The sequence below is a fragment of the Pocillopora damicornis genome, chromosome 13 (assembly GCF_964200805.1).
Source record: "Pocillopora damicornis chromosome 13, jaPocDami1.2, whole genome shotgun sequence".
NCBI lineage: Eukaryota > Metazoa > Cnidaria > Anthozoa > Scleractinia > Pocilloporidae > Pocillopora > Pocillopora damicornis.
Window position 1 is genome coordinate 18,021,542 of NC_142682.1, and position 123,116 is coordinate 18,144,657.

At 38.7% G+C, this 123,116-nt stretch overlaps 9 protein-coding genes, 7 long non-coding RNA genes, 1 other non-coding gene and 1 pseudogene across 28 annotated transcripts in view; 8 read left to right on the forward strand and 10 right to left on the reverse strand.

Annotated features, from left to right (window-relative positions):
• Positions 1-96, reverse strand: part of LOC113667410 (ATP-binding cassette subfamily C member 4) — a 29,043-nt gene extending 28,947 nt beyond the window's left edge. The window contains 1 exon segment of the mRNA XM_089191333.1: positions 75-96. Within this exon segment, the coding sequence (XP_089047459.1) occupies positions 75-96 (22 nt within the window).
• Positions 1-2,852, forward strand: part of LOC113665112 (uncharacterized) — a 3,965-nt gene extending 1,113 nt beyond the window's left edge. Inside the window, exons 2-3 of the mRNA XM_089191424.1 lie at positions 1,072-2,170; positions 2,486-2,852. Coding sequence (XP_089047550.1) covers positions 1,080-2,170; positions 2,486-2,567 — 1,173 coding nt within the window. The 5' untranslated portion in view covers positions 1,072-1,079 and the 3' untranslated portion in view covers positions 2,568-2,852. The remainder of the gene's footprint in view (positions 1-1,071; positions 2,171-2,485) is intronic.
• A 2,990-nt stretch (positions 2,853-5,842) lies between these two features.
• On the forward strand, positions 5,843-8,407 carry LOC149035786 (uncharacterized). Its single transcript, XR_016182236.1, has 2 exons — positions 5,843-6,217; positions 6,443-8,407. It is a non-coding gene; the product is annotated as an uncharacterized LOC149035786 (long non-coding RNA).
• A 4,512-nt stretch (positions 8,408-12,919) lies between these two features.
• Positions 12,920-15,033, reverse strand: LOC149035787 (uncharacterized). Its single transcript, XR_016182234.1, has 2 exons — positions 14,649-15,033; positions 12,920-14,423 (listed from the first exon to the last, which is right to left on the reverse strand). It is a non-coding gene; the product is annotated as an uncharacterized LOC149035787 (long non-coding RNA).
• Positions 15,034-16,309: 1,276 nt separating this feature from the next.
• Positions 16,310-18,189, reverse strand: LOC149035788 (uncharacterized). Its single transcript, XR_016182235.1, has 2 exons — positions 17,994-18,189; positions 16,310-16,469 (listed from the first exon to the last, which is right to left on the reverse strand). It is a non-coding gene; the product is annotated as an uncharacterized LOC149035788 (long non-coding RNA).
• LOC113674396 (uncharacterized) lies at positions 18,182-28,890 on the forward strand. Its single transcript, XM_027190876.2, has 17 exons — positions 18,182-18,513; positions 18,642-18,707; positions 19,233-19,439; positions 20,346-20,423; positions 20,541-20,660; positions 21,129-21,236; positions 22,400-22,557; positions 22,875-23,397; positions 23,931-24,112; positions 24,321-24,351; positions 24,764-24,914; positions 25,337-25,458; positions 26,009-26,088; positions 26,645-26,796; positions 27,640-27,694; positions 28,063-28,144; positions 28,450-28,890. The coding sequence occupies exons 1-17, from the start codon at positions 18,421-18,423 to the stop codon at positions 28,543-28,545; spliced, it is 2,304 nt and encodes a 767-aa protein (XP_027046677.2). The 5' UTR covers positions 18,182-18,420; the 3' UTR covers positions 28,546-28,890.
• Positions 28,891-29,649: 759 nt separating this feature from the next.
• Positions 29,650-43,212, forward strand: LOC113674398 (prestin). 2 transcript variants are annotated; one of them, XM_089191434.1, is made up of 17 exons: positions 29,650-30,071; positions 34,513-34,623; positions 34,987-35,192; positions 35,263-35,427; positions 35,802-35,954; positions 36,599-36,681; positions 37,075-37,222; positions 37,839-37,949; positions 38,210-38,287; positions 38,416-38,511; positions 38,863-38,969; positions 39,696-39,765; positions 39,980-40,198; positions 40,697-40,840; positions 41,815-41,869; positions 42,016-42,140; positions 42,564-43,212. In XM_089191434.1, exons 1-17 carry the CDS (start codon positions 29,765-29,767, stop codon positions 42,600-42,602), a joined length of 2,217 nt encoding a protein of 738 aa, XP_089047560.1. In that variant the 5' UTR covers positions 29,650-29,764; the 3' UTR covers positions 42,603-43,212. The 2 variants fall into 2 exon arrangements, with proteins under 2 accessions (XP_089047560.1, XP_089047559.1); XM_089191433.1 differs by lacking the exon at positions 29,650-30,071 and adding an exon at positions 32,144-33,259.
• Positions 41,277-41,397, reverse strand: LOC113674399 (U5 spliceosomal RNA). The gene has a single exon (XR_003446516.2). It is a non-coding gene; the product is annotated as a U5 spliceosomal RNA (small nuclear RNA).
• Positions 43,213-49,715: 6,503 nt separating the features above from the next.
• Positions 49,716-59,558, forward strand: LOC113674395 (sulfate transporter-like). Of its 8 annotated transcripts, XR_016182226.1 has the most exons (5): positions 49,716-49,938; positions 52,653-52,686; positions 53,588-53,740; positions 54,730-54,876; positions 58,671-58,806. XR_016182226.1 is itself a non-coding variant. In XM_089191438.1 (4 exons), exons 1-4 carry the CDS (start codon positions 49,861-49,863, stop codon positions 58,688-58,690), a joined length of 285 nt encoding a protein of 94 aa, XP_089047564.1. In that variant the 5' UTR covers positions 49,716-49,860; the 3' UTR covers positions 58,691-59,558. The 8 variants fall into 8 exon arrangements, 4 of the variants coding, with proteins under 4 accessions (XP_089047564.1, XP_089047561.1, XP_089047563.1 ...); XM_089191438.1 differs by lacking the exon at positions 54,730-54,876 and having other exon boundaries at positions 58,671-59,558; XM_089191435.1 differs by lacking the exon at positions 52,653-52,686.
• LOC149035789 (uncharacterized) lies at positions 53,519-70,245 on the reverse strand. 4 transcript variants are annotated; one of them, XR_016182231.1, is made up of 2 exons: positions 70,091-70,245; positions 53,519-54,116 (listed from the first exon to the last, which is right to left on the reverse strand). It is a non-coding gene; the product is annotated as an uncharacterized LOC149035789 (long non-coding RNA). The 4 variants fall into 4 exon arrangements; XR_016182232.1 differs by lacking the exon at positions 70,091-70,245 and adding an exon at positions 64,639-65,161; XR_016182233.1 differs by lacking the exon at positions 70,091-70,245 and adding an exon at positions 64,635-64,857.
• LOC149035790 (uncharacterized) lies at positions 67,223-68,332 on the forward strand. Its single transcript, XR_016182237.1, has 2 exons — positions 67,223-67,558; positions 67,764-68,332. It is a non-coding gene; the product is annotated as an uncharacterized LOC149035790 (long non-coding RNA).
• Positions 70,246-72,001: 1,756 nt separating the features above from the next.
• On the forward strand, positions 72,002-80,665 carry LOC113674394 (prestin). Its single transcript, XM_089191432.1, has 17 exons — positions 72,002-72,625; positions 73,040-73,150; positions 73,516-73,721; positions 73,793-73,957; positions 74,400-74,552; positions 75,096-75,178; positions 75,565-75,712; positions 76,447-76,557; positions 76,823-76,900; positions 77,028-77,123; positions 77,460-77,566; positions 78,066-78,135; positions 78,348-78,557; positions 79,016-79,159; positions 79,449-79,503; positions 79,649-79,773; positions 80,238-80,665. Exons 1-17 carry the CDS (start codon positions 72,250-72,252, stop codon positions 80,268-80,270), a joined length of 2,271 nt encoding a protein of 756 aa, XP_089047558.1. The 5' UTR covers positions 72,002-72,249; the 3' UTR covers positions 80,271-80,665.
• Positions 80,666-82,371: 1,706 nt separating this feature from the next.
• Positions 82,372-94,255, forward strand: LOC113674392 (prestin). Its single transcript, XM_027190874.2, has 18 exons — positions 82,372-83,049; positions 83,947-84,057; positions 84,698-84,945; positions 85,276-85,440; positions 85,998-86,150; positions 86,635-86,717; positions 87,084-87,231; positions 87,675-87,785; positions 88,484-88,561; positions 89,037-89,132; positions 89,548-89,654; positions 90,164-90,233; positions 90,405-90,641; positions 91,059-91,196; positions 92,032-92,086; positions 92,297-92,409; positions 92,962-93,033; positions 93,350-94,255. Exons 1-18 carry the CDS (start codon positions 82,716-82,718, stop codon positions 93,359-93,361), a joined length of 2,331 nt encoding a protein of 776 aa, XP_027046675.2. The 5' UTR covers positions 82,372-82,715; the 3' UTR covers positions 93,362-94,255.
• Positions 94,256-99,660: 5,405 nt separating this feature from the next.
• Positions 99,661-100,360, reverse strand: LOC149035791 (uncharacterized). Its single transcript, XR_016182239.1, has 2 exons — positions 100,317-100,360; positions 99,661-99,888 (listed from the first exon to the last, which is right to left on the reverse strand). It is a non-coding gene; the product is annotated as an uncharacterized LOC149035791 (long non-coding RNA).
• A 4,362-nt stretch (positions 100,361-104,722) lies between these two features.
• Positions 104,723-105,822, reverse strand: LOC149035792 (uncharacterized). The gene is made up of 2 exons (XR_016182238.1): positions 105,482-105,822; positions 104,723-105,401 (listed from the first exon to the last, which is right to left on the reverse strand). It is a non-coding gene; the product is annotated as an uncharacterized LOC149035792 (long non-coding RNA).
• A 2,576-nt stretch (positions 105,823-108,398) lies between these two features.
• LOC149035793 (uncharacterized) lies at positions 108,399-109,414 on the reverse strand (annotated as a pseudogene).
• Positions 109,415-110,431: 1,017 nt separating this feature from the next.
• LOC113673945 (uncharacterized) lies at positions 110,432-114,470 on the reverse strand. Its single transcript, XM_089191334.1, has 2 exons — positions 113,397-114,470; positions 110,432-112,290 (listed from the first exon to the last, which is right to left on the reverse strand). The coding sequence occupies exons 1-2, from the start codon at positions 114,116-114,118 to the stop codon at positions 111,438-111,440; spliced, it is 1,575 nt and encodes a 524-aa protein (XP_089047460.1). The 5' UTR covers positions 114,119-114,470; the 3' UTR covers positions 110,432-111,437.
• A 3,015-nt stretch (positions 114,471-117,485) lies between these two features.
• Positions 117,486-119,730, reverse strand: LOC149035794 (uncharacterized). The gene is made up of 2 exons (XM_089191440.1): positions 119,164-119,730; positions 117,486-118,878 (listed from the first exon to the last, which is right to left on the reverse strand). Exon 2 carries the CDS (start codon positions 118,749-118,751, stop codon positions 117,933-117,935), a length of 819 nt encoding a protein of 272 aa, XP_089047566.1. The 5' UTR covers positions 118,752-118,878; positions 119,164-119,730; the 3' UTR covers positions 117,486-117,932.
• Positions 119,731-123,116: the final 3,386 nt, after the last annotated feature.

The window sequence follows — 123,116 nt, forward strand, 5'->3', positions numbered from 1 at the left end:
GAAGCACGCAATTCTCTCCAAGTAAGGGAAAAGACGAATAAATTACACGCTGGTAATCATCTGTGAAAACTTACCGATCCGTAATGACACGGGCATGTACTAAAACAGAAGATACAAGGTGGACGATAGACGGAAGACGATAGACGATCGACTCGGATGGTAGACGATGGTTGTGTGACGGAACATGATTACGAAATTCAAAGTTATCACGCAATCGCGTGAATGTCACATATATTTTTCTTTTTCAATATATTAAAACGGTTTAAGAAATAAGAGGAAGCTAAAATGTTTGAAAATATACTTATTTGTAATGTTTAAATGTATTTTCGTGACATGAGGAGGTCACGTCGTCACCGCAGGGGGAAAATAGTCGATTTCGCAAAATAGAAACTTTTGCTTCACCACTACTTTGCGAAATGACCAAAAATCCTTCTTTCTAATCGACGATTACTCCAAAATCCTTGTGAAAGTTGTATTTACTTTAATAGAAAATACATCTGCATTATTCCTCTAATTTCATGATATCATGCCTAGTTTCGATTCGTTACGTTTCGTTTCACAAAATAGTACTAGCCCAGGCCCAGCCCAACTCCTGCCAGGCGTTGAGTGCAAGATGGACGATTTCCTCCGCAGTTCCCTCTATGTAAACAAAAACAGAGATGAGGATCCTTTAATATTTTCACTTTCCCGCGATCGTTGACAAATTTTTGTCTTCCTTCTAGTCCATGTCAGAAGTAGTTTAAGCAAGTTTTTGTAAATAAGGTGGCCCAATGTAGCGTCAGCGTTGGCCCTTCTTCTTTCGCTCTGGCAAAGGGCTAACGCTCGAAACTTCGGTTTTGAAACTTTTCACGTTGGCTAATTTACATTACAAACTCAGCTGATAAAACCAAATTATCGAATTTAATTTTTTTTTTCGTGTATGTCATCTTTATTGCTTGTAAACCACTTTGTTCATGATTTGATATAAGTTGATCTTATTCATCCTTAAGTGCATTTTAAATCTTTAATTTTTCCAAATTCTAAGTTACAAGTATAACATTCATAGTAAAACTTACTTTAAAACTCCTGCAGAACTAGCGATGGCCAGTCAAACCGTTATGTGGATCATCCTCTTCGCCGTGTGTGGAGTGACCCCAGCCATTTTGGATCAGGATACCTTCTATTGCCACAATCTGCAATACGCTGGCCCGATAAAAGAAGTAATAGAGATGAGACCAACCAAACTGGCAGAGAAGACATCCAATGCAGCTAAGATAGGCATTGGTTTTGCAAAGACCATGACCTCAAATGCCATAGGAGAAATCCCAGTAGTAGGGTCCATCCTGAGTACGCTTTTTGATGAGTTAGCGGACGTATATGGACCTGGGGGAGACCTTGATCCAGAGGAAGTTTACAATAGCTTGAAGGTCGAAATAGATCAGCTCAAAGAGTACATGGACCAGGAAATTTCAGAAGCGAAATTAGACTACATCAAGAAAATATTTGGAACAAGTAATGGAGGCATTCTCAGCTATTCGATGCACTGCCAGAAAACGTACAAGAATGATGCAGAGGACATGGCGCCTTGTTTGGAGAACTTGCACAGTATGCTGACCACACAGTACCACTTCTTCTTGCCGTCAGACAGCAAAGTCAGTTCCTACGAGTTTTCATTGCCATTGTTTCGCATGTATGGACAACTGTTTGTGGACACACTTCTGGAACAGATCGGGGCAGCAAGGGCGAGAGGCAAGGAGAGTCAAGCGGCAGCATTTGCAGACACCTTAATCAACAAAGTGGAAGCATTTAAGGAGCATTACCTAGAATCTGTAATAAAAATCGCTCGTCTTCATTATGAGCCGCACGTCATGCCAGAGAATAATGGAGACTGTGCTCCGATTCCCGACCAGGGTGTAGATATGTGTTTCTGTTCGATAGCCATTGGACCCAACAAATTCGATGAAGCAGAGATCAAAAAGAAGGGTAAAAGTATCAAGAACTTCTGCTTTGGAGTTTACTATAACAGGAACAGCGACGAATGCTCGCTGGCTAAGAAAGATTACATGAAACAAAACGCCAGAGAACGTCTGACTGCCATTAAATCCTACTGGGACAAACAAGTGGGAGAAACGGTGAAGAACTGGGTGAAGACAGCCAATGAACTGAAATCACTGAAGGAAAATATGAAGAGGTACTAATAGGTTTAATATTATGAACAATACTACTACTTCCACTACCACCACTACCACGACTTACTTAGTACTACTATTACTACAACTACTACTACTACTACTACTATTAGTACTATGACTACTACTACTACTACTACTACGACTACTACTATTACTACTACTACAACTACTACTACTACTACTACTACTATTAGTACTATGACTACTACTACTACTACTACTACTACTACGACTACTAATATTACTACTACTACAACTACTACTACCACTACTTCTATTAATACTAAGATAAAATTCTCTTTTTTATATTTTAGGTCCCTGTCCTTTCGAGAAAGAATCCAGTTTGATCAGGAAGTTGCAGCTTACCATGCCAAAAGTAATCATGGGATGTACTAATGGGCAACACAGAATGACAGCCGGTCGATGACTGTTTTGGAAAGTGTGCGTTTCTTTTATTGGATTTATTAAGACGATAATTTTTTTCAACAGCTGGTTCGTTTGCTATCATTAGAGTTACAACCGTGGGTAATTTAGGGACGCTAAGAGTAACTTTTTTTTGTTTGTGTGTTTACATATAATCCAGGCTCATTAGAGCTTACCTTGTTTGAAAAGTTTGTGCAGCTTTTTTTATGTTTAAGGAAGAGTTGATGAATAAATTGGTGGGTTATCTTGAACAAATAATGTTTGAAAAAAAAAAAAAAAGGACCTACTGACGAAAGGTGTGTATGGGTTACTGAGTCGTTACTGCTGAGCAAACTCAAAAAGTCCATCAAGAAAAAAAAAACAGGTCAGATCATAATATTATTTAGACTCATCAAAGGTGTGAAAAACGAAGATGTTCCTAGAGCTTCCAGGACTTTATTCCTCAATGAAATCGAGAGGTAAAACTTTATCGGGAAGTATTTAGACTCCTTTCCAAACAACATAAGAAGCGAAAGATACATGTCCGAAGAGTGAGGTTCTGATCTGAGAAGTTACGTGATCGATTACGTGATCCAATAAAAGATAGGTACAAATTGCGTGCAAAATCCTTTTCTTGACCAAAGTTTAAAGGGGTTTAGGCAAGTAACCCTGAAGGAAATTTGACAAAATAAAAGAAACTGCTAACTTTCCTAAGTTCGGCACGTAAAAATCAGTTTGGAAAGGAAATTAGTTTTGAAAGGCATCGTTTCCTGTGTGAATAAGAGAAAACGTTGGCAAACAATGTGTCGTGTATATTGTAGTTTTCGTATGCGGTTCGGGTGTATTGGACCGTGATGATGGATGAAAACGCATGAAAGCGAAATGCTTGTGGCAATGATGGACAGTTTTGAGAACACAGTATTTAAGTCCTGACTTCACTTCTCTAGAGTTTTCGTTTTGATTAGGGACGCTACCAGGAGAATAGATGGTACCTTCTCAACACCGCTGAAGTTCGTGATCTTTTAGCTCGATGTTACAGCTTCCATTCCTAAAGATCCATACAAAAAAATTATTTATGACTCTTCTCTTCACTTCAGGAACTGTTTACATATGGAGCGGGAGACATGGCTAGAGTTTTCTTCTGTTGTTTTCGAATGTGTAGCACTCTTTCGCAGACAGTGTTGCAAGAAAACTTTGCAAACAATCAGAGAGTAAATTTTACAACACGATGGAAATCTTTAGCTTGTCTCTGAAAGCGGTATTTTTTCTGTTGTTTCTTATAATTTATTTAGAGATTAGTCCCAATTCCCAATATCCTACTGGGTATATATTTTATAGAGGCATTCGCTGTAAATCAAACCTCTAACTTCAACCCGACCAGAAAACTGGGAGCGAATTTGAATAGTCTTTTCATTGACCCTCGTTTTTCATTTTCTTGATCTTCGCTTTGAGCGAGAAGGATATGACGAACGTAATCTAAAGAAAAAAAAATAAGCCGCGTGAAGAAACAAACAAAAACAGCGAAAGTGCTCTGAGCAGGGCTTAAAACTGGCTACCATGTTAATTATACTTGCACTGATCAGCGTAAATGTGAATGAGATGTAAAACAGAAACGAAGGTGATTTGGGCAACACTAACTGAATAAATTCATGCTGCGTTCCGGTGACAAAGTTTCTATGGCTGAAATGGAATTTGTTTGGATTTTCTTAAAATTTAACTTGAGTCGTTTTATTACCAGTTGTCACTAGCCGCTTCGAAGCCGCTGCTTAATTGTTTTGACGAAGAAAATTTTTTGGAAAAAATGAGTCCAATGCAAAATATGGTCTTCTGTACAAAAACAAAGTTTTGTTTCCTGATAGTCCTGGTTATTTTGTTGGCGATCATTCTCGCAGCCTCTCTTCGTCGCAAAGATGAAGAAGCAGATGAAGGACTGAAACTTGCCGGCAAAAAGCTCGATATCCCCAAACATTACTGCGTCGTTCGAGCTTCAAAGTCGCTATACAAAGAGACGATATCGTTCAAAACTAACGGAGAAGAAATTTGCCACGTACAGAAATGCTCTTTCTGTGAACCATCTGGACTTTTTATTTGATAAACACAGAGGACGAAATCGCAGTTATTGTGGAGAGGGAGTCCTCGCCTTGGGCGGACACGTATCACGTTCAAGAACAATGGAAGATCAACGCCACAAGTTATAAGATAGAATACAGTTGGAGCGGGCTTGAAATGAACGAAGATATTTATGTGATCAAGAATTCGAAGGGTTTTGAAATTGCACGCTCTGAACAATTTCCATTAGAGGTTGGCAAAACACTGACATTAATAGATGCTAAGAGCAATTCCACCCTGGGAAGGGTCGAACGAACAACCTTTGATTTGTTTCTCACTTGGAAAATATCTGTTTACAGAACAGATATCTTATCGACATATTTGTACGGGGTCCTTGCGACAATAACAACCTTAAAAGAGGTCGACGTCGACGATGACGATTGAAACGTTTTGTGACCCGTGACATTCGTTGCGTGACGCACTGGTGTTTTACTGTGGGCTTGAAAGGTCCTTGAACGGCTCAAATGGGAAGACAGGGAGTAAAGACAAAACAAGGCAGCAGAATAAGTCCTCTCGATTGATCTGCGATTTCCTTGTCATTTTATTCGCATTTTTTGAAAACCAGTCCAAATGTTTACATTCATTTCGCAATGGATGTTTGATTTCTGATTAAAAATTAATTTTTTTTCCATTTTTGGTTTTAAAATTTTAGTTTTAGTGCTTTCTCCTAGATTATTGTCCTGTGTTCTTTATTTTGAATTTTCAAGAAGGGAGTAATTTTGACCTTTCTAGATTTGTTGTGTTTGTTTCTTTTGTGTCCAAAAATAATAACAAGTATATGTTTTCTTCTAAGTTAAAAAATAATAAAAAAATTGTTGTACAGACGGATACTATGCCATTAAAGTTGTCTAATCAAAAGATTGCTGTCAGTGATCTGTGTGCACTCTTGTTTCGAGTTAAAACGGGTGAGGGCAATTTTTTGCGGGATGCGGGATACGTCTGCTAGACCCAGGCTCCGGTCCTCTTTTGGGATGACTCACCATCGCAGTGCATCATTGACACACGTAGTTACAGAACAACATGATCTCGAGACCGAAATTACGATTATCGTTATTTCTAAATTGGCACCAAATTTATGGATATAGTAATTTCGTGGCACTCTTTACCAATCCTCTTTAAACGTGTTAAATAAAGAGAAGGACTTGGTTCCACTGTCTTACAACATTCAAGATGGCGGAGGAAAGGAGTAAATGTGCGTTCAGTTGTGATCAGCATGATCTCGACACCAAAATAACGATTATCGTTATTTCTAAATTGGCCCTGAAATAACGAATATCATAATTTCAGTGCATGTCTGAGACCTTCGGGCTCGAAGCTTGGGAACTAGTATTCAGGGAAAGATAAAATGGCGGCTTACGGCGGCGAAGGAAATCTCAGTAGTTTAATATTTAGCGTGAAAAGGCTTGGGTGTTGTGATCTGGTTCTCAAGTAAAAAAAAATCACGGTCTGCAATGGCCCTACCACCTTTTGAACAACAAGAAAACATTGAAACGGTGGTAAAAAGCAGCAAATTTCGAAGTCTAAACGAAAGATGGGTAAGCTGAGTTTCAGTCAAATATCATGACATTTGGGATGTAATTTCGATACCGAATAAATAGTTCTACATGGTTATACACGCATAGGATTCTGTTGTGTTCACGTGAAGGCCATTTCAGCTATTCCTGCCACTTGTAAGTGGTAGGAAATAAAAGATATGTATAGTTGTTTCGTATTGAAGCCCTGTGAAATCAAAAATTTGATTTATTTCTTCTTTGTTTTAGGTGGTCATTATCCATTACTTTTGGAAGTCGATGCTGATGAGAAAGAAAAAATGTTTATGATTATTTCTTCTCTCGAACATTTTACTATTTAGGTACCAAATAATCTTGATACTGAAGACCATTGCATCCTATTATGAAAAATATACCCCTGATTGCTTTGTCAACATGTATGATGTAATATACCTTGAGATTTGTGGGATTTTCACATGTAAACTAGAAATACCTGTAGAGGGTAATGATGTACTTAATGCAAAGTGTTTTGGTACAAAGTCTGCTTTGCTGTAATCTACCTGAAGGTGCTTTTTATATGCTAGTAACACTTGCACAGCCCAGTCAAAATGTTCTTTAGTAGTAGTCAAGCTGGCTGTTGTAATTATAGGCAGCAGAGGCCAAACCTCATCCTGAAAAGCAGTCTGAAAGGTGTGAAGTCAGTGGAAGATACTTCATTGTAGGTGGCCAAATTGCAGGCTGTCAGCCCATTTTTAGTGAGTAGTTAAACTCAAGATCGGCTATTTTAACTAATTTTATTGAGAGCCAAATCCTGCAAGGCTTATATTCTGTATTAATTTGAAGTGTTACTTTTATGTTTCTTATTTTGCAGTAAGTGGGCTTGTTGTGGCCATTTTTCTCTCAAACATTTTTTTCAGCTTAGTCAAAACGTTTTTTAGAAGTAGGCAAGCTGGCTATAGTAACAGAAGGTAGAGACCAAACCTTGTCCAGACTAGACGCCTAACAAATGTTCTGTGTGGAAAGCCAAATCCCTGGTTACCGGCACATTTTGACTAGGCTATTTGTTATTTAGCTACTCTTATTATTAAAGATTACTGCATTCCTTTTTAATAATTTGCTGCCAATTGTATGCTGTATATAGCTTATGATTTGTGTGATTTTCAAGAGTAAATTAGAAATACCTGAAGATGGTAATGATGTACTAGATAACGTACTTGATGCAAAGCAATTTTGGCACAAAGTGTATGCCTTGTCCTCAGGTGATTTTAACATGCTAATAAGATTTGTTATTCAAATTATATACATCAGCTGGAATGGGAATATTGAAAGAAAAATAATAATATTTAACCATAACAAGTTTTGGTTTTATGTCCAAATTAAGCACTTAGTTGAAGATCACTGCACTGATCAGGCCCCGAAGGCCAAAAAAGAGCTGTCTGCTGTTAGTTTAATTTTTGTCATTTCTATTGATTTATTTTATTTATCAATGTTTCTTTGAGTTATAATTCATTGACCTCTTTCAATAGTGCAGGTTCGCTCGTGTAACCTAATCCCACATGTATGTATGTACAATCTCAGTTGAAATTTTGAGTGGCAGGCAAGCTGGCAATAGTAATAGGCAGCAGAGGCCAAATCTTGTCCTGAATAGAAGTCTGACATGTGTGAAATTGGCAGCTATTTCATTGTAGGTGGCCAAATTGTTGGCTGCAGCACATTTTGACCTGGCTGATTGTGTGTGTGTTATGTATGTGTTCTTCTTTTTAGGTGTTAAACAGGTCAATGGACCGAAAAAAACCTCCGTGATAACTTGGTAGTCTAAGATGTAAAAATTTTTAATAATAAGGTAAAGCTTGATCATTCTTAAGAGTTTGCATCTGTTCTAAAAGTTTTGGGGAGAGTTAGGGGAGCATTATTTATACAAATGTATTTAAAAAGTAACAAAAAAATAAAAAGAACTAGGGCAAAATCCCAATTTGCTTTAAAAGTTTATTTTATTAAGAGCATAATTCTGGATATAGCTTGGGATTTGTGTGATTTTCACAAATTGTTAGGTTGTTATGTAAACTTAATTTACAGGAACCTTGTTAGTTTTCAGCTTCAAGAACAAGTACATAATTGCAGGAAAAGCTTGAAGCTTGAAAAATTGACTGATGAAACTGGAACAGATGTCATGAGATTTGTACAATAGGTTGGCCTGGGAGGGACCAAGAATTAAAGAATTCATTGATTCTCTTACACCTTTTGTCTGCATAGTGTGCTTCTGTAGAGCTTAGTTATTGCTGTAGAAAACGTTTTTGGAGGGCCCTTGAGATCACTCACTTTTGAGCTAGTTGCCCCTAGGGAAGAGGATATCTGTACTTATTATTACTTGGGGAGGGTGAAGGGTTAAAGACTGATTCTTCTCCAGTAGCCACAAGTACCCCTGCATATGGAAATTTTGAACACTATTAAAGGGCTAGTACCCTCATTTCATACTTGAATTTCTAATTTAGTGTAAGTTATGATAAATAATGAATGTAAATTCATCTTGGTTGTACAGGTTATATCCAGCAGTCCTTAAAAAAAAATAAAAAGGTATTTTTCTGAATTAAAAAAAAAGTGTTCTTGCTTCAAAGTAAGTGCATGATATGTCATTCAATTAATGCTCTAGCAGAGTTTTTGTTTGAAATGCCAAAATCAACTTCATGAGTAAGGACAAAAAAAAAAGGCAATAAGCAAATGTTCCTCTGTATCCTTTATGTCAATTTGGGCTGAAAAACAGGTTTTTTTCCTTTTGCAAAAATTAGCTTATTTCACGACCAAAAACGATGCAAACAAGCTGAAACGTTATGTTTTCAGCAAAACAGCGATAGAATCTGCGAAAAAACAATGGAGACAAGCTAACACACAGTGTTCTCAGTAAAATTTGGGCAAACAAAACCTTAAAAACCAAAAAAAAAAACAATTGCGCTGACTTACCCATTTTTTGCCAAGATAACTGCCAAAACACTGAAAACTAGCTTGAAACTACATGTTTTTCACAAGATCGCGACGAAATCTGTCTAAAAACTCCAAAATACGGCAGAAATGTACGATTTTTGCAAAATTTTTCGCTAAAGTTGACAAAAACACTAAATTCGACTGAAAAACACGTTTGTTTTTTTTTGCAAAAATAAGCTTATTTCAGTTTTAAAAACGCTGCAAAAAATGTTCTCAGCAAAATAGTTTAAGAGTCTGTGGGAAAACACAAAAACCAAGCTTAAACCAAGTGTAAATTGATAAAAAGGCCCGAATTGCGCATTTTGGCAGTTATTTTGGCAAAAAATGGTATATTTTGATTTCAAGCAAACTTTCAAGTAGTTGTTAAAGTTTAGAGCCAAACACAATACCAAAAAAAAATTGGATGTTTTCAGAAAAAATTGTGACCCTCAGCCTAATCATAATCCCACCCTACCCAAGCCCTAACTCTAGCTGCGAGCTATCCTAACCCTAACCCTAACCCCGGGTTAGGGTTAGGGCTCGGGTTAAGAACGGAACTTTTCACTCCAGTCAAAATGATGCAACTGGTTAACATGGTCCAACCAGCCAAAACAAGATAAAATGGTTTAAACGGTGAAAAGGTTTTAAATACGTGACATGGTCCAATCGAAAGAAACGATCTCACTTAGTAAAATGGTGCGACTGGTTAACATGATCCAACTTGATAAAATGATGCCAATATCTAAAATGGACAAACTGGTTTAAATAATCCAACCAGTTGAAATGGTCTAACTGGATAATGCATGTGTAACCAGTGAAATTGGTTCAAATAATTCAGGTAAGGATGGTAAAATTAGTTAAAAAGATCCAGCATATTACAGTGGTTCAACTGGTAAAAATAATCATCCAACTACTAAAAGTTATTAAACCCCAATCAAAATTAATCCAACCGCTTCAAATAATCTAACTGGTCAAAATTCTTCAGGTGGTTATTTAAGTGAAAAAGGTGACAAAATCTTCTTAAAAATATTTTTGAAGACGCTTACACCCTTACCCTAAACACTAACCCTACCCCCAAACCCTAACCCCAAACCTTCACCCCAGCCCTAACCTCAACCGCAGACCCTCTAACCCTAACACTAAGCCTAAACCCTAACCCTAACCCTAGCCCCACACCATAACCCTAAAACCTAACCCTAAACCCTAAACCCTAACCTATAGCCCTTAACCTACACCTAACCCTAACCCTAACCCTAACCCTAACCCTACCCTAACCCCAACCTTCTCTATCTATCCTGTAAGTGTACCAGTCGGCCTATCGTTTGTTTTTCAGTAAACTTTCAAGTAGTTACTGAAATTTACAAACACAATACCAAAAACCCTGCAATTGAATGCTTGTAGAAAAATATTAACGCCAACCCTAAGCATAGCCTCATCCTAGCCTTAACCCTAATTCTAACACTAAACCCCGCTAACTCTAAGCATAATTTTACCCTAGCCCTAACCCTGATTGTAACACTAAACCCCTCTGACCCGAAGCAACCCAAACTCTAACCCTAACCAGGTAATGGGCTCCTGCCCTAACCCTATCCTCAACCCTGACTTAAACCCTTTACCATAGCTTAGGATTGGTTTGGGGTTTGGGTTAGGTTTAGGATAGCACAGAGTTAGAGTGAGCACAGGACGAAATAGCATGATTCCGTAATTCGGAAAAATGAAACTCTATGTTTCCACATCATTCACTTCTTCCTTGGACCTGTTATGTTTCCGTTATGATTCCTGAACGGAAATATGACGACACGTTTCCGTTGCATTTCTGTCAACGGAATATTATCATCGCCTGTTTCCGTTACGTTTCCTTGTACGGATTCAAACTTTTACCGTCAAGTAAAACATATATTTATAAAGTGCTGTACAGTTCTTACACCACGTTACCATGAAGACGTGATCGTTCGAGGACAACAAAGGCAAATTGACGTGCATTAGGTGTGTACGTTCGTAGGAATCATAAGAAGTCCTAGAAGCTTCGATGTTTTACACTGAGCTATGTGCATGTTAATTTTGGAACTGTTTCGAAACCTTACAAAATTGAATCTTTTAAACTTACTCTGTGCTTAGATTTTTAAGCAGCTGGATCATTTGAGCCAGTTTAGTCACTCAAACCAGCAATAAAATACTAGGCTAACTGGATAGTTTTAGGGTTAGGGTTAGGATTTTCAAGTAGGCACACGCAGTTGTGTGGATATTGTGGTACATGGAGTTTAGTAGAGTGTAGATTTTAGCAGTATTTGCCAGTGTTGACATATTTATAAAATTATGGTTCCAAAGTGCGTGTCACTGTTGAGAACCCAAGAAAATCATGAGAAAGTCGCCGATGGATTAGCCCTAAAAATAAGCCCAACTCTGAGTCAATGCCAAACCACAAGAAAGTTGTGAAACTCGCGCCAATGTAAAAAAAAAAAAAACAACTGAGGTTCGAAGTATGGGTCGCTAACATCCTATGAAAAGCATGGGAAAGTCGAGGAGATTGGTCATGGTACCAACCAATGCCACTTTCCCATGAAAATCAAGAAACCTGTGGTAACTAGCCAACATATGCTAGAATGACAATCTTTAATAAAATTCATATCTAATAAGGATGTGTGAAATGGCCAATATCGCTCTTGGCCGAGATACTGGTTTGCCGTGTTTTGGCAGTTATTTTGGCGAATATGGTTAAAATCAAATCTGTGTAAAAACAGTAAAATCAACGAGTTATTGAGGTTCGTCAACATAGGGAGGGTCCTCTTAGTCTAGAGAAAAACTTCTGCCCACGGCTAAAGGCGTTAAATTAATAAATTGATATATCTGGGCGGCATATCAAACAGCAACACTAAACTTCTCCTTTCTCACAGCTTTTTCCCCTTTAACATCTTTGTTCATTCCATTTTTTTTAAAGTAAAAACTCGTTTTGGAGGCATAAAGGTCCCTAAAGCAACGTTTCAAGATTTTATGGCGATCTTGTGAAAAACATGTAGTTCCAGCTAGTTTAGAGGGTTTTGGCAGCTATTTACACAAAAAGTGGGTAAAATCAGCCCAATTTGTTGTGTTTCTGACGGTTTTTACGCGTTTTTTCCCCAAATTTTACTGAGAACACTGCGTTTTAGCTGGAATAAGTGTTTTCACATGGATTGTATCCCTATTTTGTTAAAGACATCGTGCTTTTGAATGTAAAATAGGCTGATTTTTGCAAAAAAAAAAAAAAAAGTGTTTTTCAGGTCGAATTGAGCGCTTTTGTCAACTTTTGCGTAAAATTTGGCAAAAACTCGTGCGTTCTGCCGGATTTTGGTGTTTTTAGATAGATTTCATTGCAATTTTACGAAATACATGTAGTTTCAGCTAGTTTGCAGCGTTTTGGGCTTGAGACCGGCAAGAGTGATGGTAGACACTCTTAGCAGAGATAATTGTGCTAGCAGATATTAAAATTTCACCTGTAAAGACAATAAATTAATTGAACACAAGAAAAAGGAAACTTGATAAAAAAATTAGAATAATGGCGGGGAGAAAAGAGGGCTGCACTAAAGATTATGTACTTGTGTTCTTGAAGCTGAAAATTAACAAGGTTCCTAACAATTTTTGAAAATCACACAAATCCCAAGCTATATCCAGGGTTTTCTCTTAATAAAATTAACTCTTAAAACAAATTGGGATTTTACCTTGGGCCTTTTTTTTTACTTTTTATGTACATTATTTATGTATAAATAATGCTCCCCTGACCCTCCCCCAAATTTCCAGAACAAATGGAAACTCTTAAGAATGATCAAGCTTTACCTTATTATTTAAAATTTTTACATCTTGAATTATCAAGTTATCACAGAGGATTTCTTGGTACTTTAACCTGTTTAACACCCTAAAAGAAGTGCACATATATACTACACACAATCAGCCCAGTCAAAATGTGCCACAGCTGACAATTTGGCTGCCTGCCACAATATAGCTGCCACTAACTTCACACTTTTCACACTTCCATTCAAGACAAGGTTCAGCCTCTGCTGCCTATTACTATCACCAGCTTGCCTTCCACTCAAAAACATTTTGACTGAGCTCATCCATACATACATACATAAGTGGGAGATTAGGTTACATGAGCGAACCTGCACTATTGAAAGAGATCAATGAATTACAATTCAAAGAAACATTGATAAATAAAATAAATCAATAGAAATGACAAAAATCAAACTAACAGCAGACAGTACTCTTTCAGCCTTCTGGACCTGAGCAGTGCAGTGATCTTCAACTAAGTGCTTAATTTGGACATAAAACCAGAACTTGGTATAGCTAAATATTATTATTTTTCTTTTAATATTCCCACTCCAGCTGATGTGTATTATTTGAATTACAAGTCTTATTAGCATGCAAAATCACCTATGGACAAGGCACACACTTTGGACATAAAACCAGAACTTGGTATAGCTAAATATTATTATTTTTCTTTTAATATTCCCACTCCAGCTGATGTGTATTATTTGAATTACAAGTCTTATTAGCATGCAAAATCACCTACAGACAAGGCACACACTTTGCACCAAAATAGCTTTGCATCAAGTACATTATCTAGTACATCATTACCATCTTCAGGTATTTCTAATTTACTTGTGAAAATCACACAAATCATAAGCTATATACAGCATACAATCAACAGCAAATTATTAGAAAGGAATGCAGTAAATTTTAATAAGAATATTACTAAGTAGTTAAATAACAAATAGCCCAGTAAAATTGTGCCCGTTGCTGGGAATTTGGTTCTCAATAAAATTAGCTAAAATAGCCAATCTTGAGTTTTACTGCTCACTCAAAATGGGCTGGCAGCTTACAATTTGGCCGCCTACAATGAAGTACCTTCCGCTAACTTCACATTTTTCAGACTGCTTTTCAGGAAGAGGTTTGGCCAGCTTTTCTACTACTCAAAAACATTTTGACTGGGCTGTGCAAGTCTTACTAGCATATAAAAAGCACCTTCAGGTAGATTACAGCAAAGCAGACTTTGTACCAAATGCTCTGCATTAAGTACATCATTACCCTCTTCAAGTATTTCTAGTTTACTTGTGAAAATCCCACAAATCACAAGGTATATTACATTATACATTCCAGTTGACAAAGCAATCAAGGGTAATTTTTTCATAATGGATGCAATGATCTTCAGTATCAAGATTATTTGGTACCTAAATAGTAAAATGTTCGAGAGAAGAAATAATCATAAACATTTTTTCTTTCTCATCAGCATCGACTTCCAAAAGTAATGGATAATGACCACCTAAAACAAAGAAGAAATAAATCAAATTTTTGATTTCACAGGGCTTCAATACGAAACAACTATACATATCTTTTATTTCCTACCACTTACAAGTGGCAGGAATGGCTGAAATGGCCTTCACGTGAACACAACAGAATCCTATGCGTGTATAACCATGTAGAACTATTTATTCGGTATCGAAATTACATCCCAAATGTCATGATATTTGACTGAAACTCAGCTTACCCATCTTTCGTTTAGACTTCGAAATTTGCTGCTTTTTACCACCGTTTCAATGTTTTCTTGTTGTTCAAAAGGTGGTAGGGCCATTGCAGACCGTGATTTTTTTTTTTACTTGAGAACCAGATCACAACACCCAAGCCTTTTCACGCTAAATATTAAACTACTGAGATTTCCTTCGCCGCCGTAAGCCGCCATTTTATCTTTCCCTGAATACTAGTTCCCAAGCTTCGAGCCCGAAGGTCTCAGACATGCACTGAAATTATGATATTCGTTATTTCAGGGCCAATTTAGAAATAACGGTAATCGTTATTTTGGTGTCGAGATCATGCTGATCACAACTAAACGCACATTTACCCCTTTCCTCCGCCATCTTGAATGTTGTAAGACAGTGGAACCGAGTCCTTCTCTTTATTTAACAGGTTTAAAGAGGATTGGTAAAGAGTGCCACGAAATTACTATATCCATAAATTTGGTGCCAATTTAGAAATAACGATAATCGTAATTTCGGTCTCGAGATCATGTTGTTACAGAAGGGTCAGCATTAGATTCCATCCACCAAAACCACCTCGGTCGAGAGGGACTGAGACGGAATATTTAATGACTTGCAAAACATAACCGAAGATTCTCGGAAATCCGCAAGTGATGTAGCCGAACATCCGAAGCTGTAAATCCCATGATTCTTGAGGAACAAACAGAAACAGCATAGCGAGAATTTTGAGTCGCGAACCATTGCTTGATGGTAGACATGCAGATAATTTAGGATACGTAAATTCTGTTGATGAGGCGCATAAACTTATTGCGGAATTTGAAACAGGATTGACTACGAAGTTTTCTTTCTTTAAAGCTGTCAAAGGTTTCGGGAACACCGGTGTATATATATATACATATATATTGATATAGCTCTTTGGCATTACAAAGCTTTGCTATCGCTATTGTGCATTCTCACTAGTTTATCTAATTCAAGTCCTCTGGCATGGCTTGGATGATACCACAATTGTGGAATCATTCGGGTTAACTTAATGATTACATCTCCTTCCTCGGACAGAAGTCACAAAATACTGGGGGAAGATGCATGAGATATTTAAGGAGCATAAATTCGTTTTTCACTGGTGTGCCTTTCCTAATTTTGGGAAGGAAAGTGTTCAATTGCCAACACGGCATAGATAAAACAACTGGAGAGAAAAGGAAACGAAAAGATGCAGAAGAAGTACTGTGTATAATAATTTCTTTTTATCCTCAACCTTTGTGTTACTGTCAACTATGGCTTGCTAATTTGAAAGGTCAAATACATGAATGGGTCATATGACATCGATCTCAGAATACTTTTAGGACAAACGTGATAACACTTCAATCTTGGCTAAATTGAAGATGGTTTAGAAGTTAACAATTATAAGAACTTTTCACTAACATATGCTGCTGACAAAGGAGAAAATATATGCAATTCTGCATTTTTTGCTTTCTATCAAGCAATCATATGTTGGCTCCTTATCATGCTATGACACTTCCGTTTTGTCACATTCCAAAAAATAACTTGAGAAATACACTGTCACTCATCTTACACTGTTATATTTACCTATTACAGAAGGCCGAAAACAAAGATTTTGTTTTCAAGAAAATAAGATTTCTTTTCCAAGACACAAGGAAGTTTGACTGCAAAGCACAGATAAAAATGCAATAAATTTTATTTTTTTCAGAGAACAAGGTAGTTATACTCATGTATAAACAGAACAAATCCGGTTTAATAAATCAGATATGAGGCATGACTCCTTTTCTTCCATCCCCACTCAAAACAAGCAAACACACCTATATAGGTTCCAGTCTGGTCTGCAAATGAAAAGGAGGAAGGTGATCACTACTAAATTAAGCATTAGGGTTCTTATTTATAACATATTGATTATTGTATACTGGTATCAAGAAATTAAGGTTGCAAGTGGCAGCCAGCTGAGTTATAGTTTGAGTTTTATCAAGTCCATAACTTTGTTAAATTTAGAGTAACCTTGTCTTGAGAGAAGAAAATTGAGGAGCTGTAATATACTTATCATCAATTAGGGACCACAGAGACTTTTGAAGGAGAGGGTAAGACTTGTGACAAGCTGGCAGACATATAGATAAACTTTACTGCTAAATGGGTTACAATACAAAGTGCTCAGTATTTGGATCAGCTATGGCTCAACTTAAACTTTGCTTTAGCTTCAAGTTTAATCCTTTGTGGTTTCCTTTCTCTGTGTTTATTTTTCAAGTTATATACACAGAAGAACACAAAAATGACAACGAATGCTTTTGAATATTAAGAGGCTGGAATAAGCAAGAAACCAAAACTGAATTTTAAACAGTACAAAGTTAATTTGATCTTCCAATGTTATTTAATTTTAACCATTAATAGAATTTGCTATTTAGATTTATCCCCTCCATTTTTCTGGATATTGTGAGCAAAAACAAACAATTATCACAAAATGCATGGTATACAATGGTTTGATTCACCAATGTGGCAAAGGCCTTTCACTGTCTATCCATAAAAAGGGAAATAGTTTGTAAAATGTAAGACATTCTGCATCTTGAGTGTATACTTATTCATCCATGCAAAATTAAAGGTTACTTTAAATAAATGTGAAAGATTGATAGGATTATCAGACCCCTGATAACAATTACTGATGTGCTGATTTGTTGTACTTAAAGGTTATGATTTTAGTGGAAATAGTGGAAGAAATTTCTGGACCTGGAATTTTGTTGCAAATGTCTGTTTAAGTCAGTTTAAGTCAGTTATAAACTCTCCTGTTTCAAGATTACATGATTACCACACCAGAACCTTTTGTATTCTATATTATGCACCATGTTATGATTATGGTTTCAATAATAAAAGGTGCTGACTCAAGAACTTTGCAAAATATCTCTACATACAAAGAAATAGATTGTGGTTATGTACTCCAAATAGCAGGTCACACCAGTCTTCTGTAAGGAAGTAGCAGAAATTGCTATGGTGGTTTTGGTGGATGGAAAGAAACATCCACCAAAAACCACTTTATTCTATGTGTTAAGAGTTATGATAATCATTATGAACGTTTGGTCGGTCAGCAATTGTGCACCATAAAAAATAATTAGCCAGAGCACTAACTGCTAATTAGTGGTATAAATCTTTTGTCTCCCTGAACATCTAACAGTGGCTATAGATAAAATTAAAAAAATATATTGTTGATGGTTTTGGTCAAAGTTTTGGTGGATGTTCCCTAATGACATCCACCAAAACTACGTAACATCTGGGCACCTTTTAAATACGTGAAATATCTGCATAAAATTAAATTGCGTAAAATGTTTTATGATACTACCATAGAACAATAAATTAATACTTACCATTTCTTGAGTAAAAAGTTTTGACGCAATTTCCCAAACAAATAATACACTTAGGTCATCGGGATAAGTCGGCATGTTGTCGTAGCTTCGTAATTTTAATTTAGTATAACAAGTCATCAAGTCATGAGTTGTCCATCATTCCATCTCAGTCCCTCTCGACCAAGGTGGTTTTGGTGGATGGAATCTAATGCTGACCTTACAGAAGACGCACAGGAATTTGACATGCCGTCTGAATGCTGGTTAACGAGATCGAATTCTTAACTGGTCGAGATAAGATGTACGCGAATGTTTAACAACGAGCTAGAGCTGTTAAGATCCAAGGAAGTCCGAGCGTAGCAGTGAAATAATGAAGAGGCTTTTGTAGATATTGAGACGCTATCACGCGTGAATTGTTGTTAGTTATAATTGTTGATAGTTCTCGCCAAAAATGCCGCTAGAAAGTTTCACCATCGGCAAAGTGATCGGTAAGGGAAGTTATGGAGAGGTCTATTTGGTGAAGCATCGCAAAGATCGAAAGCAGGTAAGTTTTACGAAGACTTGACAAAGTCTAATCGTGAGCTTGATGGTATCGTTACTTTCATACAAGTCAGCTGTTTGTCATTATTGCTTATGAAACTTCTGTTGCCTTTTTTTTTCTTGTAATTTTAGTATGTTATGAAGAAGGTCGACCTTTCTAAAGCCTCTGAAAGGGAAAGGAAAGCGGCTGAACAAGAGGTGAAATAATTGTCTACACAACTTAACTTCCTTATATTCGTCCAGTCAACAAGACTTCATAGCTTTGTTAATCAGCTTCCAACCAAGAAAAAATGGCTTATCTTGTCGTAAGATTCACTTTACCCGCAAGTCTCCTCACAATATCAATATGTTTCCAAGCAGAAAGGTGCGGAGAAGAAAGGCACACATACCCTTGGCTATAAAATTATAATTTGGTCAAAATTCCCTTAAGTGTAATAATAGGAATTGTTCAAGAGACAGTTCTGTGAAATGTTATCAAGGCATTAAGAGCATGATCAAATGTTTGCTTGAATATAAAGGAGAACTGAACTTCAAGGAACACTGAAAAGTGTGTAAATGTGATATATAAGAACATTTTTAAGAGTATACAATTACTAAAACCTATACTTATAGTTATTGTAATAACTTAATTAACATTGATATACTGGGATACTATATACTTTCTGGGAGAGTCATGGGGGAGATTGAGTAGGTGAAAATTCTTAGTTTTATACTACTTTCCAGGCAAAATTGTTATCTCAGTTGCGGCATCCCAACATTGTTTCTTACCGGGAATCGTTTCAAGATGAATCAGGATTTCTCTATATCATAATGAACTTCTGTGAGGGAGGTGATCTGTATACAAAGCTGAAAGCACAGTCTAAAGAAGGAAAAGTACTTGAAGAGACACAAGTTGTAGAGTGGTTTGTCCAAATAGCCATGGCATTGCAGGTACATAAGATTTATGATTAATTTTTTAATTATAATGATAGAATACAATCCTGACTGACCCTTAATTTCTTTAACTCCCAAGATCTCATTAGTAATTCTCCTTACTATCTACCATACAATTCTTGTGGTGTTAGTTTGGAGAATTTGGTATTGGATCAACTAATAATCTCCTAATTGATATTCTTCTTTTTTCTCATTACTTGTCTGCTTGATATTGTATTGATATTGAAAGGAGAAATTCTGTCGTGGTGACTCATGGGAGTTAAAGGGTTAAGGATAATACTGCTTTAAGTGCAAGTTCCTAACATACCGTGATATCTATCGAGAGCATAAACACCAGTAATGTCCTATCAACAGTAGCAGTTCTTAGTACAAATAGAAAAATGGAATACACTTGCTAAAAATTAGAACTGTAAACTTGTTGTGTAGGATGTTCAGCCAAAGCCAAAAAAGGTTAGCACTCAATAGGTTAGCTCTAGAAACTGATATGATAGCATTATCAACTAAGTTGAACCAAATTATTGTGTATTACCCTACCCCCCTCCCATCTCACTCAACAGCCACAGCATTACCATTTCTGTAGAAACTTACCCCCTTGTGAGCAAGTGACAGTTATGGATATGAGTACCCTGTGGCCCTCTGTAAGATAACTTAACAGATATCAAACTGTACAATTACATTATAATTGTGTGCTCCTGAAAAAATTACATTTACATGTAGGTTAGAGATTATATGAAGAACATACACCAGATGCATTACATGTAGCTGCAGATTAAAGTAACAACTATGTAGTCTTTTGTTCAACATGAATGCTGTAGTGCTTTAGTATAGTGCTACAAATTTACCATAAGCAACTTTAAAGCAGTGAGTAGATATATGATACACATCTTTTTTGTGTGTTTGCAGTATATGCATGAGAGGAATGTTCTTCACAGAGATCTAAAAACCCAAAACATTTTTTTGACAAAGAGCAAGATAATCAAAGTGAGTCACAGTGGAATTTTAACTCAATTCTGATATGCATTTGACCCAGGCATATGCTATTAAATAATGTTATTGCTGTATGTTCACCCACATTTTATTGTTATGTTTATATGGTAGGTTGGTGATCTTGGTATAGCAAGAGTTTTGGAAACATCCTATGATATGGCAACCACAATGATTGGAACGCCATACTATATGTCTCCAGAGCTATTTTCTAACAAGCCTTATAACCATAAGGTAAGAAAAACCTTTGAGTTTCATAGTCTGATCATGTGTATGGGATCTCAGGTTCTAAAAAAAAAGGACTGTTGTCAGTTTGGTAGTGGCTGATGTTATAACCATTAGTGGAGATTTGTTTTTCAGTCTGGTTTGTGGATACTTTTTTCACTGTTTTGCATGAATCAGAGTTACAGTAACACGTCCAACTTAGAAAGATCTCCAGCATAACATGGCTCTGATGTTCATCTCCACACAGATTTGTAAAATGACAGTCGCTGTCACAGACAACAGTTCTATTAAAATCAACCTTTACTTGGACAATCACAATGTCCAGGGGGCTTTTATTTTTACTTGCAGCACAATGATATTCTTGGTTGTTAATAAACACTGTCAATCGTTACTCTGGTTTTCAGTGATTCTTGTGGCATTGGCAACATTAATAATTGTTGATATTGATTTTTGATTGATGTTCTCTCTACTTTTTAGTCCGACGTTTGGGCTTTAGGCTGTTGCTTGTATGAGATGTGCACATTGCGACATGCATTCAATGCAAAGGATATGAGTTCTTTAGTTTACAAGATACTTAAAGGAAAGGTATGAGCACAAAAAGGAATTGTTTTTGTGAAGTATTTTTATCTACATTTTGCTCTGCAAATAGAAATAGGATAAGAAAGATGTTGAATATCAAGCTCAGTTGTCAAGCAAAATAAGAAAATTTTGGGTAATCTTGGTCCTATCAACTGACTTAATAATGCAAATTGGCCACCATAAAGAGTTTCAAAGCTGACATTTTGAGCAATAGCCCCATTTGTCAGAACAATTGATGAAGGGCTGATGCTTGAAATGTCAGCTGTGAAACTCTATATGGTGGCCAGTTTACGTTATCCATCCAGGTGATGAAAGCAAAATTATCTTGGTATACTGCCCCACTGAGGCACCACCACAGTTTACTTAGAAACTTACCTCCTTTAAGGTATTTTTTTGTTTCACACCAGTGCTGGACAGGGAAAAAATCTTCATTCTTCCACAGTTTTGCTTTGCTGTTGGTGCAGCACTAATGACCTTGCTCACCTAGTAAGGCGTGGTAGATTTTTAAAAAGTGTCTTTCTGCTGTGGCTATTGATTCAAAGGTTACTTAAACAGCAATGCACACCCCAGACATTACATCGTACAATATGTGTGTTTGTAACATGTTAAGTTCACCAATACCCACAGTGTATTTCACCAAAATTGTATGTTATGATCAAATGAGAATGTAATGCTCTGCTTCTTGAGTTTGGTAACACTCTAAGGATCTAATAAAGTACCAATTCTCTGTACTGTCTGGTATACCTTTTTCATAATATTAGCTTTGAGAACTTGGAGTTTAATCAAACAATGGCCTCTCTCTGACCTTCCTTTTTCATTACCTCTCTGCTTTAACCCTTTAGCTCCCATGAGTGACCAAGACAGAATTTCTCCATACAATATCAACACAATATCAACCAGATAAGTGATGAGAATTAAAAAAAATATCATTTTGGAGATAATTAGTTGATCCAATACTCAATTCTCTGAGCTAACATCATAAGAATTGTATGATTGACAGTTAGGAGAATTAAAAATTTGGTCTGGGAGTTCAATGGTTGAGATGTCAGTATTGTTGTGGTGAAGAGAAATTCCTTGTTGGCCTCTTCAGGGAGTGAAAGGGTTAACAGTGACCACGGAAAAGTCTGCCTCGCTTGTTGAGTAGTCATTTTTTTTTCCAATCATAACAGATTCCACCTCTGCCATCAAATTACAGTACTGATCTGTGTGGGATTGTGCAGAGTATGTTGGAATTAGAACCCGAGAAGAGACCCAGTGCCTCACGCCTTTTACGTCACACGTACATCAAGAAACAGATTGCTCTTTTCCTTGAGGGAACAAAAAATAGGTTGGTTAAAATCATTAGTAACTTGAGCTTTTCTTCTGGAAAGTTACCTTTAATTTAGGAAGATGTCCTGCCTGGCAACGTCAAACGTGGGCAATAAATGATTGCTACTTGTGCTTTTATTGTGGAATTTTAATTCGCAGCGTTGACTCTCTCAGATTCATTAAAACACAAATGGTAGCTCCTAAAAGTTGAGAACCTACCCTTTCCCGCGGAAGGGGAGCTTGGATACCTACACCTGTATTTACCAAGTTATTTCTGATCTAAATGCAAACTACAAATGTTTGCTTACATAATTTGTTCATCTTTCCCTCTTGCAGACAAAAGCAGAAAATAGTTTCAAAGGAAGAACGAACCGCTAGTGCTAAATCAAAATCATCTTCATCAGAACCGCCCAAATTAGATTCTGGATACGTAGGACCTGTACTTGAAGCTTCTATCGCGACAGTTTCTGCTGTAGATTGTGTTTTAGTCGACGAGAAGTCAGAAAAACAATCACCAAAGCCTTCATCGAGAAATGACCATGGTAGATCTTCGGTAGATTCCACAAGTTCGTCGAATAGCTCTTCTGAAAAAGGAAGAACGGAGGTGGATGTTAAGAAAACTGAGCAGAAAAATGTTGTGGATTTAAAACAAAAAGAACTGATAAGGAAACAAATGGGCGAGAGGAAGAAGTCGGCTGGTAGTGAGAGGACAAGTAATAAACAGTCAGTGAAGGAGAGAGGTGGTGAAGGAAAAGATGTTCATGTCAGGAGATCTTCGGAGGATGTAAAGAAAGCAGCAGGTTTGGAGGAGAAGAGAGGTAAACCTAGTCCTGCCAAATCAAGAACGCCCAAAGCGGAGGTGAGACTTGATGTACCTTTGTACCGATGATCACGACGATCAGGCTTGAAATATCAACTATTGAAAAGCCATTGTGGTTGTTTTTCTTCCGTTACTAACTTCTATTTCATGTTCAAGTTAGTGTTTCATTAGCCCGCACCACATTTTCTTCAGAAAGTTATAACTGTGAACTACTCGTTGAGCTGTTGGGAAAAAAGCGGAAAGCAAATCACACATGCATCAATGTAGTCATTTGAAACTCGTATATGGCGTGCGAAACAGATGTTACTCTTTATGCTTTTCTGGCGAGTGGAGTAAATATCGAAGCACGTCTGAAAAACGCCAAAGAATAACACTTGTCCTACAGGGCAACTTGTGGAAGGCTTTGCTTATCAACTCGTTCTCTGTACTTCATCTAGCAGAGTTTGCGTCTGAAGATCTTTTTAGGAGCTCAGGCTTTTTGTGATCACTATTTGATTTTGTTAAGAATGATACATACTAAGTTGTCCTTTCCATTAAGTTAAACATATCAAATTATTTTATTCCAACTTCAGCGACCCTTGCCCCAGCCCCCCAAAGGAGGACCTCCTGGGGGAGATTTACCCGCGTCAAGAAGTCCCAGAGCGAGGCGAAGATACAAAGTAACGTCCAGTTCACACGCGGCCAGATCCCAATACGCCGAGGAAGAGGAGGAAGAAGAGGAAGATGATAAGAGTAACGCGGATTCCGAATCAAGGTGCAATATCAAAACAAAGATTCTCTCAACTACAGATAACTCGTGCTTTTATCCTGAGATCTGAGAATCTACTTGTGGATTAAGTATCTAGAGAGGTTAATGTATCTTCTATACTCATTCACTAAATATCATAAAGTGCAGTGTCTTGTTGAAGTAATGAGAAGTGTGAACTGATCACGTCTGATTCTCTTTTCCTAATTTTTTTTAGTGCCAAGTATGTCAGTGAAAGCACACCTTCGGTGAGTATAGCACGGTGTTATCTCTTGGTGCAGCCCATCTTGAAATCTATGTCAAAGCCACGAGAAGCCTTTCTCGCAGCCAGAGTAGGGAGGCCAGTTAGAGAGTTAGAGAAGTCCAAGCCTTCCTTCCCTACGGACGCGTGGTTTCTTGGCTGCAACATCCTTTGCCATTTTTACACAGACCATCGAAGAATTGCGACGCGATACTCACTTGAATTATTTGAAAGAGTGAAGATTTCGGTGGAGAATTTTATGCGAAAAGGGGTTAGAACAACAAGGAGAAACTTGTCAAAGAGACCTTGCGCTCTTTAGGTTCCATCAATGACTCAAAACGCTGTCCTCAAGTATGCATTTATGTGATAAATAGCCAAACCTTTATGTATGGTCATTATTGTGTTGACTTGATTTACAGAGTGGCTTATCGGCCCGTGAAAGACGACGGCTTAAACAGAAACAAAAAGGTGACAAAAACGTACCTACCCCACCCTCAGCACCTGTACTTCCCTCACCTAGTGAAGTGATCGCCGCCAAGGTCAAACGTTCTCAAGAGAGCAGTCCAGGAGGTAAGTTGTGGTGCACTAGAAAACTTTGTACTGGTCTTGTCATGGTCGACGTTTGCAATCCGAGCCTAGATCCTCCATTCCAGGGTTCTTTTTTATTTAAGAGTAGGTAACCGCTTGTTGTATTTGTCACAGAAATATTTACCCAAATAGTTTTCCAGTGAGTGTTGCCTATTTCGGAATTTGAAAACCCGTTGCATTCATTTTAAATCTCTGGCTCACCGTCTGCTAACCTTCGTTGTGAAGTTACCAGTTAGCTGTTGTCGCTTTGAAAACGCCTCATGTTTTAAAGAAATCCAGCTTGTTTTGATCTACTCGTCCTTCTTTATCCCTCTTGATAACGTAATCTGGCATACTTCCCTTTTTTTCACGGCTGACCGAGCCTCCCATCTAATTTTCTAACCTTTCTTTATGTCATTTTCCAGCCACTCCCAGGCAGGGGTCAGCGGGCGGCGATCCTAGACGTCAGCTGAGTTCGGAGGGATTTGATATCCCAGATGGAGCCAGGCCTGTCGTGCGACAAGGATCCGGCAATGTTTCAAATACGGTGGGTTAATGAATGAATTATAACAAAATGCGTGTTTTCTTCAAGCCTCACAGAATTTTATCATTTAGGCCAGTAAATAAGCAGGCCTGAGAGAGATCATGTTATGTTTACAAAAGGAAATCTTGCCGCCGAGAGTTGACGAGATTGGATGATACTGCATTGTACTTTACATCAGTACAAAGAGCAAGGATTTTTTTTACGCTGCTATATGCATGTTTCGTGCGTTTAATTCTTAAGAGGAAAGAAAGTTCCGTTGCATGCGAACAGTCTCAATGTTTGAGTCTTTTCAGCGAGCCCTGGCTGTGTTCGCTTGTCTATTCAATGCTTTCGAAGAAGACGTAATCAAATCAGCATCCGTGCAATGGAGTTGAGGAATGCGACGGATAAGGAAGTGGTCGAGAGGGTAGAGGGTTCCCCTCTCTCTATTTCTTTGACGCTCGTGACAAATTTGAGACCAGATCGTTCTTACAGCTTCTTGGCTAGTATTCAATTGCTCACAATATGTAGAGGAAAAAAATGTTAAATTTGCAAGTTTCATCCTTGTGTCCAGGAATCAGTTGAACAGGACAGCGACTCGGACTCAGAGCTGGAGGAGATTAATATGGATGAACCTTCTGCCTCTGCGCAGAGGTAAGTAACATTTAATCCATAAGCGCTTTGAAAATGTTCCAGCCATCTCTTGAATGTTCAGAGTAATTTTTGGCGTCGCAAAACTGACACAAAAACAGCACTGAAAAATTGAAAGAAAGGAAAAAGGGCCCCAGTGGGACAATGAGAACTGAAAGGGCATGCAAACTGAGGGACGTGAAGACGCATGGGATCTCGTCACGACCGGTCTTTGTTTAGCATAAGATTGGTTCAGACGATGGCAAACTTTTGTGCAAACTTATAGCAGAGAGAATCAAAGAAAACCAAATCAATCCGGAACTAATGTGAAAACTCATCAGAAAATTAAACCAAATAATTTAACAGAGGCCTTACATGAACCACAGACACCCAACAAATCCTTTATTTGCTGTGACGAAGGGCTAACGGTCGAAAAATCAACTTCAGCTTCAAAAACTCTTTACGGTGGCGAATGTACTTTATTAACTCAGTTGATCAAACGAAATTATCTTGTGATACCCCACCGACGCAGCAACACAGTTTCCTCAGAAAGTGACCCCATATGTGAAATACTTTGTAGGAATCCGCGCAGGCAAAGTGACGTCACGTCTCTGATCACTGCACTGGACACCACATTGAAAATGTCAAATGCCGGCGCTGATAGAGATTCCCCGGATGTGGATGCTGTGCTTGAAACACCAGAGGAGGAAGAACCCCTGGATGTACCCTTTGGTAAGAAAGAAACTTCTCTCTACTTTCTAAGTTAGTCCGTTTAAAGTGCCGTTGCGAGGAAACTTAAAAGAGTTTATTATATAGATACTGATGAAATACCAGGATTTTTCCTTTAACTAAAAAATCATATATTCATCACGCGCAGTGAAGATACAATTTTTATCTTTCACGTTTTAGGATATTGGCGTCGCCATGGTAACTAACATTAGCCAATTACAAGAGAGCTTCCCGCTCAGGCGCGCGGCCGGTTCTTTTGAAATTTCATTTGTATAAATAAAATAAACAGAACATTACATGGCCGCACTCGAAGATAAAATTCGTATCCCCGCGCAGCCATGTAATATCCTCTATATAAGCAAATCAGTTTTTTCTTTACTTTTAATACTAAAATAAAAACCCTCTTCAAACTCTGAAGGGGGCTTTTCTTACGTAAGTTGACAACATATTGCATGGCTGATCTTACCATTTTCTCTCTTGTCCTTGATAAAATTCCATTCTGAAGTTTTTCTCTGCCGCCCAGCACGCGCAAGTTTTATTAAAAGATGTTTTCATGTCGGCGGCAACATCACCTTAAGACAGAGCCACTTACTGTACTCTAGCACAAAGAGGGTCCTTTTCTGACCAACCTCGTGATTTTGGGCTACTCTACAGTGTTTGTATGGATTAAGTTACAGTTTTTTAAAGGATCTTACCTATATTTGACTCGACGACTTGGCTGTATTGGAAAAAATTGGTTATGAATCGATCCATCATGGAAGGACCACACCGTGAGCCAAAAAAATTATTTAAGTGTTACTTATCCAGTCAGCTTAGGAATAATCAATAACTTTTTTCCCTTTTTAGGAGGATCGCCCACAGCATCCGGGAGATTACGAGACCGAATAGAGCGATTAAGAAGGTAGCCAATTTTTTTGCTAAAAAGAGTCCAATGCGAAGCTCTAGATCGGTGACAATCGTTAAGGATAGGGGATCAACGTCACTGTCTGAGCAACTACGCACCTACCCCTCCCCTAACCCAGCGATAGTCAACTAATAACATGTTCGGGTTAATGTTGGGTTAGGGAAGGGGCTGGTTGCTCGAGAATGGCTTTGCTCCAGAGTAGGTAATGTATGAGACCATGCAAGAAGGAAAGAAAAGAGGAAAATTAAAGTGGGTCTTTTTGTGAGGTTCGTACATTTTGTTAGCGATGCGCGTTTACATAAAGGGTGTGCCCGAGAAAGAGCCATTGTGATCGAACATACTCATTCCTTTTTTTTTTTTTATAGGGAATGTTTACGCGGAATCGGCGAAGACCTGCTTACAGAAGCGTATAATATTATTAACACCCAGGAAGAAGACTATGTTGAGGTAAGCTTTACTTCCTGTCATTTTGTTCATTGTTTGTATCATGCATGTTACGTGTTTCAACTTGTGTCATGTAACCCGTCGATGGCGATATTCAAAGTAAGCTTGATTGAACTTAGGTACCTTTGCATATGTTAAATTTTTTCGTTTTGTTTTTTTACCCATTTTTTCATCTGTTCGTTTGTTTTTTAGTTTGTGTGTTTCCTCGTTGATACCATCGATCGCTCGCTTGTTCGACCCATTGACAGTTTTACGTAACTATTCGTTTCAGTTCTTAGCGTGTGTGTACTTTTGTTTTTCCTCTTCAGGAGGCCCTGGTTCGTCTGATGGGAAGAGAAAATTTTGAGAAATATGGTGGAACAGTTTGGCAGCTAAAGTTCCTTGAAGAATATAAAATGCACTAAGCCGACTTAAAGGTCCTTAAAAGAACATTAAACTCCTGTAGATATCTCGATTATTGCTGTTTTTCCATATCGCTGTCTAGCAGCGTAATATGAAGAGCGTAGCTTGTTCCAGCTCTTGGTTGAAGCGAGCGTTGAGCGGTAGTTGATTTTTCAAAGAGAGGCCCGCTTTTTCGCCTGATTTTGTTGACCGAGGGCTATGAATATCATTGCTCTTTCAACAGAGCGCGGGTACGAGGAGATTTCGCCAACAGTCAATACTAAAAGTCATGTTCATACTGAAGTTAATTGATCCTAATTGAATACGAATTAAGAGAGAGCAGAAATAAATATGTATCATTTCACAGATCTCTCTGTCGCGATATCGCCTGTCTTTTGAGTGGCTTTCAAATCGTAATTCTTTGAATGTGTGAAGTGGATTGGATTGGTACGTCACTTCCGGAAATTTCCTTCCATGGCTCACGAAGGCTTTTACTTGACTTGAAAATCAATTGATTAAGTAAGATCATAACCTTAGCTATTTTACAATTGTTAGGAAATGTATTATAGAACTTTACACCTGTCATTCCCGATATAATGGAGGTCGCTTAGACTTTCATCAGCCTCCTTCCATCAGAAAAAAGCGATGAGTTCTCGGTGGAACCAGAGGTTTCGGTTACGTACGAAGCCATTTCGATAGAGGCAAACTTTTTCGAGTGAATATTCATATCATTGTGCAAGAGGCAAAGTTTAATTCACTCAAATTAAATTGTTTATTTATCATCTTGGTTTAGGAAACAAATAGGGATCAATCGAACGAAGAGCTGATTGAAAATAATTTTTCCTTAGTTTCTGAGAGGATCATAGTTATTTATGTTTTTGTTTTGGATTTTTTCGGTGGATCTTTCCGCCGAGAGAGCCGTCATGCGTTTTCACAACCTTCATCACGCTTGAATAATTGACCTCTATGTTTTGGGTGTAGTTTGATAACTGTAACAGAGGGCGATATCGTCATTTGAACAAATAATGGCTTAGTTCAAAGCGGATATAGAAAGTTACAAGTGTTCTGCACGGGCATTGAAGCTTATTGTCATTAGAGATCAACGTCATACACGCGATTATTAATAACTCCTTTGTATAGAGAAGGGAAAATCTAAAATTGTTTGGTCTAACACGGAGAGAGGCCGACGATAGCAGTCGTGGCTTCAATCGAAGGGTTTCCGCTTGAGTCAGCTTTTCTGCAATGGAGGAATACTCTTCAATTTGTGATGAAAAACTCGATATTCAAATCGGACGAAACGTTTATAATGAAAGGTGTTTGACAGAGACAAATGGTGATTCAAGCTCTGGAGAACTGGCGAAGAGAAAGAGTCCTTTCTCAAAAGTTTATCACAAAATTGCCTCTTGCTCATGCTCGTGGAATAGTTTCTTTTCTCATCTTGTCCGTCTTGCTCCGATTATTCGCTGGTTGCCAAAATACAGCGTAAAGAAGGACTTATTAGCTGATATCACTGGAGGTGTTACAGTTGGCATCATGCATATTCCTCAAGGTAATCTTTTCGATAAAAAAAAATAAGCGATAGGTTAATAATATAAGAATTATGCTTATTGATCGCGAAAGGTTTGAATGAGGTAGGGAAGCCTAACCACACATTTATTTCGAAGCTTCTTGGGAAATTTCGCCATAACTCGGAAAAAAAATCAACAATTAAATTAAAAATACCTGTCAACATCTCGCACTTCATAAAATCGCCTAGATACAGGAAGGTCGAAGAAAAAAAAAAACAGAAAAAAAAAAGAACAGAACAAATGAAACTGAATGAGGCCATATTCTAGCGATACCCTCAATTTTCTTGATCTTGTTTTGCTTCACACATCATGCGATCAGATCATCAGAAAATTTTTAGTATTAAAATTAATTACGTCCCACAACTTAGCTATTCTGTAAGAGCTCAAGTCACCCCACGTGAGCTCTCGGAGACTTAACCGAAGTTATGGTCACTGATCAGTAGAATCAAGTTCCATAAATTGCCGCCTAAATTTTCCCAAGTCCGTTTTTGTATTTCTAAAGGCCAAAGTTTGGTTAAAACCAGATTCGTTTTCCAAAGTTTTGCTTTAACATAAATTTATGCAACGGAATAATGCGTCGTCAAGCAATCGACAGTATTGCGACAGGTGTTTTTTTCATTGCGGATACAATGATGTATTTTTTCGTTGCCGTCATAGATATATTTTTCCCAATTTTTGTGGTGACGATATTGACAGGAGCGTCGACCAGGTATTTACCTTACCATCAACGGTTGGGGATATGATATTGCAGACCAGAAAACCCGGGCTTTCATAGTTTAAACAGCCGGGTGCACTTGTCCCGATATTGTCGAGTCATTTTACTGCTGGGATGCAAATTTCTACTCAACAGACCACACTTTGTGATTACCATTGAATGTTAAAATCACGTCCGATCTGCATCTGAAGTACTTCGATCGCACACCGCTTCACTCGCCTACAACGCATACTTTATTTGATGTTATGAGATACTTAAGACACTACAAGGGTCCAGAACGGTCAAAAACATATGATTTACTGCACCGGTTAATCCTTGGAATATCGAAATGTTAAAAACGTATTTTATAGGAGCAATAGAGCGCACTTTCTATCGGTTTACCGGCGCAATAACCCACGCGGGATGTAGTGAGAACACGAGAAAGAAAAGTTTGTAAATACTCACCTTCGACTCGTATTTTACAAACATTTCTACTGTGTTCTCTCAACATTCCGCGTGGGTTATCACGCCGGTAAACTGATAGAAAGAGCAGTTAATTATCTCTATGAGTAATCTAAAAGCATTTAACAGGAAACAGTAAAGAAAATGTTGCCTATTTGAGTTTCGTTTTGACTCAGCACACACAAATGATATGCAAAACCGCGAGTTCGTTTTTTTCGATCGCTGAAAAGTCTGAAAAATATTATATTTTGTCACACAAATGACAACGTTTCTAGGTTTTTTTATGTATATTGTGCGTAAACAAATGCACTGAAAGGAACAAACAAATTAACTACAAACCGCACTTCCTTTAATATTGATCTACTGCGAAGAAAATTTGACGGATGACGTTTTTTGCCGGTCTGGCACGTTGGAGTATTCTGTAAAATTTGCCGAGTCACCTAAAGGCGGAAACGCGAAAGCAATATTCGGTCATTCATGGTAGGGGGTAATATTAATTAAAATGAAACGGTCGCCTTGTTAACCCGTAATGGTATGGTGGGTAACATAGGCCCCCGGAATAAAACCCGCACTGATAAATATTTAAAAAAATAATAAATTGGATTTATCTTATCAATTGTACAGAGAGAAAACCCCATTATTTCCTCAGTGATGGAACTTTGTATAATTCTGTAAACTGGACCACAGTGAAAATCCCCAAGTATTTTTCCAATGTAAGACGTTAATTTTCTTATTCAAGGATTCGTTATAACTTAAAAATTCATTGATCAGTTTATATCATAGATGACAGAAATGAGTCAATTTGTCAGATTGCACTGAATTCATGCATGACAGAGTGGAGTATTTTACACAAGCACCAGACAGTTCCGCCGTTATTCGACGGCATTCTTCTACAAACAAAATATTCTCTTTATTTTTGTTGTCACAGTAATTAGATTCTAAACAACCAAATTTGACGAATGATTAACTGTTCCTGTATGTATGGGCTTAGTTCTTTTTCCAGTAAATAGAACACTTCAATATTTGTATAAACTGAAGGTTCAACATGGCATTCGACCATATAATTACGTAGCAGTTATTACCGAAGACGAATGCATATCTATGTTCTCAAAATGCTGAAGAAACAAGGAAAGATTTAACCCTTTCATTGGTTGTAAACTGCAAAACAATAATATCGCCAGCATTTACTGGACGTTAGCTTTTTCACTCGGATAACTGAGAATTGAATGAAGGGAACAAGTTTATAAAGAAAATGTGATTCTGTGTCAGTGGGGTTACCAGTATAGCAAGACAGTCCGGTTTTAACACCCGAGTAGCAAAAGTGAACAAGCCACCATTAGCCATTCTTCAAAATGATATTTTAAATAATTCTCCATTGGTAATAGAAATGACTGCATAGCCGGGCCTCCAGACTGAGAAATCCCTCAACTTCCTTCGCGTGTCCTCTCGAACACGCATGCTGCTCGTTGCACACGCGAATCGCGAGTGTAACCAAATACCGCTAATACTCATATTGTCACCGAGTGAATGCTGAAATGTTCCTCGATTACTTTTTCTTCACGTGTGAGTCATAAATGTCAAGTGACTCCCAAGCTTCTACCTAACCTCCTGTTTCCATTGACTGTAAGTTCTATATACGCTTGAATATGGGGTGAATGGCAAAACTCTCGTCTGCAGAGTAAAATGAAATGGAATCGCTTGAAGAGAGGTCAGTTTGCCGCCAAAGCCCTGACATAGATATCGCCAGAAACGTTTACGAGGAAAGCTTCTTCACTGCAACAAGACCCCATGGCCGTCCACTGAGTGCAGAGGAAGGCTCATCGAAGAAGAGCCATTACTGGCATGTCGTTCAACGAAAGCTTTTTCCGAGTTCGTGTTCATGGAGTGGTTTGATCTCTTTTCTGGCTCGGCTCATGCCGATTATTCGCTGGTTACCAAAATACAACATCAAAGAAGATTTGTTTCCCGACGCAAATGGTGGTGTTACATTGGCAGTTATGCATATTCCTCAAGGTATAGCAATATTTTACTGATCCATGGATAGTATGTCTCGTCGTCAGCCCTTCGTCAGAGCTCGGACGAAGGGCTAACGCTCGAAACGTCAGCCTTCTAACTCTTTACGCTGGCCAATTTACGTTATCAACTCAATTGATAACACTAAATGACCATCTTAAGATATAGTCTGGCAACAGCTCTGATCGATTTATGCGTGATGCGTTCTCGAACCAAACATTAAACAAAATCGGTTCGAACTCAGCAACAGTAAGGAATGACCGACCAGCATTAATATGACTGCACAAAAATTACTTGGCTTTATTCATTTGGGTCGGATCATGATAATATTTTGACCAGCATCGTGTAAGATCCCATCGAGAATGAAATCGAATTCGAAATGAAACGAAATGAAATTCCATCAAAATGCCCATCGCGTGACGTTTTGTATTGTACTTCTTAGCGTGAGGTCACGCACTCTCTGAGGCCGCTGGTTAACACTTTACACCCTAACATCAGTATACGTTTTCTTCGCAATGTTCTCTATACATTTCCTTTGGTACTGACAAAGAGAATTTGCTTAACAATCAAGAGCTTCTTTAGTTGGTGATCATTTCCTTTATTCTCATGACCTCGATGTTTGTTTTGGGGGTGATACTGATGGGAGAAAATAGTTACTTATCACTCATAGGCGTTAAAGGGTTAAACATTTTATTGAAACTGCTCTTTGTTGATGTGTGAGTGTTGTTGATGTTGTTTTTCTATAGGTTTGGAGCAAAGGACATAATTTGGCAGTTCGCTTTCATTGTTATCGCGAGAAATTATTGTCAAAATATCAATAACAATTCATCAAACCCTTCGGAGATTTTGAGTCTCTCTGCTGAAATCGGCGTTTATTGTTTTGGAGTTATAGTGATTTTAAAGCATTTGTATGGTTTTTTAATTTCCGTCTTCTATTTACCTCGTTTTACGTCATCTATGACCAGCATCGCGCGTTCATTTTCGTTTCTATCGACGGAAGAATTTTTTCACAAATGCAAGAGGAGGTGCATGCGCAGTGAGAAGAATGGGAGATGGTGGATCACTGCCGGGGGTTAGTCGACGGGAGCTATCAGCTGTACAAATTGTGTAGACTTATTAATAGCCGTGGGTAGTTGGCGAAAATTATCATAGCTTTAGCATCTTTGAAAACTGTCACATGTCAGGAGCTCATTTTTGAGTAATGACGGGCTGCTGCACATGTCTTTTTCTGACGTCATTTTTTTCTCTCCTAGGACTCGCATTCGCCATGCTGGCTTCTCTTCCGCCGGTCACGGGACTTTACACCGCCATTATCCCAGTTTTGGTTTATATGATCATGGGTACATCACGACACTTGTCTGTAGGTACGGTGGATTTTTTCCTTTCCTTTTTTTTACATTTCTGCAGCTTGAAGGAATGATGCTATCATTTATGCACCAGTCTTTGGTTGTATTAACCCTTTACACCCTAACATCAGTATGCATACTCTCCATACTGTTCTTTATACATTTCCTAAGGCGCTGACAAGGAGAATTTGTTTACCAATCAAAGGCACTTTCCATTGGTGATCATTTCCTTCATTCTCATGACCTTAATGTGGGATTCAGTGGTGATATTGTGAGGAGAAATTAGATTACTAAAACTGAAAATTAGAAGCCAGTCATTCACAAGTGTTGATAGTGAGACAAGAAATCAGTTTAATGATTGGTGTTGTTGTCACGTGACAGGTAGTTTCGCAGTCATTTGTTTGATGGTGGCTCAAGTTGTTGAACGTGAAGTGGGTTCCATGCCATTATCACCTAGTCCCACACCAGGTAATGGCTCGATGTCCAGTCCTTCTCCGACAGGTGCAAGCACCGGGTTATGGACACCCCTCGAGTCAGCCAAAATGGAGGTCGCCATTTCCCTTTCCTTACTCGTTGGTATCATCCAGGTAAAATCATATACCATTTGCTTGCTACAAAATGTAAGTAATAGTTTAAAAGAATGATTTTTCACGGTAGGTTATCATGGGAGTGGCGAGGCTGGGATTTGTGGCGACTTTCTTATCGGATCCATTGATCAGCGGTTTTACCACAGGATCAGCGGTATTCGTTGTCATCAGCCAATTGAAGCATATACTAGGACTGAAAGTTCCTCAGATCACTGGACCACTTGCTTCAGTGAAGGTAACTATGCCATGAGCCCACTGTTCTTTCAAACCATCTGCCGAATTCTTGGTAAAGAAATCTCGAAGTTTGAAAAAATCACTAGCTTATATTCTACCAAAATTACTGTAAAATCATATCCCTCGGAGCAGCTTACCTGAAAGAAAGCTCAAATCCAGGTTCTTTAGGCTTTAGATTCTTTGTATCGTTTCTCCTCACTACTTAATTATGAAACTTCGCGTATCTATTTTGTTGCTTCTCGTGCTCCACTAAATTTTAATATTGGATTCTTTTCCAAGATAGATTTTACGACATAAATCCAGAGCGATCAAGACGTAGTGTTAGACTTAACCTTTTCACCGATTCAAACCAACTATGGTGATAATTGCTTTCAGATCTTCACGTATATGATGAAAAACATTCCCTCGGCGAACATTGGAGCCGTAATTACAGGCGTGCTCTGTCTTGTTCTGTTAATTGGACTGAAACAAGTCAATGAGAGATTCAAGCAAAAACTGAAAGTTCCGATCCCTGCAGAACTTCTAGTGGTAAGAATATTTATTTCATCGAGTTGCTTGTAGGAAAGTAGCAGTGGATATGAAACAGTGCCTCGGGCATTTTCTATTCTTCCTCCAATTGAGATTCATTTACTGCAGAGGCGTAGCCAGGATTTTCAAAGGGGGAACACACTGTGTCAAACTGAGGGTACTCACCAGTTTTCGCCACCTGAATATTGTTGGTTGTTTTCTTAAAAAAAAAGGTTTACAAATGGGGGGTTAGGGGCACCCCAGAATCCCCCCCCCCCGTAGCTACGTCCTTGGGAAACAAGGAAAACTTCGAAGACAAAGGCGCTCAAGAGACACGATTTTGTCACTTGCGTAAATTCTGCGGACATTCCACAAGTTACAATTGTTCGCCAAGCTTTTAGTAGTTTCATAAACTTGAAATAGGAAACAACTTGAATTAAGAGACGCGCGGGAATGAGGATGGGGAGAACTACGATAGCAAGACTACCTGCCTAGCACGCCTAAGATAAGATAAGATAAGATAGATAAGATATCTTGATTGTAACCCAGTAATAGCGGACTAAATTTCTTTGTCCGCCCTTCCGCTTCCTTCCGTCAACCTTCACAATACTGTTGTCTCGAGGACCGGCTCGTTCTCACCTTTATTTCCTTTTTTATCTGATCAGGTTGTTGTCGGAACTGCCATATCATATGGTGCGAACATCAATGCGAATTTTGGTACATCGATCATAGGAGAAATACCAAAGGGGTATGTAGTATGCGTAGTGGTGTGCCAGACACACGTAACATAGTGCTTTGCAACGATTTGTCTTTGAACATAGAGCGGGAGCAGTTTCCCTTATGTGACATTCCTTAAAATTAAACCTTCGCGGTAATGATATTTCGGTTGCAACTACGTATGGCTTAAATTCAAAGTCTGATATCATTTATGGGCACAAAATTATTTTTATAGGCTTTTGGTAGCTTCGTTGTCTACGAGAAGAAGTTCATTTGTCTTCTAACAAACTGCGTCTTTTGTGCAAACTTTTGTCCCAAGTTCGAATTGCGACGAAGATTTTTCCTGCGTCAGCTCCCGTACAGACCAGTGCTCAAGAAATTCTTCACGTATATTTGGTGATTCATTTTCTTGATTCGGTTTCAGACTTCCTCCTCTGAGTGTACCATCTTTATCCCGGATGTCGAATATTTCCTCAGACGCCTTTGTTATCGCAGTGGTGATATTTGCCACAAACATCTCACTAGCCAAAATGTTTGCTAAGAAGCGTGGTTACGCAGTCGAACCAAACCAGGTTTGTTTAGCAAGCATTGATGGGTGTTGGGTTCTTGGGAAGACACTCTTCTTTCACTGTGCCTCCCCCCCCTTCCCCTGCCAGGGAGTCTGAACGGGTGCTGGTAAACTGTCAGGGAAAACTATCGAAATGCGGAAGATATCTCCCTGTGATGGACTAGCATCTTACCTGACTTAACTATTGCCTGCAGTACAATTGATTTTGAAATAGGGGAAGTAGAAATACACCTAATCGCTTCATGCTGCTGAAACTGAGACAAACTCCGCCGGGACGGCCCTTTGTAGCTCATAAGCTAACATAACCTTTGCCAACACATCAATTATTGGTCTTGGTATAAATTGGGTGATGGAGGACTTTACCTCATTCCTTTAACGAGATAGGCGTCAGTGAAGAGATTGTGATGTGAAGTATTCAGTTCATTTTTTCTGTCGAAACGTCCTTATACATAAGTGTATTTCAACTTTCGATATGGGCGGCAACTGTAAGACAGGTAACATCAGGTTTAGCGTGCGTTGATCCTGCTCAGTCAGACTGAGTTGGACATTAAGGCTCTTGTTTAACAAATCACAGATTCCTGTAATCATACTGCTGTTTTTCTTCACTTTTCTCATCTCAGGAGCTGATTTCGTATGGAGCAGGAAACATTGCTGGCTCTTTTTTTTCGTGTTTCCCGATCTGCAACGCTTTAGCACGTACAGCGGTACAGGAAAACCTTGCAAACACACAGGTAACCGAACTAGCCGAATACAGTTTTCTTATTATTTTTTAATCATTCCTTGAATTTGAAAGGCCACTGACCTCACGTTAAGTGCAAAAACCGTCGTGTTTATAAGTAGTGTCATTTTGTTCAGCATACCAATGTTTTACGAGGTGTAGAGTGAGTTCTGCGTAGAGCACCGATTTAGAGAAATTATGAAAAGAAGTGTTCTGCGCGCGCAAAAGGATGTTTCACGGATTGATTGTTTCTTTTGTGTTATTATTTCACAGCTTTGCAGCGTGGTTGTGATCGCCTTGATCCTTCTCGTTCTACTGTTTATTGCTCCACTTTTTTACCATCTTCCAAAGGTGAACTACACGTTTCAAAATTTCCTGCGCTGGCACATACTGTTGATATGCCATTTCTTGGATTTGCAAACGTTATTTTTGGTTATTATTACTTTTGAGTCCATCGAGTTATGTTTGCTTTAATCCAGGCTATCCTAGCTGCAGTTGTGATCGCCAATCTCGTTGGCCTGCTCAGGCAATTTTCAAGGCTGCGGGATTTATGGGGAATTCACAAACCTGATGCGGTAAATAGTTCTCTCTTAATCCTTTACTCCCTAACATCAGTAAACGTATTCTCCTTACTGTTCTCTATACATTTCTTAAGGTGCTGACATAGAGAATTTATTCAACAATGAAGAGCTTCTTTAGTTGGTTATCATTTCCTGTGTGATTCAGGGGTGTATTGTAAGGAGAAATTAGATGCGTGTCACTTTTAGGCTTAAAGGGTAAACGTACCTCGATAATAACATTACTAGTGGAATTAACAACTAGATTAATACCACAAATAGTAAAACAAGGTCAGCATGCGAATCAATTGAAGTTTTCAAAAAGATGTATAAAAAATGTTTATTCCGTTTTGTTTTGAAATCTCACAGGTTGTATGGTTTTTCACTTGTTTTGGTGTCATACTGTTGGGAGTTGATGTTGGACTGGGTGTAGGAGTGATCTGTGCCTTATTTGCAGTAGTTTTATCCCTTTCCAGGTAAAAAAAGACTACATCTATGTTGATTTCTTTCCTTTTCCTTATTTTCACTTATTTAGCGTAGGTAGCGGTCAATTGTAGTATGCAACACGGCTTTATTGACAGCTTGAATAAAGGGGTTAAGTTTCTAAAAAAACCGTCGTACTGCGTCGGCGGGAGAGCATAACAGGGTAATTTACTATTATCAGTTGAGTTGACTATGTAAATTTGCCACCGCAAAGAGTTTTTGAGTTTTAAAGCTGACGTTGCAAGCGTTAGCCTTTCGTCAGATTCTTCGCTCTGACGAAGGGCTAACGCTCGAAACGTCAGCTTTTAAACTCTTTATTGAAATCTTATCTATTGATAAGAACAAAAGCTCGCCATGAGCTCTTGATTTTTGCGTAGAGATCTAGAAGTTCTATTTTCTATTTATAAATCAGAAGCCGCATCACTGAGCGTAAGACGGTTCTTAACGGAACATTTTGGAATGTTCTGGATTATTGTATAACATTGCTCTGCTGAGTATAAACCACTGATTTAACCTCAGAGCTGCGAGTTTTGATGTAGAACCTTAAAGTCTTTCAAAGGACAATGGCATTTTGGCAGTTGTCGTGTTTTTAACGATTTTGGTGCACAACATTAATTTGGCACGAGCCAAATATAAGGCAGGATCTTCCGTTTCTCCCTACATCAGACTCTGCATCCCCTCTGATTTAAACTGTATTTTTCAAAATTTCTCCATTTCAGATCCAGGCACACAGTCCTTGGAAGAGTAAAAGCAACTGAGTTATATCGTGACATCAAGCAATGTCCCTCGGTACGTTATTTGTCTAAATTTGAAAAGTAGTTTATTGTAGTTACTTTCTTTCTCCTTAGCGCTTTATATGTGCTTGTTGTAAATTCGCGTTCCAAAGATCAGCGTTATCAATAGTGGATTCAGATTTATAGGCCAAAATTTGTCTGAAATGTCATTTCCGACTTCGATTTGATCACCAAACAATAACGCTTGCATGTGACATTTTCCCTTAAAGGCCTTCGAGGTCCCTGGTGTGAAGGTGCTGAGACTCGAGTCCCCTCTTTACTTTGGTAACGTGGAGCGCTTCAGAAATGCGCTGGTTAGTGCCTCTGGACTGGATCCCAGTTCTCAACAGAAAGCGCGCAAAAGGGTCAAACTGGGAAACGACGACGAAAAATATGATCTTCTCGAGAGTGAAAACGGAGGAAACTGTAACGGAGAGATCCCTAATGGTGTAAGTTAGATTTAGTAACTCCCTTATAAAGTATTCGCAGTAATAAGTCGAATACTGGCGCAATATCGATTGTCCAAGTAAAGTTACGTTCCCTTTCGTTCGTGGAGAACAATAGTGGACCTTAGACAGACATCGATATTATTGCGGTTGGTGGTTTCTTTGGAACAGTATTTAGATCTAGTGTTTCTTTGCGCGATAAACTTTCTACATTCCAACAATTGGATCAATCAGGGTGTCACCACCAGCGTCACAGAATAGATACCAACATCTTTGAGTCAAGGATGTTGACGACACTTTTTTTTCAACCTTCTGTTTGCTCCTCTGCGATGCTGGCATAGTTGTAGGATGTCTACGTTTAGCACCAAAGCCGTTAATATCTCTCGAGGTTCTTCCCTTCTTGTGATCATGACGGGAAAATTCTATCGCATTGTGTTTTGAACATGCGCGTAGTTGTCTTGACTGTTTAAATATTTGATTATTTCCCAATTTTTTAAATAGAAACCAATTCCTTTGGAAAACAAAAGGACCTCAAGGACTACTGCTGTTGAAGTTGACGAGCCGCAAACCTGTATTCACACTGTCGTCGTTGATTGTAGCAGTTTTACTTTCATCGATTCGGTTGGACTTCATGCGCTTCCATCTGTAAGTACCAAGCTTAGGGACTTGTCATTTTTTATCGGCTGGATGGGATGGGAAGGGGGCTCTGGGGGTCGGGGGTCCGGGGGGGTTGAAGGTTAGAGGATTTTGGTTTTGTCACGATTTAATTTACCTGATATCTCCCCATTAGGCTCTATACGATTCCCTCCTCATTGGCAGTTAATTGGAAGTCAATTTTCCATAGTCTCCCCTTTACACTCTTTTATTGACGACTGATCCCCTTTCTGTTCCTTCTGGAAACCATGTGATCCCCAAAAATCCTCCACCCTTACCTGTCAGTATGACAGTACCAGACTCGTTCGCAACTTTTGCAGACGTAAGACGCGCTTATAGCACGTGTCAGTTGTCTCTTAAATTCCTTAAGTACGTTGGAGGCACCTTCTTCCTCTCTCCTATGAATAGTTCATTTGCATTTTTTGTGAGCCCCGCCGAAAGGCAGGGCGACGAAAAATTGGTTTATAAACTCATTCAACTGTTCTCCTCCACGGAAATCTTTAGTAAAAGGCGAAAGATTTGTGCGTGATGAAGGGAAACCAGAGTTAGCGTTAATGTGATTGACCGGGCTTTATGTAGAAAGTAACATCACAGAGCATATGGGACAGGGAATTCCGCTACAGTTTCGACTCACTTGGATATTAATGACACGCATGCAAAACATTGCGTTTAGTTTGTTTGAGCTCCAGCTCTCGTGTTACCTTATAACGATAAAAATGAGGTGAAACTTTTGAAAAACGCAAGAAAAATCTCTTTCCACGGTGGAAAGGAATATTTTCCGTCCACTGACCGACGATCACCGGTGTCAGAAAACCCCTTCAGTAAATCCTTGGATACGCGCATAAAAAGCTGTCTTTTACGTCGGCAATGGTTGCTACATAGTACTACAACGGTGATTGCTAAACCCTGCGTGTATTTATCAGTTGTTTCGCATTTATTCGAGAAATCTTCTTTTCATCCTCCAGCTTCTATCGGAGTTCAAGAAAGCTGGAGTTCAGATATACCTGGCTGGTTGCTCTTGTGAGTATTTCCTTTTTTCAAGTTTTAAATCATAGTTTGGGCGGAATTCACAATAAAAAAATTACTCTTATTATTATTATTAAGCGTGATGTCCAATTCTCTGACTTAAGAATTTAATTAGTAAGCGTAATATCGTCTCTCCACAGCAATTCTCATTAAAAGGCTCGCAAGTTCCACTAAGAAGGCCGCCATACAGGCCATTCCACATCACGCGATGTTTCCATCCATTCATGACGCTGTTATATCTGCCATAAGATCACGTGACTACGCGGTAAGTTTCACAATCATGCGACGGCTAAACAAAACTGATGCGCATGTCTTTTCCTTGATAGCGAAGAGCGAGTGTACCATGAAATACTATGGAGTTTCTGACCTTTGATACTGTCACCTCTCATTCTGATCTTTCGGATATTTTTAATGTTTTTACTTACATTTTGGGCACTTTTGCGAGTGTTCTTGAGACTTAAAATAGATATTAAGGTTCATATCATGGATCGTTGTTTTTGGTTCATGTCCGCACGCTGAGGCATATTCTGACTATCACATGATCTTAATTCATTTGGAAGTGCGCGGGAAAATGCATTCTCTGGGACATCCTGGGGTACACATATCAATGCAATAATTGACGTTCCCACTTTGCAACTTTATATATTGCAGTATGGGTAAATATATCCCCATTTTGCTTTCCTTGCAGCTTTGGGGAGAAGACTTGGAGAAGGAGACATGTTTGTAATACTGATCCTGGCTGATATTTCTGTCGTGGAAAATTTCAGATCGTTAGTAGTTCTTTTATCACTGGCGAACGAAATAAACGTTTTAAAAATCGGTGACAGAGAGGGGCAGGGTGATGAACTCCTCGTGCAGAATAGAAGGGCCTTTCCGAGAGGTCTAAATGAGCGTACCCCAAGAAAACAATGAAGGTCTACAGACTTAAAAAAATTTTTATTTTTAGTGGATACTCCGTTGTGGGAGGGAGTTGGGCTCTCAGCCTCTAAATTTCCATATTACCTCAACGAATAAATTTTGTTTTTTTCTTCCGTCGGACGGATTCTGTAAGAGCGAAATTCACAACGTGATACATAGATATTTATATATATATATGTATATATTTTTTTTCAATATTACGATTCATGACGTGAATATATTCCAAAAAATTCTCACTTTTCAGTGGAATATTAATTTGTACTCAATTTGAATATTATACATGTACTTTAGGGAAGTAGTCAGAGGAAGGAATGAATATTTTTCCTCAGCCACTAACCCAACATATTTAATCTTGCTTTATTTTATTTTTTCATTATATATATGACAAAGTATCATTAAACTTGAAAAGTCAAACAAAATATGAATAGACTTTGTGGTTACAGTCCGTTTGTTCTCTCAGCAGAAGCTCTTTCGTTAACATCCGCTGGATACAATGAGTGTAGGCGCAATTTGAACGAGAGGTGAACGATTTTGTTGACCGTTCGATTTTAGCCTGGAAAATTAGGACAAATTAAGATAATTGATAGTATAGAAACAGTGTTGGTTGGAAGATGATTGATCTCTAATATGAACGAAATCCAAATGCACTGAGAGACCAATAACCATGATGTTTTAATAAAAAGGACATGTAGGACTTCATGTGGCTACTGATATGGCACAATTTTTATAACCATGAAAAGAACTAGGGGTTGTACAATGACGTTTGAAGGTAGTGTTGCAAAATATTTGTATTCACATGCAAAACGGAAAACCTGCCGCATCCCAGATATTAATGAGTATCATGTTCCACAAGAGAAGATGAAAATATAGTTACTAATTGACTTCAATAAATAATGGTAACAAACAATAAAACAATAATAATAATAATGATGATGACAATTGTAACAGTAATTATAATTAATAGAGGCTAACTCAAGAACCTCACTGTTCCTCTTTCCTCTAAGCTCCAATAATGATTAAGCTTTGCTTCTTTCACTTTCGTCTGTTAATTATAAATAATTTCCACATTTCAAAATATATGATCGGCCACTAGTGTGCAAAATCCAAAATCGGCCAGTAACGTCTAAAATCGAAAATCGGTCACTATCGTTCGAAATCAAAAGTTGACCACTACTGTCCAAAATCCAGAATAGGTCACTTCTGTCCAAAATCCAGAATCGGCCACAAGTTTCCAAAATCCAAAATCAGCCACTAGTGTTCAAAATCCAGGATCGGCTACTAGCGGCGATTATTGTCTTTAACCCAAAATCGGCCACTAGAGTCCAACTTCTAAAATCGGTTACTACTACTCAAAATCCAAAATCGGCCACTAATGTCCAAAATGGTAAATCGGCCACCAGTGTCCAAAAATCTTAAATCGGCCACTGGTGTCTGCAATTCAAAATCGGCCATAGTGCCCAACATCCAAAATCGTCCAAAAATAAAAAATCGGCCACTACCGAGAGTCCAAAATAGGCCACTAGCGTCTAAAATCTAAAATCGGCTCCTAGTGTCCAAAATCCCAAATCAGCCCATAGAGTACAAAACCAAAACCGGCCACTACTGTGTAAAAAACGATTATCAGGCACTGGTGTCCAAAATGATACATGGGCTACTAGTGTGCAAAATCCCAAATCGGCCATTAGCGTCCACAATGATAAAACGGCCACTAGTGTCCAAAATTCAAAATGGGCCACTTGTGTTCAAAATGATAAATTGGCCACTAGGCTCCAAAATCCAAAATTGACCACTAGCGTCTGTAATGATAAAACGGCCAGTAGTGTCCAAAATCCCTTACCGGCCACTTGTGTCCAAAATCCAAAATCGGCCATTTGAGTCCAACATGCTAAATTGGCCACCGCTGTCCAAAATCCAAAATTGGCCATTAGCGTCCAAAATGATAAGTCAGCCATTAATGTCATCCAAAATGGACCACTAGAGTCCGAAATCCCAGATCGGCCACCAGTGTCCAAAATGTAAAAGCACCTACCTTTGACCATAATGATATATTGGCCACTGGTGTCCAAAATTCAAAATTCAGCCAATTGCGTCCAAAATTCAAAATCGGCCACTTGTGTCCAAAATGATAACTTGGCTGCTCGTTTCCAAAATCCACAATCGACCACTAGCGTCCATAATGATTAAACCGCCAGTAGTATGCAAAATCACGCCCATAATGATATATCGGTCACCAGTGTTCAAAATCCAAAATCCGGCTACTTGTGTCCAAAATTCAAAATCGGCCACTTGCGTCCAAAATAATAAATTGGCCACTGCTGTCCACAATCACCACTAACGTCCACAATGATAAAACCGCCAGTACGTATGCAAAATCCCAAATCGGCCTCTAGTGTCTAAATTCTAAAATTGGCCACCAATGTCCAAAAACCTAAATCGGCCACAAGTGTCCAAAATCCAAAATAGGCCACTTGTGTCCAAAATGATAACTCGGCCACTACCGTCCAAATTCCAAAACCAGCCACCACTAGCGTCCACAATGATAAAACAGCCAGTAGTGTCCAAAATCCCAAATCGGCCACCAGTTTCCAAATTCTAAAATTGGCCAGTAGTGTCTAAAATCCAAAATCGGCCACCAGTGTCTAAATCCAAAATCGGCCACTAGTGTCCAAAATCCAAAATCGGCCACTAGTGTCCAAAATCCAAAATCGGCCACTAGTGTCCAAAATCCAAAATCGGCCACTAGTGTCCAAAATCCAAAATCGGCTACTAGTGTCCAAAATCCAAAATCCAAAATCGGCCACTAGTGTCCAAAATCCAAAATCGGCCACTAGAGTGCAAAATCCAAAATCGGCCACTAGTGTCCAAAATCCAAAATCGGCCACTAGTGTCCAAAATCCAAAATCGGCCACTAGTGTCCAAAATCCAAAATCGGCCACTAGTGTCCAAAATCCAAAATCGGCCACTAGAGTGCAAAATCCCAAATCGGCCATTACAGTCCAAAATGATAAATTGGCCGCTACTGACCAAAATCCAAAATCAGCCACTACTGTCCAAAATCCAAAATGGAACACTAGTGTCCAAAATTCAAAATCTGGCCACTTGTGTTCAAAACCCCAAATAGGCCACTTGTTAGCCCTTCGTCAGAGCGAATGACGAAAGGCTGAGACTTCAGCTTTTAAACTCTTTATGGTGGCTAATTTGCGTTATCAACTCGGTTGATAATACTAATTTACCTTCTTATACTCTCCCACCGACGTAGCACCACAGTTTTTTAAAAAAAAATTACCTCCTTAATAAGGATGTGCTACAGGATGGTGTCTCATTCATGAAACCATGAATAAATAAATAGATAAATATGTTAGTATTAGTTAAAACGAAATATCAAATAACTTGCGAGAGCTATGGCGGAGCGGTAGAACGGCGAATAAGTTTAAAGGGGCTGAAAGTCATAATTGCCCACAGTGTCGCCAGAACGGAGCGAGCGCTCCTAAAAGCGCAGTATGCGCATGCTTCTCCTTCTCTGCTTTTCAATTCCTTTGCAATGCTGAGGTGTCGCCTGAAGTACTCAAGAGCTTCCTTAAAATCGCAACGACACATATGAGCGTTCCTAAGATTGCAAGAGTGAATTCCCTCGTAACGTCTATCGTTGGCATTCTTACAAATGACTAGTACTTTATTGAAGCATTCTTTCGCTGTGCTTAACTTACCAGTAAATACATAAAACATCCCAAATGGCTATACGCCAACCTTTTTAGCAATGGAAAGAGATATCTTGCAATACTGTTCGTCGGCCATGCTCAAATTGTCCTAGATACGTATAAGCCCGCTTAAGCGCACGGCAGCAACGTCCTTCTAAGGCGCAGTTTCCTGCTTCTTGGGCGATTTTAGGACCTTCCATGTAATAGTCCAATGCCTGTTTAATATTACTGAGGCTCTCATAATACTGGCCAAGGATCAAGATTGTAAATCCTTCATTAACCCTTTAATTAACTTCTCTGGCAATTAGTAGAGAATGCTTTAAGCATACTATGGCTTGTGTATTATCACCGACGTCCCTATAGATGTGGCCCAAATTGAAGAACTCAGCTTGTTCTCCAGTCCTATCACCTGTTTCTTTGTGAATGATTAGGGATTGCTAGAAATATACTATGGCTTGTGTATAGTCACCGATGTCATGATAGGCGCCGCCGAGATTGTTGGACCCTCATGCTTCTTTAGCCCTTTTGGCTGTTTCTTTGGCAATGATTAAGGATTGATATAAGCGTGCTATAGCCTCTATATTATCCTCGAGACAACTATAAGCGAAGCCAAGCTGGTGGTACATGTCTCCTTCTGTAATCCTTTCACCCATTTCTTTGGCAATGATTAGAGACCGGCCTAAGTGCGTTATGGCTTGTTTATAATCACCGAGGCAATAATAGCACTGCCAAGCTTTTCGTACACGTCTCCCTCTCTAGCCCTCCTACCCGTTTCTTTAATCCAAAATCGGCCACTAGAGTCCAACTTCTAAAATCGGTTACTACTATTCAAAATCCAAAATCGGCCACTAATGTCCAAAATGGTAAATCGGCCACCAGTGTCCAAAAATCTTAAATCGGCCACCAGTGTCCAAAAATCTTAAATCGGCCACTGGTGTCTGCAATTCAAAATCGGCCATAGTGCCCAACATCCAAAATCGTCCAAAAATAAAAAATCGGCCACTACCGGGAGTCCAAAATAGGCCACTAGCGTCTAAAATCTAAAATCGGCTCCTAGTGTCCAAAATCCCAAATCGGCCACTTCTGTCCAAAAACGATTATCAGGCACTGGTGTCCAAAATGATACATGGGCTACTAGTGTGCAAAATCATAAATCGGCCACTAGCGTCCACAATGATAAAACGGCCACTAGTGTCCAAAATTCAAAACCGTTTCTCCTCTCAACACGGTGGTCAAGCGTGACTCTAACGAACGAAGAGTGATCGTCGATTTGAGCTGGCCTTGTGGCTCATTAGTTTATGATGGTATTACTTCTGGTTACTTTCTCAGAGAGCTTCTGGAATCGATTTATCCCACTATTGATGCCATTGCCTCGGCGACTGCTTTACTCGGTTGGGGTTGCATGTTATACAAGCGCGATCTACGGAAAGCGCACTACCAATTCCCCATCTATCCATATGATTATCATTTACTTGGTTATACATGGAACGGTCAATTTTACTTTGACATAGTTTTAACTATGGGCCTCCGTTCTGCCGCGTGTCAACGCTCCCCTTCTGCAGTTACTTGGATTCTCAACCGGCGCGGACTTAAAATATTTAATTATCTCGATGACTTTATTGGTACTTCCCCACCGCCAACGAAGTCGCAATCACTGCGCTGAGCTCGGGCCGATGTAGGGATGCTTTTGTTAATTCTTCTCTGCCCGAAGTCTGTTTCTTAGCGGCAGCATGCGAGTTTGAGAATCGCGCGGTTCACCTTCTTGGAGTCTTGAACAGTGAAGCTGACAAGCTTTCACGCTGGAATGTGACTTCGCGTTCAAGGGAACAATTCCTACAACGCGTTAACGTTATCAACTGGTTGCAGTTTCTGTGCACATCACCTTCTTCCAGTTAGACAGTCCTTTCAATGGATCGTTTTGTTTGTTTTTATTGTCCATTTCTTAGTATTATCTGCATTCGAAAGGATTTGAAGTACACGCTTCGTTCTGCCTACAGCGCTAGAACATCTAATATTTTAAGAACCCAATTTAAAGCCTTTTTGTTATTTTGTACGTATTTTCGATTCACACCCACGCCAGCTACGTTGGATACTGTTTGCCTTTATGTGAAATTTCTTAGTCGTATGCTTAGTCCTCCCGCAATTCGTAACTGTTTGTCTGGGGTTAAACTGCTGCATTTATTTTCAGGGTTTGAATTTCTATTTAATAAGGATTTTCTTCTCTCGCTGACGTTGCGTGGCATTGCGCGCAACGCGCTGCACACCCCACGAAGAGCTCTTCCGGTCACTCCTGATGTTTTTTATCATATTTCTAAGGTTTTGGATTTCGAGAATGATCCTCTTTCGAGCGCGCTGTTTTGTGCCTTTTTATTTACATTCTTGTTAATGGCGCCGCTAGCCAACATAGTGACTCGGTCCCGTCAGTGCGTCGATCCTTCGCGTCATCTTACTCGCAGAGATATCGCAACGAACCAACATGGACTAATTGTTACTTTTAAATGCACCAAAACTCTTCAGTTCGGGGAGCGTAAGTTACATATTCCTTTGGTACGTCTGCCCGGCTCTCCTTTATGTCCAGTCTCTGCATATCACCGTATGATTCGCCTCGTTCCTGCGAGTTCCGTAAGTACTTAAACATGGAACGACCTAAAACCACCTAAAAACACCTAAAACCACCTAAAAAACCACTTACAACCACCTCAAAAACATCTACAACCACTCGCAAACAATCTAATACCATCTAAAACAAAGCATAAATGTCTAAAATAAGGCGAGACGATAACATGTCACGTACATAAAATACGAGAATCGAACAAAATCTCCACCTCCCCCTGAAATCTTACTCTCCCTGGTCCATGTCTAATCAACCATCTCACGAAATGAAATGCAAGAGCATGCTAATTATATTTTATATTCCCTCAGTAGCAAAAGACTTAAATAACTTTACCAAATGAACTATCAGGTTACCAAAAATATGAAGTAAAATATAAAATTATAAAGATTTCGCTTTTTCTACCCTGGGTACCAGCAGACGTTTTGGCTCACGTCTAGAAAAAGTATGATTAAGAATGGTCATTAAAATATTTTAAGCGAACTGTGCGTACCTTCGGGATCTTCTTTTGGCACGAACGGCATCGTGCTGGCATTCATACAGCATGCCGTTGTGCGAGTGGTGCAACTTACGCAATAGTGACTCACGTTTTGCTTCAATTACATTTCCGGTGCTGAGATTGTAAATGGAAAAAAAACACTACCTTGGACCATTACGTAATCAAATGAAACGTGAGCCAAAACGTCTGCTTGTAAAGTTCTATCAACTACTGAGTTAATGTAAAATATTTATCATGCTCTCGCATTTCATTTCGTGAGATGGTTGATTATACATGGGACCACGGAGAGCAAGATTTCAGGGGGAGGTGGAGGTTTCGATCGATTCTCGTATTTCAAGTACGTGACATGTTGTCGTCTCGCCTTATTTTAGACATTTATGCCTTGTTTTAGATGGTATTAGATTGTTTGCGAGTGGTTGTAGATGTTTTTGAGGTGGTTGTAGGTAGTTGTTGAAATTTTTGAGGTGGTTGTAGATGGTTGTAGGTGGTTTTAGGTTATTTTAGGTCGTTCCATGTTTTATTACTTACGCTGCGAGTTCTCGGTCTGCCTTATTCGTTTAACCCAGTCAGAACGGTTCCACTGTCCTCACTCAGACTCGTTTCATCGTCGGGTTCTGTCTGGCGATTTCTACTGCTGGTCTCTCAGAAGCTTCGTCCTTCCAAGGTCATTCTTTACATCGCGGTGCGGACTCTTGGGCCTTTATTAATCACGGTGTCCCAGGTGACCTCATACAGATAAACGTAGACTGGGCAAGTAATGCGCATAAGGCTTACTTAGAAATTTAGTGTTTAATCAAAGCTCGCCTTCGCCCATCAGCTTCGTTTTGCGGTTCTTTCTAGTGCTTCGTGGTTTCATATGGCACAGTCCGTCTTTGTTGGGCGTTCCGTTGGGTGGCAGAGAGGTTTATCAGGCATATCATAGGCTTTTGTTCCCTGTTGGTTCGTATTCTTAATAAACTTCTCGCTGTGAGAGAGCGAATTGTGTTTTACCTGTGTCAGAGGGCGTAGTTGGGGAATCTACCTTCTTGGGACAAGCACGTGTTGAAAGGGTTTAATTGCGTAACACACACCGTCTAGTATCAGGCCATAGAAGTTTCGTGTTTAATTTCACGTTCGTGTTCACGTGGGGCGTGCACCAGAGATTTTGTACTGTTTCGTTTTTCTTCCCACCTTCTCTCCCTTCCTGGGTGATTTTGTGTGATGTGACAGAGTGGCAGAGAGGTTTATTAGGCATATCATTGGCTTTTGTTTACTGTTGGTTCGTATTCGTAATAAACCTCTCTCTGTGCCCAAAAGCGAATTGTGTTTTATTTGTGTCAGGGGGCGTAGATGGGGAGTTTAGCCCATTTGGATAAAGCACGTGTTGAAAGGGATTAGTTTCGTAACACGCACTGTCTGATATCAGGCCATAGGAGTTTTGTGTTTCATTTCGCGTCAGTTTTCCCTTGGAGCGATTTTGCACTGTTTCGTTTTTCTTCCCACCCTCACTCCCATCCTGGGTGATTTTGTGTGATGTCATAGGGCGGCAGAGAGGTTTATTAGGCACATCATTGGCTTTTGTTTACTGTTGTTTCGTATTCTCAATAAACTTCTCTCTGTGCCCAAAAGCGAATTGTCTCTTATCTGTGTCAGGGGGCGTAGTTGGGGAATTTACCCCATTTGGACAGGCACGTATTGATAGGGATTAATTGCGAAAGACACACTGTCTAGTATCAGGCCATAGGAGTTTCGTGTTTCATTTTGGGTCAGTTTTCACGTGGAGCGTGCACCAGAGATTTTGTGCTGTTTCGTTTTTCTTCCCATCCTGGGTGATTTTGTGTGATGTCATAGGGTGGCAGAGAGGTTTATTAGGCATATCATTGGCTTTTGCTTACTATTGGTTCGTATTCTTAATAAACTTCTCGCTGTGCCCAAAAGCGAACTGTATTTTACCTGTGTCAGAGGGCGTAGTTGGGGAATCTACCTTCTTGGGACAAGCACGTGTTGAAAGGGGTTTAATTGCGTAACACACACCGTCTAATATCAGGCCATAGAAGTTTCGTGTTTAATTTCACGTCCGTGTTCACGTGGGGCGTGCACCAGAGATTTTGTACTGTTTCGTTTTTTCTTCCCACCTTCTCTCCCTTCCTGGGTGATTTTGTGTGATGTGACAGAGTGGCAGAGAGGTTTTTTAGGCATATCATTGGCTTTTGTTTACTGTTGGTTCGTATTTGTAATAAACCTCTCTCTGTGCCCAAAAGCGAATTGTGTTTTATTTGTGTCAGGGGGCGTAGATGGGGAGTTTAGCCCATTTGGATAAGCACGTGTTGAAAGGGATTAGTTTCGTAACACGCACTGTCTGATATCAGGCCATAGGAGTTTTGTGTTTCATTTCGCGTCAGTTTTCCCTTGGAGCGATTTTGCACTGTTTCGTTTTTATTCCCACCCTCACTCCCATCCTGGGTGATTTTGTGTGATGTCATAGTGTGGCGGAGAGGTTTATTAGGCACATCATTGGCTTTTGTTTACTGTTGTTTCGTATTCTCAATAAACTTCTCTCTGTGCCCAAAAGCGAATTGTCTCTTATCTGTGTCAGGGGGCGTAGTTGGGGAATTTACCCCATTTGGACAGGCACGTATTGATAGGGATTAATTTCGAAAGACACACTGTCTAGTATCAGGCCATAGGAGTTTCGTGTTTCATTTCGGGTAAGTCTTCACGTGGAGCGTGCACCAGAGATTTTGTGCTGTTTCGTTTTTCTTCCCATCCTGGGTGATTTTGTGTGATGTCATAGGGTGGCAGAGAGGTTTATTAGGCATATCATTGGCTTTCGTTTACTGTTGGTTCGTACTCTTAATAAACTTCTCTCTGTGCCCAAAAGGGAATTGTGTTTTGTCTGTGTCAGGGGGCGTAGATAGGGAGTTTACCCCACTTGGACAAGCACGGGATTAATTGCGTAAACCACTCTGTCTAGTATCAGGCCATATGAGGTTTGTGTTTCATTTCGTGACAGTTTTCACGTGGAGCGTGCACCAGAGATTTTGTGCTGTTTCGTTTTTCTTCCCATCCTAGGTGATTTTGTGTGATGTCATAGAGTGGCAGAGAGGTTTGTTAAGCATATCATTAGCTTTTGTTTACTGTTGGTTCGTGTTCTCAACAACCGTTTCTCTGTGCCCAAAAGTGAATTGTGTTTTATCTGTGTCAGGGGGCGTAATTGGGGAATTTACCCCTTTGGACAAGCACGTTTTTAAAGGGATTAATTGCGCAACACACACCGTCTAGTATCAGGCAATAGGAGTTTCGTGTTTCATTTCGCATCGATTTTCACGTGGGGCGTGCACCAGAGATTTTGTACTGTTTCGTTTTTCTTCCCACGCTCTCTCCCATCCTGGGTGATTTTGTGTGATGTCATAGGGCGGCAGAGAGGTTTATTAGGCATATCATTGGCTTTTGTTTACAGTTGGTTCGTATTCTTAATAAACTTCTCTCTGTGCCCAAAAGCGAATTGTGTGAAAAGTGCTCAAAAGAAGACTCTTTTAATACCAATCCTGTGAACGGTTTTGTTTGTATAAATTTGTATGTGCTTTCTTAAATAACTACAAGTGATTGACATGTAACTTCTCCCTTTGATATCCATATATTATTTAGCATAAAGGTAATGAGAATACTCAAAGTTATCAGGTAGAAGTTGTTAACTTGATATACACCAAATTCTTGTCACTAATTTACAAGGAAGGTGCAGCAGCTTCAAGGAGAAATGACAATTAGATCTTAGGAGTTAAAGGTTCAATAAATGCGGAAATGTTAGGCCTTTTTTACTTTTCCTAACACCTAATTACTTGACAAAAATTAGTCCTTAACAACCCTCATTACTTTTTTATTTGGGGAAATATTCTCTGGAAGGCAATTTGAAACAAGATATTTGATTGCTGCACAGGTAGGATTAACTTGATATTTCTTTATTTTTGTTTTCTTGTTTTTGTGAAATTTTATTTTCTTTGTTGTAGACCTACATAATCAAGTTCAAGAATATTACTTGTTCTGTACTGGGATCAGTCATCACTGGGGTTGTCTGTATCCTTGTCCTCATAGCACTGAAATATATCAGCGAGAAGCTGAAGCACGAAATGAAATTTCCTATACCAGCTCAGTTAATAGTGGTAAGTGACTGAATCCTCTAGACCCCAATATCAGTATGTTTATTCTCCATACTGATCTGTATTCATTTCCTAAGTTGAAGACAAGGAGAATTATTGTATCAATCAAGAGCCTCACTCCAAATCAAAGTCCTGGCAACTAAGTACACAACTGTAAAATGGCCCATTGGTGCTCATTTCCTCCATTCTCATCAGCTTAATATTTGAATCAGGGGTGATACTGTTTGGAGAAAGTTGGTCTTTATTGATCCCCTCCAAAGGTTAAAGGGTTAACTTTGTTTGATCTGTGGCATAAATGACACCTCCCATGAAGGGTTACCATGTTGCTTTTGCTGTTCGTAGCTTCCTTCTACTTGAATGCACATATCAGTGGTACCTCCTAAGAACAATAAATAAATTATTGACTGGAGCTGTTTTTCTCAGTTAGGGCAAAAATGTGGAACACTTCATTATTTACTGAGAGCTTTTTTTTTGTTGTCAGAAACCCTGAAAGATTGATTTGTCTGACATGTAAATCATGTTGCCACAATTGTAGGTTGTTCTCAGAACAATGGTGTCATATTTTGTTGGATTAAATGAAAAATTTCAAGTTTCAGTTCTGCATAACATTCCTAAGGGGTGGGATACATTGAAGTACAGTTAGGTGATCATAGTGTAACTCTGTTTACAGTTTGAGCAAAGGCACCTGGTCTTCACTATAACTCCTCTTGTACATATCCTATGTTTTGCACAATTAAATTTCATGGTGTGATGTGTTTTGTTTTTTATACTGTTATATATGTATAATATCCATTTTTGTCATAATTTAGTGTACGTTGGACATTGTATGTATATGTGAAACAAACAAAGAAAAATAACTAAAAGAGAAAAAAGCTGTTGAATTGTAGACATGTTTGACATGACAGATAAACTTTCATTCTGATACATCTTTTGAATTTGCAAATTCATGATACTGAAAGTGATTTTACCATAAAGTTTAATGGCCTACTAAGGTTACAAGTACCATCTGCTCCATCCTTCATGCTGATAGAAAGCATGGTGACAGATGCCATTGTGATTCTATTTTTATATTTGCCACAAACACATCTTTGGCCAAAACATTTGCCAAAAGAAACAATTATGTGATTGATTCAAATTAGGTTGGTAGATACAAATGTTTTTGTTGGTTAAGCTGACTAACTGATTTGGGATGATCATAAAACTTAGTATAGGTAATAACATTATTTTGAGTACAATTTGGTATTAACATAGGCACAAGTAAATTTTCCAAAGACAACAAAATTGCACAAGCCCATATGGCAAATGCAATTTGTAATTTTGAAAAATTTACCAATGCATATTACACCAAATTGCAAAAGAAATCATGTTATTACTTGTTAATAATGTACATGAAAAAAGTATCACTGAAAGTCAAGACAGAAGAAATGTTGCACTTGTGTTACAACTTTGCACTTGTGTTACATGAGAATGCACTTATTTTCAGCCAATTAGAAGTGCATAATCTTTTTATTTGTTGGAAAATTCTGTAAAATTGGCCAAGTCACCTAAAGGCGGAAATGCAAAAGCAATATTGGGTCATTGATGGTAGGGGGCAATATTTATCAAAATGAAACAGATGCCTTATTAAACTGTAATCATATGGTGTATTATATTTTTCCCTAGAATAAACCCGCATTGATAGATATTAAACAAAGTTAAGTTGCAAAAGCAATATTGGGTCATTGATGGTAGGGGGCAATATTTATCAAAATGAAACAGATGCCTTATTAAACTGTAATCATATGGTGTATTATATTTGTCCCTAGAATAAACCCGCACTGATAGACATTAAACAAAGTTCATACATTGGATTTATCTTTTTTATTATTATTTTTATTAACCCTTTAACTCCCATGAGTGACCAAGACAGAATTTCTCCTCACAATACCAATACAATATCAACCAGATAAGTGATGAGAATAAAGAAAAATATCAATTTGGGGTAATAAGTTGATCCAATACTCAATTCTCTGAACTAACATTATAAGAATTGTATGTTTGACAGTATAAGGAGAATTAAAAATTTGATCTGGGAGTTAAAGGGTTAATGAACTTTATTCTACATACATCAGTTACAAATGATACTACTCGCAAAAAATACTACAAATAGAAACGCACTTAAGATACACTATTTACAAAAGGAATGGTTACTTACATTTCCACTACCAATGGGGAAATTTCCATTACTTACATGGTATTTGCTTGATACACATACGCAAAAAAAAAAATAATTGTACTTACATCTATAAATTTGTTTTCTTGTACTTACAATTACTTAACTTAATTCCTTACTAAAACAAAAGATTGATTGGTCACATTACTTATGAAACATTGTTATAGGATATTATTTACTCTGTTCACACTATTTAATTGGTGCTATTTACACTATTGGTTTAAGGCTAGAGAAGCATTCACCAGTAATACTGTACAAATTATAGTAAATTTTCAACGCGAAGTTTATGGAGTAATTTCGTATTAAATTCATTAAAGTCACACTTTTTTTTAACTTAGTTTTAAAGCAACAGTTGAATTTAGATAGTTATTTGTCATTTCTATTATGCAACATTCCAAAAAGTTTCTTGGCGACTGTTGGTAAATATTTCGAATTGTTTGTTTTGTTAAACCAGGAACTGAATAACTTTATCAAAGAAGGACTTAGCCTCTTCACATTCAACAAAGGAATGTAGAATGTAGTCGGATTCATTACAATAAAGACATTTACTGTCTGTTTCAATTGCATAGGCATATAACTCTTTCTTGGTGACTATTATTCTATGGAGTAATTTGTAGTTAAATTCTCTAAGTTTATTTTCTTTGCATGTTTTGTTTATCTAAGTGAAGGCAAGGTTCCAATCAAAATTTTTCAGGTTAAGATCTTTTTGCCATTTCTTTAGACCGGTGGGTTCGATTTTGGTCGCATTAACGTACAGCAAGTAGTAATCTTTGCAATTCATTTTCGTTAAATCTATGACAATGGAGTCAGAGAGTTTGTAATAAGTGCTACCTGAGAAATTATGCATCTCAATGGGAGATTCGGTTCTCGCCTTCTCAAGTAGATATTTTGGTATCGCTGAAAGAACTTGAAGACAATTTAAAAAAATTACATTTGATGTTATATCTTTGTTGGAATGTTTGAAATGATAAGAACTTTCCATTGCAATCGTGAAGATCCTGAATTGTTAGGACCGCCTTTTCTGACCAATTTGAGTAGAATATTGAATTGCCGTCGATTTTAATTTCCTTGTTGTTAAACAAAAGCAGGTCTGACAAGTAGTTGGGTCTGTACAGGGTCTTTAGTTCAAGAAAGTTCATCAGGATTTGCCTGTAAAAAAGTGGAAGGCTGAATTTCGCTAAAAACTTATTGTCATAATTACAATGAAGGAGAAAGCCAAACTTTTCAAATAAGTGATTCGGGGTTGATTTCCAAGTCTCAGATCGACTGTCAAAAGTCTAGAGATCCAAGCTAAATTTAAAGACTTAAACAGGATTTCGATGTTCGGAGTACGTAAACCGAATATCGAAATCCTGTTTAAGTCTTTCAGCATGAATGAGCTAAAAAAGGAATTACATATACGTTAGTATGATGTAGCTGAAGATTTAGCATGAGACAAGGAAACCCGTAGGGAAGCCAAGAGGCCTATGCGAGCTACAGGCTCCTTATATTTTACAAAAGCGAGGTATCAGTTTTATGGCGTGATTAAGGTACAAAATAAAACAACAATAACAATAGCAGGCACTCGAACAAACATATACTTAAGTAGCGTAAGAAAAGTAAGAAAAAATAATTAAAAAAATGAAAATAAGTAAATAAAGAAGAATAAGAAGGGAGACAAGTTAGGAGTTATGTTTGCAGTTTAGACTTAAACAGGGAAAGTGTACAAACATTTTATATATTAATATTCAGAAAAATGGAAAACTTAAGTCCTTTGAAACATAACGCAAACTGTTTGATATTTATTCGGCAAGGGTATGTAAAAGGAATTGCATTGTCTGGTGTCATAGCAATATTAATGAATGCTACTCGAAACCAAAAATAATCTTTTAAGAGCATTAGGAAGATGTCCTATCTTGAAAAAAAACATGATCTTTCCTATTTTAAATCTATATATACTGTATAGATTGAGAATTTTCGACTGCTTAAATATAGGTTCAGTATGAGCGTTAAAGAATACTTCTTGATATGATTCGTATCACCTTTTTCTGGAGTAAGACAATACGTTTCAAGGTGGATGGATAAGTGGAGTCCCATGTCGTAATGCAATAAAGTAAGTAGGGATAAACAAGACTATAGTACAGGGTACATAAAGTTGAAGTAGGAAGGCAGAGACATGGCCCGGGTTGTTCAAATCTGGGTTAAGATAACCCAGGGTTAGCGTGGAATTTTGATTTCAGGTCTGAAAGCATTAAAAGAAAATCCAGTTCAAATATTTTTGCTTGCAATTTGATCATTGGATGTTCTAAACAAGAATAGGGAAAATTTTTTTAAAAGGTTTTAGAAAAAATAAATAAACCTGCATTAAAATTTAACCCTGGGCTAGCACTAATTGGCCTTTGAACAACTGGGCCCATAGCTTTATAGATTATACCAGAGGATTTTAAAACTTTCCCAAGCGATATTAGTAATGTGCGGTTTCCATAACAAATTTTCGTATAGAATAACACTTAAAAGCAAAAGACTCTTTAACTCGGTCAGTACTACATTGGTTAATCTCTAGTTTAATGTTAAGATTTTCCCTTTTCTGTCTTGGTTTGCAAGACGACAACATCGGTAGCATTTGTTAACTTTTTCACTCGGAGAACATGGAATTAAATGAAGGGGATAAATTTATAAAGAAACTGTGGTGCTGTGTCAGTGGGGTTAGCGGTATAACAAGACATTTTGTTTTTTAAACAGGACGCTATCGACATTGCTGATCCTAGCAGTATGCAGCACGCGTGTCATATGAACTTCATAATGGACCTCGCTCACCGTAGAGTCTCTAGCTTAGCAGTATGCATGGCATATGAACTTCATAATGGACCTCGATCACTTTAGTCTCTATCCTAGCAGTATGAATGCCATATGAAATTCGTAATGGACCTCGCTCACCGTAGTGTCTCTATCCTAGCAGTATGATTGTCATATGAACCTCGTGATGGAAATCGCTCACCGTAGAGTCTATATCCTAGCAGTATATGTGTCATATGAACTTCTTAATGGACCTCGCTCACTGTAGCGTCTCCATAGCCAGAAATCCGAGACATCGATCATACTTCACCTCTCTATGCCTTTAAACATGGCGGGGAAACAATTACAAAGAAATATATGGGATAAAAAATAAATATCAGGATCTCTGAGACATAAGCGAGACTTTCTCTGGTCTGTTATTCAACAGTACCTACAAATGTCTACCATAAGATTGAATGTCATCTTGTCCAAATTTTATGGACAATAGGCTTTGGTGGAACGTAAACAGTCAAATTGTTTTTGTGTTAACACACAAGGCCATAAGTGAAGCAGTTTTGCGGCGGTTAAAAAGTAAGCGAAGCCAAAGCGATTACTCTAGTCAGTAGGAATAGTTTTAAACAAGAAAATGAGCCAATCATGCAGATGTGGACGAGCGAGTTGGCCACATGATGTCTAAATTTACTTCTTCTCATTACATTGGCGATACAGGGAACCAGTCTAACCCACGTAAACGCAAATATTTTATCCTCAATAGAAAACTAACTATTTTCTAGCAACTGAATGCAAAACAAGCACACTAAGCATAATTTGATGGAGTAAACTTATACAATTAAACTTTGCCTAGTTGAAAATTTATTCATAGTTTTTACCAAGCAGTGTTACAATCACTACATTGCAATCGACCGACCGGCGGTGACCTGCCGCTTTAATTCTTGTGTTGAGTCTCCCGGTGGAAAAAGTTAAAGGTCTAGCCATGAAAAAGTAGTGCCGGAATATTAATGTCGTGCCGGAAAATGAAAGTTGTCTAAGAAAATTAAAGTCATGCGGGAATGTTGAAGTCGTACCGGTGTCACAGCGGATTTCGACCCCGCCGGTCCAAATCCGCCAGCGGATACGGACCCCCCTTCGCAGATTTGAACCCCCTACAAATATTTCCTTTTAAGCATCGTTTGTGTCATATTTGGTAACTAATTCTATTTGCAAGCTTTTCATCGATGTTCTTTTCAATCATAACACAACATTTCTTAATAAAAGTAAAGAAAAACAGCTATTTCGTTCCAATTCTGCCGCATTTATTAAAGCGAGTCGTATAGTATACGCAAGAATTAGATGCGAACAAACTACTGCATTCGAACTATTGAATTTGCTAAAATAAATCTTTGCTTCTTCTGATGCGAATCAACGAAACGTCATAACAATAGTGGAGACTATTGCGTTCAGTCTAAAAAAATAACTCAGTCTGATTTTCTAATGAAATAACATTAAACAGTTTCTGAACAAGAACGAAGTAACTTCTCCTGCTACAAGTCGTTCGTAAAGCCTACGATAAGAAAAAATGTTTCTCTTCTGAACTACTGGAACTCTCAACTTATTTTCAATACCAAATCAGCATTAATGTCTACTTCTTAACAAAAGTGGAGACTATTACATCGAACTCAATCTTATTTTCTAATTTTAACGATCATTAACAGTTGAGGGATTCGAAGTAGCACCTTAACAATTACGAAGACGTCTAGAGTCTGGCGGTCTGCAGACAATAAAGAGCCACTAGCCCTCCAGGGCAGTCTTAAATCCCTCGCAGCTCATGTGCAACCATTCCTCGCACAATTCACACTGTACCATGTCGTTCCAACACTCGGGCATTGAACAATAACAAAATAAATAAGTGTCACAAGTTTGTCTCTTATTGAATCTAGCGGTGTTGGACTATCGCGGAAAAAGTTCAAAAACGACCTTTCCCAAACATTAATCTAAATGCTTGCGCATTTTCCCTTGGTCAAAAGAAACATCTGACGGGTCATTTCCAGCTGCCAGCTCGTATACATTGGCGATACGCATGTTTTGAAATAGAAACATACTTTAGTACGCACTGGAACGCAAAGTATTATATATTTCTACTAGAACGATTAGGATGATCTCAGTTTTGTTGGGGGGTCCAAATCCGCAAGGACACCGGAATGTCAAGGTCTTGAAAAAAAAGGTTGGTGAGAAATACGAGATGGCACTAACTGGGCTCCGTATTTGTTCTGCGAGGCGATATGTAAAAGGAATTGCATTGTCTGGGGTAATAGCGATATTAATGATTGCTACCCGAAAACGAAAATAATCTTTTGAGAGCATCAGGAAGACGGCCTATCTTGAACAAAAACATGATCTCCTAGCAGTATGTAGGACGCGTGTCATGAACTTCGTAATGAACCTCGCTCACCGAAGGGTCCCTGTGGCTCAGCGGTAGAGTATGGGCACGCGGAATCCGAAGGTCTAAGGTTCGATTCTTCCTGAGAACTCAACGTTTTTCTCTTTGTCCCACATGCTTCACATATTCTGCACGTGGTAGACGCGACTCGGGCTGATACCAAGTGTTTATTGAAATGTTCCTCGATTACTTTTTCTTCACGTGCGCGTCATAAACGTCAGATGACTTTCATGCTTCTACCCGACTTCTAGACACAAAATTTTCTTTTTTTTGTTTTTGTTTTTTGCAGTAATTAGATTCTAAACAGCCAAATTTCTCGCTAACTACTCTCTGCGTGACGAATGATTGAGACTAACAATTCCTCTATGTACGGACGAAGTTCTTTTCCCATAAATAGAGCACTTCATTGTTTTTATAGACTGACCATGTAATTACATATTCAAAAATAGAAGTAATCGACCCTAGCGAGTTCTCCTTGACCATTCTTTTGTGCATTGAAACTACGATTTGGCGGCCAATAAGTGTCCCCATAAAGTGCGCGGTCAAAACGATCATGTGTTACATAGCGGTGACGTAGAAAACAGTGATGAAGACACGTCGGTAACTATGGTGGAGAAAGGAGAAATCTAGAAGAAAAGACGAGGGTATTACATGGCCGGAGCGCCAAATGATGTTAGCTACAAGAATAATACACATATAACGGATATTCCTATACACTACTTTCCAAAGGATGTAGCTGTATGGCCAAAATGGACGCGTCTCGATCGTCGACATCAAGGAGATTTTACTCTTCAATGTCGTCAGCCTCATGCTCTGTACCGGCTTCGAAGACGACTGCTACAAACACATACCACTAGTCAATTCAGGGGAAGATAACTAAAGAATTCAGCTAAAAAGAATGCTGTTTACGGCCTGTTCACACACTGCACACTATAGAAGAAACCCGTTACTATATTTATTGTGCACTATCTCTATGTACTTAGGCCAAGAGGATTGTCCGCCTTCAACTTTCGGTCTCTTTGCAAACGGTGCTGCGAAGCTCTTAAATTTTAAAGCGAGTTGTTTCTTGCAGCGATTCTTTCGACTGAGAGAAGAGTCGCTCTTTCTTCACGCTTGCAGCGTAGCTATCTCTTAAAGAAATCTGTAAAAACCTTGAGATTCTGCGGCAAATGGTCCAACTTTTGTCAACGACCGTAGCACTGTTTACAAATGAAAGCAGAAACCACGTGGACTTTGAACTCTAGTTTCGTGAGCGCGACGCTAATCGAACATCGTCGTCTTCTTACTCTTTGCCAAAAATCGCTAATAACCTTTCCCAATGTCCTTAAAGTGCCATGACACTAAATTTGGTTTTGCATTTTCTGGCTGATAGCTGTATTTAAAATTAGAAATAATCGACCTTAGCACTTAGCGAGTTCTCCTTGACCATATTTTTGTGCATTGAAACTGAGTGAGATTTAGCGGCCAAAGAGTTTCTCCATTAGCGCGCGACCAAAACGATCATGTCACATAGCTGTGAAATAGAAAACTAGAAGAAAGGACGGGCGTATTGCGTAGCCAGAGCGTCAAATTATGTTATCTACAAAAATAATACACATATACAGGGTATTTCTATACACTACATTCCAAAGGATGTAGCTGCATGGCCAAAATGGACGCGTTTCGGACATCGAGGAGATTTTACTCTTCAATGTCGCCGGCCTTACGCTCCCTACCGGCTTCGAAGACGCCTGCTACGAACATATACCACTAGTCAATTAAGGGGATGATAACCAAAGAATTCAGCTAAAAAGAATGCCGATTAGGGCCTGTTCTCGCACCGTACACAATTGTTCAAAAATTTTTTCGGCTAACATTTCCCGGGTGAAGAATGGTGAGCTTCTTATTGTTGTTTATTTCACGCGCTTGAGATGTACTCATTCTCCTTGTCTTTCCACATGACTAAATTTGCGCTTTTCTCATTGTAAGAAAATCTTATTCTAGTTTCTATCGTATTTTAATAACAGAAATGCATCATTTGTAATGAAGTTCGAGCCCTTTCCTGAGCTTTCCTGACCAATATCCCGTTGCGTGAAAAGTGTGACAACTTTGGCGGATACCGGCATAAACACAGGCTGGAAGGGGCTGTGTATTCTTCTAACCTAGGATTCCGAAAATCCATCCCACGAGCCATCAACTCCCTGCCCTCATGAAACTAAAAGTAGCAATGTCATTGTGATAACTGCACTGCGACGAGATAAATAAAGAAACACAAATGTGACAGTGAATCCAAGTGCCGTGTGAAAGTCGATGCATACGAAATAATCATTCACAATAGTGATATCAGTTATCATCTTTGAGCGGAATGGGTCTCATGGCATTGCTGCACTTAAACTAAAGAATATATTTCTTTATTAAAATACCCATTTGAGATGAACTTGAATCAGATGACCGTAAACTCACTCGTTTTCCGTTCGGTTTGGCCGGCTCGATGGCCGCGAAGATAGCTTCTGCCTTTGCCATCTCTGAGAAAAGGAACAACTTGCAGTAAAACTGCCCGATGACTTCTCGTTGAAAAATCAGCTTGCCTCGTGATACAGCTGATTCTTTCCTTAAAAGTTAGCTTTTGGTTTACCAAGGAAATTTCACAGCAACGAAACTCTACAGCACTGATCGAGGGGAACCTTCGCCTCACATAGTGCGAAGGAATATAATGTTATGGTAACAGAAACGAACACAGCTACCCATTCTTAACATAGATTTCGCCATAGAAGACAAAACACAAACGCAACAAACTAAATATTCAGTAACCGGTATTTTTTGCTCTAATCTTGACCTGAACACTGCAGGCGAGAAACCGTTTTTATCAGTCTTGGTCGAAATCTTCGTTTGATCTACGCGGTTCTCCTTCGTAGGGCTGAACCGTACTCGCAACTTCCATTTCTTCTTTACTACTCAATAAATGCTTTATTAAACTCAAAAAAACCGATCAGGGAATTCATCATAAAAAACGCTGGTATAAAGCGGTGATCAGTATCACTTGAGATATATACTTGAGTATCACAACTTGCGGTAGAGCTTGCTGAAGGTAGGTATACATAGCTATCGGATATTATTTTAAGAGTATTTCAACACTGACTGATACAAAATTACAAGAGATTTGAGAGATTTGTAAGTGTCAACTGAGAGTTTTCACAGATTTCTACGTCATTTCCCGCTAATTCGTTACCAGTCCACGGGACACTTTTAAGACAAAATCAGAGCACTTTAGAGCCCGAAAAAACTAAATTTTAAGTTTTTTAAATGTTTTCTTCTGTCGGAATTGGTTTGTACAGATGATCAGCTAAATGCTTAGGCAACAAAAAAAAATTGCCACAGGCACTTTAAGTTACGAGAGGAAGCGTTTAACATTTGAACACGTTATAAGGAATAGTATGGGGAAGAAATATGGTCGATTTACAACGATAAATATTTTGAAATATGAACATTTTACACGTAAAATCAATAAAACTTACTCACATCCTGTGTGTCCGTTGTAGTTTCTGGCGATTTCTGCCATTTTAAGCTTGCTTTACCATCACTGTCATTCCTGTCAAAAGACGAAGTCAAGGCTGCACACTCCGGTTTCGACCGTTGTCCACGCGGAGGTGGTTTGCGCCCTGAAAATCCTACCGATCGGCATTTTTCTCAGCCATACCTTACGATCGTTTCTTGGTCCACGTTTCACATGCTTGACTCTTTCAACCCAGAGATCTGTTATAATTGCGCCCGAGGTAATTTTCGAAAACGAAGCTATTCTCTTTTATCAGCCACACTGTGGCTTTGCACGTCCTTAGCAAAGGTAAGGCTCCCCTCAGCATATTCATAATTTGAAAGGAACCTGCCACGAAGGAAATTTTAAATACATTTAATTGAATTCCGGATACTGAAATAAACTTCGTATGGGGACATTCATGCGCGAGACATATTAAATTCCGAAAGACACCTAAGTGCTTCCTCGAGAGCGAAATCGAAACCGATAATTTCAGTTCGCCATCTTTCTCTTTCTCCCACAAGAGCGAAATGTCAGATGACGCTCAAATGACACATTTGACGTGTAATTGACAGCTGGAGCTTAACTGCACCATAGTTAGTCTCCTCTACTAACTATGACTGCACCAACCAGGAACTCCGTTCGCCCGCGAACGGAATTTTGCAAAAAAAATAATGATTTAGGGCAAGCTTAATCTTAACTCCCAAGCCCTCACCCCTCTCCTTAGTTTTGACCGTCGACCTCCCCTTAGTACAGATTTATTTCTCTCCCCAGCCCTCCACTGCCATTAAAATTAAAGAAGGCGGCCATAATTTTCGTTATGAAATTACCGAGCACTCGCTCGCCAAAATTACGCCTGCTCTGCAGGCTACCCGGGTGAATCCCCTGGGGACATTTTCGCGGCAACTGCTCGTGTTGGAGCTCGATTTTCACGTTTTTCCATATTTTGTTTACATCGCACACTTTACAATTGACACGTGGAAATCTTTGCTCATGGAAAAATCAAAAGCGGAAGAAAGTCCTTGGAGAAAAAAAGGAAACAAAAGAAAAGAAAACAGGCCCAAAGAAGAAAGAAAGAGTACCAAAAATTTCTCTGTGAAAGCGACTGGTTTAGCAGAGCTCCACGCTGGCGCCCAGATTTCGAACAAAGAAGCCGCCGTCAAACAAAGATTTACCAAACATGATGTTAAAGCAAGTACCAGCCTTGATACAAAAACATCAATAATCGTCTCGAATCGTAATTTTGAAAGCTGTATGTCGATTCGTTGTCTTGCTCCTCAGCACATTTTCCGGTTTTTCCATTTTTGCTACAGGTTTTTTCTTTGCCCTTGGTAACTTTGCTCATTATTGTGCCGTCTTCCTCCACGCTCCGCTGAGCGATCGAGATTAAAAAAAAAAAAAAAAAAAATGTCTGCAATGGGCTACTTTTTCCGGGAAATCTTGATCAATCGTCATTGACGCCAAGAGGTCCCGTTGTCCTAGTTGGTTTGCGATTTCAGGAGGCGTGATGATCTCCTGGCGCGCGAGTTGTTTGCGAACCATTATGAGCTAAAATCTCGCATTTGATTTTGGGAGGAATACAACCACTTAGAGCAAATTTATAGGGTATAAAGATTTGACTGATGTTCGTCAGATTTTCGCCAAAACATCCTGGGAATAATGACAAACGGAAGTGAGTCAGGAAATTTTTATATTTGTACCGTGGCGTCCATTTACGCAACACGACTCGCATATTTTTTGTTACTCCAAATTTAGATGCCGATATCTAGACAACCAATCAGAATATCGAAAAAGCCTGACATCCTAATGGTGATTGATGCCTTGTGAATAAGACTGTGCACCGACTTTGCTCGTGCTGCGGCATCCAATACCCGATAAATTCAATAGAAGAATCTTCTGTTGTTTCACGCCTCACCGGCTCCTGAAGAATTATATTTTTGTGATAATCTGCAGTTATTAAGCTTTCTTCTGATATATAGTTTGCTAGGATTTTAGTGAAACTAGCGCACGTACGAGTTTTTTCTTGAAGAGCACTCGCAAAGGTGGGAAGTAACCTTAAGTACGTAGCCTCGCGATCGTTACGTGGTTCACGTTTCACATGCTCGACTTTTTCTCCCCAGAGATCTGTTATAACTGCGCCCAACGTAATTTACGAAAACGAAGTTAACGATTCGCCATCTTTTTTATCAGCCACACTGTGGCTGATCACTTCCTTAGCAAAGCCTGAGGCTCCCTTCAGGATATTCATAATTGAAAGGAACCTACCACGAAGAAAAATTTCCAATACTTTGCCACTTTTAACACTTTTATGATTCGCTTCGCGGTTAATTTCACCGCAATTCCTAGCGAAAATAATCCCAGCTTAAGTGCCCACAGCAAACCCCGCAGAATACTCAGATTTTGTCCGTTGTTTATCTGTTTTAGTTTCACCTCGTTGTCTGATTGGTTGTTCAGGACGATAGGTTAAGGCGAGGTGTCTCTGTGGGGACGGGGTAAGTACTGTACATTGATCGACCATACCACCCGCGGTAGAAAGAAAATTGACCTCGTACCCAAGTCTCTTCCGCGGTCGTATCCAGTCTGACTGTTCAGAGCATAGCCAGAGAGAAGCGAACTTGGAAATGGAGGTAGAAAACGCTCGTTTCCAGTGAAATGCGGGGGGAATTTTAGTAATGAGACATTTCCCAGGTGCAGTGATCTTAAATCGTAAACTACGGCCGAGAAAAATGCCGATTGGGAGTATTTTCGGGGCGCAAACCACCTCTGCGTAGATAACGGTCAAAATCGGAGTGTGCAGCTTTGACTTCGTCGATATGACAGGAATTACAGTGATAGCAAAACACGCTTAAACGGCAAAACACGCTTAAACGGCAAAAATCGCCGGAAACCACAGCGGATTCATAAGATGTGAGTAAGTTTTATTGATTTTACGTGTAAAATGTTCATATTTCAAAGTATTTATCGTTGTAAATCGACCATATTTCTTCCCCATACTATTCCTTATAACGTGTGCAAATTCTCAATGGTTCCTCTTGAAACTTAACACCGAGTCACACAACGCGTGACGATTTCATGATTTAATCGTTTGCTTTTTCTCGAAACGTGAACTTAGGCTGCCTGTAGTCATATGAACTTTGTACGCACACCGTGGAGTCTCGACATTGCCGATACTAGCAGTAAACAGGAAGCGTGCCATATGGACTTTGAAATGGGTCAAATTTTGGGGCAATCACGCATCACGCAAAAACCCTTTGCTACCCTCTCTTGAGTTTCTAGAGTTTCGTTGCTGTAGAAAATTCCCTTAGTAAACCAAAAGCTATCTTTTGACGAAAGAATCAGCTGTATCACGATGCACTGAGAAGTCATAGGGCAGTTTCACTGCAAGTTGCTCCTTTCCTTAGAGATTGCAAAGGCAGAGGCTATCGACGTGATCGTTGAGCCGGCCAAACCGAACGGAAAACGAATGAGTTTACAGTCATATGATTCAAGTTTATCTCAAATAGGGATTTCAATAGAGAAAGACTTCTTTAGTTAAGGTGCAGCATTGCCATAAGACCCCTTTCCGCTCAAAGAAAATAACTGACACCAGTATTGTAAATAATTACTTCGTATGCATCGACTTTCACACGGCACTTGAATTTGCTACCATCTAATTCAATAAAATTTGCGTTTCTTTATGTATTTCGTTGCAGTTCTTTGATTACAATGACAATACTACTGTTGCTACTTTTAGTTTCTTGAGGGTAGGGGGGAACTGATGGCTCGTGGGGTGGATTTTCGGAACCCAGGTTAGGAGAGTACACGGCCCCTTCGAGCTTGTGTTTATGTCAGTATCCGCCAAAAGTTCCGCAATGTTCACGCAACAGGATATCGGTCAGGAAAGCTCAAGAAAGGGCTTACAATGCAGTACAAAAAGAAAGGCGTAAATGTAATCATGTTAAAAGACAAGGAGTATGAGTACATCTCAAGCGCGTGAAATAAACAACAATAAGAAGCTAACCATTCTCCGCTTGCGAATGTCAGCCGAAAAGAATGTTTAACAATCGTGTACGGTGTGGGATCAGGCCCTTAATTAGCTGAATTCTTTGGTTATCTTCCCCTGGTTTGACCAGTGGTATGAGTTCGTAACAAGTGACTTCGGAGCCGGTACGGAGCATAAGGCCGACGACTTTGAAGAGTAAAATCTCCTCGATGTCCGAAACGCGTCTATTTTGGCCATACAGCAACATCCTTTGGAATGTAGTGTATAGAAATACCCGGTATATGTGTATTATTCTTGTAGATAACATCGTTTGACGCTCCGGCCACGCAATACGTCCGTCTTTTTTTTCTAGTTTTCTTCTTCACAGCCATGTGACATGATCGTTTTGGCCGCGCGCTAATGGAGACACTTTTTGGCCGCTAAATTGTACTTTCAGTGCACAAAAATATGGTCAAGGAGAACTCGCTGGGCGCTAAGGTCTATTATTTCTGATTTTAAATACAGCTATCAGCCAGAAAATGCAAGACCAAATTTCGTTTCATGGCACTTCGATTAGCATCGCGCTCACGAAACTGGAGTTCAAAGTCCACTTAATTTCTGCTTACATTTGTAAACAGCGCCACGGTTGTCGATAAAAGTTGGACCATTTGCTGCAGAATCTCAAGGTTTTTACAGATTTCTTCAAGAGATAGTTACGATGCAAGCGTGAAGAAAGAGCCACTCTTCTTTCAGTCGAAAGAATCACTGCAAGAAACAACTAGCTTTAATTTAAGAGCTTCGTAGCACCGTTCGCAAAGAGACCGCATGCCTTCGTAATATGTAGATTGGACAACTGTAACTCTCTTTTATATGGACTTCCGAAATACCTAATTCATAAACTTCAGTTAGTTCAGAACTGTGTGGCGCGTCTAATCTTGTGTGGGTCTGAATATGACCGTATTACTCCTTTACTGAGAGAACTACATTGGCTTCCCGTGGAGCAGGGGATTGTTTTCAAAATCCTTCTGTTGTCTTTTAAATCTTTAAATGATTTAGGTCCTAGCTATATTTATGATTTGTTGCAAACTTACAACCCATCTAGGAATTTACGATCATCAACCATGAACTTGTTAGTGACACCTAGATCGAGGTTAAAAATTTTATGGTGATCGTGCTTTTTCGGTCTGCGCCCCTAAACTTTAAATCTTACATCTTTTAAGAGCAACCTAAAACGTATCTTTTTGAGCGCTATTTTAATTTGTAGTTTGCTCTAATATTGTTTGAATTTATTATTTACCAAGTTACTGCTTTAAACATTTTATTGTAAAGCGCCTTAAAGCTCTAGAATAGGGCGCTATAGAAATTTTTGTATTATTATTATTATTGTTCTAGAGAAGATAGGCGATCAATTACTGGCGCTGCTTGATATATTTAAGATTTTCCATAGGCAGTTGCTAACGAAACGGAGACAATGTTACCTTCAAAAAACATATGTATGGCTTTCTACTGTTGTTCTTGACAAGTCTCTATCCAAAAGTTGCGCAAAAACTTGCCTTTAAACCTTGTCGTAGATCGCTGATAACTGAAAAGTTCACTATGAAAGCATTTTGTTCACCATCTTGTTAGTTAGGATGACAACAAATTACTAGCTCTAGCCAATCAGAATTAAAGAAAGAATAGGCAATGGTCGATAACCAATGAAAAGTCATCACATATTTTCTTGCAAAAAGAGTGACGTCACGGAACACGATTAGTGTCAGGTTTCGCCTCCGTTTCACCTTGGGGAGAGGGGTACGGATGCACGTAGTCTAGCTCAGTGCTAGACCATCGGAGCACGGAATCCGAAGATCTAAGGTTCAATTCCTCATGAGAACGCACAATTTGTTATTTGTCCCACATGCTTAACACATTCTAAACGTTGTAGACGCGACTCGGGCTGATACCAAGTGTTTATTGAAATGTTCCTCGATAAATTTTTCTTCACGTGCGAGTCATAAATGTCAGGTGACACTTAAGCTTCTTCCCGGCTTCTAGACACGAAATATTCGTGTTTTTTGTTTTTGTTTTTCTGTTTTGTTTTTTTATTCTGTGTTTTTGTCTGTGCAGTAATTAGATTTTAAACAGCCAAATTTCTCGCTTACTACTGTATGATGAATGATTGAAAATAATTACTCCTGCATTTACGGGCTAATTTCTTTTTCCAGTAAATAGAACACTTCATTGTTTTTATAGAATGAAGGTTGAACATGGCATTCGACCATGTAATTAAGGTTATTTGCCACCTTTAGAGGCCGAAAAAATCGTTTTTTCTTTCATTTGATTTAACTTAAATCAAACATTTAACCAAACGTTTCCATAAAAAAAAAAAATTCTGAAACCTTTAAAAGCACCCGAGATATTGACGCCGAGAGGTCCCGTTTTCCCATTGGTTTGCGGTTTCTGAAGGCGAGATTATCTCCTCGCGTGGCGCGTGTTGTTTGCGAACCTTTATGAGCTTAGATCTTATCCAACCACTTGGAGCAAATTTATAGAGTATACAGATTTGATCGATTTTCGTCAAATTTCGCCAAAACATTCTAGGAATAATGACAAACGAAAGTGTGTCGGGAAATTTTGGTATTTGAAATATTTGTACCGTGGTGTCCATTTACGCCACATGCCTCAAGTATTTTTAGCTACTCCAACTTTAGATGCCGATATCAAGACAACTACTCGGAATATCGAAAAAGCCCGACACGCGTTCGTTGATTGATACCTTGTGAATAAGAATGTGCAGCCAGTTTGCTCGTGCTGCGGCATCCGATACCCGATAACTTCAATAGAAGAACTTTCGGTCCTTTCACGCCTTACCGGCTCCTGATACTTCCTGAAGTAAAAATTCGCTAGAATTATATTTTTATGGTAATCTGCAGTTATTAAGCTTTCTTCTGATGTATAGTTTGCTAGGATTTTAGACAAGACAACAATATTGGCAGCATTGACTGGGTGTTAGCTTTTTCACACGGAAAACTCGGAAATGAATGAATGGGATAAGTTTATAAAGAAACCGTGGCGCTGTGTCAGTGGGGTTACCGGTATAACAAGACAGTTTGTTTACAAACATGACGCTATTGACATTGCTGATCTTAGCAGTATACAGGACGTGTGTCATATGAACTTCATAATGGACCTCGTTCACCGTAGAGTCTCTAGCCTAGCAGCATGCATGTCATATGAACTTAGTAATGGACCTCGCTCACCGTAGAGTCTCTATCCTAGCAGTATGCATGTCATATGAACTTCGTTATGGACCTTGATCACCGTAGAGCCTCTAGCCTAAAAGTATGCATTTCATATGAACTTTGTAATGGACCTCGCTTACCGTAGAGTCTCTATCTTAGCAGTATGCACGCCATATGAACTTCGTAAGGAACCTCGCTTACCGAAGGGTCTCTGTGGCTCATTGGTAGAGCATCGGAGCGCGGAATCCGAAGGTCTAAGGTTCGATTCCTCATTGGAACTCAGTTTTTTTTCTTTGTCCTACATGCTTCACACATGTTGCACGTGGTAGACGCGACTCGGACTGATACCAATTGTTTATTAAAACGTTCCTCGATTACTTTTTCTTCACGTGCGCGTCATATTCCATCGACTATATATGACGCGACTATATATGCTTGAATGGCAAAACTCTCGTCTTCAGAGTAAGATGGAGTCACCCGTAGAGCGGGCAAGTTCCCGCCAAAGCCGTGACATAGATATCGCCAGAAACGTTTACGACGAAAGCTTCTTCACTGCATCAAAACGCCACGGCTCTCCATTGAGTAGCAAAGAAGACTCAACGAAGAAGAGCCGTTACTTGAATGCCGTTCGTCGAAAGCTTTCTCCGAGTTCGTGTTCATGGAGTGGATTCATCTCTGTGCTGACTCAGCTCATGCCGATTATTCGTTGGTTACCAAAATACAACTTCAAAGAAGATTTGTTTCCCGACTTAAATGGAGGTGTTACGGTCGCTGTCATGCATATTCCTCAAGGTATAGCAATTTTGTACTGATCCATGGATCGTCTGCCTAGTTATGTCTTAACATTATCCGACTGACAAAACCACACGTTAAGATTTAGTTTGGCAACAGCTAGAATTAATCTGTACGTAATGCGTTCGCTTTGGAGAAGAGGGCATGATTTGGCAGTTCGCTTTCTTTGTTATAGGAGGAATTACTGTCAAAATATCAGTAAGAAGAATGGGAGGGGTGCGCATTACTGCTGGGGGTTAGTCGACGGGAACTATCAGTTACACAAATTGTGTAGACTTAATAAATAGCTGGGGGTAGTTTGGGAAGATTATTATGGCTTTAGCATCTTTGAAAACTGTCACATGTCAGGAGCTCATTTTTGAGTAATGGGCTCCTGCACATGTCTTTTTCTGACGTCATCTTTTTCTCTTCCAGGACTCGCATTCGCCATGCTGGCTTCTCTTCCGCCGGTCACGGGACTTTACACCGCCATTGTCCCAGTATTGCTTTATATGATCATGGGTACATCACGACACTTGTCTGTAGGTATGGAGGAAATTCTTTCCTTTTGTTTTTTTTTTTTAGTACCTCTGCAGCTTTGAAGGAATGATTCTATCATTAATACACAAGTTTTTGGTTGTATTAACCCTTTACACCCTGATATCAGTATGCATATTCTCAATACTGTTAGCTTTAATTTCCTAAAGCTCTGACAAGGAGAATTCGTTCAACAATCAAGAGCTTCTCTCGTTGGTGATCATTTCCTTTATTTACGTGACCTTAATGTGCGATTCTTCGGTGAGGAGAGATTAGATGCCAATCTCTCTCAGGTGTTAAAGGGTTAAATGACCGACAGACTGTAGTGAGACAAGTAATAAGTTTAATGATTGGTTGTTGTTGTCACGTGATAGGTAGTTTTGCAGTCATATGTTTGATGGTGGCACAAGTTGTTGAACGCGAAGTGGGTCACATGCCCGCAACACCCAGTCCCGCACCAGGTAATAGCTCGATGCCCAGTCCTTCTCCGACAAGTGGAGGCTCCGCGTTATGGTCACCCTACGATTCGGCCAAATTGGAAGTCGCCATTTCCCTCTCCTTACTCGTTGGCATCATCCAGGTAAAGTGATTTACCATTTGCTTTCTACAAATGTGAATAGTAGTTTAAAAAGTATGTTTTTTTAACGGTAGGTTATCATGGGAGTGGCGAAGCTGGGAGTTGTGGCGACGTACTTGTCGGATCCATTGATCAGCGGTTTCACCACAGGATCAGCGGTGCTTGTTGTCAACAGCCAATTGAAACATATACTTGGACTAACAGTTCCTCGGATCACCGGATCATTTGCCGCAGTGAAGGTAACTAAGCCTTGAGCACATTGTTTCAACCATTCTCTAACCATCTTCCGAATCCTTGGAAAATAAATCTCGAAGTTTGAAAAAATCACTAGAATACACGAATTGTATCCGATTTCCGACCAAATGGTCACAATATCTACCTTATATTCTACCAAAACTACTGTTAATTCATATCCCTCAGAGTGGCTTACCTGTTAGGGAGCTCTTTCTTTATCTCCTCTAGGCCTAAGATTCTTTACATCGTCTTTGAATACCATTAAATTGTTAAATTTCGCGTATATATTTTCTTTCTTCTCGTGCTCCGCTAAATTTGAGTATAGGATTTTTTCCAAGATAAATTTTACGACCTAGATCTAGAGATGCCCGAACCAATAACCGAGTATTCGTGATCGACCTAACCTTCTCAATGATTCAAACAAATGATGATGATAATTGCTTTCAGATCTTTATTCATATGATGAAAAACATTCCCTCGGCGAACGTTGGAGCCGTAATTACAGGCCTGCTCTGTCTTTTTCTGTTGATTGGACTGAAAGAAATAAACGTTAGATTCAAGGACAAACTGAAAGTTCCCATCCCTGCTGAACTTCTAGTGGTAAGAACATTTATTTCATTGGGTCAATTTGTAGGATGGTAGCCGTGGATATGAAACGGTGCCTCGAAATTTTCTATTCTTCCTCCAATAAGGATTAATTTACTGTAGGGGTGTGGCCAGGATTTTCAAAGGGGGGGGGGGGTCCATGCTGTGTCAAACAGAGGGTACTCACCAGTTTTAACCAACTGAATATTGAGGGTCGTTTTCTTAAAAAAAAAGGCTCACAAAGGAGGGGGGGTGGTTAAGGGCACCCCAGGTCCTCCCCACCCTAGCTACGTCCTTGAACTGGTAAGGCTCGAAACTTCGTAGCTAGTTACCCAGAACGAGAAAGCCCGGAACAAGAAACTTTTTTTATTTTTATCTTCTTAAATGCATTCTTTAATCTATTAATTTTTATATTCATTTTTCAATCAAAGGATTCACAAACAATCAGAGGAATCTTTAGAAGCCCTGTTTTCTCCTGTTCAGTCAATTTGATCGAAAGCTTGGGAAACAAGGACAAACGGCTTGTTCTCACCTTTGTTTCCTTTTTTATCTGATCAGGTTGTTCTCGGAACTGCCATATCATATGGTGCGGCCATTAATGCGAACTTTGGTACACCGATCATAGGAGAAATACCGAAGGGGTTTGTAATATACCTTGTGGTGTGCTAGACACAAGTAACATAGTGTGTTGTAACGATTTGTCTTTTAACATCGAGCGGGAGCAGTTTCCCTTGTGTGACACACCGTAAAATTGAACTTTCGCGGTAACAATATTTCGGTTGCAACTACGTATGGCTTAAATTCGAAGTCTGATATCGTTTATAGGTACAAAAGTATTTATAACTAGCTTTTAGTAACTTCGTTGTCCACGAGGAGATGTTCATAATTGTCTTTCAACAAACCACGTCTCTTTGTGCATACGTTTGTCCCAAGTTTTTTTTATCGAACTGCAACGAATATTTTTCTTCATCAGCTCCCGAGCAGGCCACGTTTTATTTAGTTCTTCATTCACTTGATTCGGTTTCAGACTTCCTCCTCTGAGTGTACCATCTTTATCCAAGATCTCGAACATTTTCTCAGACGCCTTTGTCATCGCAGTGGTGATATTTGCTACAAACATCTCGCTAAGTACGATGTTTGCTAAGAAGCGTGGTTACTCAGTCGATCCGAACCAGGTTTGTTTATTAAGAATTGTACATGAATGAAAAAAAAACCACACACACACACACACAATAAAAACCGAAGAGGAATTAGTGGGTGACGTAGTGGCATTTTGGTCCGTGCACGGTGTTGGGTTCTTGGGAAGACACTCTTCTTTCACTGTGCCACCCCACGCTCCCCCTCCCCCCCTGCCAGGAGTCCAAAGGGGTGCTGGTAAACTGTCAGGGTAAATTGAAGAAGTGCGGAAGATACCCCATTGTGATGGACTAGCGTCTTACCTGACTTAACTATTGCCTGTAGAACAATTTATTTTGAACAGGGGGGAGCAGCAATATTCCTAATCGCTTCATGCTGCTGAAGCTGAGATAAACTCGCCGGGATGGCCCTTTCTAGCTTGTAAGCTAACATTACCTTTGCCAACACATTGACCGACTGGTCTTAGTATAAATCGGGTGATGGAATACTTTACCTCAGCCCTGGTAACGAGGTAGACGTTAGCAAAGAGATTGCAACGTAGAGTATTCAGATAATTTTTCTGTCGAAGCGTCCTTACACATAAGTATATTTCAACTTTCAATACGGGACAGACCTCTTTGAGATGTGGGCGCCGACCGTAAACAAGGTAACATCAGATTTAGCGCGAGTTGATCCTTATCAGTCAGACTGAGTTGGACATTAAGGCTCTTGTTTAACAAGTCACAGATCCATGTAATCATATTGCTGTTTTTCTTCCCTCTTCTCATTTCAGGAGCTGATTGCGTATGGAGCAGGAAACATTGGTGGATCTTTTTTTTCGTGTTTCCCGATCTGCAATGCTTTAGCGCGTACAGCGGTGCAGGAAAACCTTGCAAACACTCAGGTAACCAAAAATAACCAAATGCGGTTTTTAAATTGTTTTTTAATCATTCCTTGACCTTGAAAAGCCACTGACCTATCGTTAAATGCAAAAACCGTCGTGTCGATAAATGGTGTCATTTTTTTTAGCATACTAAGTGTTTTACGAGGTGTAGAGTGAGTTCTTCTTCATAGCAAACTGGTTTGGGGCAATTATGAAAAGAAGTGTTCTGTGCGCGCAAAAGGATGCTTCACGGATTAATTGTTTCTTTTGTGTTATTATTTCACAGCTTTGCAGCGTGGTTGTGATCATCTTGGTCCTTCTTGTTCTACTGTTTATTGCTCCACTTTTTTTCCATCTTCCAAAGGTGAATTATACGTTTCAAAAATTCTTGCGCTGGCATAAGCTGTTGTTGTGTCATTTCTTGAATTTGCAAACGTTTTTTGTGTTATTGTTACTTTTGAACTCATCGAGTTATGTTTGCTTTAATCCAGGCTATCCTAGCTGCAGTTGTGATCGCCAATCTCGTTGGCCTGCTCAAACAATTTAGACGGCTGCGGCAGTTATGGGGAATTCACAAACCTGATGCGGTAAGAAACAGTGCAATAGGTGTTAATAGTTCTCTCTTAACCCTTTACTCTCTTACATCAGCCTGCATATTCTCCATACCGTTTTCTGTACATTTCCTAAGGTGCTGACATAGAGAATTTATTTAACAATCAAGAGCTTCTTTAGTTGGTTATCATTTCCTGTGTGATTCAGGGGTGTTTTTGTAAGGAGAAGTTAGATGCTTGTCACTTTTAAGTTCAAAGGGTAAACGTACCTCGATAATTACTTTGCGAGTGGGATTAACAGCTAGACTAATAATAAGTTTTTAAAAAGAAGTTTAAAAGATTTTTCTTCCGTTTTGTTTTGAAATCTCACAGATTGTATGGTTTTTCTCTTGTTTTGGTGTCATACTGCTGGGAGTTGGTCTTGGACTTGGTGTAGGCGTGATCTGCGCCTTATTTATAGTGGTTTTCTCTCTTTCCAGGTACAAAAAGACTACATCTAAGTAGATTTCTTTCCTTCCCTTATTTTCACTTATTTACTTTATGTAGTGGTCAATTGTAGTATGCAACACAGCTTTATTGACAGCTTATTTAGTGATAAAACGAAAGCTCGCCATGAGCTCTTGATTCTTGGATAGATATGCTAAGGAGTCGAGAACTTTCTATATTCTTTCTGTAAATCAGAAGCAGCCTGACTTAGCGTAAGATTTTGGAATGTTCTGGATTATTCTACAACATTATTCTGCAGAGCACAATCAACTGATCTAACTTCAGGGCATTGAGCTTTGATCCAGAACCTTTAAGTCTTTCGAAGTACACTGGCATTTTGGAAATTTCCTGTGTTAATCGATTCTAAAGCACTTTTTAGCATTAACATGGCATTAGCCAAATATTTGGCGGGACTTTCCGTCTCTCCCTTTATCAGACTCGGCATCTTCCTCTGATTTGAGCTGTATATTTTTTAAAACATCTCCACTTTAGGTCCAAGTACACAATCCTTGGAAGAGTAAAAGAGACTGAGTTATATCGTGACATCAACCAATGGCCCTCGGTAGGTTATTTGTCTAAATTTACAAGGTCGACTATCATAATTATTTTTGTTCTCCCTGGTGCTTTGTGTGCTTTTTGTAAGTTTGCGTTCCAAGGATCGGTGTCATCATTTGTGGATTCAGGTTTATGAGCCAAAGCTTGTGTGAAATTGTGTTTCCGACTTCTATTTTGTCACCGAACAATAACGCTTCCATGTAACATTTTTCTTTAAAGGCTTTTGAGGTCCGTAGTGTGAAGGTGGTGAGACTCGAGTCTCCTCTTTTCTTTGGTAACGCGGAGCGCTTCAGAGAGGCACTTGTTGATGCCATTGGAGTGGATCCCAGTTCTCAACAGGAAGCACCCAAACTGGGAAACGACGGCGAAAAACATGATCTTCTCAAGAACAAAAGCGGTGGAAACAGTTACGGAGGAATCCCTGGCGTTGTAAGTTAGATTTAGTAACTCTCTTATAAAGTATTCGCAGCGGTAAGTCGAATACTGGCGTACACTGGGGAACAATAATGGACCTAAGACAGACATCGATATTATTGCGGTTGGTGGTTTCTTTCCACAACACTTAAATCTAATGTTTCTTTGCGCAATAAACAATTTACATACCAACAATTGGATTAATCAGGATCGTCTCCGCCAGCACCACAGAATAGATACCAATATCTTTGAGTCAAGAATGTTGACTACACTTTTTTTAACCTTCTGTTTGCTTCTCTGCGATGCTGGCATAGTTATAAGGTGTTCACGTTTAGCACCAAAGCCGTTAATTTCTCTCGAGGTTCTTCCCTCTTGTAATCATGACAGGAAATTTTTTTTTTGCAATGTGTTTTGAACATGCGTGTAATTGTCTTGACTGCTTAAACGCTTAATTGTTGTCCATTTTTAAATAGAAACCAATTCCTGAGGATAAGGGTAGGACCTCAAGGACAGCTGCCGTTGAAGTTGATGAGCCGCAAACCTGCATTCGCGCTATCGTCATTGATTGTAGCAGTTTTACTTCCATCGATTCTGTTGGACTTCAAACGCTTCCCTCTGTAAGTACTAAGCTTAGGAACTGGTCATTTTTTTAGCGGCTGGATCGGAAGGGAGGGGGAGGAAGGGGGTTGGAGTATTTTGGTTTTGTCACGATTTAATTTAAATGATATCTCCCCGTTAGGCTCTATGATATTCTTGCGATTCCCTTCTCACTGGCAGTTAATTGGAAAGTCAATTTTCCATAGTCTCCCCTTTACACTCTTTTGGCGACGACTAATCCCCTTTCTGTTCCCTCTGGAAACCATGTGATCCCCCAAAAATTCAAGAAATCTTCTTTTCATCCTCTAGCTTCTATCGGAGTTCAAGAAAGCTGGAGTTAAGATATACCTGGCTGGTTGCTCATGTGAGTATATCCTTTTTTCAAGTTTTGAATCATAGTTTGGGCGGAATTCACGATAAAAAAAAATCACTCCTATTATTATTAAGGGTGATGTCTGACTCTCTGACGTAATAATTTACCTGCTAAGCGCAATGTCGTCTCTCCTCAGCAAACCTCATTAAAAGGCTCGCAAGTCCCTCTGAGAGGTCCGCTATACAGGCCATTCCACGTCACGCGATGTTTCCATCCATTCATGACGCCGTTACATCAGCCGCACGATCACGTAACAACCCAGTAAGTTCCACAATCACGTGACGGTTAAACAAAACTGATTCGCATGTCTTGGCCTTGATAGCGAAGAGCAAAATGAAGGAAGTGTACAAGGGAAAACTATGGTGTTTCTGACCTTTGAAACTGTCACCTCTCATTCTGATCTTTCAAATATTTTTTCAATGTTTTTACTTACATTTTGGCCACTTTCACTGGTCTTCTCAAGACTTAAAATAGACATGAAGGTTCATATAACGGATCGTTGTTTTTTGATTCATGACCGTAAACTGAGGCATATTCTGACTATTACATGATCTAACATTCATGTGGGAATGCGCGGGAAAATGTACTTTAAGTACATCCTGAAATACGCATATCAATGCAATAATTCATGGTACCACTTTGTTACTTTATGTATGGCGATATGAGTAAATATTAATGATGGCTACCTACAGTGATTAATATGTCCTCATTTGCTTTCCTTGCAGCTTTCGGGAGAAGACGGTGAGTCATGTTTGTAATGCTGATACTGGCTGATTTTTCTGTCGTGGAAAATTTCAGATCGTTGGTAGTTCTTTTATCACTGGCGAACGAAATAAACTTTTTAATAATCGGTAGCAGAGAGGGGCAGGGTGATGAGCTCTTCGTGCAGAATTCATTTGATTTATGGGTCTTCAAAGACTGATAGAATTAGCATCATGAACGATTCATAACGTAAATATAATCCAAACATTTCTCTTTTGTTAACGGAATATTAATTTGTACTTAATTTGAATATTAAACATGTACTTTAGGGAAGTAGTCAGGGGATGGGATGAAGCCACCAACCCGCCATAGTTAACCTTGCTTTATTTTATTCTTCTCATTATACATATGTATCATTAAACTTAAACAATTAAACAAAATTTGAAATAGACTTTGTGGTTACAGTCCGTTTGCTCTATCCGTAGAGGCTCTTTCGCTGACATCCGCTGGATGCAATGAGTGTAGGCGCAAATTGAACGAGAGTTGAACGATTTTGTGGACCGTTCGTCCGGTTTGCGCCTGCACTCATCGCGTTCAGTGAACATTTAGTATAGAAACAGAAATGTTCATCAGAAGATTATCGATCTCTAACAAGAACGAAATCCGAACTCACTAAGAAACCAATACCCTTGACGTTTTTATAGCGATGAAAAGAACTAGAGGTTATGTAATGACGTTTGAAGGTAGTGTTGCAAAATATTTGTATTCACTTGCAAAACAGAAAACCTGCCGCATCCCAGATATTTATGAGTATCATGTTCTTTAGCCCTATTGGTTGTTTCTTTGGCAATGATTAGGGATTGTTTTAAGTGTACTGTAGCCTCTTTATAATCATCGAGACAACGACAAGCGACGCCAAGCCTGTGATACACGTTTCCTTCTGTAACCCTTTCACCCATTTCTTTTGTAATGATTAGAGATTGGTAGAAGTACGTTATGGCTTGTTTATAATCACCGAAGCAAAGATAAGTACTGCCAAGCTTTTCGTACACGTCTCTTTTTGCAGCCCTTTCATCTATTTCTCTGGCAATGATCAGATATTTGTTAAAGTATGTTATGGCCTGTTTGTGGTCACCAAGAAAAGGTTAGCACGGCCAAGCTTTCCGCACACGTCTCCTGTAGCCCTCTCACCCATTTCTTTGGCGATGAAAAGAGATTGGTAGAAGAACGTTATAACTCGTTTATACTCACCCAGGCGAAGATAAGCAAGGCCAAGCATGTGGTACACATCACCTTCATAAACTCTGGCGTGTTCTTGCTTGGCAATGATTAGATTGTGTAGAAAGTTGTCCATTGCTCGTTTAAAATCACCAAGCTCTAGATATGCCCCGGCGAGATTGGCGTAGCCCTGCATTTCTGCCTCCTTGATACCATTGTGTTTTATATCGATGAGAACTTGCTCCCTTAGCTCTCTAAGGTCAGAATTTTTTCCAGCCATGTTTCAACTTGTGTCCCAACCACTACAAACTTAAGGATCAGATAATGAAGTAGTGTAGATATGTGTTCGGTGATTGGTTTAGAGCTGAATAGGCAGAGCGTGGCATGTTATAATCGAACATTCAATCAGGGAACTCCCTTGTGATGAGAGAAAGTGTCCCCTGAGGAAAGCTTTATCTCAAAGGAGGTAACCATTATGAAAAGTGGAGAGTCACTCGGTCTTTTTTTTTTCGTTCGGGAAATTTGCTCTGAGTTGAAGCGTCTTGAAATTTAAGCTTCTGACAAAGTGGCCAACTGAAATTTCACACTGAGAGGCTGATACTCAAAACTTATAAGTAAGAGAGACGAAAAGAAGAAACTCAATTAATTGATAACTCGGCAGAAGAACATAAATTTTGATGTTATACACAAGCTGAGTTTACAATCGTATTGTTACCGTAAAATAATAATTAATCAAAACTTTCACGCTGGCAGGTTGAAAGTTCCTTCGTTAGGCCAGTCGACATTTACTTTTTCAGAAAATAGTCTCGAGGTGGAATTCTTAGATTTTACATGCGGAATGCTGTAATTTTGATGTAAAAAAGGTGAACAAGCTTTTGACTGTTTGGAAACCAAATTAAATTTTTTGTCTTGCTTGATATTTGCGACGAAAAAAAAAAAGTTGAGGATGGTCAGCGGTAAACAATTTACCATTCGTTCAGCTTCACGATCAGCTATCCCTGCCGCCCTACTGCTTTTGCCGGCACGTAAGGGTCAAAGATTCTGTAAACTAACCAGCTACTCACTCAAATGCACGAAAAATAGATGAGTGGGAAATAAAAATGCCGTGGGAAGAAGTGAAATGGAGCAAGGATATTTGTGCAGGAAGAACAGGATGCGGGAGCTTACCTCACCGGCCCGCGATATTTCGTCAGCTTTTTAACCAATTGATCATCGAGTTGTTTTTGAAACACAATCTTTAGAACTCAACAGAAAAGTGAACCGAGAGTTACACATATAGGACTATGACGGATTTAGAAGAATCAGAATCACCGCCGTTGATGACTCGTCGACGTCGAAGGCGATACAGGATTAATTTGTCTCGACATGTTTACAATGAACGAGAATTCACTGAGTCGTTTATCAACCAAGAGGAATACACAGCGAGTTCTGAGTTTGAACCCTCATCCCTTGCAAAAACATTGAGGCGAAATTTCTTACCATCTAGATGTACGTGTAAAGATATCTTGCAATCATGGTTTCCCATCGTGGAGTGGCTACCGGCCTATAATATTCGCCGTGACTTGGCACACGACATAGCGGGAGGTTTAACCGTGGCGATTATGCATATTCCTCAGGGTAAGAGAAGTGATGTGCAAACAGGATTAAATATCCTTTTAAAAAAGAACCATGTAGTGTTAATTTTAAACAAACAATTTGTAAATTTTGGTGAGCTTTCAGCGCAAATCCCTACTTCATTATGAATACAGTTCATGGATGAAGATATATAACAATAGCGAAAACAGTAGACTATCTTTGGGAACTACGGGCCTGTTGTAGACTAATATGGGGCTATATGGAAATTTTCCTACATTTTTTGCATGGAGACCACTGATCAAGACAATTGTTTCCCCCCTACAGTACAGTGCTCCCTCTACCTGTACAAGATTGAATGCACCCTCCCCCATGTCATGACTCCATTGAGGATGACCTACATACGAACCTTATCTTGCACTAAGCTACCCCCATATGAAGTTAACACCCTGTATACAGAAGACATTATATCGAGTTGTACATGTAAATTGTCTCTTCCATTAATTCACTTGAAAATGCAGTCCCTATTGAACACCCCTTTTGGTAGCATTTCTGACTTGAAACCTTAGTTAAGCTGACAGTGCACTAAAAAATTGTGATTTCTCTTTTGCCTGGCTATACAGTTGAAGATAACATGCTTTTACTATAAATTTTTTTTCTGCTTATTAATTGACATACTATCTTTCCAAAACAGCCACATAATGGAAAATTCCTCACTCACTTTGTTCCATTGAAGTTGAACAATAATCAGTAGCTAATTTACAATCAATTTACTAAACCTGTATCAATCCTAGAACTCCCAGAAGTGATTAACTGAAATTTTTTTTTTCCCTTAAAAAGCCTCTTGTTAGAGGGAACACACACACACACACACGCACACACACACACAGCAACTCTCAAATGAATATAATTGCAGTTGTCTTGTTACCATGTTTGTTGCAGGTCTGGCATATGCATTGCTAGCATCACTTCCAGCTGTTACAGGACTGTACACAGCTTTTGTTCCTATTCTTGTTTATATGGCCATGGGGACCTCCAGGCATATATCTTTAGGTAAAATACTCAATGTAGACTCAAAACGTGTCAATTTGAATGATGTCAAAATTTTGAAAGAACAAAAACAGACATTTTAGTGCAGTATGCAGTATTTTCAGTAAACACTTAATAACCAAAATGTATGTACATGTGCCACTCCAGTTAATTGTCAAAGAATAATTGCTGTGGAAATGTAACCAACAGAAAGTGTTTAATTTGTATCAAACAAGTGAATTTTCTGTTATCAAATATTCATGTTAATGGAAAGGCTCTGTACACCAAGATTATGGAACTGAATGGAGAATACAAAAAGATTCCTAATTTCAAATTTTTCATTTTTTTTTTTAAACTTAAATCTAATTAATCTTAGCAGTGTGCAGGATGCATGTCATATGAACTTCATAATAGACCTTGCTCACCATGGTGTCTCTGTGGCTCAGTGGTAGAGCATCGAAGTACAGAATCTGAAAGTCTGAGGTTTGATTCCTCATGGGGACTCAGAATTTTTTCTTTGTCCCACACTTATCACCAGACAAAAAACATCTTTCTTTAAAATTTAATTATTGATAAATATAGTATTACAAAATTAATGTTGATTGTTTTTAAATTAGAATCTAAATCATGATTATAGAGGAATTATAGATCACTTTCTTTCTAGGAACATTTGCTGTGGTTTGCCTCATGGTTGGTCATGTTGTTGATAGAGAAGTAGAACAATCTTTGTCACCCACCCCAACAGCACCAGCTCCTTCAAATCCGCCTCTTGATGGCTCAGTTAATGAAGTATTACGGAATTCAATTTATAAACATGAGTCCAACGGCAGTTCATCAAATGAACAGGACTTGCTGGATGAAAAGAAGTTAGAGGTTGCTGTAGCACTGTCAATGCTTGTTGGTCTTCTACAGGTGGGTTCCCTGTGAACAGATTACTACAGTTTGTTTGTTATTGAGAGTTATAACTCACCCATTCATTTTTGTGGGATTTTGGCAGCTATTTTACATCATTTGATTAAAATCATTGGACATTACAATAAAATTGTACAGTTATGTTGTTACTAGGAGACGACTGTGGATTTCAATTTTTTGTCTGAATTTTTTTAGAAGTTTTAATGTTTCTCTTCACATCCGGTTAAAAGTTTCATAGCTTCACTGTGCAAAATCTTCAGGATTTAAGTCCATAAGTTGTTGAATTGACCTTTGGCTGGTCCAGTTTTATTTGATATATTTACTTTGCAGCTTTTAATGGGTCTGTTCAAGCTTGGTTTTGTTGCTGTGTATTTATCTGATCCTATCATTAGTGGTTTCACAACTGGTGCAGCAATTCTGGTTTTCACAAGTCAGGTGAAACACATCCTCGGATTGGAGGTTCCACGATACTCTGGAGCATTTGCTGTAGTAAAGGTTTGCATTCAGCTCAAGCATGTATTTGATTTTTTAATCTGTTTTTCACCATTGGAGGATGATGTCAACTGACATTGAATGAATTCATTATTGTTCAGTGAGGTACTACAATGTAAATTTTAAACTACTTGGTTGGTTGAGATATCCACTCAGCTGACTAGCACCAGAAAGTCATCTTCATCTCATGATTTTATCTGTGGAGGGCGCTGGTTGTAGTAGTTTGTAACTGAATGGGACAAACATTACAAGAAGACAAGTGCTCAAAAGAAGACTCTCTTTTAATACCAACCCTGTTGATGGTTTTGTTGGAATAAATTTGTATGTGCTTTCCCAAATGACTTTAATGGAAATGTTAGGCTTATTAATTACTTTTCTTATCACCTAATAACTAGACATACATTAGTACTTGATAACCCTCATTACTTTTTTATGTTGGGAAATATTCTCTGGAAGGCAATTTGTAACAAGATCTTTGATTACTGCACACACAGGATTAACTTGACATTTGTTTATTTTTTTTCACTTGTTTTTCTGAAGTTTTATTTTCTTTTTTTCAGACCTACATATTCATGTTCAAGAATATTACTCTTGCTGTACCAGGATCAGTCATCACTGGAGTTGTCTGTATCCTTGTCCTCATAGCACTGAAATATATCAGTGAGAAGCTGAAGCACAGAATGAAATTTCCTATACCAGCTGAGTTAATAGTGGTGAGTGACTGAACCCTCTAGACCCCAATATCAGTATGCTTATTCTCCATACTGTTCTCTATACATTCCTTAAGTCATGGACAAAGTGAATTTGTGTTTCAATCAAGAACTGCTTTAATTGGTGCTCATTTTGTCTATTCTCACAAGCTTAATATTTGAGGGGTGATATTGTAAGGAGAAACTTGATCTTGATCCCTTCTAAGGGTTAAAGGGCTACCTTTGTTTTGATCTGCAGTGTAATTATGCCTCCCATGAAGGGTTGCCATGTTACTTTTGCTGTTAGTAGCTTCCTTACACTTGAATGTGCATATCAGGGGGTACCCATAAACCATAGAACAACAAATACATTTATCAACTGGAGCTGTTTTTCTCAGTTAGGGTGAACATCTGGAACACTGCAATATTTACTTAGAGCTTTTTCTATATTGTTAGAAACCCTGAAAGATTGATTTATCTGACATGTAAATCATGTTGTTGGTCATAGGTTGTCCTTGGAACAATTGTGTCTTATTTTGTTGGATTGAATGAAAAATTTCAAGTTTCAGTTCTGCGTGATATCCCTAAGGGGTAAGAGACATTGAGGTACAGTCATGTGATTATAGTGTAATTCTGTGATCATAGTGTAACTCTGTTATCAGTTTGTGCAAAGGCACCAAGTCTTCACTATAACTTCTCTTGTACATATCCTGTGCTCTGTACATGTAAATTCATGGCAGGATGTGTTTTGTTCTTCCTGTTATATATGTATAATTGTATACATTGTACATTGTATGTATACCTGAAACAAACAAATAAATAAATAAACAAGAAACACCTCTTGGATTGTAGACATGTTTGACTTGACAGATGTACTTTCAGTGTGATGCATCTTTTTAATTTACAAATTGATGATACTGACAATGATTTTACCATAATGTTTTATGGTCTACTTAGGTTACAAGCACCATCTGCTCCGTCCTTCATGCTGATGGGAAACATGGTGACAGATGCCATTGTGATTTCTATTGTTATATTTGCCACAAACATATCTTTGGCCAAAACATTTGCCAAAAGAAACAATTATGTGATTGATTCAAATCAGGTTGGTAGATACAAATGTTTTTTGGTGGTTAATTACTAACTGATTTGGGATGATCATAAAACTTAGTATGGATAATGACATGATTTTGATTGCAATTTGATGTTAATAAGCACAAGTAAATTTTTCAAAGACAGCAAATTAAATTGCACAAACCCGTATGGCAAGTGCAATTTGTAATCTTTGAAAAATTTGCCAGTGCTTATTGCACCAAATTGCAAGAGAAGTCATGTTATTACTTGTTAATAATGTAAATGAAAAAAGCATCACTGAAAATCAAGATGGGAGAAATTTTGAATGCTTGCATGTGCTTTTTGTAATTTGCACTCGTGTTACAACTTTGCACTCATGTTACATGAGAATGCACTTGTTTTTAGCCAATCAGAAACACGTAATGTTTTTCATGTACATTATTACATATTAAGTAAATGTTTGTTTGTCTGTAGGAACTGATTGCTTGTGGATCTGCAAATGTGCTGGGATCCTTTTTTTCTTGTTTCCCTGTGAGTGGTTCACTTTCCAGGTCTGTGATTCAAGAAAGCATTGCAAGAACACAGGTAAATAAATACAATGTACAATTATCATAATAAGTGAGTTCTAGAAGCTTTGTTATTGTCCTATTGCCTTCTCCTTTTTGCCAATTTGCTGACTTTCTTGCTTTAGTTGTTTATTCCAATTCAACTAATTACAAATTAAAAGCTAAATATACAAGGTTACTATTTTCTACAGTAGTCAGCCATTCTTTGGCATGTCTTGCATTCAGGGTAATGTTGTATGAAATCCAAAAGATAACTGCAATTAGTGGACAAAGTCATGGAGGGCTGCTCAACTTTAACCCTTCAACTCTCAGAAGTGATTAACATGTAACTTCTCCCTATAATATCCATACATTATCCAGCAAATAGGTGGTGAGAATACTCAAACTCATCAGACACAGGATATTACCTTGATCGAACACCAAATTCATGTTACCAATATACAAAGAAATGTCTGGCAGGTAGAAGGGAGAATTAACAATCAGATCTTGGGAGTTAAATGGTTAATGTGTGGCTAGTTATTGATCCAAGAGAATTTTTTAGCACATTAATCACACTTGAGAAAGAAAGAACATTTCCAGGGTCCTTAATGAGGGCTTGATTTTATTTGTTGCATAACTATTGAATTTCAGTGTGCAAAAAATGACTGTCTCATTAGATTTGCCAGAAACTAATAGACAAAGTGACACACTTCATGTAGTTGATTTTTTTTTTCACAGCTCTGCAGCATCCCTGTTGTTGTAGTTATTATCTTGGTTTTACTTTTTATTGCACCTCTCTTCTATCACTTGCCAAAGGTTAGTTGACTCTGTAGGCAGTGCACTCACAGTATGAAAAAATGTGCTAAGGTTTGCTCCATTGAAATGCCATGTAACTGTAGAATGTTCTGTGTATTCCCAGTTTTCAAAGTGATGTTGATTGTTGCTCCGAGCCCCTAACCTCGCTAAGCTCTCTATATACGTAAATGTGCAAGGCACACCACAATATTTATTCTTGGCTCTTGGAGAAAGGGAGGGTGTGGAGGAAAAGAACAAGGAGTAAAAAGCTAGGGAACAAGAAGAGCAAGGATGAGGACTGACAACATAAAGTTATGTGATGCCAGGTTCTACAGATCAAACCCAGGTCACAGTGTTGGAAGCCCAAGCCCTCTCAGTGTTATGACATTTGTGCTTTCCTCCTCTGTGTTCCACTCCACCCTCATTTTATCCTTTGTGGAAAATGTTGTAGAATATGGAACAATTTCTTTTTTTTTGTTTTTCTCTCACTTGTCAGGCAATACTGGCTGCTGTGGTAGTTGTTGCACTCAAGGGGTTGTTCCGACAGTTTAATAGACTGGTACAGCTGTGGAGAATGTGTAAGCCTGATGCTGTAAGTTTATTGAAATCCTTGTTGTTCCATTAATAATAATGATGATTAAAATAGTACATAATTTTAATATTGTTATTCTTCTTGTTTATATTTCTAGTATTAGTTTTACTAAGTTAAACATGACTGTTGTATTATAATTTTTCTTTAATTTTAATTTTCAGTAAGATTATTACACAATTACTCTATGATTTTTGATTTACATATGATAATTCATTTGATAGAACAATTATTTCATATAATGTATTTTGATGATTTTAATAATTAATGATTGATGTGATTTTGTAATTAACATTTAGTTCATCTTAACATACAGGTCTGTAAGCACCTCTTTGTAATTTAGTGAAACTACAAATTTACATCTCACTGTTTCATAGTCATGAAAAGCTGTTTTATCTCTTAAATTGTTCCCCTCTAGGTTGTTTGGTTTGCAGCATGGTTAGGAGTTGTATTGCTTGGTATTGACATTGGGTTAGGAGTTGGAGTAATCATGGCTCTGGTAGTGGTAATCTGGAAGTCATCCAGGTCAGAATAAAAAATTTTCTGTTTGGAGTGATCTCTGTAATCACCCAAATAATGTGTGGCTGCATACTGAATTTAATGAAGTGTTGTTCAATCCTTTCACTTCCAAGATCTCACTAGTAATTCTCCTTACTGTCTGCCATACATTCTTATGATGTTAGTTTCCCAGAATTTGATATTGGATCAAATGATAATCCTTATTCTCATCACTTTCCAGTTTGATATTGTTTTGATATGGTAAGGAGAAATTCTGTCGTGATAACTTATGGAACTTATGGGAGTAGAAGGGTTCACACTTACCTTCATATACCTTAATGTGGTGGTTCTATCAATTTGTTGGTTCAGTCTTTTCTTTGAAGTGGTTCATGAATGCACTGAGACACCCATTGCTTGAAGCACAGCCTTAAAAAAGACTCTTGCATATAAATGTTGTTGAGTAATTTTGTCTTCGTGTGTGAACGTTCCATGTTTGAAAAGTTACGACAACGATTGCATGTTGTTGACATTTGTAGACCTCCTGCTTCACTTCTTGGTCAGATTCCTAACACCGGAATTTACAGAGGCCTCCAAAGAACAACTTCGGTAAGCTGGAAACTGACTGCTTTGTGGTTGAATTTGTTTGTTTTGTAGGGGGAGTGGGGAGGGGGATAAACGTAGAGTCCGGAAGCGAAGTATTTTTGCCTCTTTTCAGGTTGTTTGCGGTCTAAGAGATTTATAGTTAACTGATTATTGACTTTCATTTTTTTTCCGCAGGCTAAGCCGATTCCAGGAATAAAAATTTTTCGATTTGAATCTGCGATGTTTTACGCCAATTCAGAATACTTTCGAAGCACTTTGATAGAAATGACTGGAGTTGATCCACAGAATCCGAACAAACGCAGCAGGCTTGGTAGCTCAGCAGTGCGTTATAGGCACAATGAGGAGGATACAGGGAGTCCGGCAATAGAAATAACAAGGACTGTTTCAATCAATAGAGCTCTGGAGAATGGGGTAGAGTTAATTTTAAGTATACATGCATATTATATATAAAAGTAATTATTGCTTAATTTGTCTGAGTGACGTTTATCATGACAGCCAGCAATCAATTGGAGCTCAAAGGAAACACAGGAGAATTGGCTTAAGCGCGGGAAAACCGGAGTGGCTAAGTTTCGATTTGTGTCATACTTAGTTTCTAAAGGAACTGTGGTGCTCTGTTAGTGGGGAAGGGGAAGGGCTATTACCAGACAGTCTGGTTTTAAATGTACTCTGGCCACCATAGATAGTTTTTGAAGCTGACGTTTCGAGCGTTAGGCTTTCTTCATTCGCCCTGACCGAGGGCTAAAATTATGAGGAATGTATGACGGGCATTGCGGAAACTATTGAAATTTAGATTGAGTGAGATGGTTAATCATGTCTTTGTATTTTCAGGATGTGGAAGTTTCTCTCAGTGATCTTGGAAATAACGAAGGTCCCTCAGGATGTGATTCAACCCCTGTTCACGCCATCATAATTGACGCCAGTACGTTTAATTTTATTGACACCCAAGGTGTGAACACTTTGTTGCAGGTAGGAAATTGATGTCGAGGAAGGTGTTCGTTGTGGTCACAAAGATAGAGCTCTTTGCGATTGAGTGTCGTAAAACCAAATCCAAAGTGATCACAATGGCCTATCAGAAGAAAAGGAAAATACCCTAAAGAGCCAATGAGAACTCAAAGAAAAACGAACCAAATTCCCTCAAGCGCGGGAAGACGCGAGCGACCGAGTCGCGATTGGTTTTAATATTTCATCTGATTGGTGGAGAGGGGGTGCGAGTTTTCTGGGCCAATCACAAAGCGAATTTTATTAAAACCAAAGCAATTCCGAGTTACTTTCGACACTGGACTGAAAATTTATTCTAAATGAACGGTTAATCGTTTGTCTCACGAGGTGGGGAACTTTTGTCTTAGCTTTTGTGAATTAACCCTTGATGTAAGGTGTTGCTTTGAAGTCCTTAAATTGTTAATGGTCGTGATATAAAAGGCAAAGTCTGCATCTAAGACTGAGTGGCATAACTGCTGGAAATCTGTTCGCAGACCTTGTGGGGTGCTTTTGGATCGACTGCTGCAAAAGCAACTAGGGCCAAGAAAGAGGTTTTACTGAGAGTAAAATGGGAATTGAATGAAAAACAAGCCAAGTGTTTAAAGCGCGCGAAAACGCGAGTGGCCAAGTCGCAATTGGTTTTAATTCTTAATCTGATTGGCTGAGAAAGTGGCGCGAGTTTTTTGGACCAATCACATAACGAGGTACAACCAAAGCAATTGCGGACTACCTACGCCACTCAATCCTAAACTGTTCAATTCTCTTTGAAATTATCTGCCAGAGCGCGAGCCAAATATGTCATGCTGGTATGCTTTTATTTCAGCTTGGTCTAGAGTATGAAAAGATTGGAGTAAAATTCTACTTGGCGCACTGTCGATGTAAGTTGATGTTAAGAATTATGATTGTTCACAGGACTTAAGTGCTGTGTCGCCGTTGTATTATGAGGTTATTCTCCGTTATTTTATTTACTATTTTACCGCTAATTATATGATAAAATAAAGAAAGAGAAGCATGCAAATTGCCAAAGTAATTTTCATCAGAAGTAGCGAATCCTGAAAAAAAAAATACTTTCTGCTATTATTTTATAGATTACATACGGGAAATGTTAGAGAAAGCTGGCTTTACGGCGAGAATAGGAACAGAACATTTGTTTGTGTCTGTACATGACGCAGTGATACACGCTGTTGGAATTCACTCTGAGGTGAGCTTAAGGATTTGAATAAACCCTTCCATTCTTAGATCTCACAAGTAATTCTCCTTACTATCTACTGTACAATTCTAATGATGTTAGTTCGGAGAATTTGGTATTGGATCAACTAACAATCCCCTAATTGTAAGTTACATATTTTTATACTCCTTTTTCTCATCACTTGTCCGCCTAGTATTGTTTTGATATTGTAAGGAAAAATTCTGTCTCTATGTATTTTGCGAGAGTATTTGTGTCTTTAATGGTCAGTTATGGTATAAAATGGCTTTTTTTAATCACTTTTTATGATAATCCTGTTCTGTGGAACCTGCATTAAGCGGTCATTCTCCGTAGGTGACTGCTTCATACAGGTTTGACTATATGTACATCTTGCTATGAGCGAATGCTCCATGTTTCGGAAAGTTGAGTGCAATACCTGTGTGAATGTGATACCAGTGTGCCTAAGGGTGAGATAAGATGGGGATTTTTAGAAATATGCTTGATCTGGTGTAAGGGTGAAGACTTCTTTCTCGCGAGGGATTTTTCATTTGGTTTTTTTGGTCGTAGGACGCGTCCTATTCGACTCCTGTGATGAGTGACACTGAATCAGCACTTGAGGCTGGACCTTCTAATCAACAGGTTTGTAAACCTGATTGACAATCATGTCACGGGCTTCAGATTTCTATCGTTTAATAGCGGGGAGCGTAGCCATTCAGACTGCAGCCTATTGTCTCATTTCTGCTGAAGATTGTTCAGGTTTTATAAGCGGGAAACGACTCTAGCTTGCTGAACCTGGGTCAATTTCTCCTGTCTCTGATTTTCCGGCACGCGGAGGCAAGCGTCAGTCGTGTGCAAGGCGTGAGGCGAACTCCGTTCGGTCGATAGCTCTTAATTGTGTTTCCTCTGGTCATGACATGTTCATTCGATCCAAACCTTTTTTTTTTACTTTCCTCAGGTAGAAGAATGAATGGGAGCAAACGATTTGAGATGACTCGCGAAGCTAATCAAAGAACATACAACAGCCCACGCACGGAATCTTAACACACCGTCCCTAAAAAGAAAGCAATCCATTATGCAACGCTTAGATTCCCAGAAGTGGAATTCAATCATACCGAACGAAAAGTGTCCGATTTTTATTTTTTATAATGTTTCCAGTGATAATTTTTTACGCGGGGCAAGTTCTACTCATTTGACTCGCGGTAAGCAGGGTTATTAATTTCGCTTGAGCTTTGGACGATGATTTAACAAGAAAAACGAAGGTTCGCAAACAGAAAAGAATTGGTCAATTGAGAAGTGCTAACCCGGACCTCTCCAACAGTAACATCCTTAAATCAAATATAGGATCAATATCAGTATCTGGGCAACTGCCCACCTTCCCCTCCCCTAACCCAACATTAACCCTAACTTGTTAACTGTTGTTGAGTTAGGGGAGGGGTAGGTGGGCAGTTGCCCAGATACTGATATTGATCCCAAATATATATGTCATGAGTATAATGAAATGATCACCAGTTTAAGAAGCTCCTGATGGTTAAAGAAATTCTCCTTGTCAGTAGCATAGGAAATGTCAAGGCGATAGTGTGGAGAATATGAATTCTAATGTTAGGGTTAAATGTTAAGAAAGAAAAGTGCCAGGATTGTTAGGACAAAACTGCTCAGGGCATTGCCTTTGGTAGATACCACATTGTTTCAACCCTTGATACCTTAACATCAGTATGCAAGTTCTCCTTACAGTTCTCTGTACATTTCCTACGGTACTTTTAAGGAGAATTTGTCTTACAATCAAGGGCTACTTGGAATACCGATTATTTCATTTATTCTCATGACCTTATGGTTTGACTCAATGGGTGATACTGTTGGGGGGGGGGGGGGGGGAAATAGATGCATTCCACTCTTAGAGAAAGGGTTGAGGTTGATGATTCCAACATCTAACTTCTCCTTACAATAATACTGCTGAATCAACCATTAATATCATGAGAATAAAGGAAATGATCACCAATCAATGAAGCATTGATTGTTAAACAAATTCTCCTTAGCTGTACCGAAGGAATGGAGAAGAGTATGAGATCAAGGATACCGATGTCAGAGTGTAATTGGATTTTAAAGGCAAGGTGATAACTGACATGAAAAAGTAGCAACTATGTTTCCTCTTGGCGATACTTTACCGCATTTTGAGCCTTGGAATGGCGCACTATTTAATAGAAATAGTCATTTGACAAATATGAAAATGAGGAAAATTTCTCACGACTTGGAAAGGAAAGTAACATTCTGATAATTTTTTTTTTTATTTCTGAGAGTGTAATATTTCCCACCCTGTACGAAAATAATAATTATAATTAAATATATTTTTAATTACTTTTTTTGTTTGTCGAGAGTTCCATGCAAGCTGGAGATAAGGAATGAGCGAGAAAAGTCTCTGCACCAATTTCCTTCTCGTGAAATTTTGTTCCTGGGACACAACGAGTCGCACAGAATCAAAAAAAACATGGCTAAAACTCAAGCGTTCGATTACATTGAGGAAATGAGTGGCAGCAATTTAACTGGCGAAAAAACGTCACTGTCACTTCTTATCCTTGGTAAAATCCTTAGAAATTTCAGTTGTAAACAGCTGACATCCTCTTTTTTTCCTTGATTGGGTTTTGTTTTTTGTTTCTTTTTTTCAAATGTGTAGTCGTCTCCAACGTTACTCTACAGGTTTGCTCAACGCGTTATCTTGTCACACTCACTCTTAATCTTTGAACATGAATTTTTTTGTCAACAAAATTGTTCATTTCCGTCACACCAACTTACACTGCGGCTGATTGATGTTGTTGTAAAGAAAATCATAAACGAACTGAGAGTTTCCGTCAGTTTAATGTTGTGGCGTTCGGAGGCGTATAAACCCCATCAGAACTTCAGTAGTTTGGTTCTTTGTACGGGGGAGGTGGTTCATCTGCCTTAATTGATCCAGTGCTGTAGGACGGAGGAGGAAAAGCTCTCAGTCGTTCTTCGTACAAAGGTGGAGGGTTGGGTGTTACTTCTTTCTCGTGGTAAGACGGCGGGACCCCTCTTTGGTGGGGTGGCCTTTGTTCGACTTCAACAAAATTCACTTCGGCAGCTGCGACATTGGATGGGTTTTGATGTCCCAACCTGTCGTAAGGAGCCCTTCTCCTATAGGTGCGAACCAACCAGACGATGGCAAAGATTAAGCAAATCAAAATGAACAGTCCAAGTACCACACCAAAGCTTATACCATCAGGAGTGGAGAAGTGACAGTTGGAATTTCTTGTGTCGACACAAGAACCAGTACAGCATATTTGTGCATGGGAACATTCAGAGTCCAATGTACAGCTGTTTGTTCTGTTCGGCGATTTCCGAAAGCCTCCGAAAGGGACTGTCACAGTTTTCTGAACACACACAGCGAGTATTATCACCCAAATTATATGCAGCATAACAACTTGTACCCTCATGTTTACTAATATTGAAAGGAAAACTTATGTCCAAGTTAGCTCATCGGTGTTTGTTGTATTCAGAGTATGATGAAATGATATTTCTGTTGCGTTGCGTGGAAAGTGGTGTGTTTGTCACGTATCCCCCATTCGGAAAGATCACATGAGTTCCTAAGTCAAGAGTTCCTATTTGATGACCAAATATTATGCAATGATCTTAAATACCGCGCACACGTAGTGAATAATATGGTAAGTTTCTCTATCATAAATAACAGGACCCTGCCGAACTCTTTTCTTAAACCAACTCGTGTAGCAGATCAGCTATGATATACTTGATCATATAAAAGATTGTACAACCCTAAAGATTGCATAAACAAAATTCGAGATGATACTTAATCCTGGGTAATTTTAGTTTGTTATGTAACGCAATAATTGTGTAATAGTATTATGTTATGTCAGAGCGTAATTCCACCCGTGATAAAGGAGGAAATTCATTTAACTCCTTGCCCGTGCCTGCCTGCCTGGGCAAACTGTATTTTGACACTGGACTGGATTTCACTACAATGGACTGGGCTGGACAGGAATAGTAAAACGAGAATTAACAAAACGCGGACTAGAAAAAATAAAATGCAACGAAACATTTCCTGGAAACATTTCCTGGAAACATTTCTTAACCGTTTTGCTTCGGCTGACTCGCCTTCATGATTTTTTCTCAACGACATTTAGATGGTCTCCTGTCTCACCTGAGACTTTGGAGACAGAACCAAACGTACAATTTATCTTAAACAAGACGAAAAAACATCTTTCTTAATTCTTCACCGGCTCAAAACTTACCATCTCTACTATTTCTATCAAAAAAACATTAGTGCTGATCCTAGCAGTATGCAGGACGCGTGTCATAAGAACTTCGTAATAAACCTCGCTCATCGAAGTGTCTTTGTGGCTCAGTGGTAGAGCATTGGAGCGCAGATCCGAGGGTCTGAGGTTCGATTTCTCATGGGGACTCAGAATTTTTTCTTTATTCCACACTCGTGACAAAACGAAAAAACATCTTTTTTTATCCTTCACCGAGCTCAAAACTTACCATCTCTACTATTTCTATCATGATTGAAGTTGTGTACCGAACGGAAACCACTGCGGTAAACTTACATTTGCTTTAAAGAGAGGGAAAGTGATTTCCTTTGTACTTATATCAAACTATACATGTAAGGATTGTTAGAAAATTAAAAGCATTGAGCCATATCGTTAAGGGAGTTTCAATAAACCTATTTTATTGCAATTGTGTAATTATGATAGGGCAGTGGTCAAATAGTAATTAGTATAACTCTCCTGGATCAGAATTGTAAATGTGCAACGATTTAAAATCTAATTACGACATTATGTATTTCGTAAAGCTCATTTGTACAAATATCTGTGAAATCTGCATACAGTTCAATTGAAAACAGGACATATTTCATAGGGATGCAGTTTTTTTTTTTCATTATATTAAACGTTCCATAATATTTACAAGCTACATGCAGATACAAGTCGGTTCGGATCTGATGAACCGTGCACATGAGTGCATAGTTATTATCGAACTGCGCTTATCAGTTTAAGGATACTTTTCAAGTCATGGCACTGATTTTATTTCCAAATTTTGTGCGCTGAATGGCAGGTTTAAATCTCGTCGACCAGGGCTATGAAGTTAATGACTAGCTGAGATCCTACGCACGCTATGATTGGTCAACAACCTATCATTAACAACCCATAGTCATTATATAAGAGCATCTGACCACCCTTGCAATCGGTTTTCGGGATAAGAGCCCTCTTGATAAGGCGGTGGAACATTTGGAAAGTTGTGTATCAATCGCTTCATAACCGCTCGAATTTCAGTGGAAGATGGCTGGTGAGAAAGGAGAAAAAAGCTCGTTAAGTAAGAAAACCCAATACTTATCCTGCCTGCGAATGCCCTCGCTTGATTGGAACAATGTTTTTAAGAATTTGAGTTTTCTTTCAGGAAACCGTCAACCAACTGAGATGGGGCAACGAGATAGAGGAGAGAGTGAAACTGAAGTAGAGAAGTTATTGCGTTATGACAAGTCGAAATATTTTTTGTTCAATTATGTCAAGTTTTTGGAAAAATGAATAATTGAGTTTTGTACTTTCGTAATATGCCTTCAGTACTGGGAAAATTTGCCTTATGATTTTCACAGCTCAGTACACTGGGAAGGAACTGTACGCTTTATATCTCATACTACTACAGCTCATCATAAAAAATTTAAGCAATTCTTAACGAAAATTATAAACGGGAATCTGATCAGATTGGTCCGTGTTATTTCATTCTTACAAAGAAAAAAAAAGTGAGTCATCAATTTCAATTAAGGCAAGGCTCGGAAAGCCATCAGCTGCCAACATCTATTTATTGAACATGAGATTCACGCTGCTATCAAGCGAGTTGAAACACAAACTGGAAATAATTCATAAATATAACAAGGTCAAAAACCAACTGGAGAAAAAACTTGGCCCAAAGATCAATGTTTGCGGTTGAACACAGAATATAGGTTGTGCCAATTTACGTCGTACTTCTTTTTAATTTGTAAACAAGTTAGACACGTTAAGTTTACGAAAATAACTACGAGTACCACCATAAAGATTTAAGGATCATCACAAAATACATAGTTCGTGTTGTTGTTGTATGGCATATCTCTATTACTAAAAACGATAATTGTGTCACATAGCCAGGAATCGGGGGAAATTGAAAAGGTGCTTCCCCGTTTCGTTAAGGCTTCGCTGCCAGCTTAATTGAAGCAACGCCTATGAGAGCCTTCAACACAGCAGTCAAACGTGTGTGCATGCGTAAAAGTGAGTTGATCATTCAAACTGAAGAAAAGTTGCTTTTCGCGTGTCACCATTTCTGGTTTAAATCTCAACCTCATATGAGTGAAAGCTTTCATATCACACTTGTAGCTTTTTTTATTTAGCCCAATGGCTGTATTGAAAGATAAAGCGCGGAAATGACTTACATAGATATGACAAATACATTCTTACCACTCAGAGAAGAGACTTGTCGAGAGAAGCACCATGTAAATCCTTGCAACACCTGTTGGAAGAACTAATTACAAAGGCGGATCTAGAGAGACTAAAAGCAAATCACGATAACAGAAGCAATGAATGACAGATTTTAATCAAAAATTATTTGAAACTCTGTAGGAACGTGCTCGTGCTGTATGGAGCTCGTACTTTACGTAGAACTCTGAATCAAGTATGGAACATATAATAAATAAATCATACTCCGCCATCGTTCAAATTGCACGTCACTTAGTATAAGTAAAAACCAAGATTTATGTTATCGCTAACGACAAGATTAAACTACTCTCGTGGGAGAGAGTTTTCTTTCCTAGGCTTTCTTTTCCAGATTTAGAGGTAAACACATTTTGTTCCTCCATAAGCACAAAATTTGCCAATATTTCAGTCTTGCAACAAACCTGAAACTTCCAGTTAATTCCACAAACTAATTCCTCTCAGGTTTATAAGTTAGCGTTGATGACGAGAGATGGAAGTTGTTTTGATCACTCAACCAGTTACTATAATACTGTGACAGACGGAGCAAACGTGGAGCTTGCAAAATACTACAAACTTGATTCAAGTAAAGCAGTTTAAAATTTCGCATCTTCTTTCCATCTTATGTACTAGTCAGTGGAAAGCCCCACACCCCCATACCCGGGGAATAGCGGGGCATTAGACCAGGCGTCCCAACTAAATGAAGCAAATTCCCCGCTATGCGGGGCAATTTCTTATGTCAAAACCTCATTTTTGTACTCCGCCCCCGGGGCAATACTTGAAAAATCCCAAATACACAACGTTGACCAAAATTAATTTATTTCAAGAATTGTGCCTCAAATTTACAAAAACAAAAATTTCATTGCCACTTAAAACACAAGGTTAAAGCCTTCAATAAGCTTTAAGATCAAAATCGATTAATGACTAGCAAATATAAGCTTATATTCATATACACATGTGGCCGTACCTATATTACTAAACATTCTCACCAGATGAATGACTGAGGTCTACACAGTGGAGCGCCTAAAAGCTAAAATATACTGTATTATTCCATTAAGTTACACCGTCTGCCTTTAATATAAATATACTGAACTGATGTTTATAACTAAAAGGTGTGACGGAAAACTGAAAATCGATCCGATCCAACACAAGACTTAAAAGTAAATTGACACGCTGAGCACATTATAGAAACATATTTCAATGAAAAAACAAATACAGTCATTTGAAACAAGAAATAAAAAACGCCCATTGGCTCGGTTTGCACAGTTGCAACGGAAATGAAAACAAGTGCCAAAAGACAAAAGGTCAACGCTCTAAATAAATCGCTAATCAAGCATGACGAGGGCATAAACAATACCCAACTTTTTCTAATTTCACTACAAGACACGAGATTGAACACAGAATTTAATCGATGGCCCATTACAAGCATGAAAAGAATGGATTTTAAATCGTACATACCTTCTTGTTGGCGGCCGCCATTTTGAGATCATACGCTTTCCCAGTGTTCTTTGCAGGCCTATTCAAAAGCGAAATCCCCGCCAAAGCCCCGCTAGCCCCGCTAACGGTCCCCGGTCGCTGTTATTTGTGTCTAATGTTGTCGAACACCCCGCACACTGGGGCAAAGATGACCACTAAAAACCGCTAAAATCCCCCGCTAATGACCCGCATTCCCCGGGTATGGGGGTGCGGGGCTTTCCACTGACTAGTGCATTATCAAAACGGCGGGAAAAGACGTCTTAATCACACGTTACAAAGCTTCCGTAGCCTGTAGGAGCGGTCAGCGGGTGCATTAGTGATCCATTGGTACTTCATTGTATATTGTGTTGAGGATTAAATAAAAGAGGTAAACAGATAAAAGTGAAGAACGATCGATATTTATTTATTTATCCACCGATATTCATCCGACCCTTAAAACATCAAACCGTAGAAATAGTTGGAGAGCAATGAGTCAAAGAAACTTGCCTTAAGTCATACGTTGTTAACTTGGGAAAGGAGAGAAATTACTACGCCATGTAATTACCTCGACAACAGCATTCGTATCTGACGAACACGTCCAACTACGATATTTAAGCACAATCTCTCACTTTAAAACGGTGTCATAACAGTAAGCATAGTTTATAATCGATAACTTCCCTTTGTGTGTACAACTAAGGGGTCTTAGCCAGGGCAGAGCAGATCGTTGCCATTCTTAGCCACGCACGGTACCCGGAAGTGAATATTCCTTCCATTCTCTTGTGTCCGACAAAGTTTATATACATCTGTAACATCAAGCAAAGGCTTCTCCGAGTAGCTGGTGCGAGTTAATTAGTAAGGCCAATGATGAGTCCGCAATGGCTTTTCAACAATTAGCATTCCCAGTGTCTCAGGTAAGCGTTTGTCCTTTGAAGAATATCAAAGCTCTCATATTAGTTAACATATTAAAAATTTTGCATCGGAAATTGCTGTGATAGAATGTTACTAACTTGTGGAAATTGCATATACTACAACAGCGACAAATGTATTCTCCCGCCCTAGAAGGGCATTTTCAGTAGAAGAAACCTCATTCAACTAACCTTTTCAAACAAATACCGCGTGTAGAGCGGAAATGTGCTCATCAGCCGATGTAATCGTTCTTAAAACTTGTCAGAGCAATCATGATGACGGCGAAGTTGTCTTGGCCACCTAAGTGGGTACTTTGGTGAATTACAGCAAAGTGCGACGGCAGATTCGATGAAACTAAGTGGCAACTTAGGGAGTCTCTGACCTGAATGTGTTTGCATATGCGTCCTTGAGACATCCTGAGACATCCTCATGTTTCGCTTCCATCTGCGAAGCAAACTTTGGTCGAGTCGTCTGAGTTTGTAAACTGATAAACGTACTATTGTATTATTAGAGAATACCGGAGGGTAGTTGTAATCAAAACTGACATACGCACATACTACAACGTTCGTATTCCATTTCATCTTGACAACGGTTCGTCCACGAAATTTATCGAGGAAGACTTCAAGATAAATATGTAGCCTCGGGCCATGACTTAAACTTCATGGAATTGACGAATCAGTCTGCCTTTACAGGTAATAAGGTTTGAAATAAAGAGTGAAAGAAACGTTCAAAAACGTATTTCATCCAAGAAGTTGCCATGCTACAGCAGGTCAATAAACTTGCTTGCTGTTTGCTCGATTGAAACTCAATAGAAGATGGCGCTGGCCAACAGAATCGTGGCCCCAAAAATCTATGTGACCATATGGTGCGCGTGCGTTTAGCGCACCCCAGCTTAGGTGAGGACTGCGTTTTACCATAAGGAGAAACGAGGTTCAGGCTACGTATATATATATACTTCTCAACCTTTCCCCTTATAGGGGAGGGGGGGGGGAGATGGAGCACGTCAATATCCACCACATGCACCCCGTAAAATTTGGGAAGAGTTATTTCCTGTCGCGAGATGTCATAAAAGTGTCTAACTTGATAACGCAGACAATTTAAAACAAAAAAAGTTTAGTATGAAAAAGAAAATTTCCATACCAAGCAAATACTTACACATAAAAATGATAAATATAAAAAGAAAGTAAAAAATTTAATATAGAAAGAAATTTCCAAGATACGGCATTTTCAGTAGAAGAAACCAGGCTTAGACCACCCGTAAAATTTGGGAAAAGTTATTTACTTGATAACGCAGACAATTACACACCCTGATCAAATACTTACACATAAAAATTGATAAATATAAAAAGAAAGTAAAAAAGTTAATATAAAAAGAAATTACCATACCAAACAAATACTTGCACATAAAAATGATAAATATAAAAAGAAAATAAAAAAATTTAATATAAAAAGTAATTCCCATATTAAACAAATACTTACACATAAAAATTGATAAATGTAAAAAGAAAGTAAAAAATTTAATATAATAAAAAATTCCCATACTAAACAAATACTTACACATAAAAATTTATAGATATAAAAAAAGTAAAAAATTTAATATAAAAAGAAATTCCCATACTAAACAAATTCTTACACATAAAAATGATTAATATAAAAAGAAAGTAAAAAAATATAATATAAAAACAAATTCCCATACTAAACGAATATTTACACATAAAAATGATAAATATAAAAAGAAATTAAAAAATTAAAAAAAAAAAGAAATTTCCAGTATACGGCATTTTCAGTAAAAGAAACCAGGCCAGGTACACATATACATGCTTCTCAACTGCTGCTAAACAAATACTTACACATAAAAATTGATAAATATAAAAAGAAAGTAAAAAAATATAATATAGAAACAGATTCTCATACTAAACGAATACTTACACATAAAAATGATAAATATAAAAAGAAATTAAAAAATAAGATATAAAAAGAAATTTCCAGTATACTGCATTTTCAGTAAAAGAAACCAGGCGAGGTATATATATACATGCTTCTCAACTGCTACTAAACAAATACTTACGCATAAAAATTGATAAATATAAAAAGAAAGTAAAAAAATATAATATAGAAACAGATTCCCATACTAAACGAATACTTACACATAAAAATGATAAATATAAAAAGAAAGTAAAAAATATAATATAAAAAGAAATTTCCAGTATACGGCATTTTCAGTAAAAGAAACCAGGCGAGGTATATATATATATATGCTTCTCAACTGCTTTCCCTTCATATTGGGGCGAGGAGGATGGAGCACGTCATTATTCGCCACATGCACCCCGTAAAATCTAGGAAGAGTTATTTCCTGTCGCGAGATGTCATAGAAGTGTCTAACTTGGTAATGCAGACAATTACACACCCTGATCAAATACTTACACATAAAAGTGATAAGTATAAAAGAGTAAAAAAAAGGAAATTCCCATTCCAAACAGGTATACACGGTTGTAATAGCAAACCTTGTTATGGCGTAATTGTCGTGGAAAAAACTACGGATAATCGCCTCATTACGGCCTACCCGGTATTAACCTGACACGGAAGCGCGGGCGCCTGAATGTCTGCGGTAATTGCCATTAGTATTCCAGCGTAAAGCAAGATGGCAGCGAAGTCGTGTTCGATTTAAGAGGCCAAACAGATTTTTCAGAGAGGGGAAAAACATTTTAGAACGCAAGTGAACTGGAGCTGAAGTTTTCTTTTGAGCGGGAGTGGATAAAGGCGGTCAGGTGGGCAAAAAGACGACCAAACTATGGTATGGGAAAGATGAATAGCGGACTAGAAGAGGTTTGCGGCAACAAACTTGAGCTTTGTGGTCCACTGGTGGATGGCTACCTTTTAGAAATTGGAGAGCAGATTGCTTCGAAACTAAGTCGCTCAAAAGCAACATTATTGGTAGGCCCAGTTGTCATCTTCATTCTGTGGCAGATATTTCGTCACATAACAGTTTTGTTCAGGGGCTATAGTGGAGAAGTGAAATTTAATGAAAGAAAATCAAAAATTACTTCGACACTATCTTGTATACAAGCAGTGGAGAAAGTATTTTCGCCGGCGAGATTCGAAGGCCAGGATGTTCTTAGAAAAAGACATTTCAGTCAACAACCGAAATCAAAGGGAAAGTTGTCGTCTGTTTACAAAGGCAGGTCAGCCGTCGTTGTATCTAAAAACACTCCTTTTGTTGTTGAATACAACCTCAAAAGTCAGAAGGCTATGGTGACACTTTATATTCAACGGTACACGGCAGAGGATTTTTTTTTCGACAAAAGCTTACTAAGTCTCATGAATAAACAAGGTAATATTAATTAATATTGTGAGGTTAGTGTTGATCAAAGAAACACGAGTTTGTAGCTTTTTTTCAAACATATATTAGTTACATGTCTGTGTCAACATGGTCTCATGTTGAAATTTTCTAGACACTGTATTTCCAGTAAATATATTTAGCTTTCTATCTGGTGTGTAAAATATATTATTTCAAATTTTATTACAACTTCAATAATAAATAATCTTAGATGACATTGCAGTGAAAATTTACCTGGTTAAAAAATAAACTTATGTAAACTTTATAAATGGTAATAAAATATGATGATGGAGCTTTCTGGTGATACATTGACAGTGAAAAGTCTTATTCTATATAGTCTCACTTGCTAATGTACCCTCAAGGCATCTAATAAGAACATCTTTGTTTCCACTAGTGCTTAATTGCCTACTTTGCAACTCCATTTTTAGGTCACTTACTTTCATATTTCTAGGGTTTAGATTACGGCTATTTGTAGCAGGACCAACAGGCTGTTTGCTGCATAAGTGAACACTTTTACGAGCCTCGTATGTTACAGTATCAGGAAATCTTTCATTACTTATTTCCGTTCGAACTCCAGAGTAGCATGGTGGTAAAAATGAAATCTTTTGCACGTTTCGAAAACACTCAAAGTTATAATATTACCATATTCATCCAGCCGAGCCTTTTTGGCTTCAATGTCCTGTGATAACCTTTTGTTTTGTTCTTGTAACTCTCCTTTTCTTTTCAAAGCTACATGTGAAGATGAACTCTTCCAGAATGCGTGAAAAGTTCTACTAGAATCACAGCGTCCTTGGTGAGAATTAGGCTTACTGCATTTTCTGCTTTTTCCGCACAGAGGTTTTCGACTGCAAAGTGAGGAAGAAATTTAAGTTATTCAACATAACCACACAAACGCGAATTCGACGTTCAGAATTGCTTTGCTTACCTATCGTCCCGTTTATCCCCTGAAAAATTGCTGGCCATACGAAGATTCTTCTTCGAATGGCCATTTCACTGCCGTAATTACACACAATGATTCGCGATCTGTAGAGAATCCAATATGGCAGCCAGCAAGAAGCATCGAGCGCTCGATAAAATCGAGGTTTAAAATGTACAAATTTACGGTTTCCACGATTGAAAATACAAACAAATGGAGTCTACATATAACGATAAAGCTTTTTGTTTATGATAGGTAGGATAAAAAGAGAATAGAAAATTACCCAGGATGGATTTCCCCCTCACAACGCGCCAAATTCACATTCTTAAACGATTTCACCTCGAAAACACAATCCTAAGGGGGGGTCCCCGAAATCGAAAATATACTCTAGTATGGGAAGAATATACCTACACCTGAAAGTAACGATTTTGACCTTTTTAGGTAGCGTTTAAACCAGGAATTTGTCTCAGAAAGGGACTGAGTAAAACTCGCTTTTCGTTACCAAACGGAAGCGTATGCAAGCTTTATTATTAGAAAGCCATAACTGGAATGTTGGGCAACTGTGTAAGATGCAAATATATTCATATTGATCATTTTATTGCCGAGCAGCGAATTTCAATACCTCCACCGCAACTGAGCTATCGAACGCGAAAACAACAAAGGCCTGTTGGATCACGTGACGAGAGGGACGCTATGTATAGGTTATCAATAAAGGGCAAAATTACTTAGCGCTGATTGGTTGAGAGAGAGGGCATTTTTTCTTAATCGAGGGCATTTTTAGTAATCAAGAGAGGGCATGATTACCTGTTAATGATTGGCTAATCCGTTGCATTGCTAATCCGTTGCTTCCCAGATAAAAATAGACTGCGCGCGTGATTTTTCCTTCATATAAATTTTGCCCTTTATTGATAAACAAGTAATCCCATGGGACCTCGTACTATTAAGGATTAATTGCACTTGAGTTTTCAAAATTTTGAAAACTCTCGTGCAATTAATCCTTAATAGTACTTGGCCTCATGTGATTACCTATACTAATCATTTGAGGCCAAGTACTTAACAGGTAATCATGCCCTCTCTTGATTACTAAAAATGCCCTCGATTAAGAAAAAAATGCCCTCTCTCTCAACCAATCAGCGCTCAGTAATTTTGCCCTTTATTGATAAGGGAGGAAATCGCATAGCAACGAACCACCGTGTGACAGCTCGACTTCTGAGCCTTAACATGCTCTTTTACTTCGGGACAGAGGATTTAATTAACAAAGCGGATTACAGAGTAAAATTCGATTGTTGTGATCATTATGCTGGAGTACCACAACAGGTCAAATAGGTCAATCTACTTCTGATGAGATTCAATTTTATCCGGTCCTCAACGGAATTTTTTAGCTAATAATTTATTTAATTTTTATGTATTTTTTTTAACGTGTGGTTCGATTTGGAAAACTAGGTCAAGCAAGTTTGAAAAAGAAAGTAATGAAACCAGAACCAGAGAAAAAAAACTAAACAGGACATACTCATTTTATTAAAGCATCCGACCATCCTTGCCATCGGTTTTTGGGCTAAGAGCCCTCTTGATAAGGCGGTAGAACATTTAAAAGTTAAGTATCAATCGCCCCATAGCCGCTCGAATTTGAGTGGAGGATGGGTGGTGATAAAGGAGAAAAAAGCTCGTTAAGTAAGAAAACCCTATAATTACCCTGAGAAAATTTGCCTTATGATTCTCACAGCTTAGTAGACTGGGCAGGAACTGTACGTTTTATATCTCATACTACTACAGCTCGTCATGAAAAATTTAAGCAATTGTTAGATAAATATTGATCAGAGGATTTTTGGTGCAACAGCTGTCACTTAAAAATCTCAATGTGAATGTCTGCTATAACAACAATGCATCAGCACAGTTAAACGATTATATTCAGGCCATTAACACACTCCATCTTGTCCACTATTCACCTAGTAACTCCAAAATATCAAAGCTCGTGGTTTCGTATTTCATCACCAGCGCGATCGTCTTCTCTTTCACTGGACTCGTCAAACCAAGTCATGATTTTACCCGTTGCCGTAACAGGATTTTCACCTTTAAAGATAAAAAGTGGTATTGGATCTTTAGAACAAGACATCTTTATCCTTATGATGTCTACACCCTTTTCTCGGTGGAACCACAATTGCAAACTCCAAACAAACAAGTGGGTATGTGATGCGAAAGAATTCGACATCTTAACCAATACAGGCCGATTCTCAAGTTAGCTGATTGGCTGAAAAAAATGACACAGCCCTCTCAAGACCTGAGAGTGACAGCAATTTGATGACTCACTCTTTTGGGAAGATTCCATCGTTGCTCGAGACTTCCTGATGTTTTTCAACGAATGTCACGCAAATGCCATTCTTATCCTAGATGCTTGTATTTATGCGATGAAACTCCGGTAAATGATTTTTTTTTTGTATATGACAAGCTTCCTGCTAACTACTGAATGTTTCATTAAAGCTATAAATTGTTAGTCCTCAATAAAAGAGAGACAGACAGACTGAATAAAGAATGAGGCGAACAATCTCGATTTTCTTACACTGAATGATTCGACTAACTCGGAAAATTGAGATTTAAAAGAATCTCTGTGCTTCACTCAAAACTCAATATAATTTAGTAGATCTGTAAAATCACCAAGTGATGGGTACCAATCATACCAATTATAACATAATTAGTGAACTTTTGGCAAAACAAACGATTTTACTCGATAAGCCAAGTACGGCAAACAAAGTGAATTGTCCTTCCCTCTTGTGTGTCGCAGATATCAAGCTCGTTGCGTCAAGTTTGAAACACTTGAACAGTCTCTCTACTTCGAAAAAAGTTGTCATCAGGCGATGGGTGATTGGTCAATTTCCGAGACGGAAAGGAATCATGGGTATACAACTCAGTAAATAATTTTTGCTGACTGTTTTACATTTGTCTTTTTAACTGGATAGCAGCTTTTCAGTATAGTATTCTGTTACAAACAGAGCAAATATAATATGCACCTCCCCTAATCTTACTTTGAAAAGCTGTGCCATTAAGAGTGAATCTTATAATATAGTACTTTACACTTTTTGCTTTTCTTTTCATATTATTGTGCTGAAAAATACAGCTGAAGAAATAATTTGAAATCCACATTAAAAACCCAGTATTATCCTTAGTATTGTCTGTGATTAACTTCTGAAGCAATAATTTGCTACCAAGAGATGTAAATCACAGTATTCCTTGTTTCTACAAATTGAAGGCAATATTAATATCTACATCATATATTTGAAGTGTCCCTGGGAAATTGTTGATAGTGAATGGATTGTTATTGCCATTGAGTTTTTCTTCGTAAAACTTGTTTGCATGGTCAGTGATTCTATCTAGAGTCTGTGAATTCCAATACCCACAATATTTGATAATGGAAAAACAAAGGCTATAAAAAGATGTGGAACAACAGCATAACAAGGGAATATGAATGGTTGTAATTTCAGCATCTGCATGATTTGCTTTGAGGGGGACAGCTGACAACTGTTGATCACAATTATCTGTCATATCACATTGTTTTTCATTAATATGTACACCTTTGAGTTCAAATGAAACATTTGGATTTTGATAAAGACCTTCAAAATAGTTTATCAGCTCATTTAAGGTGTTAACTTCTAACAGCACACAAGTTCCTTAAGGATGGCGCATACCATATGAATCTCTACCATGAGAATCAAATATCTTAAACTTACCATCACCATTACTGTAAAAACCTACTGAAGTACTAAGGATTGTTAAAAGAAAGGAATTATACTTTTGTCCCAGCAAAGCCTGCATAGCATTAGAAAATGACATACAATAATTAAAATCTTGTACTTCACAAGTACCATGTAAAGTACCAGTATAGCTTGGACTATATTGAAGCTGATAATTAATATTAAACACAATTATCATTTCAGGTACTTCTGTTAACAGTTAATCCTTTAAACCCTGAGAGTGACCAGCATCTAATTTCTCTGTACAGTAATATGGCTAAATCATGAAAATAGAGGAAATGATCTACGATTGTAAAACTAATTCTCCATGGCAGTACTAAAGGAAACATATAAAGAAGAGAATGGAGAATATAGATACTGATGTTGGGGCATTAAGAGTTAATAGGATTGCTTGGATAGACTAGATAGACCAGAATATGATTCATCATCAATGTTCATGATATTAACCAAGTCCATTGAGGATACAATACCATTCCTCTTGTTATATATGAGGGAAGCAAGTGACATGGCTACACACTGTGTACCAGCATTTAACCCAAACATTGCCATATTGTCTCAACTGTAAGGAGCTTGAATTGTTTTAGTAGAATTAATAACCGGACCAGGGTTTGTTTCTATATCCCCAGAAAGATTAGACTTAAAACGATTTACCCTGTGATTCAGATTTTTATAAACATTTGGTACTGAATTAGACCTCCATGCATTCGACTGCTTTAGCTTTGGACTGTTTATTACATGTGGATATTGGTTTTGCATTTGCATTTCCCTGTAAATGAGTTACAAGAATTTGGTGTTTGATCAGGGTAAAAACTTCTACTTGGTAAGTTTGAGTATTCTCATTACCTGTTTTGCTGGATAATGTATGGATATTATAGGGAGAAGTCAAATGTTAATCACTTCTGAGAGTTAGAGGGTTAAATTTATAGAGTGGAAAGGTAAGGCTAAAAAGTTCCAACAGAAAGAGCCACCCAAAAAATATTGATACTACTATAAACAAAATTAATTCAATATCTTTGCCTACTCCTTTCTCATAATTGGCAGACAACCAATTACCCTTCTAAAAGCCCCCTACCAGCTAGAGTATACTTTCAACTACATGAGCCAGAAACTATCAGTGTTACAAATTGAAGTAGCAAACCCATCAAACAGATTGGGAGTGAGTCCTTGAAAAATTGACAATTTGAATGCTTGGAGCCCTACTATTTGCTACAAGTTTGAATAATTGATTTTGTAATTTAATTATATTTCAGTTTGTATTAGGGCCAGTTTGTTACAAACCTGTGCCAAGTTCTCAAAGAGAGAAAAAAAGTGAAGAAGTGTGCAAAATTTTCATGCCAGTGGAAGTAACAGCTATATATGTAAGGAAAATGGCTTGCACTCCTGTCTATCTACTGAATGCTGTTTTTGGCCAACCCACTCTTTTGCTTTTCTTCACTGATTGAGAACCTGGGGCAGACTGGCTGTAATATTAACAGTTCCTTCATTTAAAATCCTATGAAATTACAGCCACCATTTATAGAATGAGGAGGTTCAATAGCCTTAGCCCACAGTTATAAAAAATTGATTTTCAAGTTTAAAGTTCTAGCTTTTTCAAACAACAATTCCACTAAACAAGTACACTAACTCATTAGCCAGCGAGAGTGGACCAAGTTAAATGTACAATTCAATCTCTATACATAAAATATTGAAATATGCAATTTTAACACAAAGGATTCAAGTAGCTGAAGTCAATTAAAACAAGAAAAATGCTTTTACTTCTTTCATATACTACCATCCTAAATTCAGTTTTTAGGTTGAATTTTGACCATGGTGCTACTAGCAAACAAGACTGACAAGAAAAAATTTAGTTTTCACTTGCACAATTCCTTGCAAAACTTCATTTTTCTTTGATAATTAATAATTCAAACTTCAAATCCTGAGCCAAATTCAAATTCAAAGTGTACATTTGAGCTCTAAACAGTGGACTTCACATGAACTTTGAACTCTACTCTTAGTTTCAAACAACATTAATAAATTTCCCATATTGACTACAAAATGATCAGGTTTTTCTGTAAAAGCTTGGCTGAGGTAAAGTAACAGAAGCCACACCATTTTACCTTTTCCTTTTCATAAAAAATTCTATCAAAACAGTTTCAGATAATCCAAGGGTTTATGTTCTTAAAGATATTTAAAAGTTTTTAGAGTTATATAACCAGATTGAGGTAAAACAATTCATTGCCTTACATAGGTGGCGCTGATGCTACTGCACCATATGAAGGTTTGGGAGTGTAAATTCTCCCTGCTCCTCCCTGTGGTCCTTCTGTATAAGGGGGAGGTTGCTCACTCGCTGTGCTCGGTCCAGGGTTGTAGGGTGGAGGTCTGTTTGTCTGATGCTGCTCATACTGTGGAGGGGGGTAGTATGGGTGGCCTTGTTGGTAAGGTTGTGCCTGTGTGGGGTAAGGTTGGGTGCTCGCTGGTGCAGATCTTATCGTAGTTGTCGTTGTTACTCTCTGCCCAACAATAATTCTGCCGCGATGAAGTGTTCTTCGACGGCGACAAGCGCAGAAAATGCACACAGTAATCATGAAGATCATAGCTAGTAATCCAGATGTTAACCAAATTATAGGGTTCCAATTAAAGCAATCATTTTGACAAACTCCATTACAACAGACGATATTTGGCTGACCACAATCGAGGTCGGAACTACAATCCAATCCAGAACAGTCGGTATCCGCTGTACATACATTGTTGCAACAACTTTCCGTGCTACCACAGTCGTACTGAGAAGTGCAACTCAATCCATCACAAGAAGAGCCGAATTGACACTCATGGTTGCAGCAAACTTGGTTGAAAGAGCATCCAGATGCCCCAGATGAGCACCAAGCAGGAGTCACTGTAACAAAGTAATGGCTAACAAGGACAAAAACCACGAAAGAAGATCTGATCATCTCTCGAAAATACCGTATTTTCCCGTTAACACGATCTTTTCTTGCTTCCTTTTCACTTTGTGGAGTGTCAACACCAGATGTCCCACAATTCCTAGGGGATTCTTGTAAGACTTTGACGTCACTCCAAGCGGATTTTGGACTTTGACGTCATCGCATATAATTTTGCAGTGCCATCATACGACTCTGTGCATCACTTTCGTGAATCCCCCTTCCCCGTACCACGCGAGAAAAATTGGTTGAAAAAGAAAGCACACCTCATTACAGTTTAGGCGGAAGCTATTTTGGAAATTTGTTTTTCGCATTCGCGATAAATAGCACTGCCACAAAAGTTGTCGTCCGTTCACTCTTCTCTAGATGTGTTCATCTGGTTGTAATCAGCGCTGTGCTCTCAGTTTGCGACTCGGGCCTCACTTTTGACCAACAAGCGTTGCAAGATCAAGGTAAACTGATTGATCTTTGAGAGTTGTGTTACACTGCACGTGTCTCATCTGCGTCGCTTCGTAGGCAGCTTACGCACATTAAGCAATGTTATCCGCTCAGTTCACCTTACAAACAGAATAGTTTGTGGTCATGTTTATTTATAGAATAATACCTTAAAAAACACAAAGTGCTCTATCTCTAGCCATGTTTTTGTCTGTGAATATGTCAGTACCCTGATGAATGAAATCTAAAACATTGTTTCTGAGCAAAAACAAGAAAAATTTTCATAGATTCTGGAAAACTGATTCATACAACTGAGAAACGTATGCCAGAGATTCACCTGGGTTTATTCAACTATTTATCGTTAATTATTTCCCGGTCACTGACGACCATCAGTGCGTTTCCTTCGGCGTTTGCGCCATCCCCTCTCAGTAACGCATGCCACTTCAGTGGCCGGCCTGACTAAGAAATGGACGACCTCCGCGGCCGTGGACTTGAAGCACTAAAAATGGAATACTAGTATGATCTACACTAGACCCCACAGTTTAGAGAGAAGGGTTTTTGTATGAAAGCTGGTACTAACTCAAAATATATTAAAGTTCACACGGCAACCAGGTGGACAATCAGACATAGTTTGATGCTACTCTGGTTTGCAGATTTAATGCACGTAACCGAAGAAGTTACAATTCATAGACCCAACGTTTCGACACTCCTGTCTAGTGCCTTCATCAGGGGTGATCTAAACGCTGCAACAAGAGGTCCTTTTGGGGGCTCTAGAACCTTGAATACCATTTCATCTATTCCTACACCAGAAAAAACTATTCATGTCACTACACGGGTGGTAGTGATTGCACAGAACCATAAGAAGGTTTACGAGTGTAAACTCCCCCTGAAGTCCCCTGTGGTCCTCCACTATAAGGGGGAGGTTGTTCACTCAGCAAGTGACTTGCTATGCTTGGTTCAGGGTTGTAGGGCTGAGGCCTGTTTGTCTGATGCTGCTCATACTGAGGAGGGGGGTAGTTTGGGTAGCCTTGTTGGTAGGTGGGTGGATTCTGTTCGGGGTAGGGTGAGCTACTCTGCATTGCAGATCTTACTGTAGTAGTCGTTGTCACTCTTTGGCCGACGATTATCCTGCCACGATCAAGTGCTCTTCGACGACGAAAAGCAAAGGAAATACACATAAGGAACATGAAAAGCACGACAAGTGATCCAAATATTGAACCAAAGAAAACCGCGGCGTCATCGCAGTCGTTATATTGACAAGTGCCATCACAACAGTTAAGATTAAACTGACCACAATCGCTGTCGGCATTACAAGGGGACTCATTGCAGTCACTGCCATATCTGCAATCACTGTCGCAACACACTTCCTCGCTCGCACAGTCTGACTGAGAAGCGCAATTCCTTCCGACGCAAGAAGAGCCGTAAATACACTGATGGCTGCAGCAAACGTAGTTGGATTGACAGTCGCTCTGATATAAGCACCCAGAATGACTCACAGCAACAAATAAATGTAATACATAGACGAAAAAAGCGAAGGATGATTTAACCATGTCTCAAAAATTCCTTATTTCTGTTTTTAAAAGATCTCAGTATAGTTGTGTGCTTTCGACATCACTGGGTTGTACCGCTTACTTCAACTTTTCCGGGTGGCATTCGTCGAGAGTGAACACACAAGTTTATAGTACAGCGGTCAAATTAAAAATACGTCATGTAAGCTCCAGCACTTGTTCTCCACGAAAAGTTCAAACCTGATATGTACAAGATCGTACTGATTAAAGGAGCCTTGAGGTCCTGCAGCAGTTTCTTGATTTTGTTTAAGCATTTTGTGGTTCTCAAAAAATAACTACCGTGATATATTTCTTTTGAGTAATTTTCGCGGAATTTTTGCCAGTAAGCTAAATGTGAATACAAATCTTTTTAATAACGGCACATAAAATAGCATTATATCATTACTATTTTCTTCTACTATCAATCATTAGGAGAGGAAGAAGTATTATTAAATGCATGATCGCGTAGTTCGTAGCGATTCCCTAAATCCTAGATTCACTAAAACAAGCCAGCAATCTATACTTCTCTGTTTTTGTATACTCATATGTGGCTCACAGATAAAGATATACGAAAACTAATAAAAATGTCTTCAGTATGTTTGAACTATTTACAAGGTTATCAATGTGCCAATAAGCCTAACAATAACGTTTGAATTTTAGACGATAACGTCGTCTCTTAAAAAGTAAATTTTGAGGGAGATTCTCCTTGCAGCGTTAACTCCGTAGAGAGAAGTTCAATGTTTTTTTACTTGCATAATACGAAAAACTTGTTAACACTAAAACGTCAAATGATTCGTGAAATAACGAACGGGAATTTCAGGGATTGTACACACCCTACGTTTATGGGGAATTCTGAAGTAAATGGATGTAAATGACGTTCCCGATTTTGTGTCGACAGGAAATGCTTTAATGTATGCGAATGATACTACTTTTTATTGTATAGGCCCTAATGTTGAACGTGTTGTCTCCAATTTAAATTCTGTAATGGATCAGATCTCATGGAGTACGGGGAAATAAGCTTATCATTCACCCTGCTAAAAAAGAAGCTATGATTTTGAGGAGAGCTCCTTTTATTGGCCCTATCCAACCCATACGTTTTGACAGTCTGGTTTTGGTATACTAGATTACGCAGCGTTCTCCTTTTCAGGCAGTAACCGGTAACATTTACCGCCTGTAGTGCCTCTTATTACCATTTAAAATTGCTTGGAATTCTTGAAAATTCAACGGGTAAAAGGATTGCTGTACCGGTTTGAAAATTTATTTTACCTGACATGCTTAAAATAAGGGAGAACACTGATTACGTACCTCGAGTGTTTTCCAAGGGCTCTCTTTTAAATGAAATATTTTTAAATATTTCAACACCTTTCCGCCCGGTCCATTGCGTAAGTTTTTACAAAAGGTCAAAAGATCAGGTGTCTATAAGGCCCACACCGAATTGATAAAGGCAAAAAATCAGCTAAAAATAAAAGAAACTGCCCACCATTTTTCGAAACCCTCTTGTGATTTAACCACTTTGAGTGTAAGGCCTTCTTCACAAGGCATGTGGAACTAATAAGAACTTCTTGCACATATTCTCGAACTCCTTTCTTTTCCCATCGAAATAACCCAAGAAGCACTGGTTTTCAACTGAACAATTTTCAAGGTTTTCCTCAAGGAAGTCAATTTAAAGACGATTGAATAGTCGCCGCCATCATTGCGCATTCTAGTGTCTTAATCAAAGCTTGTCTTCAGTTTTTAAATGTCATCCTTTCGCGGGCTTTCGCAATTTTCCCACATTTCATAATTTTCCTGCTGACCAAAACTACCGTGTACTCATACCCTCGACGAACGCCATCGATATAGCGTCACCCAACTTTTCCGGTCACGAGAATAATCGGGAGCTCACGCAACTGCTTTGTTAAGCATGAAAAGTTGCGTTAAATTGGTCAATCAAACTGTGTATGCGCTCCAGCTATCTAGGTCATTTACCTTTTGTTGCTGGGGTTTTCACATGCTTGAAAATCAGTTCTGCCTATACTAGTAGTTTCTGGGTGCTCTTTTTTTTTCTTGATGTTCTTATTTAGTTTTACTAAACTGGATTTGGACCACAAATGTCATATCACATTGCGTGAGAATTGAAAGCTGTGTTTCGTAATTGCACGCGCCCAGGTAACTCCGGAACCGAAAACATCTATAACATTTCTATCTACGTCATGTCTCTCGGAGGATTTTGATTGTATCGCGATAAAATTTATCTAATCCACACACGTAAGGCTCTGTAATATTCTTAGGATCCCCGTCACTGGGCAGTCAGTTCTCTTTAATCCCACCAAAAGGCTGTTCGCGATGACTGATTCCCCCTCATTTCCCCATGAAATTCATTAAAATCCTTCCAAAAATCCCCACAAGGATCCGATTACTGGCAACTCACACGTTACAGCCTGAAATACCATTTCGCTTACTTGTGATGAAAACAACTGTCTCGCTTTGCGTAGAAAAACATTATTTCTAATTTTGTGGGACCGGGGCATTTGAAACATATATTTAATTAAAACTCAAAATTCAGCTGTTTTAAAAGTGTCACTGTTGGAGTTTTACTTGTTGTGTTGTGCTTATATTTCGTGGATAATTTGTTAGTCCCTAATCAAGAAGAAATGCTTTAGATTTGGTTTGAATTTACGCTTTTTTTCGCACAGGTGAGCTAATTAATTAATAAACCCCGAGAGAAGCAAGACTGGATATGGGGGAGAATTAGAAAGGCCAGAACTACAGAAGGGAAGGGAGGGTCAAGGAGAAGCGAATTACATGTGTTATCAGAATTTAGGGGACTGTCTCCTGTCTCTGTTTACCGCTTGGTAATGAAGGGGGGAAGGGGGAAGGGGGGGGGGGCGGAGAGAGAATCGGAGAATTTTGAGGGGGCATTCTGATTTTATCTCGTTAAAACTTACCCGACCCCTCTTTAGGCTCTGAAGTATTCTATTGATCCCTCATTGGCAGTAAATTCTCTATTATCCCCATTTTATACTTCGTCAGCGAGAACTGACCGTTCCCCCTGAAAAAGATTGGTTTTTAGGGGGAACGGTCAGTTCTCGCTGACGAAGTATGAAAGGGGGATAATAGAGAATTTACTGCCAATGAGGGATCAATAGAATACTTCAGAGCCTAAAGAGGGGTCAAGTAAGTTTTAACGAGATAAAATCAGAATTATCCGCCCCCCCGTCCACTACCAGCTGATTGATGAGTAATGATCAGTCCCCTAGACAGCCCAGAGCTGATATTTTGTATTCAAATAATGTCATTTTTTTGATCTCGAGTAATAAAAATGCCAGAGGTTTGAAACTGCTCTGACACAACAATGTCTAGGGATTAATAACTGATATAGATCACAGGCTTTCAAATACAAATACATTTTTTGCGTCTGTAGCTGGTATCAATGCCTATACAATATCAAAACCTTTTACTAAGGACACCAGAGCATAAACGGAATCATTAGAGATGCACTGGGTACTATTGAAGTGTGCTCCTCCATTTAGAGAGGGGCTGGGTAGCCTGTATTTCTACGTTATATTTATCGTTTACAAATCAGATATAAAGAACAAGATATCAAGTTTGAGTATATTATAAATGGGTTCCATCATACTGCACGTTTTTATACTTTCACGATAAATCCTAATCCTCTGGAACTTCCTCCCTGGTTTGGTTTGCGTCGCCTTCACCCCCGGATCTCTTCTCTGCTGTCTGATTGTAAGGGGGAGGTTACACATATGCTACTATTTAATAAGCACATAGATTATACGTTGCTGGCTTGAAGTACTTTCTTCAAACACTGTGACGTGGTTTAGTCGCGCTCCGGACCCTCTCCCCCAAATCTTTCCTCCCCTACCTCACTGTAGGGGGGAGGGGAAGGTAGTTCATTCAATTCAGCTACAAGGTGATGCATATGTGTAGGTGATAGCTGACTTCTCTCCAAAGGTAAATCTTCTTCCAACACAGCAAAATGATTCAAATAGCTTCCTGAAAATCCAGTTCTAGAGCCCTCCTCTACTACCTCACTGTAAGGGGGAGGGGGAGGTAGTTCATTTGCTTCGGCTGTAAGGCGATGCATATATGTAGGTGTGAGCTGACTTATCTCCCTAGCTAAATCTTCTTCCAACAGAGCATCATGGTTCAAATAGCTTCCTGAACATCCAGTTGTAGAGCTTTCCTCTACCACCTCCCTGTGAGGGGGAGGGGAAGGTGGTTCATTTGATGCGGCTATAAGTTGCATACATATAGATGCAAAAGATAAATCTTCTTCCAACAGAGCATCATGGTTCAAATAGCTTCCTGAACATCTAAGTCTGGAGCCTTCCTCTACCTCATTACTGGAAGTTGGAGAAGGAACGTGAGGTGGTGAGTAGCCGAATATTTGTTGGTTACAGTACCCTTGCTCGTCGCTGCTCGTCTGTGCATCTGTTTCTCTCTCCAAGTCAATTATCTCTATGTCTCGAGGTATGTTTGCCCTACTTCCTTCTGGCTGTGATGAACCACTCTTACAGTTGCATACGTGACAAAGCAGCGTCTGAACGCAACTAAAAAATATGGCCGCGAATAACATTATTCCAAAAACCGCTAAGGTTGTTAAGGAACTGCATAAGGCATCAGACCATCCGCACATACCATAACAACACTCTTGACATCCACATGCTTTGCAATCGTCGTAAAGACGAAAATTTGAGCAATTATCTTCTCGATGGCATGTCCAATTACGACAATGTTCAGATGAGCCGCAGTCTAAATGAGACCTACAGTGGTAACCGAGACAGCTAGTGTCATTCACACAGTTCACACTGCAGCTGAAACTTTCAGTTAGGTTTTCAATACTGCTCCAGGTCAAATAATCGTTGGAACAGGTGAGGCAGCAAACCTGATCATTACCGCAACCAGTTTGGCAATCTCGACCCCGGACATTGTCGCACTCGATTAGAATGGGGAACGTTGCAAAAAGCGCCAATAACGGCAATGCATTTGATTCGAACGATACGAGCAGAGTATCAAGAATTGCTGTGTTGATCGTCGCCATTACGTACCTTGTTTGTCCTGAGATGATCAGCCTCCGGAATTTACCGCTAAATATTAAAAGGTAGCTGACGGCTAAAAAGTCACTTTCTCGGAATACTGTCTAAATGCCTCAGGTAACACAGTGAAACAGATAAAAGGTACTTCGAACACCTCCTTGTACCTATTTCTGCTCGGAAAACTGTCCTAGTCGCAACTTCCCGATTCATCCGCCATAAACGCTTCGAAATTTGATCATATGACCCGTACGTCACACGTCTGTACACGTCTGTATATGGCGGACAGTATTTCGAGTGAGAGCAGTTCAATTTCGGGGTCTGATTATTCAGATTTTGATGACGGTGTAAGGTGAAAGTAATGATAGGGCTTATGAGCCTGTTGGTCTAATCAGACCCTGGCGATTTGAACCGCCAGGACGAAACGAATATAGAGCGCGAGAGTCAGAAGGAGATCAAGAGCCCATGCGTAGCGGCCGCCTCAATCAGGAAAGCGTAAAATGGTGACTGAGTGCATTACGCTTGTAAACAAAGTATCTGAAAATCAGTCAATTATTGAAGATAGGAGAGATCAAGGAAATAAAAACAAATGTGCAGACTCTAGAATTCCAAAGGAGCGAAGTGATTTTGTGCTACACGCACGCACCTTCCGAAGCCTGTCAAAATATAAACATACACGCTAGTGGAGGTTCATTGAACCATAGTCTACTAACTATGATTGAACGGATTCATTTTTGAGGTAGTTTCCCACATTATACACGTTTCAACGCGTTTGTATCGGTTTTAAGTGTCCTTGTATTGAATTTGGCTGACGATTAAGGATTTCTCGGCTTTTACTGTAAAACATAAATTAACAAAAAATAGCATTCGTACTTTAACTTTTAACTTCGTTTTCCCTTTACCCCAAGGTGCCAGTGTGGAAACTGTCAATCAATGTGGAGGGAGGAAGCCGGTAAACATCTGCTCTCAAGAATGAAAAATAAAAATTTGAAGGCTATCACAGAGGAACAGCTGTAGGCAGAACCCATATGCATTGTGCAGCATCCAAGAGTAGAAGACGCTTGATTTGAAGAAACTCTTTAATACTAGCTTGGAGCTAAAATTCAGCTATTTTTGCACAGAATCCTTTGTAGTTTTCAGCTGAGAAATGGTCGCTGCCAATGTGACCCGAACCTGGTGTCCACTATCACCGTACACTTTCATCAGCTGGAAACTGGCGAGAGCTTACTCCGTCTGCATTAATTGTTATGTTATAAAACATCACTACACAGCGCTTCCCTGGTTTTCGTTTTCTTCGCTCGAAATCCTGTTGTTTAAAGTTCAGGTCGTAATTTGAGAAACATTACGCGCTTGTTATTTCCGTCGCACGATTGTGTCGCAGACTCGGTTCGTTTTTTTAACTAAGACACTGCGATTTAGACTGTGGGTGCTGGGCAGTCTCATGACATGTGCTTTAATGATTTCCTCTCTCAGGCTATAGGCTTTTTTTTGTTTACGATAAACGAGCGTGAGTAATTTACTGTTCACCCAGCCGACAGTTGTATACTTTTGAAACGAGTAACCTTGGGGACATGATTGATTTCATCATGTTTTCCGGTCGCAAATGAGAAACATTACAAGGCGCTTCTATTGCAATTGGAAGTCAAACTTAGCCACTCGAATGTGCTATATATGCTGTTCAATATTAGTTGTAATCATTCCTGAAGAAGTCTCAGCTAGAGACGAAAAGCGTCGGAATAAATAAACAAAAAGTTACAACAGCAAGAAGTCTTCCGTTTGTACTTCTCACTTGTCTCAGTAAAAAAAGATCAAGAAAGGATAAATCTTGAACATTTCCGGAACGGGGAAGACGAGTTTCGTTCACGAAACCAGATAAAGACCCCCTATAATTTGCGACAACACTTTGCGTTTATGTGACGCTCACTCCAAAACCGATGGGTTTAAGGTCACAGAGATATACACCGGACAAAATCTTAAGTTAAATGCTTTTGGGCCTGGACCAAAAAATATTTCTATAAGTAACAGACTCGATAATGGTCGAGAGGAAAAACAAAATTTCTTCTTTTTGTACCGCTGTTTGGCATGGCATGCAATTAGTTACCTGTAGCTGAATACAAACAGGCGATCCGTCGCGTTTCGGATAATTCAGCCTTTTCAGAGAAAGTATTTTATTTCTCTTTTCGTATTTCATAGTCTCTAAATGGTGGCTTGAACCAAAATGAAACAAATCTTTTTTTATCACCGCTCGGCCGGTAGCTGGACAGCGAGGGCGAAGTTGTTACTTTCAGGTCGTAACATAACCCTTTTCACTGCCTTATACACGTGTGACGTACACATCACGTAGCCTGGATCGGAACGTTTTAAAAAAAAAATTTGTAGAAAATTTGATTTTGCACATTATCGCCTATTTGCTCATCAAAGATTCTGTAACGTAGGAGGAATGTATTGGGACAATAAAGGGGGAAAAATTTGCCGTCAATTACCCTTTAATAAGGACAGCTATGACTTCATAGTTGTACCCGATTTACTCGAGTACAACTTTGTTGCATGCGACGAGCTTGAGACAGGCTTGCAACGCTAATTGTTTTGCGCAAATCAAACTTACAACTCGCTTGCGACTGACACATACGTCTGCAAAAATGTCGTAGCATGTTAAAACATGTCTTAAAACGCTGCGACAGTCGGAGCCGAAATTGATTCAAATGACTATTTCGTAACAAATTTCCACTGAGTTAGGAGAGGAAGGTAAAGTTTTCTTACATCAAAATGGCGGGCGAAGTTGCTTTTGTTGGCCATGATTAGTCACTGAATAGAAAAGTAAAAGAGGAGAGAGATAAATCAATTTCACTTTGTGGTGAAGAAGAAGTCCTGCTTAACGGGCCGTGCAAGGAGTATTTTCAGAGGGAGTGGAATTGTATGCAATTTTGATCAGTTTGGCAATCTCGACCCCGGACATAGTCGCACTTCTGAGGTCAGAATGGGAAACGATGCGAAATGCGACAATAACGGCAACACGTACGATTTGAACGATATATCGTTGCGAGCAGAAGATCTTGAAACGCTGTATTCATCGTCGCCTTCACGTACTTTAATTGCACTGGGGGCATGGGACCATCAATTCGGAATATAATAATTCGATAATTATTAATGAGGACAGCTATGAATTCATCATTAAGCTATTGTTGATAGTTTTTAATCACTTCACAGCACATCCAATTTATTAAACTTATCTTAACCAGACCCATATAGCACGTTAACTGTTCCGCTGTTTCATAATCAACGAAAAATGAGGGCATCATCCCCCATATGTTCTCCCTAATACTGATTTTGGAGATAGGGAATGAAGAGAACGAGCTCTTTCTTGTACTTTTAAAAGTGCTACTTTGTATAAATCTTATCCCAGTCAATAATTTTTAAGGCTGAATTGTGCAGAAATGTACCAGAAGGATTATGAACTTAAATTAATTTAAAATTAGGTGACAAAGCAGTTTTATATTTACTATAACAGAAAAAAAAACTGTTCTCTGGTATGCAATAAGATCAAGAGGTTGAATCTTTAACTACTGGAATATGGTTGTACAACTTTCCTAATGAGTAACACCTGCTCTGAAATCTGAAATTTGAAATCTGAAATTTGAAATCTGAAATTTGAAATCTGAAATTTGAAATCTGAAATTTGAAATCTGAAATTTGAAATCTGAAATTTGAAATCTGAAATTTGAAATCTGAAATTTGAAATCTGAAATTTGAAATCTGAAATCTGAAATTTGAAATCTGAAATTTGAAATCTGAAATTTGAAATCTGAAATTTGAAATCTGAAATTTGAAATCTGAAATTTGAAATCTGAAATTTGAAATCTGAAATTTGAAATCTGAAATTTGAAATCTGAAATTTCAAAAATTTTGGGGTCCTCAAGATGTTGTTCTTACCAGAACAAGCCTTAGATAGATGCTTGTTTTTTAAAATA

Bases quoted from the DNA above. Each gene is read 5' to 3' on its own strand.
- LOC149035794 (XM_089191440.1), bottom strand. From the start codon at position 118,751: ATGTGCGGATGGTCTGATGCCTTATGCAGTTCCTTAACAACCTTAGCG.
- LOC113674395 (XM_089191435.1), top strand. From the start codon at position 49,861: ATGGTTGATTATACATGGGACCACGGAGAGCAAGATTTCAGGGGGAGG. The intron at 49,939-53,587 runs GTACGTGACATG...TCTTTGTTGTAG, and splicing joins GATCGATTCTCGTATTTCAA to ACCTACATAATCAAGTTCAA. The intron at 53,741-54,729 runs GTAAGTGACTGA...TGGCCTACTAAG, and splicing joins TACCAGCTCAGTTAATAGTG to GTTACAAGTACCATCTGCTC.
- LOC113674396 (XM_027190876.2), top strand. From the start codon at position 18,421: ATGCCGCTAGAAAGTTTCACCATCGGCAAAGTGATCGGTAAGGGAAGT. The intron at 19,440-20,345 runs GTACATAAGATT...GTGTGTTTGCAG, and splicing joins AAATAGCCATGGCATTGCAG to TATATGCATGAGAGGAATGT. The intron at 20,424-20,540 runs GTGAGTCACAGT...TTTATATGGTAG, and splicing joins CAAAGAGCAAGATAATCAAA to GTTGGTGATCTTGGTATAGC.
- LOC113674394 (XM_089191432.1), top strand. From the start codon at position 72,250: ATGACGCGACTATATATGCTTGAATGGCAAAACTCTCGTCTTCAGAGT. The intron at 73,958-74,399 runs GTAACTAAGCCT...AATTGCTTTCAG, and splicing joins GATCATTTGCCGCAGTGAAG to ATCTTTATTCATATGATGAA. The intron at 79,774-80,237 runs GTAAGTTCCACA...CTTTCCTTGCAG, and splicing joins CACGATCACGTAACAACCCA to CTTTCGGGAGAAGACGGTGA.
- LOC113673945 (XM_089191334.1), bottom strand. From the start codon at position 114,118: ATGGTTAAATCATCCTTCGCTTTTTTCGTCTATGTATTACATTTATTT. The intron at 112,291-113,396 runs GTGACATGAATA...TATGCGATGACG, and splicing joins CAATCACTACCACCCGTGTA to TCAAAGTCCAAAATCCGCTT.
- LOC113674392 (XM_027190874.2), top strand. From the start codon at position 82,716: ATGACGGATTTAGAAGAATCAGAATCACCGCCGTTGATGACTCGTCGA. The intron at 84,058-84,697 runs GTAAAATACTCA...CTTTCTTTCTAG, and splicing joins CTCCAGGCATATATCTTTAG to GAACATTTGCTGTGGTTTGC. The intron at 89,655-90,163 runs GTCAGAATAAAA...TGACATTTGTAG, and splicing joins GTAATCTGGAAGTCATCCAG to ACCTCCTGCTTCACTTCTTG.
- LOC113674398 (XM_089191433.1), top strand. From the start codon at position 32,935: ATGGAATCGCTTGAAGAGAGGTCAGTTTGCCGCCAAAGCCCTGACATA. The intron at 35,193-35,262 runs GTAAAATCATAT...TTTTCACGGTAG, and splicing joins TACTCGTTGGTATCATCCAG to GTTATCATGGGAGTGGCGAG. The intron at 42,141-42,563 runs GTAAGTTTCACA...CTTTCCTTGCAG, and splicing joins TAAGATCACGTGACTACGCG to CTTTGGGGAGAAGACTTGGA.